The sequence below is a fragment of the Amblyraja radiata genome, chromosome 46, assembly GCF_010909765.2.
Source record: "Amblyraja radiata isolate CabotCenter1 chromosome 46, sAmbRad1.1.pri, whole genome shotgun sequence".
NCBI classification, from domain to species: Eukaryota; Metazoa; Chordata; class Chondrichthyes; order Rajiformes; family Rajidae; genus Amblyraja; species Amblyraja radiata.
The window spans coordinates 3,391,500-3,535,678 of record NC_046001.1 but is presented as its reverse complement, the minus strand read 5'-3'; the positions used below and the strand labels follow the sequence as shown (position 1 = coordinate 3,535,678).

At 45.8% G+C, this 144,179-nt stretch overlaps 5 protein-coding genes across 12 annotated transcripts in view; 1 reads left to right on the top strand and 4 right to left on the bottom strand.

Moving 5' to 3' along the window:
* Nucleotides 1-9,128, bottom strand: part of racgap1 (Rac GTPase activating protein 1) — a 90,536-nt gene extending 81,408 nt beyond the window's left edge. Inside the window, exons 1-2 of one of the 4 annotated variants that reach the window (XM_033015516.1) lie at nt 8,940-9,128; nt 4,668-5,006 (exon numbers count right to left, since the gene is read on the bottom strand). In XM_033015516.1, the coding sequence (XP_032871407.1) occupies nt 4,668-4,994 (327 nt within the window). In that variant the 5' untranslated portion in view covers nt 4,995-5,006; nt 8,940-9,128. The remainder of the gene's footprint in view (nt 1-4,667; nt 5,007-8,939) is intronic. The other 3 variants (XM_033015517.1, XM_033015518.1, XM_033015515.1) reach the window with 3 other exon arrangements.
* Nucleotides 9,129-12,734: 3,606 nt separating this feature from the next.
* On the bottom strand, nt 12,735-44,505 carry LOC116968823 (cysteine sulfinic acid decarboxylase-like). Of its 3 annotated transcripts, XM_033015738.1 has the most exons (15): nt 44,383-44,505; nt 40,305-40,462; nt 39,105-39,231; nt 36,385-36,475; nt 32,064-32,170; nt 27,890-28,005; nt 26,729-26,808; nt 23,765-23,819; nt 21,611-21,727; nt 20,186-20,250; nt 19,473-19,554; nt 17,060-17,259; nt 16,141-16,192; nt 14,567-14,656; nt 12,735-13,108 (listed from the first exon to the last, which is right to left on the bottom strand). In XM_033015738.1, the coding sequence occupies exons 1-15, from the start codon at nt 44,420-44,422 to the stop codon at nt 12,926-12,928; spliced, it is 1,563 nt and encodes a 520-aa protein (XP_032871629.1). In that variant the 5' UTR covers nt 44,423-44,505; the 3' UTR covers nt 12,735-12,925. The 3 variants fall into 3 exon arrangements, with proteins under 3 accessions (XP_032871629.1, XP_032871630.1, XP_032871631.1); XM_033015739.1 differs by lacking the exons at nt 40,305-40,462; nt 44,383-44,505 and adding an exon at nt 39,963-40,084; XM_033015740.1 differs by lacking the exon at nt 12,735-13,108 and having other exon boundaries at nt 16,116-16,192.
* Nucleotides 44,506-45,909: 1,404 nt separating this feature from the next.
* On the top strand, nt 45,910-52,730 carry LOC116968825 (HIG1 domain family member 1C-like). 2 transcript variants are annotated; one of them, XM_033015743.1, is made up of 4 exons: nt 45,910-46,170; nt 50,128-50,230; nt 51,353-51,484; nt 52,512-52,730. In XM_033015743.1, the coding sequence occupies exons 2-4, from the start codon at nt 50,134-50,136 to the stop codon at nt 52,562-52,564; spliced, it is 282 nt and encodes a 93-aa protein (XP_032871634.1). In that variant the 5' UTR covers nt 45,910-46,170; nt 50,128-50,133; the 3' UTR covers nt 52,565-52,730. The 2 variants fall into 2 exon arrangements, with proteins under 2 accessions (XP_032871634.1, XP_032871635.1); XM_033015744.1 differs by lacking the exon at nt 50,128-50,230.
* A 2,699-nt stretch (nt 52,731-55,429) lies between these two features.
* On the bottom strand, nt 55,430-95,810 carry LOC116968824 (Golgi reassembly-stacking protein 2-like). Of its 2 annotated transcripts, none has more exons than XM_033015742.1 (10): nt 95,529-95,810; nt 87,332-87,412; nt 84,476-84,679; nt 80,293-80,379; nt 75,195-75,325; nt 73,520-73,631; nt 69,159-69,279; nt 61,050-61,139; nt 59,045-59,173; nt 55,430-57,855 (listed from the first exon to the last, which is right to left on the bottom strand). In XM_033015742.1, exons 1-10 carry the CDS (start codon nt 95,589-95,591, stop codon nt 57,644-57,646), a joined length of 1,230 nt encoding a protein of 409 aa, XP_032871633.1. In that variant the 5' UTR covers nt 95,592-95,810; the 3' UTR covers nt 55,430-57,643. The 2 variants fall into 2 exon arrangements, with proteins under 2 accessions (XP_032871633.1, XP_032871632.1); XM_033015741.1 differs by having other exon boundaries at nt 80,287-80,379; nt 95,529-95,803.
* A 9,760-nt stretch (nt 95,811-105,570) lies between these two features.
* LOC116968759 (transcription factor Sp5-like) lies at nt 105,571-110,105 on the bottom strand. The gene is made up of 2 exons (XM_033015569.1): nt 110,020-110,105; nt 105,571-106,845 (listed from the first exon to the last, which is right to left on the bottom strand). Exon 2 carries the CDS (start codon nt 106,798-106,800, stop codon nt 105,871-105,873), a length of 930 nt encoding a protein of 309 aa, XP_032871460.1. The 5' UTR covers nt 106,801-106,845; nt 110,020-110,105; the 3' UTR covers nt 105,571-105,870.
* Between the last annotated feature and the right edge of the window lie 34,074 nt (nt 110,106-144,179).

Genomic DNA, 144,179 nt, shown 5'->3' with positions numbered 1-144,179 from the left:
AAACAGTCAGGTACAATTTTTTTAAATTGTAACTAATCTTTACATCTCAAAGGCTGGAATGATAAAAGCTCCAGGATTTTAACCCACTGATGAAGAATGAAAAACACATTGCACAACTGCATATTGTCTGCACACATGTTAGACACAAAATGCTGGAGTAACTCAGTGGATCAGACAGGATCTCTGGAGAAAAGGAATAGGTGACATTTCAGGTCAAGACCTTTCTTCAGAAGGTCTGAAGAAGCGTCTCAAACCAAAGTGTCAACTATTCCTTTTCTCCAGAGATGCTGGCTGTCCCGCTGAGTTACTCCAGCATTTTGTGTCTATCTTCGGTGTAAACCAGCATCTCAGTTCCTTCCTATGCATGCAAGTAATGATGTTTCCATTATGCTCGAGAGTATGACAAGTTTCAGTAGTATATGTTGTAGCTCGTACACAGTGTTGGTGGTGGAAGGAGGTAGTGGTCAAACAAGTTAAAAAACAAAACAAAATTCTAGAGGAACTCAGCAGGTCAAACAGTGTCTGTGGAAATAGAAGGATAGCCAACATTTCAGGTCAAGACCCTTCTTCGGGGACAAGGGGGTCAGTGGATAGGGATGAGTGAAACAGGGAATCGTAGAGGGAATGGTCCCTGCAGTAAGGGGAAGATGTGGGAGAATGTAAAAGGGAAGCAGAGGATTACTGAAGCCAGCTGAAACCAGCCAACTTGAGAGGCAGGACAATTTAAAGGTAACCAGTGGATTGGGTGTGTGATCAACATTGGCTAATAGAGCAGCAAATTAAAGGAAGCTAAGTGTAGTGTAGCAGCTGTATGGAAGTAAAGGGTTGTGGCTTTGCCAGGTTGGTGACTACAGAGGAGGATATGGTAGAGTCTGCTCTTGTGTGTGAGTCTTGTGGGATTTATTTCTTCTTTCCTTCAGGTAAATTGGTATAGTGCTCCTCCTGCAGGATGTGGGAAGTCAGGGAAGCTGTTGGTGGAGGAGAGAATTGTTGATGCTGGTTTAAACTGAAGACAAGACATAAAAAGCTGGAGTAACTCAGCGGGACAGGCAGCATCTCTGAAGAGAAGGAATGGGTGATGTTTCGTGTCGAGACTATTGTGTGCCCCATTACAGGAAAGATGTAGAGGCTTTGGATAGGGTGTAGAGGTTTATCAGAAAGATTAGAGTGTAATAGCTACAGGGAGTGGTTGGACAGATGGATTTTTTTTCCTCTGGAACGTCGGAGGTTGCAGAGACCTCCAGCTTTTTGTGTCTATCTTCGGTTTCAAAGGTCTTTTATTGCCACGTGTACCAATTAAGTGGTTTAAACCAGCATCTGCAGTTCCCTCTTACACTATAGAGATAAATAGTCACATACAAGCAAGAGGAAGATTGAAAGATTCAGAAGGTACACAAAAATGCTGGAGAAACTCAGCGGGTGCAGCAGCATCTATGGAGCGAAGGAAATGGGCAATGTTTCGGGCCGAAACCCTTCTTCAGACCCATTGAAAGATTCAGACCCATCTGAAGAAGGGTCATAGAAACATAGAAAATAGGTGCAAGAGTAGGCCATTCGGCCCTTCGAGCCTGCACTGCCATTCAATATGATCATGGCTAATCATCCAACTCAGTATCCTGTACCTGCTTTCTCTCCATACCCCCTGATCCCTTTAGCCACAAGGGCCACATCTAACTCCCTCTTAAATATAGCCAATGAACTGGCCTCAACTACCTTCTGTGGCAGAGAATTCCAGAGATTCACCACTCTCTGTGTGAAACATGTTTTTCTCATCTCGGTCCTAAAAGATTTCCCCCTGATCCTTAAACTGTGACCCCTTGTTTTGGACTTCCCCAACATCGGGAACAATCTTCCTGCATCTAGCCTGTCCAACCCCTTAAGAATCTTGTAAGTTTCTATAAGATCCCCCCTCAATCTTCTAAATTCTAGCGAGTACAAACCGAGTCTATCCAGTCTTTCTTCATATGAAAGTCCTGACATCCCAGGAATCAGTCTGGTGAACCTTCTCTGTACTCCCTCTATGGCAAGAATGTCTCCTCAGATTAGGAGACCAAAACTGTACGCAATACTCCAGGTGTGGTCTCACCAAGACCCTGTACAACTCCAGTAGAACCTCCCTGCTCCTATACTCAAATCCTTTTGCTATGACTGCTAACATACCATTCGCCTTCTTCACTACCTGCTGCACCTGCATGCCTACTTTTAATGACTGGTGTACCATGACACCCAGGTCTCGTTGCATCTCCCCTTTTCCTAATTGGCCACCATTCAGATAATAGTCTACTTTCCTGTTTTTGCCACCAAAGTGGATAACCTCACATTTATCCACATTATACTGCATCTGCCATGCATTTGCCCACTCACCCAGCCTATCCAAGTCACCTTGCAGCCTCCGAGCATCCTCTTCACAGCTAACACTGCCCCCCAGCTTTGTGTCATCCGCAGACTTGGAGATGTTGCATTCAATTCCCTCGTCCAAATCATTAATATATATCGTAAATAGCTGGGGTCCCAACCTGAAACGTCACCTATCCATGTTCTCCAGAGATGTTGCCCGACCTGCTGAGTTACTTCAACACTTTGTCCTTTTAAGAGAAAGACTGGCTGCATGCAATGCCATTTGATATATGTAATATTGTTGAAAAATCTTGTGTATTTTGGGTACATGTGGTAGTTATTACACTTCACCCATCATACTTTAAACAAAAACACAACTCAAAACTGAAGAGAAAATAATTTAAATGAAAAGCAGAGAAACCAATTAGAAACTGCCAGATAAGATATGACCACATTATTATAATCAGTGACCAGAATCTTCCAATAAAGGTAAGGTGACACTCGATTAATATATTTTTTAAACAAATTAACTGTTTTGCACAGCCATTCCCTGCATCTCAGCAACAAAAACATATACTATCTTTGATCGACTTTGCTGGCTTTTCTTGCACTAAACGTTATTCCTTATTCACGTATCTAAACACTGAATGACTCGAATGTAATCCTGTATTGTCTTTCAGCTGACTGGTTAGCATGCCACAAAAGCTTTTCACTGTACCTCGGTACACGTGACAATAAACTAAATGAAAACGGTCCAAGCAGTTTGAAAAAGAGAGATAAGAATTTCATGACAACTTGAATGCAGATTCACAACATCAAACAAATTTACTGCCAACTTCAACTATAAATTCTTAATCCATATCTATTACGAACCTGCCAACACAAACGGGTCAAATTGTAAGCCAATATCAAAAGATTTGCTGGGTGCTCCGGCTTCCTCCGACACTCTAAAGACGTACAGGTTTGGCTAATTGGCTTGGTAAAATTGTAAATTATCCTAGTGTGTGTAGGATAGTATTAGTGTACGGGGATCGCTGGTCAGTGCAGACCTGTTGGGCCGAAGGGCCTGTTTCCACACTGTATCTCTAAACTAAATTCAGTAAGAGTGAAGATTACAGTGAAGACCAGAAGTTAGCACCATGCGGCAGATTTAACAGACAACTTTTTATTTTGGATTGCATGCTGCAGGTTTTACAAGGAGGACTTGTGCAGGAGTAGAAAATATCAATATTGTCTCTTCATCGTCACAGTTGAGCAAAGGGATGAAGCTGTCGAAGCAAGGAACAGCAGATGCTGACTTGCCAAGGGACGATGCAATATGCCGGAGTAACCCGCTGAGTTACTCCAGCATTTTGTATCTTTCCAAAGTGATGAGGCTGATAGCTCACTGATTTGAAATCTGCCCTTCAATGGTGTTTTAAATATAAAACACCTGGACTACTTTTGTTCTGCTTGCACTGAAAGGAATAAGTACCTAAAATATTATACACCATTGAAGGATCAGACATGGCTTGTAGCATTCTCGTGGATTGCAGTACAATGCCAAGGGAGCACATGATCCTGGCCAGCATCCACAACAGAAGAGCTGGTGGCATCATCAGCGGTCCTCCATCTCGGATAGACCAGGCCACGACAACCCTCTCAAAACAAACATGTTAGCGTTATTTTACAATCAAAGCAGTTCCTCCAGTGTCCTGATAGCGACAGGTGTAGACCACTTTGCCCCTCAAGGGTCCTGCCTCAATCAACTGACGGTGGCTAATATGTCCTTAAGTTCTATGTATCCATCTTGGCTCCCTCGATCCATCTCTCGACTTACTTATCTGACAAGCTCCACTGATCTCAGTCCTGGAGTTCCTATTATCCTGGCATCTTGGGACAGTTCCAGGTTATGACTACATTTTGCTGCTTGATCTCCCTGTGTTACCTGGCGTGATCTTAGCATTACACGCGCTGTTCTTGACTTGCCCTGATCTGTACAGAAATCCTTTAACATTAGAACATTCCTCATCATTCTGTGCTCAAGGCAACAATTTAACTCGCTAAGTCCTGCTATCCTTCTTGGTGAATCTGCTCTGCACACCCTGCAAAGCCAATACATCCTTCAGGAGCTGCAGTGCCCAAGAAGTTAATGCAGTGTTCCACATGGAATGTAACTGAGGCTCTTGACAATTGAAGCATACTTCTCTTCCTTTCTGTAAATCCACCTTTCTTGGGATAAAAGCCAGCATTACATTAAAGTTTTTGAATTCACCTCTGAATACGATTTGTATACCTGGAGCTCCAAAATGTCTACGTGAAAATGTTCCTTTTTAAATCAAGTTACTTACCTGGGATGCACAAGGTAGACCCTGTGTTACTGTAACAGCAACACGATTGTCTGTTTCCTCCGCATTTCCCAAAGCGTTTTGAGTCGCTGGACTGCTGACAAGTACTGGCTGATGATTGATTGTGCTGCTCTGCAGGAGACTGTGGGAGCCCACAATCTCATGGCTGACAGAGCTGTTCGGTAAGATTCCAACTTGTCTGGTGTTGTCTTGTAACATGACATTGTCTACTAGAGCCGTCTGCTGCGGAGTTCTCCTGTACTCGAGGAGGGGCTGTTGTCCACCTGTGGGGACACTGTGATGATCTGGAATTCCATCCACACTGCTCATCTGGCTGGAATACTGTGAACAGATACAATCGTTAGACGTCACTCTGGGGGCTTCAATAAATGTCTGAGAAAAATATATTAATATGCAAAACAAGGGTCATTCTAATCTACAATAAAGCCTCGACTTTAGGAAGATCAATGTACACGAGAGCACCAAACTATGAAGTGCTTACTGTCATCTGTGACTGCTATTTTGAAGGACCCATTTAATGTTGTCCTCTCAATTTTCTCCCCGCCCAAAGTACCAATTCTTGTTGAATACTGCTCCACTTTGACAAGGTTCCTCCTGTTAGGCTGCTTGGGAGAGTTAGATCGCACGGGAGCCAGGGAAAGCTAGCCGACTGGACAGTGAAATTGGCTGAATAGAAGGAAGGAGAGGGTGATGGTGGAAGTAGGGTCTCTGAACCAAAATGTCACCCATCCCTTCTCTCCAGAGATGCTGCCTGTCCTGCTGAGTTACTCCAGCTTTTTGTGTCTATCTCCAGGTGATGGTAGAAGATTGTTTTTTTTTTCAGACTGGAGGCCTATGACTAGTGGTGTGCCTCAGGGGTCGGTGCTGAGCTTTATAGGACACTGGAAAAGGCTGTATTTGGAGTAATAGAAAAAATCAAACATTAGAGGGCATGGCTTTAAGGCGAGAGGGGCAAAGTTTAAAAGACATGTGCGGGACACATTTTTTTTACCGAGTGGTGAGTGTCTGGAACCTGTTTCCGGGGGATAGTGGCCCCCTGGATAAGATTCTTTTGTAGAGGCAGAAGGATATCCATGATTTGTGTTATATACAGGTAGATCAGAGATGGGCTTGGCACCTTGTTTCGCACACACATTGTGACCACAAAGGACCTGGATTTTCAACATGTTGAACATTTTCGTCGACCTGCAACGACCTATGACGGGTGCTGGCAGTCGCCGAAAAAGTCGCGTAAGTGGGACAGGCCCTTTACTAACCCTCTCAAGACCCTGATACCCATGTTTCCTCACAATTAAAAACAAATTGCTTGTCTTTGCTGTAACATTTTAGGTAGCCATTTCTACCTGAAACCATACTGACATTTTGACTTGGTTGTGAGCCACTCTCATGACTGCAGTTAAATTTTATATAATTGAATGGCATAATACAGGTCAATTGCCCCCAAACGGTAAACTTCCAATTTCAAATCAACAACTTGAATTCATCAGAATTTTTTAAGTCTGGTGAGAATTTCCACTGACCTTTTATGACCTTGAGGCACTATAATATAGTTTACAACCAATGAAATTATTTTGGAATATACTGCAGGAAACCCAGTAGCCAATATGATTTTAGTTTTTTTTTAGTTGAGTTTATTTATTTATTGTCACGTGTACCGAGGTACAGTGAAAAGCTTTTGTTGCGTGCTAATATAACCAGTCAGCGGAAAGGCTATACATGATCACAATCGAGTCATGCACAGTGTACAGATACAGGGAATAACGTGAATAACCTTAGTGCAAGATAAAGCTAGCCATGATCACAGAAAGCTCCCGCAAGCAACAATGTATCGGGTATTCACTGTCACCAAAGTACATTTAAAATGCAGTCACCATTGTGTAATGAAATAATGCAACAACGATACACAAGATCCCCAAATCCACCAATTTGTTTAGTTTAAAAAAACACAATTTGTGATAATGGCCAAAATATGTTTTATATTAATTACAAAATTAATATTGGCCAGGAGCTCCTCCCTGCTCGTCAACGTGATGCGATGGTCAATTCCAAACCAAAACATCCCATATTACAATGGGACGGTGGAGATAAATAATAATTTTTAAAAGAAATGCTAAATGTTACTAATCCAGGACTAATCCACGGAGAGGTCAAAAGGGTGAGCGAAATAATCCATCAACAAGATGGTCAGAGAACAAGGTTCTGCACAACCTTTTAAAGATGATGAGAGAGATTATGGAGGTGAGAATGGAGAGTTTGGTTTTGCAATGTCTATTTAGCATTTAAAAGACATTTAGACAGTTACGTGGATAGGAAAGGTTTAGAGGGATGTGGGCCAAATGCAGGCAGATGGGACAAACATAGATGGGCCAGCTTGGTCAGCAGGGCCTGTTTCACACTCTATGGCTCTATGACTCTACGACTCTAACTTAGACCCAAGAAGGAGGGACAAAAACAAAATCAGACTGCTGTGGGCAGTTGCCAAGTGGGAGAGAGAATCCGTTGCCAGGGGTGGTGAAAGCAGATAAAATGGTGGCCTTTAAGAGGATTTTAGATGGCGCACGGATATTCAGTGAATGGAGGGATGCGAATCACGTGCAGGCAGAGGAGATGAACTGGGCATTGTCTGGCATGGACATTATGGGCTGAAGGACTTGCTCCTGTGCTGTACTGTTTTATCTTCCTGCATCCAAACAGGACTGCAAGCAGAGATCAGTGGATAAGAAAGTCTTGAGTCACAGGAAAAATCAGTAGCAGAGCCCCTGAGTAATAATGAACCTAAGCGATGGAGAATCATATCCTAGGTATTACGATATTCTAATATCCCCTACAAAAATACCTGCCAGAAATTTAATTCTGAACATTTCTGGTGATCTGTTCTTGCCACAAGATCCAGTGTGGGGAGAGGCTTTCTTTGACCTGATGCTGATGCCATCTCAAATTCTGAAGACTGGGATCAGTCCCCAGGATTGTGTTTCCCCAGTATGTCTCATGATGAGTTGCACTTTGCATTCCATTGTGGGTCTGGACTATACTGAAAAGTATTTTTTTTAAAGGTGCCAGTAACACCTTGGCTGGTTTCCCCATCATTAGAGGCACCACCTATAGTTTTGGATTGTCCTATTTCATCTCAGTAACAAAATTGATGGTGTTTGTATTGGGAGTGTCATATAAATTCCAACACCCCCACCAGAATTTCAGGTAGGTAATGATCCACGGAAAAAAGTTTCTGTCCAAATTCCACTGGCATCACATAGTTTTCACACTCAAAATCAAGAGGACTTTACAGTAGGTGGAAAACCCTTAAGGTATATGAGATTGAACTATTTTTTCCACCTTCCATCAGTGAGGAATGTGGACGAGTCACTGTGGTGGATGTTTATGTTAAAATGTATTTTGTGTGTCCTGCTGCTTTTTATTTGTATGAATGACTTGGCAAATGAAATTCCTCGTATGTTGCAAAACATACTTGGCTAATAAAGTATTATTGTATTGTATAAAATGGCGAAATGAGCCATTGACCTGAAAGATTAATTATGTTCCCTTCTCCACAGATGGTGTCGAATAGTCTTTCAGGTTCCCAGCATCCACGTTATATTTTGCGGTTATAAGATTTTAAAGACGAGCGCAAGAGTCTTTAAATAAACGTCCAGGTAGATTTAACGCATGTTGAAGCAGGAACATAACGGCACAGACAGCAATAATAAGCGCAGAGCAGCCACAAACCAAGGTCCGACGCTGAGTAAATGAGGTGTATTTTGAAGCTGAATTAACCTCACGGCGAATTAGGTTTAAGCCTGTCCTCTGGGGGGTTGGTTTTGTTTTTGGATTGGGGAAAATCTGTGAGAAATGTTTACGTCGATTCCGAAAATAAAACTGGATCTTTATTGAAGATTCGTGAAAGGAACGGGAGGGAAAAGGCCCGGGCTGCAGTGAGGAGCCGCGGGAAAAAATGACTCACAGTCCGCCTTTCATCTTCTAATTCCTCTAAAATTAACGTTTATAAATCATGGTGAGAGCGGATGCGGGGTGTTTATTGTGTGTGTGAGGGATTCAATCGTCTGTTCAGTGTGGAGTGCTGAGGCGATGTGTGGAGAGCGGGACGAGGAAGCCTGTCCCGGGCCCGGCCTAGGAGCGCAGGCGAAGCCTCCGGGCCGGGCCTTCCCCCTCCCCTCCCCCCTCGCCTCCGCCCCCTCCCCCGGATCCAGGCTCCGGGCGCCCACTCCCTCGGCTCCAAGTGAGGATCGAGTGACTCACCGGGAGAGGCGCTCCTCACAGCATTCGATTAGCTCCGGCTCCGTCCCGGCGACAAAAAATTAACAACAACAACACACACACACACACAAAAAGAGACAGCGACCGCAGCGGAAAAGAACACACAAGAGCTAGCGAGCACGCCGGGAAATGCCGCGTCCATCTCACGGCGGGATCTGAAGCCCGCGCCGCCATGACACTCGCTGGCAAATGCCACCCGCCCACCCGCACTGCGCGCCGCCGCCATATTTGTTACTGGCGGGTTCCACCAGTTCGAGGAGCACATTAAGGCCACTCGGCCCATCAAGTCTACCTCACCAATCAATCATGGGGATAATGTGAATAACTTTAGTGCAAGATAAAGCTAGCCATGATCACAGAAAGATCTATCTCTCCCTCCTAACCCCATTCTCCTTATAACCCTTGACACCCGTACTAATCAAGAATCTGTTTAAGAAGGAACTGCAGATGCTGGAAAATCAAAGGTACACAAAAAAGCTGGGAAGTCTGAAGAAGGGTTTCGGCCTATTTCCTTCGCTCCATAGATGCTGCTGCACCCGCTGAGTTTCTCCAGCTTTTTTGTGTACCTAATCAAGAATCTGTCATCTTCTTCTTTCGTGTGGCGTGCACAGCCTAAAGTTGTTGGACATCTTGTTCTATTTGATCTACCGTTTGTGCACGTCGAGTTGATTGCATTAGTCGAGACAGGGCGGACTTGAAGGTTGCAATCTTCCACCCCAAGAATCAGTCCATCTCTGCCTTTAAAATACCCACTGACTTGGCCTCCACAGCCATCTGTGGCAATGAATTCCACAGATTCACCAACTTCTGACAAAAAAAAATTCCTCCTCATCTCCTTTCTAAAGGTACGTCTTTTTGTCCCAAGACGATGGCCTCTTTTACCCGACCCTCCCACTAGTGGAAACATCCTCTTTACATCCACTCTATTGAAGCCTTTCACTCTCCAGCGAGTACAGTCCCAGTGCTGTCAAACGCTCATTATAGGTTAACCCAATCATTCTCGTAAACCTCCTCTGGACCCTCTCCAACGCCAGCACCTCCTTCCTCAGATATCAGAATTGCTCGCAAAACTGCTCACAATAATCCAGATGTAGTCTAATCAGCATTACATCCCCGATTTTGTATTCCAGCCCTCTCGAAATAAGAAATTCCACAGATTCACCACCCTCTAACTAAAGAAATTCCTCCTCATCTCCTTCAAGGTGCCTCCTTATAGTGCAGGACTTAGTGACGATCCTTAAAGTATGATCATTGTTACCATGTTAAGAAATATAGCAGTGTGTTTTGTGCACATCAAGATATCACAACCATATTATTATGACCAGATGATGTTGGTTTCAGTGATGCTGATTGAGAGTTATGTGTTGGCCTGGCTACCAGGGATAAGTGCTCTGCCCTTCAAAATTGTCCCATGGCATCTTTTGTCACTCATTTAGCAGAGAGTAGATGAGGCAGAACCTATCTCAGAATTAAAGGACGTTCCTTTAGGAAGGAGATGAGGGCAAATTTCTTTAGTCAGAGGGTGGTGAATCTGTGGAATTCTTTGCCAAAGGCAGCTCTGGAGGCCAAGTCAATTGATATTTTTAAGGCAGAGAGAAAGAGATAGATTCTTGATTAGTACAGATGTCAGGGGTTATGGGGAGAAGGCAGGAGAATGGGGTTAGGAGGGAGTGCACCAAGGCAAATTCCTTGTATGTATACATACTTGGCTATTACAATTTACTCAATTCAATTAGATCAGCCATGGTTGAATGGCAGAGGTGATTTGATGGGCTAAATGGCCCAATTCTGCTCCTATGACTTATGACCTTAGGAGAGCCTTATCTGCGCAGCCAATGGCCGGCACGGCCAAGATGTGCTGCCCATTAGAGATTACCGATCTTGAGCGTTTTAAATCACATTTTGTCATTTTAAATAATAAGGCAGCTATTGATAGACGTGCAGTGACTACCTCAGGCCAATAACACCAATCTTTTATCTGATTTGAAGGTTTTAAAAAGTAAGTGCGGTGTGCGTGCGTGTATGGGTTATCTCCAGCCAACGTTCGCAAGATGGACATCAATGTTAGCGAGGATGCTTTCCTCTTGGGTTCGAGGAGGTAAGACTCCCGACTGCATTGAGAACTGCTGCGTGGTCCGTATTCCAAATTTGGATAATCCAATTCAACTGCAGAAAATGAATAATTGGAGACCAATTAAAATTGGGCCAATTTTATCGAGGATGTACATAAAAACATTGGCGAAACTATGCCTTGACCTCAGGGCCCATCCAGGACACTTGGGGAAGACGGTGGCCAGCTTTCGAGGAATGCAAATATTCACACAAGAACTTAAGGGCGAAGTGGAGAAGGGTTCGATGTGAACAGCAGTTGAATACGAGTTAGTTGAACAAACGCCATTCTGACAAGACGGGTAATGGCCTCTGTTGCCCTCAGCCAATGGAAAGGGAGTCTGGAGTGGCGGAGATGGGCGCCTGTGGCTGTCAAGTGCGGTAACGCAACCAATCCTGGAGAAGCCAGCGGGAGCCCTGGGACGAGTTTTCTTTCCTTTGTGAAGGGCAGGACAATACATGCAAGGAGGTCAGCCCTGGTCCACTCAATCGCTCTTCACTTGACACATCCACCCTTCCCTTGAACCAGTCCGGTGCACCTTTGCTGCTCTCTGTACATCCTTTGCATATTCCTGCACCTATTGTCTATTGAGCTGTTCAAAGCATGGAGTACTATTCATCTCTCTACGCTTCAAAGCAACGCCTGGCCTATTCAAGGAGCAGAGCAGCTTTATTTTCTGGTAAACGTCAGACACTGCATCTGTGCAGAGAGGGAAAGACTGAGAATTTTGGGCAGCTGAACGAAACAAGGAGTGTACAGATACATTGGGTCAGTAACCATTTGAAAGGCAGGTTCGTTGTGTGCAGAGCCTTGGTGACATGGCTGTTCCACGTGTTCTTTTAATTCTTTAACCGTCCCGATTCAGTCATGGGACCAGTCACAGAACAATACAGGACAGGAACAGTCCCTTCGGCCTGCCACCCCTATGCCGACCATGATATTGAATATAGACACAAAAAGCTGGAGTAACTCAGCAGGTCAGACAGCATCTAAGGAGAAAAGGAATAGGTGATGTTTCGGGTCACGACACTTCTTCACATCTGCTGCCCGGATAAGTTCATGTCACGGTTCAGGGCCCGAGGTTGCAGCCGTTTGACATTATTCAGTGGGGTGCTCCTGATCATCCGGCTATTCATCAGTCCCACCTCCTGCTGGTCTTTGGATACCTCCCCCCAACGCACAAGGCCCGGTACAGCACAAGAGCATGAATCTTACAATACACAGCAGCAGGCTTGAGCCCCTTCCGCTCTACAGATGTTGGACCTACATTAGTAGGAGCTACTCCAAAGACGTATAGGTCTGCAGGTTAATAATAATGGTATATGGACACACTGATCTGTTTTGTAGTCATGCCTACTATGTTCTGTTGTGCTGAAGCAAAGTAAGAATTTCATTGTCCTATCAGGGACACATGACAATAAACTCACTTGAACTTGAACTAATTGGCTTGGTATAATTGTAAATTGTCCCAAGTGTGTGTCAGGATAGCGCCAGTGTGCGGGGATCACTGGTCATCGTGGACTCGGTGGGCCGAAGGGCCAATTTCCGCGCTGTATCTCTAAACTAAACCAGATATCACATCTATGCGAGGCAAAGAGAGACAGCTCTGGTTCTGGGCTCACAATCCGCCAAAACCTTTCTAACCACATCCAGCTCTTACAACCAACCTTTAACTCATCTGGTCTTTATTCAGCAAAACAGCAACAAAAATACAATACTTTGCCAAGCAAAACCACTTAATCAAGTGGTGGAGAAAACAGAAAAAAAAGCTGACAGGTTCTTCGAGGGTTCAGGGAGCAACTAGTAGAGGGTCATCTAAACTTGGTCCCAACTCTTCAGACAACAGACAGGTCACGCATCAGTGCGGCTGGAAGTCCTTTCCAAGGTGCTCGATTTCATCCAAGATAAATTCCAGGTCATCTAGGCTGATCTGAGGGCTGATCAGGATCTGCCGGAAGAAGTTCACGTTGGTTCGTTGTTGCTGGTAACCAACCATCATGGTACCTTGCTTCACCATCCGTTCCTTGATGAATGGAGCCACCTAAAAACAAATGAGACCATTGTCAGTGAACAGAATAGATTAAATACAACCATCCTTTGTTAAATTCCCCTCTCTGCCTACAAAAGCAGGGCTCCAGCCACCTCACCTCACCACCACCACCAGGGGGCGCCGCACGATGGCAGCCTCGCCAACAGTCTGTCTGTTTTGTCTTTATTTTGTTATTTTTACAGTGTTTTAAAAGTTTGTGTTAATGTTCTCTGGTTTGTTTTATGTGGGGGTGGGGGTCGGGGGAAACTTTTTCCCCAATCTCTTACCTTGCCGTAGATGCGATTGTTTTCCGGTCGCTCTGCGGCCTAACGTCATGGGGCTGGAGGCCTTGCTTGGGAATGACTTGGACCCCCACCGCGGGGATGTGGACTTACCATCGGAGCCGATCCCTTGCCTGGGATCGTCGCTCCAACCACGGCCTGCAGATTTCAAAATCGAGGAGCTTACAGTCTCAGGTAGAGACCGATGTCGGGAGCTCCAAACGACACAGAAGGTTTCGACCAGCACCGACCCGGGGTCAGATCGCTCTGCGCGGGGGAACTGAGATTCCCCTCCCGATGTAGGAGTTTGATCGCCCCGATGCGAGGACCCAAAACGCCGCCGGCTACGGGAGCCAAGATCGCCCCATCAGCAGAAGGCTCGAGACCCCTGACCGCGGGAGAACAAAGAAGGGAAGAGATTGAACTTTTTTTTCGCCTTCCATCACAATGAGGAATGTGGAGGAGTCACTGTGGTGGATGTTTATGTTAAAATGTATTTTGTGTGTCCCGTTGCTTTTTATTGGTATGACTGTATGGCAAAGGAAATTCCCCATATGTTGCAAAACATACTTGGCTAATAAAGCATGATTATGATTATGATCAGATGAGGTTTCCTTACTGTAACCTACCACACAGGGTCAATGTTTGTATCACAGTCTGTGAAGAATTATTTCGCATTTACAGTCATAGATAGAGTAGGGCATGAAATAGGCCCTATGTGCCAAGTTGTCATGCTGACCAAGATGCCCCATCTAAGCTAGTCCCATTTACCTGCGTTTGGCCTTTCCTATCCATGAACCTGTCCAAGAGTCTTTTACAGTACCTTCCGCAACTACCTCCTCTAGCAACATGTTCCATATACCAACCACCCCAAGCGAAAAAGTTGCCACCCAGGTTTGTATTAAATCTTGCCCCTCTCACCTCCAACATATGTCCACTAGTTGTTGATTCCTCTATCCTGGGTAAAAATGTCCCCACCTTGGGTAAAGTCTTTAATGTCTTACAACACGAGTCTTGCTGCAGAAAACCTTGTGGGAGTTGTACAAGAGAGTAATCTGACAGTGAACGGAATCTCTCTGGAGATGTCCTCGTACAAAAAGCACTGAAGTCCTCATTCAACTTCCACAATGTACTTTCTTTAGGAGGGATAGATTGCTACCAGCAAAGCCAAGTCCTAGTACAGCCTTACCATTCCCAGGTTTTTCCAGAAGTCAGGACTCTCCTCTTTCCCTCGCAAGCTGGGAGGGATGTACCAGAAGCAGACATTAACACACTGAGGCTGCAAGAAAGGAGTTTTTACATGATCAAAGTTCCAGAAAAAAACCCCAAAAAAACACTTTTTAAAATAAAACCACACAAATCCAAAAAGAATGGCCCAAAGAGAAGACACACAAAAATAAGTCATGTTCATAAGTGATTGGAACAGAATGAGGCCATTCAGCCCATCAAGTCCACTCCACCATTCAATCATAGCTGATCTTTCTTTCCCTCTCAACCCCATTCTCCTGCTTTCTCCCCATAACCCCCAACACCCGTACTAACCAAGAATCTGTCAATCTCCACATTAAAAATATCCATGGACTTAGCCTCCACAGCCGTCTGTGGCAAAAAAATTCCACAGATTCACCGCCCTCCGATGAAAGAAATTCCACGTCATCTCCTTTCTAAAAGGTACATCCTTTAATGCTGAGGCTGTGGCCTCTAATCCTAGATTCTCCAACCAGTGGAAATATCCTCTCCAGGGGGTCAGGTTGGTTGGTTGGTGTGGGGGGGGATATGTACCAAGCAGATAATGGGAGACACGAGGGACAAAAAGATCAGTGAGCATGTGGTATACAAGAATTTCCCGAACAGTCTGTGACCCATAGTGTTATGTTTAAACCCCATGGCGCTGTGGCCGGTTGCGCTATATTTAGAACCCATGGCGCTGCAGCCGACAGCTCTTTGTTTAAATTCCCACGCATTAAGCCGACAGCGCTCTGATTAAACCTTTGCATGCCAAGTCTGCAGCGCTGTGTGCATTGATTTGCGCGTCAAGTCTGTAGCGCTGTGTATTGCTTTACGTGCCAGTCTGCGGCTGATAGCGCTTTGTTCCGGGGGGGGGGGGGGGGGGGGGGGGCAGTCCCCTGCCATTGGATATAGTTTGAATTTGGAAGCAGCACTATTGGCCAGGACTTACCGGCGGTTATTTCAACAGCTGATTTCTTACCTGTATAAAGGCAGGCGCCAGTAACCCAGAAGTTAGTTCATGTATGAGAGGTGCTAATTCACGATCAGCGCCGCAGACGGAGGCAGAGAGAAAGAGGGAGAGAGAAAGAAAGGAGAGGAAGAGGAAGAGAGAGACGTGCTGCTGTAAAACTGACCCCGTGCAGACCGGGACAAGTATTGTTTTTTCCTCTCTTGCCAATACAGCCGATTTGTAACTAAACAGACGAGGGAGCCTTTTTCCGTTCTACTAGTCAGATCCTTATACCCTTTCCCTTGTAACAGCATGAACCTCAGTTATTCAGAGGAAAATAGGGTAAAGTTGGGGGTCAATTAGCTTGGTATGGGTGCAGGCATTTTCCAGTCATTCCTTGAGGCTGGGGGAAAATTTCAGCGTGGACATTTCAGTGCATTATATTCCTCCACATGGAGTAAAGAGCCACTCGTTACAGTTAAAAGCAACTTCAAACAGATACACATACCCCAAATAGTCAATGCTGTTATGGCAAGAGAAATCATAAGTCATGGAATACCTGTATTAGAGTTAAGTCACATTACCTCCATCAGTAGTCGAAACCCTGCCCTCCGTTTCATCTCATTGACCAGGTACCTGAAAAATTCAAAAGCACAAGAAAGGGTCCTTGATATACAAGAGGCAGGAAGTCAGTTCTTACAGGTGAGTATAAAACGTTGCACATGCTAGTCAGAGCCATTCAGTGTGGAGACAGGCCTTGCCCCATCCACACGAGTCCCACCTGCCTGCATTTAGCCCACATCCCTCCATACCTATCCTGTACATGCACCTGTCTAAATGTTTCTTAAACATTGCAATAGTACCCGTCTCAACTACCTCCTCCAGCAACTCGTTATATACACCCACCACCCTTTGTGTGAAAAAGTTACCCCTCAGGTTCCTAGTAAATCTTTCCCCCCCCTTAAACCTTACACCTGTCCCCCGGTTCTCGATTCCCCTACTCCGGACAAGAGAATGTGCGTCCACCTGATCTATTCCTCTCATGATTTTATACACCTCTATAAGATCACCCCTCATCCTCCTGCGCTCCAAGGAAGGGAGTCCAAGCCTGCTCAACCTCTCCCTGTTGCTAGTTTGTGGGGGGTAGGCTGTGCATGAACCAGCATCTAACACATTGGACACCGTTGGACTTTGATCGGACTTTACCTTGCACTAAACGTTATTCCCTTTATCATGTATCTGTACACTGTGGACGGCTCAATTGTAATCATGTATTGTCTTTCCGCTAACTTTCGCAACAAAAGCTTTTCACTGTACCTCGGTACACGTGACAATAAACTCAACTCATAACTCAATTCCTACACAAAGAAGGGTCTCAAACTGAAATGTCACCTATTCCTTTTCTCCAGAGATGCTGCCTGACCCGCCGTGTTACTCCAGCACTCTGTGTCTATATTGGATTGGTTAAGTCTGGATGGGCATGGCCCCGACCACCACACTAACCTGGCGCAGGCAAAGGCACGGTCGACTTTTTGCTCCAGCCCTCGAGTACCAACAGCTTTCCACATCAGCCACAGCTTGAAGCAATCCACCTTCCGGCCACACTGAAGCGACTTGTCCCCAGTGTCGTAGCCGACGTCGTAGAACTTGTCCGGCTGGAAGAGGTAACCTGCGTTGGCAGAGTGACACTTCTTCATGAGGCCCTGGAGAGAGGCAAAACAAAATGGCTGAGCAAGAGTGCTACAGGTCTGATCTTTGTGTGAAAAAGTTACCCCTCAAGTGCTAGTAAATCTTTCTAGTAAATCATATAAAAAAGATTGTTAAGGGCTTGGACACGCTAGAGGCAGGAAACATGTTCCCGATGTTGGGGGAGTCCAGAACCAGGGGCCACACACACAGTTTAAGAATAAGGAGTAAGCCATTTAGAATGGAGACGAGGAAACACTTTTTCTCACAGAGAGTGGTGAGTCTGTGGAATTCTCTGCCTCAGAGGGCAGTGGAGGCCGGTTCTCTGGATGCTTTCAAGAGAGAGCTAGATAGGGCTCTTAAAGATAGTGGAGTTAGGGGATATGGGGAGAAGGCAGGAACGGGGTACTGATTGGGGATGATCAGCCATGATCACATTGAATGGCGGTGCTGGCTCAAAGGGCCAAATGGCCTACTCCTGCACCTATTGTCTATCTTGTGGAAATAGAAACTCCAGCTATTAACTAGATACAGTTGAAGGAACATGACATTGAGCCACAAGATTCCTCTGTGCTTTGTAGAAGACAAGCAGGGCGTCTGAAATGCAACAACTGCATCTCTGCAGAGTTAGCGAGCCAATTACTCCCTGATAGCCAAAGGCAAGGTCAACTTTAGCTCTGACTTAGTTTGGGAAGGTCCTCTTCACTGGCCAGCCCTACCGCGGGTCCGGCATGGACTTACCATCACCCCTGGAGGGGAGCTTCGACCGCCGGCCCTGCAGTCTACGGTGCTTCTGGCTGCGGCGGGGACTTTAAATCTTGACCGCCGGCCTGCGGCCTACAACAACTTAAAGCCGCGGTCTCCGGTGAGGAAGAGCCGATCCTGGACTGACTCTGGACTCTGTTCCTGTCCACGGGGGGGAAATGGAGGAGGACTGGCCAAATTTTGTGCCTTCCACCACAGTGATGAATGCTGTGGTGGATGTTTGTGTTACAGTTTTATTGTGGTTGTGTGTTCTTTATTATTGTACTGCTGCTGACGACCCAAATTTCCACCAGCCTGGCTGTGTGGCAATAAATTATATCTAATTATATCTAATATCTATAGTATATTGCATGGAGACCCAGGATCTTTCATTGTATTTTATGCCATTGTGGTGGTATAGAACAGTTTGTGGAACCTGTACACTGGTGCACTGGAGTAACATGGTCAAGGTGACAATATAGATGAGTTACCGGATTGTACGCAGAAGACTGCAGTGTTGAATTCACTGCAGTCTCCGATCGACATTGTGGGAATTAAAGATAGACCCAAAATACTGGAGTAACTCGGCGGGACAGGCAGCATCTCTGGAGAGAAGGAATGGGTGACGTTTCGGGTCGAGACCCTTCTTCAGACCTAATAATGGACTCACTTGGGGACAAGCATGGATGGGTCCAATCGACCCGTGTCGACAGGGCTGACTACTTTGTTTGACCACCAGAGAGGTTAATGTTCAAAATTGGGTCGGAGCTGAAGTAATAAGAGTGGTTACGCTTTTTAAAAGTTTGTTTAGTGATACAGCGTGGAAAAGGGCCCTTCAGCCCACAGAGTCCACGCCGACCAGCGATCCCCATACACCAGTTCTATCTACACACTAGGGACAATTTACAAAAGCCAATTAACTTACAAACCTGCCTGAGGTTAATTCCCGGGATGGCGGGACTGTCATACTTTGATAGAATGGAGAGACTGGGCTTGTATACTCTGGAATTTAGAAGGATGAGAGGGCATCTTATTGAAACATAAGATTAAGGGTTTGGACATGCTAGAGGCAGGAAACATGTTCCCGATGTTGGGAGAGTCCAGAACCAGGGGCCACAGTTTAAAAATAAGGGGTAAGCCATTTAGAATGGAGATAAGGAAAATATTTTTCACACGGAGGGTTGTGAATCTGTGGAATTCTCTGTCTCAGAAGGCAGTGGAGGCCAATTCTCAGGATGCTCTCAAGAGAGAGTTAGATAGAGCTCTTAAATATAGCAAAATCGGGGGATATGGGGAGAAGGCAGGAACGGGGTACTGATTGTGGATGATCAGTCATAATCACGGTGAATGGCGGTGCTGGTTCGAAGGGCTGAATGGCTGACTCCTGCATCTGTTGTCTATTGGTTAGTTTGGAGAAAACCAGAGAAAAACCGAGAGAAATTCCACGCGATCACAGGGGGAAGCGTATAAAGTCCATACAACCTACGGTGTCATCGTTGAGCAGGAAGACTGAACACTGCAGCCCCACCTGTAGCATTTTGTGTGGGTTCCAAGCAACAGAATTGGCCCTAGGAAGACAGCAATGCATCAGTGTCAACATGTCCAGCTGCTCAGCCTTCAGTTATCTCATCAAAACAGGTTATTGAACAAGACCACACATCTTCAAAGAAGAGTTTGGGGCGAGATTACATGCAGTGCTGAAAGATCACACAAAACATACGTTCACCTCAGAGGCTGAAGACCGAAGGGTCTCGACCCGAAACGTCACCTATTCCTTCTCTCCAGAGATGCCGCCTGACCTGCTGAGTTACTCCACCGTTGTGTGTCCATCCACAAACACCCTCAGCCATGCTGTGGAAAGTTTCATGAGGGAATGTTCTTCTTTGCAGATACTGGAGTGCGAGCCAACACTCAAGATGCAAATACATAGGAAGGAACTGCAGATGCTGGTTTATACCGGAGATGGACACAAAATGCTGGGGTAACTCAGCGGGACAGGCAGCATCTCTGGAGAGAAGGAATAGGTGACGTTTCGGGTCGAGACCCTTCAGAAGAAGAGACCCACTGAGTTACTCAAGATACAAAGTGGTCAGCACTTCTGAAGTAGGGAGCGCTAAGCAAAACAAAACGAACATATACCAGGACATGCTTCAGGATGAGCTCAACAGTGGACATAGCTGCCCCTGTAGCAGTTCCTACCTTTCAATCCCAGTCAGCAGGTGCCGGTGTTTCCTGGAAAATAAGACACTTCCACCCCAGGCTGCCTGTTATGGAGAGAGAGTAGAATGGGAAATTACAATGGCCGTCCAAAGCATAACTTTCAGGATAATATCCAATTCCATTCAAGTGCTGCACAGTGGTGCAACAGTAGAGTTGCCGCCTCACAGCGCCAGAGACACGGATTCGATCCCGACTATGGGTGCTGTCTGTACGGAGTTTGTACGTTCTCCCCGTGACCTGCGTGGGTTTTCTCCAGGTGCTCCAATTTCCTCCCACACTCCAAAGACGTGCAGGTTTGTAGGTTAATTGGCGTCAGTAAAAATTGTAAATTGGCCCTTGTGTGTGTAGCATAGTGCTAGTGTGCGGGGATTGCTGGTCGGGCGGACTCGGTGGGCTGAAGGGCCCGTTTCCACACTGTATCTCTAAACTAAACTCACATCCTTGAACAAAGAAGTCCACACATCTTTAACACAGCTCTTTCAAAGCAGTTTCTAATCTATGTCTGAAGTGAAGAACTATTAAAGTCGTAAAGTGTCATCCTACACAGCAGCCCTCCTTCTCCTTTTAAATACACTGTACAGATGCTCGAAATAGAGCTAACATTTCAGGTCGAAGACCTTCATCACAATCTTTTGTACTCCTGCAGAACTCGACATTTCCAGAACTTTTCGTGTAGTTTAAAGATACAGCACGGAAACAGGCCCTTCGGCCCACCGAGTCAGTGTCGACCAGCGATCCCCGCACACTAACACTATCCTACACACACTAGGGACAATTTAACCAAGCCAATTAGCCCACAAATCTGTAAGTCTTTCGAGTGTGGGAGGAAACATAGAAAATAGGTGCAGGAGTAGGCCATTCGGCCCTTCGAACCTACACCGCCATTCAACATGATCATGGCTGATCATCCAACTCAGTATCCTGTACCTGCCTTCTTTCCATACCCCCTGATCCCTTTAGCCACAAGGGCCACATCTAACTCCCTCTTAAATATAGCCAATGAACTGGCCTCAACTACCTTCTGTGGCAGAGAATTCCACAGATTCACCACTCTGTGTGAAAAATGTTTTTCTCATCTCGGTCCTAAAAGATTTCCCCCTTATCCTTAAACTGTGACCCCTTGTTCTGGACTTCCCCAACATCAGGAACAATCTTCCTGCATCTAGCCTGTCCAACCCCTTAAGAATTTTGTATGTTTCTATAAGATCCCCCCTCAATCTTCTAAATTCTAGCGAGTACAAGCCGAAAGCCGAAAGCGGAGAGAACCCACGCAGGTCATAGGGAGAACGTACAAACTCCGTACAGACAGCGCCCGTGGTCAGGATTGAACCCGGGTCCCTGGCGCTGTGAGGCAGCAACTCTACCCGCTGTGCCACCATGCCGCCCCTACCAACATCAACTCACATCAACATGAAGCCAGATTCCTTCTCTTTCACAAATATCTGCAATTTCCGGCAGAGGATCAAAGGCTCCAAAGACTGTTGTTCCAGATGTAGCATTCACCAGGAATGGAACTGTCCCCTGTAACCAGAATACAATCAACTTGAGGCAGACTGGACATCCTAACATTAGAAACTACATGCAAGTAAATGCGTTGAGCTGATGGTGCCCCCTGCTGGTGTTGTACTTGCATTGCTGGCTGGATTCGATGACACCACTAAGATATCGTACTCGCACCATCCTCAACCAGCTTTGCAAGCATCAGACTGCCAGACAACAACTCTCCCCCATCAGAAACAGCCACACACACACACACACACACACACGAGATGAGAATCATAGCAATCCCATGCAACAGAACTGCAGCACAGAACTAGGCCCTTCGGCCACAATGACCACGATGCCAAGTTAAACTACTCTCTTACTGCTTGTGCTCCATACCCCTCTACATCCACCCACCTATCCAAAAGCCTCTTAAACACCACTATCGTATCTGCCTCCACCACGACTCCTGGCAGCATGTTCCAGACACCCACCACTGCTCAAAGAAAACTTGCCCCACGCATCTCCTTTTAACTTTGCCCCTCTACAATACAATACGGGTTTATTCGTCACATTGCACATAAAGTGCAAGTGAAATGAATTTACCAGCAGCGGTACAATGAGAAAGAACACACAACACACAATAAAAATTTAACACAAACAGCATTCATCACTGTGGTGGAAGGCACAACATTTGGCCAGTCCTCCTCCATTTTCCCCCGTGGTCGGGAGTTCAACCCTCCGCAGCCGCCGCTGCGGGCATCCAGATGTTCAAACAAGGTAAGTCCTGAATCGGTGCCACCGGAGACCGCGGCTTCAGGTTGGTGTAGGCCGCAGGCCGGCTGTCGAAGATTTAAAGTCCCCGCCGCAGCCGGAAGCACCGCAGCTTGAAGCTATTGCCCTCCAATCTTTGACATATCCATCCTGGGGAAAAATGTTCTGACTGTCTACCCAGTCTATGTTTCTCTTGGTCTATATACTTCTACCAGGTCTCCCCTCAGCCTCCAGCATTCTCGAGAAACAAAACCAAGTCTGCAACCTGTCTGTGCAACACCACTTTACCTTACTGATAACTGTTAGACCGAGGTGATACCACGACTAAAAACAGTATGGAATTCCCTGGAGATGTACACCTTCCCATGGTCCCACTTGCCGCCATTTCACACTGAAAGGGCAACCCACCCCCCCCACCCCCCCCCCCTAAACCCGATTCTCCTGCCTTCTAGGTGCAGGAGTAGGCCATTCGGCCCTTCGAGCCAGCATCGCCATTCAATGTGATCATGGCTGATCATCCCCAATCAGTACCCCGTTCCTGTCTTCTCCCCATATCCCCTGACTCCGCTATTTTTAAGAGACCTATCTAGCTCTCTCTTGAAAGCATCCAGAGAACCTGCCTCCACCGCCCTCTGAGGCAGAGAATTCCACACACTCACAACTCTGTAAGAAAAAGTGTTTCCTCGTCTCCATTCTAAATGGCTTACCCCTTATTCTTAAGCTGTGGCCCCTGGTTCTGGACTCCCCCAACATCGGGAACATGTTTCCTGCCTCCAGCGTGTCCAAACCCTTAACAATCTTATGTTTCAATGAGATCTCCTCTCATCCTTCTAAACTCTAGAGTGTACAAGCCCAGCTGCTCCATTCTCTCAGCATATGACAGTCCCGCCATCCCGGGAATTAACCTTGTAAATCTACGCTGGGCTCCCTCAATAGCAAGAATGTCCTTCCTCAAATTAGGGGACCAAAACTGCACACAATACTCCAGGTGTGGTCTCACTAGGGCCCTGTACAACTGCAGAAGTGTAGTAGTCTGAAGACTGAAGGGTCTCGACCCGAAACGTCACCCATTCCTTCTCTCCAGAGATGCTGCCTGTCCCGCTGAGTTACTCCAGCACCTTGTGTCTATCTGCCATTTTATGTATGTTGCATTGATCAATGGATACAAAGTTCAAAGTTAATTAGTAAATGACAGTTAAATTACTTTCTCCGTTATGGTTATGGTTCTGGCAATACTTAACAGGCAGGAGTGGGGTGGGGTTGCATATAGACCAGCATCACTGTTTAATATGTGGAATTTACCTTGGACCTTACAATGGAAATTTGCTCTTCCAGATCTTTTGGAATCATCCTCCCTCTGTTCAACAGAAAGGAAATGTTACTTCAAGTCAGACCCAGATGGAGAAATACAATACAATACTGTTTATTGTCATTTGAACCTCAAATGAAGTTCAAACGAAATTTGGTTTCTGCAGTCATACAACAAGGAAAAAAACCCCATGACACACAATTAACACAATTTCCACAAATATCCATCACAGTGAATCTCCTCCTCGCTGTGATTGAAGGTAAAGTCATTGTCTCTCCCCAGTTTTCCATTCTTCTCCCGGTGTTAAATGCTCGAACAGACAAATAAATAGCACGTTAAAAACATGCACAGTCACAAGTCATCATCCGTTGTCATTTGTCGTCAATGGCACTTTGTCATACGTACTGAAATAGAACTGTGAAATTCTTACTTACAGCAGCACAATGGGGTTATGAACAGGACTCAATAGATTCAACAAAATTCAAAAGTTCAATAAATGAAAAACACAATATATAGTGGAGAAAAAACAAAAAAGTCTGAGGTTCGTAGTACAACCAAGGCACTTCGCAGCTTAGTTTGAAGTTTGAATTGTTCAATCGCTCTATTGTGACAAGTGATGGCTCCCACTGATTGTCGCCGGAAGCTTGCGTCCTTTTCAGGACGGGCGATGTCAACATTTGAAACACGGAAGATGGACACGAAAAGAAGAAACAGCTGGATGGTTGTTGGGAAGAAGCCGTTTCTGAACCTGGATGTTACAGTTTTCAGGCTCCTGTACCTTCTTCCCGATGGAAGGTGTGAAATGAGAACGTGGCCAGGGTGGTGTGGGTCTCTGATGATGCTGGCTGCCTTTGAGGCAGTGACTCCTGTAGATCCCTTCGATGGTGGGGAGGTCAGTACCAGTGTCCACCACATTTTCTAATCTCATTCATTCCTGGACATTTGAGTTGCCGAACCAGTCCATGATGCAACCAGTCAATATGCTCTCTACCGTACATAGAAACATAGAAATTAGGTGCAGGAGTAGGCCATTCGGCCCTTCGAGCCTGCACCGCCATTCAATATGATCATGGCTGATCATCCAACTCAGTATCCCGTACCTGCCTTCTCTCCATACCCCCTGATCCCTTTAGCCACAAGGGCCACATCTAACTCCCTCTTAAATATAGCCAATGAACTGTGGCCTCAACTACCCTCTGTGGCAGAGAGTTCCAGAGATTCACCACTCTCTGTGTGAAAAATGTTTTCCTCATCTCGGTTTTAAAGGATTTCCCCCTTATCCTTAAGCTGTGACCCCTTGTCCTGGACTTCCCCAACATCGGGAACAATCTTCCTGCATCTAGCCTGTCCAACCCCTTAAGAATTTTGTAAGTTTCTATAAGATCCCCTCTCAATCTCCTAAATTCTAGAGAGTATAAACCAAGTCTATCCAGTCTTTCTTCATAAGACAGTCCTGACATCCCAGGAATCAGTCTGGTGAACCTTCTCTGCACTCCCTCTATGTAAACCTGTAGATGTTCAAGAGAATATTCGTCAACAAACCAAAATCTTCTCAATCTTCTAAGGAAAACGTTGTGCTTTATGGCTGCATCAAAGTGCTGGGTCCAGGACAGATCTTAAGAGAGATGCACACCCAGGAACTTAGTTTCAGTTGAGTTTATTGTCACGTGTACCGAGGTACAGTTAAAAGCTTTTGTTGCGTGCTAACCAGTCAGCGGAAATACAATACGTGATTACAATCGAGCCGTTTACAGTGTACAGATACATGATAAGGGAATAACATTTAGTGCAAGGTAAAGCCAGCAAAGTCCGATCAAGGATAGTCCGAGGGTCTCCAATGAGGTAGATAGTAGTTCAGCACTGCTCTCTGGTTGTGGTAGGATGGTTCAGTTGCCTGATAACAGCTGGGAAGAAACTGCCCCCGAATCTGGAGGTGTGAGTTTTAACACTTCTGTACCTCTTGCCTGATGGGAGAGGGGGGAAGAGGGAATGACCGGGGGTGAGACTGGTCCTTGATGATGCTGCTGGCCTTGCCGAGGCATAAATGGAGTCAATGGCAGAGAGGCTGGTTTGTGTGATGGTCTGGGTTGTGGACGGCTCGATTGTAATGATGCGTTGTGTTTGTGCTGACTGGTTATCACGCAACAATAGCGTTTCACTGTACCTCAGTATAACGTGAACGGCAAGTTTGACTCTCTCCGCAAGCGACCCGCCAATTAACATAGGTTTGTGGATCTTCAGCCTCCCTCTTCTACAGTCAACAATCAGTTCCTTCGTTTTATGGATATAGAGAGCAAGATTATGGTTCTGAAGCCATTCAGACGATCGATCTCCCACCGACAATCGCACGCATCATTATCTGTCATTCACCCAACAGTGGGGAAAATGCGGCGAAGGTCTTTGTCCTGAAACATTGGTCTTCTCTCCTCATGTGCGTTTCTACTTTTATTTCCAGCATCTGCGGGTCCCTGCTGGGAGACCGCTTTTCGGGGCTTCCGCAACGGCGACTTCTCCCGCCCGAGTTGCGGGGTTGAAGATTACCTGGAGCGGGGCCTTACATCACCGCCCGGCGCGGCTTTAATGGCCGCGGGACACTTACCATCGCCCGCCGGGGGCTTTGACTCTGACATCGGGAGGAGAATGGGGAGTGCAGGGGGAGAGATAAGTCTTTGCCTTCCATCACAGCGAGGAGGAGATTCACTGTGATGGATGTTTGTGTAAATTGTGTTGTGTCTTGGTTCTTTTCCTTGTGTGTATGACTGCAGAAACCAAATATCGTTTGAACCTCAATGAGGTTCAAATGACAACAAATAATATTGTATTGTATTGTATTGTTGACATTTTGAGCCTTTGAGGAGCCAGGTCCTCTCCCTTTGAGGAGCCATATCGCTGCTCCCATTGAAGACCACGCTGTTATACCAGCCAGTAACTGCAGTGTCAACACACTCCAAACTCACCTTTCATCTGTTTTTACTACATACACACTGTCCGTACCCAGACCCTGGAAGGCAGCCCCTTTAGCGACCGAGTAGTGACTCTGGAGAGGAGAAAGAACACAGTTACTCTCTGGACTTGGTCATCATCACAGACTCCAACAGCACAAAACAGGTCCACCTTCTCGTTGCTGGCCGCCAATCCTATCTAGGCTAACTCCATTAGCCATTCCTAGCGCAGGGGTAGAGTTGCCGCATCACAGCGCCAGAGACCCGGGTTCCATCCTGACCACGGGTGCTGTCTGTACGGAGTTTGCACGTTCACCCAGTGACCTGCGTGGGTTTTCTCCGAGATCTTCGGTTTCCTCCCACACTCCAAAGACGTGCAAGTTTGTAGGTTAATTGGCTTGGTGTAAATGCAAAATTGTCCCTGGTGTGTGTGTGTTAGCGTGCGGGGATCGCTGGTGGGCGTGGACTCAGTGGGCTGTTGGGCCCCGTTTCCACGCTGTATTTCTAAACTAAACAAAACCATCAAAATACCGGTCCAATTGCCTTTTAACGATGTCAATATCAGGAAATGAATTCTACGTCGACACCAAATTTATTTTACAAATCGCAATTGGATCCATTGGGAAGTCCGAAGCACCTTGACTCCATGCAAATAGATTAAATTGTCACGAGGAGCTACATAAAAAATAATGCTGGTCCCTTGTGTGCAGGAGGACAGAACTTACATTGCAGACAGAAATCTGGGTTCATTGCTGCCAGGAGTGGTGGTCGAGGCAGATATAAAATGGCATTTAAGAGGCTTTTAGGACCGGCACATGGATATGCAGGGAATGGAGGGATATGGATCACGTGTAGGCAGAGATTAGTTTAAGGTAGACAAAAAATGCTGGAGAAACTCAGCGGGTGAGGCAGCATCTATGGAGCGAAGGAAATAGGCGACGTTTCGGGACGAAACGTCGCCTATTTCCTTCGCTCCATAGATGCTGCCTCACCCGCTGAGTTTCTCCAGCATTTTTGTCCACCTTCGATTTTCCAGCATCTGCAGTTCCATCTTAGACGTTCGTTTAACATCGTTTAAAATGAAAGGATTCTGGAGCAGAGGCCAACACTCAGGCACAGCTCAAACAGTTTTCAAACAGAAGCTACCTCTCCAATAAATGGTCCAGCCCGACTCACCTCATCAGAGGTGAAGATCGCCAGTCGCGGAACTTCCCACAAGCCTCGTTTTTTTACTTCAGGGTAAAGCTTGTACCTGGCCATGTTCATAGCATACATGTTAGCGATGGAGCCTCCTGAGTACAGACAAGTAACATAATAAAACCAGATATCTCCAGTCAGCTCCCGCTTCAATTATTTGAAAGTTACAGGTTAAGACCCTTGGTGTTATCTTAGACATTACCCCTTCTTTCTCCAGTCATATAAACACTATGTCTCCCAGATTGCCTTTTTCCATCTACGAAACATCTCCAGACTACGTGTTCAACGTAGAGTTGGAGGGCAGGGGGACCCGCTGACCCGCTGAGTTACTCCAGCACTCTGTGAAACGTCACCTATCCATGTTCTCCACAGATGCTGCCTGACCCGCTGAGTTACTCCAGCACTCTGTGAAACGTCACCTATCCATGTTCTCCACAGATGCTGCCTGACCCGCTGAGTTACTCCAGCACTCTGTGAAACGTCACCTATCCATGTTCTCCACAGATGCTGCCTGACCCGCTGAGTTACTCCAGCACTCTGTGAAACGTCACCTATCCATGTTCCCACAGATGCTGCCTGACCCGCTGAGTTACTCCAGCACTCTGTGAAACGTCACCTATCCATGTTCTCCACAGATGCTGCCTGACCCGCTGAGTTACTCCAGCACTCTGTGAAACGTCACCTATCCATGTTCTCCACAGATGCTGCCTGACCCGCTGAGTTACTCCAGCACTCTGTGAAACGTCACCTATCCATGTTCCCACAGATGCTGCCTGACCCGCTGAGTTACTCCAGCACTCTGTGAAACGTCACCTATCCATGTTCTCCACAGATGCTGCCTGACCCGCTGAGTTACTCCAGCACTCTGTGAAACGTCACCTATCCATGTTCTCCACAGATGCTGCCTGACCCGCTGAGTTACTCCAGCACTCTGTGAAACGTCACCTATCCATGTTCTCCACAGATGCTGCCTGACCCGCTGAGTTACTCCAGCACTCTGTGAAACGTCACCTATCCATGTTCTCCACAGATGCTGCCTGACCCGCTGAGTTACTCCAGCACTCTGTGAAACGTCACCTATCCATGTTCTCCACAGATGCTGCCTGACCCGCTGAGTTACTCCAGCACTCTGTGAAACGTCACCTATCCATGTTCTCCACAGATGCTGCCTGACCCGCTGAGTTACTCCAGCACTCTGTGAAACGTCACCTATCCATGTTCTCCACAGATGCTGCCTGACCCGCTGAGTTACTCCAGCACTCTGTGAAACGTCACCTATCCATGTTCTCCACAGATGCTGCCTGACCCGCTGAGTTACTCCAGCACTCTGTGAAACGTCACCTATCCATGTTCTCCACAGATGCTGCCTGACCCGCTGAGTTACTCCAGCACTCTGTGAAACGTCACCTATCCATGTTCTCCACAGATGCTGCCTGACCCGCTGAGTTACTCCAGCACTCTGTGAAACGTCACCTATCCATGTTCTCCACAGATGCTGCCTGACCCGCTGAGTTACTCCAGCACTCTGTGAAACGTCACCTATCCATGTTCTCCACAGATGCTGCCTGACCCGCTGAGTTACTCCAGCACTCTGTGAAACGTCACCTATCCATGTTCTCCACAGATGCTGCCTGACCCGCTGAGTTACTCCAGCACTCTGTGAAACGTCACCTATCCATGTTCTCCACAGATGCTGCCTGACCCGCTGAGTTACTCCAGCACTCTGTGAAACGTCACCTATCCATGTTCTCCACAGATGCTGCCTGACCCGCTGAGTTACTCCAGCACTCTGTGAAACGTCACCTATCCATGTTCTCCACAGATGCTGCCTGACCCGCTGAGTTACTCCAGCACTCTGTGAAACGTCACCTATCCATGTTCTCCACAGATGCTGCCTGACCCGCTGAGTTACTCCAGCACTCTGTGAAACGTCACCTATCCATGTTCTCCACAGATGCTGCCTGACCCGCTGAGTTACTCCAGCACTCTGTGAAACGTCACCTATCCATGTTCTCCACAGATGCTGCCTGACCCGCTGAGTTACTCCAGCACTCTGTGAAACGTCACCTATCCATGTTCTCCACAGATGCTGCCTGACCCGCTGAGTTACTACAGTACTCTGTCTCGTCTCCTTCTCAGCTCTCCCTCAGCCCGCAGGCTACTCCTCTTCCTTTTTCCTTTTTTCTCCCCACCCTACATCGGTCTGAAGAAGGGTTTCGGCCCGAAACGTTGCCCATTTCCTTTGCTCCATAGATGCTGCTGCACCCGCTGAGTTTCTCCAGCTTTTTTGTGTACCTCCAGACTACGCCCTGCTTTAGCACAACACTCCTAGAAGTTCTAGTCAATGCTATGGTCACATCATGCATTGACTACTTCAATGCGATCCTGGCAAGCATCCCCAACAAACTTATTCATCGACGTCAACTCATCCAGAACTCTGCAGCACGGATTATCACACGCTCAAAGTCCACTGATCATGTCACACCCCTGCTGATTCAATTACACTGGCTCCCTGTGCCTTTAAAATTGTATTATTAACATTTAAAGCGCTTCATAACCTTTCCCCAGTTTATTTCACAGACCTCCTTCAGACTTGCACACCCTGCCGCTCCCTGCGGCCTTCATCAGCAGGTCTACTGGCACTGCCACCCATCAACCTCAGCACAATGGGTGCCTGGGCCTTCTCCCACGCTGCACCTAAACTTTGGAATTCACTGCCCCCTCACATCCGCATACTGGACTCCATGACAGAATTCAAAACCGCTCTTAAAACCCATCTTTTTGTCCATTTATTTATTTTTATTTTTTTCTATTCCTCTCTGCTTTCTTTCATTTACTCACTCTTGGGCTACACCACTTTGGTAGTCTAGGGGTTCTATCTTTGCACGTCTCACTTTTTCTCTTTCTTGCTTTTTCTCCTTTATTTTCTTCCAACTATAGCTAAAAGTTAAAATTGAAGCTGTACAATAACTATTATTTTATATGCCGTTGGTTCTATTTTTGTACATTTGCTTCTAATAATTTTTTTTAATTAAACCATCTTTTTAAACTAGCTTACTCATTTTAACTGCAACAACTGCAGCTTATTTTATATCAATCTTAACTCGTTGTGCTATGCTTTGTTGCTTATTGTATGTTTATTACTGATATTATGCGATGCAAGGTGACCTTGAGTGTCTTGAAAGGCGCCATTAAATATAATTTACTATAATTATACATAGATTTACAGTCCAACAGACTTATCAAGAAGCTGGTCAAACTGGTTAAACAAGCTAGCTCAGTGCTGGAGGGGAGAGTAGACTCTGGGATGGATGTGCTTGAGAGGCGTATGAGGCACAAGGTGCAGGTCATCCTGAAAAACCCCGGGCATCCCCTCCATGTAATTCTGGAGAGTCAAAAGAGCACTCGGAACAACAACCGGCTCCTCTCCCTGCCCTGTAGAACGGAGCGGTTCAGGAGATCCTTCACCCCTGCAGCCATTAGATTTTATAATTCAGACCGCTAGGCTGTAGGGGGATGCATTTTGCAATTTTTAATTTTTAATTGTTAATTATTGGTCTTTTTAAGTATTTATTGCTCTCAGGTAGTGTCCACATTGTATTCTATGTATTTTCTGTCTGCGTTCGTTTTGAATCTGTGGGTTTGTTGGTTGGGGGCTTCTGGACATCTGAATTTCCCTGAGGGGATCAATAAAGTATTTATTATTATTATTATTATTATTATTATTATCTTCAGGAGATAGAGACAAAGTGCTGGAGTAACTCAGCGGGTCAGGCAGCATCTCTGGAGAAAAAGAACAGGTGACATTTCTTCAGACAGAGTCAGGGGAGAGGGAAACTATAGGTATGAAAAGGTACAAAGAATAAAAGCTATGAAAAGGACAAATCAAGGCCAGCGAGGATGATCAAGGAAAGGTGGTGCCCACAATGGTCCATTGTTGGCTGTGGAAGAGGGGTTGACGAGGGCGTATGGCCGGCGAAACTAAGCAGGACGACAGTGAAACCAACAGGACGACTAAGGTGGGGGAGGGAGTCAGGGGTTATGGGGAGAAGGCAGGGGTTGGGAGGGAGAGATAGATCAGCCATGATTGAATGGCGGAGTAGACTTGATGGGCCAAATTCTGCCGCTGGAACTGATAAACTGATGGACCAACCTGGGCAGAACAGTCCATCGAAGTGCTTCCATCCGATCATCTCACTGATTTTTCTCAACACGGTTTCCTCCATCAGCACAAAGACTGGTGCAATCTCATAGGTGTATCTGGATCATTGGGCAAGGGGGGCAAGACAAAGCGGAAAGAGTCAGTCAGCATGAAATGGGGAGGGAAGCAACGGTATGGCAGGTTGGGGGGGGGGGTGGGAGGGGGGGAAATGGTTCATGGACAAATGGACAAAGCAAGACGGGTTAAAAGGCAATGGGCAAACTGTGGGAAGGGGTTAAACGGAGGGGGAGACGACAGCTGTTTTATTGACATTTCTACCTGCGATCAAGCAAACCAAAGTATAAAGTTTCCTTTATTGTCATTCAAACTTATAGTTAAACGAAATTGCATACCTTGCAGTCATGACGGAAAATAAAATAACAGAACACACAATGAACACAGTTTAGCATCCGACCACCACAGTGAGTCTACCAGGCACCTCCTCACTGTGATGGAAAGGCAAATGTCTTGGCTGATTGGGAACGATCAGCCATGATCACATTGAATGGCGGTGCTGGCTCGAAGGGCCGAATGGCCTACTCCTGCACCTATTGTCTAAAAGTCCTAAAGTCCACACAGACCAGGGACTGGGATCAAAGCCGTGGACACGGATGAGCAGAGATCTGCTGCTCGGAGCAGAAACTCCTCAGGACAGATTTACCCCCTCAGTGTCACACACAGCCGACATAGAAATATAGACAATAGGTGCAGGAGTAGGCCATTCGGCCCTTCGAGCCTGCACCGCCATTCAATATGGCCATGGCTGATCATCCAACTACGATGACATGGAATCAATCCGATAAACAAATGGGCAGACTGGACCCCTTCGCCATCTAGTCTGATGGAGGTCAGGCGACACTTAGATCCATGAAAGTCTACTTTATTTATTAGTGATATAACGCGGAAACAGGCCCTTCGGCCCACAGAGTCCGTGCCGACTAGCAATCCCCACACACTAACACCATCCTACACACACTAGGGACAATTTACTATTTTACCGAAGCCAATTAGCCTGCAAACCTGGGTAGACAAAAATGCTGGAGAAACTCAGCGGGTGAGGCAGCATCGATGGAGCGAAGGAAATAGGCGACGTTTCGTCCCGAAACGTCGCCTATTTCCTTCGCTCCATCGATGCTGCCTCACCCGCTGAGTTTCTCCAGCATTTTTGTCTACCTTCGATTTTCCAGCATCTGCAGTTCCTTCTTTTTTTTTTTTTTTTTTAATTTTATTTATTAGAAGTAGACATATTATAAAATGTAGTTACATATTATAGTAAAAAAAAACTTTTCATATACATCAGTCATACATTATTAAAATTTTCCATTATCAATTACTTCTGCTTCTAGTATTTTTATTTTTTATAGAAAGCGAGAAAAAGAGAGGGTAGAAAGTTACAAATAAAAAAGAAAGCAAAAAAAAACAAAAAACACAACAGAAAAACAAGGGAGGTGGAATGGGTTACCTGTAATACATCAATGGAGATAGGTTCGTAGGTTATAAAGTATAGCTTTTCATCTGTTCCTGAGTTCAAGTTTCAGCTGGGTCCTCGTGCTGTGCCAATCTATCCCTTCAGATAGTTAATGAATGGAGCCCAAATTTTATGGAAAAGATCTTGTTTGTCCATTAAGACAAGTCTAATTCTTTCTAAGTATAGGGTCTCCGACATTTCCGTAATCCACATTTTAATTGTGGGGGTTGTAGGGCCTTTCCAAAATTTTAATATTAATTTTTTTCCGGTTATTATACTGTAATTGAGGAAGTTTCTTTGGTTTGTTGTGAGTGTTAAGCTTTGTTCTGATATTCCAAGTATTATTAATTTTGTGTCTGGGTCCAGTTTTGTATTAATAACTTCTGAAGTTATTTCAAAAATATCTGTCCAGAAGTGTTTAAGTTTTATACAGTTTGCAAACGTATGTGTTAAATTAGCCTCTAAATGTAGACATTTATCACAAATAGGAGAGATTTGTGGGAAGATTCTATTTAGTTTTATTTTAGAGAAGTGTAGTCTATGTAAGACCTTGAATTGTATTAAAGTGTGTCTGGCATTTAATGAACATTGATGTATTTGTTGTAAACTTTCGTCCCACATATCTTTCGTGATAGGATGACCTATTTCATTTTCCCATTTGTATCTATATGGTTCGGTCGGTGGTACCTCGTTATTTAGTAGGGTGTTATAAATATAAGCTATTAGTTTTTCAGTATTAGGATGCTTGTTCAGACATTCATCAAGAATTTCTGATTCCCTATTCCTGTAAACTTGTGTATTAGATTTAACATAATCTCTAATTTGTAGATATCTGAAGAAATTATTTGAGTGCAGTCCATAATTCTGTTGTAACTCTTGAAATGAAAGAAAAGTACCTTTCCCGTAAAGATGTCCTATATTTTTGATTCCATTATTTTTCCATTGTGTGAAACCTTTGTCCATAAAGGATGATTTGAATAAAGGATTATTTACAATGGGAAGGCAGAGTGGTATATTATTCAATTTTAAATCTTTTTTTATTTGTTTCCAAATTCGTATTCCACTATGTATTATGGGGTTTTCTTTATAGGTTTTTTTGTGCAGTTTTGTGGGGGCAAATATGATCGGTCCAATTTCAAAAGGTAGACAGTCTTCCTTTTCCATCATTAGCCAATCTGGTTGTTGATCCATCTCTTCCAGCCAAAAATTCATGTTTTTAATATGGACTGCCCAAAAATCAAATAAGAAATTTGGCAAAGCCAGACCTCCATTTATCTTTGATTTACATAAATGTTTTTTACTTATTCTATGATTCTTATAATCCCAGACAAAACTTGTAACAATGGAATCGACTTTTTTGAAAAAAGTTTTTGGGATATATATCGGAATTAATAGAAGTAGGTACAGCAGTTGCGGTAAAAAAATCATTTTTATAGCATTAATTCTCCCAAGCATTGAAATGGGGAGTGTTTTCCAGTATTGAATATGCTTATGTAGTTTATTCAGTAAGGGTGGGAAATTTAGTTTAAATAAAGAGGTATATGTCTTAGTTACATAGATTCCTAAGTATTTAAATTTATCTTTAACTATTTTAAAAGGGGATTGTTGTATTGTATGTAAATTGAATTTTGTTATTGGCATGATTTCGCTTTTATTCCAATTGATTCTATATCCCGAAAACTGACCAAATTGAGTTATTAGATTTAATAGGTTTGGAATACTAGTTTCTAATTTTGTAATATATATTAGTATATCATCTGCATATAAGGAGATTTTATTCCTTGTGTCTCTAGTATTGTATCCAAATATTCCTGGATGGTTTCTAACGCTTTCTGCTAGGGGTTCGATTGCAAGAGCAAATAATAGTGGGGATAGTGAACATCCTTGTCTACAGCCTCTAGAGAGATTAAATTTAGTTGATAACATTTTGTTTGTTAATATTCTAGCTGTTGGGTTAGAATATAACAATTTAACCCATGTACAGTACTTCTCTCCTAGTTGAAAATTTTCCATCACCGAAAATAAATATGGCCATTCTACCTGGTCAAATGCTTTTTCAGCATCTAACGAGATAATTGCTAGCTCTGCGTTAGGGATTCTATTGGAGTATATAATATTAAATAATCTTCTCAGATTAAAAAATGAATACCGTTTGGGGATAAACCCTGTTTGGTCGGGATGTATTAATTTGCTGATCACTAAGCTCAATCTATTAGATAGAATCTTAGTTAATATTTTCTGATCAGTATTTAAGAGGGCTATAGCTCTGTATGAACCTGGGTCTTCAAGATCCTTGTCCGTTTTTGGTATAAGTATGATTGTAGATTCATTTAGAGTTTCTGGGAGTTTCTGTTGAGTTTAAGCGTTTTTGTACATTGTCTGTAGGCGTGGGGAAAGCAGATCATAATTTTTTTTATAAAATTCCGAATTTAGACCATCGGTGCCTGCAGCCTTTCCGTTTTTTAAGGACTTTATTGATTCTTCAATGTCTTTTATCGTAATTTCAGCCCCTAGCAATTCTATCTCTTTCTGATCTAGACCATCTGCAGTTCCTTCTTAAACAGTCTGCAAACCTGTACGCGTTTTGGAGTGCGGGAGGAAACCCGAGCACCCGGGGAAAACCCACGCAGGTCGGGATGGAGCCCGGGTCTCTGGCACTGTGAGGCAGCAACTCTACCCGCTGAGCCACCGTGTCAGAAAGCTGTCAAGCAGTGAACATAAATAAAAGCATTGTATGCTTCCCATTTCTAACATGGCGCTATGTGTAACACTCGGTGAATTGTTTGATGAGTAAAAGCTGCTCACTGGCTGGTGTTCAGTGTCTCGGTGATATAGCAGCCAACCAACGAGTGATGGTCCAGCCCCGCAAACAGCTGGTTGTAGAATCGCGGGTGAACTGGAAGAAAAACGGTACAATTCAGCATTCAGGGGAGAGAGAGAGAGAGAGAGAGAGAGCATCTCTTGGTCAATTCAACAAACCACACATGCTTCAATGGGATTTAACTTAACCTCACTTTACAAGTTGCAAGGCAGTAACTACTCTCTGCAGTTCAGAAGGATGATGGGGTGGAGAGATCTCATTGAAACTTACCAATTAGTGAAAGGCCTGGATATAGTGGATGAGGAGAGGATGTTTCCACTAGTGGGAGAGTCTAGGACTAGAGGGCACAGCCTCAGAATTAAAGGACGTACCTTTAGAAATGAGACGAGGAGGAATTTATTTAGTCAGAGGGTGGTGAATCTGCGGAATTCATTGCCACAGACGGCAGTGGAGGCCAAGTCAATGGATATTTTTAAGGCAGAGATAGATAGATTCTTGATTAGTACGGGTGTCAGGGGTTATGGGGAGAAGGCAGGAGAATGGGGTTGAGAGGGAAAGATAGATCAGCCATGATTGAATGGCGGAGGAGACTTGATGGGCCGAATGGCCTAATTCTGCTCCTACAACTTATGAAGAGTGCAGAGTCTCGCTCTGCGACCCACCAAGTTTGCACCCCATCACCCATCCTGCATTAATCCATTTCATTCTCATCAACTCTGCCAGATTCCACCACTGTAATGCTTGGGGAGATTCACAGCAAGTGATTCCAGCATCTCAGATGTGCGGGAGGAAACCGGAGGGGAAAAGACAGTCATAGGGAGAAGGTGTACAATCCCCACAGGTTGTTGAGTGGCAGCGTTCACCTGGTAGGATGCGGGGGAATGTTAGCACCACAAATCTTAGTTTAGAGATACAGCGCGGAAACAGGCCCTTCAGCCCACCCAGTCCGCACCAACCAGTGATCACCACACACTAAAGGGCCTGTCCCACTTTCACGACCTAATTCACGACCTCTGCCGAGTTTGCCCTTGACTCGTACTCGCAGCATGGTCGTCACGAGGTCGTAGGAGGTCATAGGTAGGTCGTAGTAGGCCGTGATGCTAGTCGTAGGTACTCGTGGCATCAAGTAGGTCGGGCAATTTTTCTAGCATGATGAAAAACGTCCACAAGTAAAAAAGGTTGTGAATTAGGTCGTGAATGTGGGACAGGCCCTTAACAGTATCCTACACACATACACACACGGGATAATTTTCAATTTTACCGAAACCAATGAACTTACAAATCTGTACGTACGCCTTTGGAGTGTTGGGGGGGGGGGGGGGGTTGGGAAACCGGAGCACCCGGAGAAAACTCATGTGGTCACGGGGAGAACGTACAAACTCCGTACAGACAGCACCCGTAGTCAGGATGGAACCCGGGTCTCTGGCGCTGTGAGGCAGCAACTCTACCGTTGTGCCACCGTGACACCCACCAGGCACTGAGATGGAGAACTCCATAACGCAACTTCATGTGATTGTAATAGGGCAGGCAAAGTCCAGCCAACCCAGATTCAGATTCAGATTCAAACGTTATTGTCATTGCACAGTGTACAGTACAGAGACAATGAAATGCAGTTAGCATCCTCCCTAGAAGAGTGACATAGAATAATGAGCTATAAATAAATATATTTACGTGCATACAGTCATAGTAGTGCAATTATTTTTTTCCTGGTGGGAGGAGTGGCCTGGAGGGGGGGGTTGATTGGCAATCACCAAGGTGCAGAGTTAAGTAGTGTAACAGCCGCAGGGAAGAAGCTGTGCCTGAACCTGCTGGTCCGGCAACGGAGAGACCTGTAGCGCCTCCCTGATGGGAGGTGGGTAAACAGACTGTGGCTGGGGTGAGAGCAGTCCTTGGCGATGCTGAGCACCCTTCGCAGACATAGCTTGCTCTGGACAGACTCAATGGAAGGGAGTGAGGAACCGGTGATGCGTTGGGCAGTTTTCACCACCCTCTGCAGTGCTTTCCGGAGACAGAGCAGTTGCCGTACCATACTGTGATACAGTTGGTAAGGATGCTCTCGATGGTGCAGCGGTAGAAGTTCACCAGAATCTGAGGAGACAGATGGACCTTCTTTAGTCTCCTCAGGAAGAAGAGACGCTGGTGAGCCCTGTTATAAGGCCGGTAGCCACATCTTCAGAAAACCCCATGGGTAGGGCAGTGAATCATAACTAGCATCAGTTACCGCCCATCTATTCATCAATTTAGGGGGCAGCACATTGGCGCAGCAGTAGAGCTGCTGCCTCACAGCGCCAGAGACCCAGGTTCGATCCTGACTACGGGTGCTGTCTGTACGGAGTTTGTACATTCTCCCCGTGTGTTTTCTCTGGGTGCTGCCGTTTCCACCAACACTGAAAGATGTACGTACAGGTTTGTAGGTTAATTGGCTTTGGTTAAAAGAAAAAAGTGTACATCATCTCTAGCGTGTAGTTGATAATGTTCGGGGTGATCGCTGGTCGGCGCAGACTCGGTGGGCCGATGGGCGTGTTTCCGTGCTGTATCTAAATATGATAGCAACTATTGTAATACAGTGGGTAGAATAGCACAAACTCGAGGGGATATAGTCCATTAAATCTTTGTTTCCTCAAGTTGGAGGAAGCAAGCAAACCCGTGCCACACTACCAGACGCTGAACCATTTCGGATACAACCGAGCCGGAGGTCACCTACTTGTTTTGACGCTGTATCGGATGACATCTTGGCATCGCTCCAGCAGTTTCTCAGAGGGCTCACCAGCGTCAACCAAATCAAGGTCAAGAAGCATCCGCAGCTCATCGGGTTCCTTCCACTCACAGACCTAGAGGCAAACACAGAAACATAGACAATAGGTGCAGGAGTAGGCCATTCGGCCCTTCGAGCCTGCACCGCCATTCAATATGATCATGGCTGATCATCCAACTCAGTATCCTGTACCTGCCTTCTCTCCATACCCCCTGATCCCTTTAGCCACAAGGGCCACATCTAACTCCCTCTTAAATATAGCCAATGAACTGTGGCCTCAACTACCTTCTGTGGCAGAGAGTTCCAGAGATTCACCACTCTCTGTGTGAAAAATGTTTTCCTCATCTCGGTCCTAAAGGATTTCCCCCTTATCCTTAAACTGTGACCCCTTGTCCTGGACTTCCCCAACATCGGGAACAATCTTCCTGCATCTAGCCTGTCCAACCCCTTAAGAATTTTGTAAGTTTCTATAAGATCCCCCCTCAATCTCCTAAATTCCAGCGAGTACAAGCAGAGTCTATCCAGTCTTTCTTCATATGAAAGTCCTGACATCCCAGGAATCAGTCTGGTGAACCTTCTCTGCACTCCCTCTATGGCAAGAATGTCCTTCCTCAGATTTGGAGAGCAAAACTGTACGCAATACTCCAGGTGTGGTCTCACCAAGACCCTGTACAACTGCAGTAGAACCTCCCTGCTCCTATACTCAAATCCTTTTGCTATGAAAGTCAGACAAGAGGCAACTGCACAAGTGTTCGTCGTGCATTTTCCTTCTTCAGCCTGAAGCAGGGTCCCGACCCAAAACGTCACCTCGCCCGTTCCTTCCACAGATGCTTCCTCATCCACCAAGTTCCTTACAGCCCTTGGTTTTTTGCTCACGATTCCAGCATGTCGCGTTTGATAAGTTTCCACATGGTGAGCTGCTATGCAGCCTTAGGTCACAAGCGATACTGGGAGAGCGAACAGACTGGATAGAGAACTGGTTTTGAAAGAAGCAGTGGTGCCACACCTCAAAAAACAAATTCCTTAAATTACCTACAATATTCTGTTGGGCTGAAGCAAAAGAAAGAATTTCATTGTCCTATCTGGCTGGGACACATGAGAATAGACTCTCTTGAATCTTGAAAATAAATACTTTGGAACCACTCACACCTGCTCACTGACATCCGTCCCCTTTCTGATGGCTTCTTCCAGAATGACCTGAAATGCATCTTGTATAAACTTTTCCCCCACTTTCGGGTCATTGAGTGGTCCATCCAGCAGTACTCCATCCACAGTAACGGGGCCTTTTCTCCGCTTCCCATCGAGGTCTGAGGAAGGAACATGGCAAGGCTTAGGGGAGAAGGGAGGGTAGAAAACGGTAGATGCAAAGTGTGTGTGTGTGTGTGTGTGTGTGTGTGTGTGTGTGTGTGTGTGTGTGTGTGTGTGTGTGTGTGTGTGTGTGTGTGTGTGTGTGTGTGTGTGTGTGTGTGTGTAGACAAAAATGCTGGAGAAACTCAGCGGGTGAGGCAGCATCTATGGAGCGAAGGAAATAGGCAATGTTTCGGGATGAATCCCTTCTTCAGACTTCGAAATCCTGAAGGAAATAGGCAACGTTTCGGGACGAATCCCTTCCGGGTTTCGTCCCGAAACGTTGCCTATTTCCTTCGCTCCATAGTTTCTCCAGCATTTTTGTCTACCTTCGATTTTCCAGCATCTGCAGTTCCTTCTTAAACAGTCTGCAAACCTGAACTCCTTTGGAGTGCGGGAAGAAACCCCGAGCACCCGGGGAAACCCCACGCAGGTCGGGATGGAACCCGTGTCTCTGGCGCTGTGGGGCAGCAACTCTACCCGCTGAGCCACCGTGTCAGAAAGCGGTCAAGCAGTGAAAATAAATAAAAGCATTGTATGCTTCCCATTTCTAACATGGCGCTATGAGTAGAGCGCGACCAAACGTGGTGGCTTGAAACGTCCCGAAACGTCGCCTATTTCCTTCGCTCCATAGATGCTGCCTCACCCGCTGAGTTTCTCCAGCATTTTTGTCTACCTTGGATTTTCCAGCATCTGCAGCTCCTTCTTAAACACAAAGTGTGTGCACTTTGGCAACTAAAGTTGGCTCGGCAACTAAAGTAATTTGATGACCTCCCACAGGACCTGCTCTCGTCTGCAGTCTGAAGGGTCTCGACCCAAAACGTCACCCATCCCTTCTCTCCAGAGATGCTGCCTGTCCCGCCGAGTTACTCCAGCACTTTGTGTCTATCTTTAATTCCCACAATGGCGACCTTACCAAGGACAATTTCGAAGTTACACAAGGCAGAGGGGAGAAGGCAGGCACGGGTTATTGATTGGGGACTTCTTCTTCTTCTTGCGTATGGCGTGCACAGCCTAAAGTTGTAGCACCATGATCATATTGAATGGCGGTGCAGGCTCGAAGGGCCGAATGGCCTACTCCTGCACCTATTTTCTATGACAACTTGTTCTATTTGATCTTACTTGATTGTGCACGCCAGGTTGATTGCATTCGTCGAAACAGGGCGGACTACGTGAAGGTTGCAATCTTCCAACCCATTGATTGGGGACGATCAGCCATGATCACAATGAATGGCGGTGCTGGCTCGAAGGGCCGAATGGTCTCCTCCTGCACCTATTTTCCATGTTTCTATCTATGTTTCCAATCCAATTAACCCTACAAACTTGTGCGTCTTTGGAGTGTCGGAGGAAACCGGAGCACCCGGGGAAAACCCACGTGGTCACGGGGAGAACGTACAAACTCCGTACAGGCGGCGCCCGTAGTCAGGATCAGACTCGGGTCCCTGGCACTGCGAGGCAGCAGCTCTACCCGCTGCGCCACCGTGTCGCCCTGCGCAAATCCAATCAACACGTGTCCGTCTACTCTCCTTCCTCTTCCAGTGGTTTGGAACAGAGACACAAACGCAAACTTCAACTGTGAACCAGGACAAGAAGGCTCTGCAGAGAGTAGTGCGTTCGGCCGAACGCACTATGGGAACTTCACTCGCCCCCCTCCAGGAACTACACATCAGGAGGTGCAACCCCAGAGCAATAAGATCATGGGAGACCCCTTCCTCCCCTGCAACGGACTGTTCCAGCTGCTACGGTCAGGCAAACGCCTCCGTTGCCATGCTATGAGAACGGAGAGGTTGAGAAGGAGTTTCTTCCCAGAGGCCATTAGGACTGTAAACTCCTATCTCACCAGAGACTAACTTTACTGAACCACTCTACTGCTTTTTTTTTTTAAATTGCTGTTTTTTTCCCTTTTTCCTTCCGCCCACAATATTTAATATGAAAAATATGTGATTCTGTTCCATTCTGTTTGTAGTTTGTTTGGTTGTTTGTCTGTTTGTCTTTTTGCACAAAGTCCGCGAGCATTGCCACTTTTCATTTCACTGCACATCTCGTATGTGTATGTGACGAATAAACATGACTTGACTTGACCTACATGATAAAGCCCAACTATATTTAACCTCTTGAGAAACTGAACCGAAGCATTGTCATCATCCATCTTATGCCTTTTGGTTTCACACAACCATTTAAGCAGAATTGAAATTTTGCAATGAGTGCGTGGCAAGATTTAATCTAGCAGGATAGTGGGGAGTAGCAAATATGGTTTCTCAGCACCAGTCTCATGAACATTGAACAGTGCAGCACGGGTACAGGACCTTAACTTGCCGAACACGATGCCAAGATAAACTATTCCCGTCTGCCTGCATGTGATCCATATCCCTCCCTGTCCCTGTTCCCCTCTAAAAGCCTCTTAAACGCCCCTGTCGTATCTGCCTCCACCACCACCCCTGGCAAGATGAAGTACATGCCCCAATCAACATCAATGATGCTGAAGTGGAGATGGTCGGGACCTTCAAGCTCCTAGGTGCAAATATCACCAACAATTTTGGGCTGGCAGAGCGCTAGAGTTGCTGCCTCACAGCGCCAAGACCCGGGTTCGATCCCGACTACGGGTGCTGTCTGTACTGAGTTTGCACGTTCTCCCCGTGACCTGCATGGGTTTTCTCCGGGTGCTCCGGTTTCCTCCCACACTCCAAAGACATACGGGTTTGTAGGCCAATTGAAACCCAAGGGTTTCGGCCCGAAACGTTGCCCATTTCCTTCGCTCCATAGATGCTGCCTCACCCGCTGAGTTTCTCCAGTACTTTTGTCTACCTTCGATTTCCCAGCAACTGCAGTTCCTTCTTAAACTGAATCAAGGACCGTGTGCACCTCATCAGCCTCTCCTCAGTTAACTAGAAGATACAACAGCTTGAAAGCACACGCCACCGTATTCAGGAACAACTTATCAGACGATCAACTGGACTTGTCTGAAGAAGGGTTTCGGCCCGAAACGTTACCTATTTCCCTCGCTCCATAGATGCTGCTGCACCCGCTGAGTTTCTCCAGCTTTTTTGTGTACCTTCGATTTTCCACCATCTGCAGTTCCTTCTTGAACACAACTGGACTTGTTATCAGGCTATCCAAACAGACCAATGGTGGAGCCCCAATCTCCCACCTTGTGGCCCTTGTACTTTAGGAAAAAATCTACATCTTTGCTTGCAGCTAGAACTCTATTTCTGCATTTTGGGATTTTGTTTTCTCTCTCCTTTCTAACCCTAACCCGTTGCGTGTTTGGCTCGATTGTACTTGTGTAAGGTACAAGCTGTCTGAATCGCATGCAAAGTAAATGTTTTTGTCTGAGATATCACGGCAATAGTAAGCCAGAGAGAGTCAACAACGTTAAGCTGCTGGGCGTGTGCTTGCGTCTCTGATGAACTGTCCAAGGGCCCCAGCAACCAGCGAGGAGAGACCCGGCCGGTTCAAACCATTGGCAATACAGTCAGAGAAACGTTGCCCCGCATCAGCTGTTCACTGTAGCAGCCACACAGACTGAGCTCAGGGGGGACGAGAGAGCAAAAAGCATGAACCAGACCGCTGGAGTAACTACCTCAGCGGGTCAGGCAGTATCTGTGACGAGGTATAGGTAGATAGGCAGGGTCTGAAAACAGGCCTCGACCCAAAAGTCGCCTATTCCTTCTCTCCATAGATGCTGCCTCACCCGCTGAGTTACTCCAGCATTTTGTGTCTACATTTTAACCATCCCTTTCCATTCACTCCAACCACCTGCAAACATGCTAAGCCTTTGCAAATAACTCTGCAGTGCACCAGTATCGTTCAAAACTGGTTATTAGATTGGGATTTAAACTAGAAATGCATCTGTGGAAGGTGAGTTTAAAAAAAAAGTTACCACTGATACTTGGACTCCTTCGTTCTTGGTCGGTTGCCATCCTAAAACTTGTAGATTTATCGATAACTTTAAATCAGTTCGGCGCCTCTCGCGTCCAGCCAACGCCTCTCGCATCCGCGTATCAATTTGAGAGTCAATGCCAGCTCAGAGCGAGTACAAACCCGCCTCGTTTATTTCCCAATCAACTCCAAATCTGCAGCCGTCCCCGCCTCGTCAGCCAGCCTATTGGGTTAACCCAGCGAGAACAAATGAAGCACAAATATTGCTAACGAGACGAAAACACTGTATTTCGAAGGAGTAGACGGAGGTAGTCTATTTAGAATGACTTGCTGGCCAGAATGGGTCGGATCAGATCCGATCGATTGAAATGAATCACATTGATACAGCATGGAAACAGGCCCTTCAGCTCAACTAGCCCACAATGGCCAACATGCCCCATCTACACTAGTCCCACCTGCCTGCGTTTGGCCCATATCCCTCCAAACCTGTCCTATCCATGTACCTGTCTAAAACTGTTTATTAAACATTGCATAGTCCCAGCCTCAACTACCTCCTCCGGCAGCTCGTTCCATACACCCACCACCCTTTGCGTGAAAAAGTTCAGATTCCCATGGAATCTTTCTCCCTTCACCTTAAACCTATGTCCTCTGGTTCTCGATTTCCCCCACTCTGGGCAAGAGACTCTGTGCATCTACCCATCTATTCCTCTCATGATTTTGTATACCGCATCCTCCTGCGTTCCAGGGTATTGAGACCCAGCCTACTCAACCTCTCCCTGTAGCTCAGACCCTCTAGTCCTGGCAACATCCTCGTAAAACTTCTCTGCACCCTTCCAGCTTGAAAACATCTTTCCTATAACATGGTGCCCACAACTGAATACAATACTCTAAATGTGGCCTCACCAACGTCTTACATAACTGCAACATGACAATGATGGCCACGGTGTACTGCTCCTTGCTGTTTTGTATGTGTTTATTCGTTTGTGTCGTCTGTGAAAACCCTATTATTATTAATGTTTAGTGTTTTCTGAGTCATTCGTAATTGTCACTGTATGTCATGTTGTTACTTGTGGGCGGAGCACCAAGACAAATTCCTTGTATGTGAATACTTGGCCAATAAACTTACTTACTTACTTTAAGTCATTTGCTCCTTGTACCTTTTCATACCTCTAGTTTCCCTCTCCCCTGACTCTCAGTCTGAAGAAGGGTCTCGACCCGAAACGTCACCTGTTCCTTCTCTCCAGAGATGCTGCCTGTCCCGCTGAGTTACTCCAGCGTTTTGTGCCTGTCCTCTCTCTCGGCGCTTTGCCATCCGGAACTATTCAACTGAAAGCTGAGCATTTTTGGTGCTTTCACGACACCATTGTTATCACCCCAACGAGCAGGCTATCAGGAATGATCAATATTGACAGATGCAACCAAAGCGGAATTTGGCCTTGTACACAGAGATACCTTTTCCTGCATGAAAGGCCAATCATCACAAAGAACCTTTATCACATGTGCCTGTACTATTCAGATATACCCACTATACGTAATGAACAGAATTGTGAAATAACCTTGCACCATGGACTTCAGCTGTTACATAGGAACAGCACAGGAATAGGTCTTTCAGCCCACAATGTGGGCGGTACGGTGGCGTAGCGGTAGAGCTACTGCCTTACAGCGCCAGAGACCCATATTCGATCCTGCTACGAGTGCATGTCTGTATGGAGTATCTACGTTCTCCCCGTGACCTGCGTGGATTTTCTCCGAGATCTTCGGTTTCCTCTCACTATCCAAAGACGTACAGGTTTGGTGAAAATGTTAAAAAATTGTTTGCAGGGTAGTGTTAGTGTGCGGGGATCGCTGGTCGGTGCGGACTCGGTGGGCCGAAGGGCCTCTTTCCGTGCTGTATCCCTAAACTAAACTAAACTAAAACTAAATGTCCATGCTGAACATGATGCCAAGTTTAACTAATCTCTGCCTGTACGTGATCCGTATCCCTCCATTCCCCGCATATCCCTGTGCTTATCAAAAACCCTCTTTGACCATCGACTCCATCTACACCTCACGTTGCCTAGGCAAGGCCGGCAGCGTAATCAATGACCAGTCTCACCCCCGGCCACTCCCTCCTCTCCCCTCTCCCATCGGGCAAAAGGTACAGAAGTGTGAAAACGCACACCTCCAGATTCAGGGACAGTTTCTTCCCAGCTGTTATCAGGAACGGAATCATCCTACCACAACCAGAGAGCAGTGCTGAACTACTATCTACCTCATTGGTGACCCTCGGACTATCCTTGATTGGACTTTGCTGGCTTTACCTTGCACTAAACGTTATTCCCTTATCATGTATCTGTGCACTGTGGACGGATCGATTGTAATCATGTATTGTCTTTCTACTGACTGGTTAGCACGCAACAAAAGCTTTTCACCATACCTCGGTACACGTGACAATAAACTAAACTGAACTAAATGCTCCTGTCGTATTTGCTTACACCACCACCCTAGGCAACGCGTTTCAGGTACCCACCTTTGTTAAATACTTGCTTTGCACAATTCCTTTAAACTCTCACCTTAAAGCTATGTGCTCTAGTCTTTGACATTTCCACCTTGGGAAGAAAGTTCTGACAGTCGACCCTTGAAGGTTCATTTGACATTAGATCCCTGATGGTGCAAGCAAGAAAGAACAACTTACACCAGCCTTGCCAACAACCACACACCCACAACACAAAGGATTTTTTTGTTAGCCGATGACCTTTAAAGGCTTTTCAGGCCCTGAAGGTTTTAGCACTGAAAAGACTTCTCTGAATAGACACTGAAGAAAATAAACCGACAAAGCTTTAAACTGAATGGCAAAACAAAGTATTGCTGTGTTCAGACATAGAGTCACAGAGTATGGACACAGGCCCTATTAATGCACAGACCTTACTGACTGCGGTCAGTGGAGACTTTCAGTCATTCCCAGGTAAATCCCAGAATATAATTGCCAGCTGCCTGCTCAATTCCATCACTGGACTCCATGTGCAGTCTAACAGTGGAGACAGTATTGGTGGGATCCCCAAGCATTTATCCACCTCCCAGGCAGGTATCCCACTGCCTGAGTGCTGGAAATCGGGATGTGTAGCTTGGGACTGTGTAGAGATGGTGTCTGTGACTCTATGTATTGATTTTAAAATCCTGCTGCTCACCTATAAATCACTACATGGTTTAGGGCCAAAGTATATCACTGACATGCTTCCACTATATAAGCCTTCTGGACCGCTAAGATCTTCTGAAACCAATCTGCTAGTGATTCCCAGAGTAAATACAAAACATGGGAAAGCAGGATTTAGTTACTATGCAACAAATAGCTGGAATAAACTTCCTGAAGATTTAAGACTTGCCTCAACTTTGACCACTTTTAAAACAAGACTGAAAACTTTTATGTTTACTTTAGCTTTCAGCTAAATCTTAACTACATTGCACTTTTAACTTTTGCACTTTTTATAATGCATTTTTAAGTTTGCTTTTCTTTTCTTTTAGTTCTTCTATTTTATTTCATTTTATTATTTCATTTATTGTATGACATGTTTTTATGTGAAGCACTTTGAGTCTGCCTCGTGTATGAAATGTGCTATATAAATAAAGTTGCCTTGCCTTACACATTGGGCAGCGGTAGAGTTGCTGCCTCACAGCGCCAGAGACCAGGGTTCGATCCCGACCACAGGTACAGTCTGTACGGAGTTTCTATGTTCTCCCCGTGAGCCGCGTGGGTTTTCTCCGGGTGCTCCCGATGATGTACACAGTGTGAGGGAGGGGGTGAGTGAGGGGTGGGATGCGGGAGGGTGTGAGGGTGGGTGAGATGAGATCGATGGCCGCTGCTGATGACGCCCCCTGAATGGTATCGTAGCAACGGGGGTGAGGCGGGAGGGAGAGCTGTGATGCCGCGGCCTAGCGAAGGCCCCAAACCCCAACCCGGCTCCAGCTCCAGCCCCAGACCACGGCGGCGGCAGCGGCAGCGCATCACGGAGACCTCTCGTCAGCATCAAATGTTGGAGCGGTTTACTTACGATCCTTCATTAGTATATCAATTTATATTCTCTTAACATACAGGCTCCCTGCCGCCCCTTCATCTCCCTCCCCACCCCAGCGACATACCTGTCTGTGCCCTGAACTCCACTCTTGCTTCTTGCTCCTCCAAAATATTGCAAATGGAATTTAAACTGGAGGTGGTGAAGGGAGGGCTTAAGCCAGAAAGGGTTACATAGTTTATCCAGTTCCATTCCCTGCTCCAACAGTCTCATCGTCTTCAATACGTTTCCCTTCTATAATTTGCCTTAATAAGGTTTGGTTGCTGCGTTAAATCAAAGAAAGATGCATTTTTAATATAGAAACGTACAAAATTCTTAAGGGGTTGGACAGGCTAGATGCAGGAAGATTGTTCCCGATGTTGGGGAAGTCCAGAACAAGGGGTCACAGTTTAAGGATAAGGGGGAAGTCTTTTAGGACCGAGATGAGAAAAACATTTTTTTTCACACACACAGAGTGGTGAATCTGTGGAATTCTCTGCCACAGAAGGTAGTTGAGGCCACAGTTCATTGGCTATATTTAAGAGATAGTTAGATGTGGCCCTTGTGGCTAAAGGGATCAGGGGTTATGGAGAGAAGGCAGGTACGGGATACTGAGTTGGATGATCAGCCATGATCATATTGAATGGCGGTGCAGGCTCGAAGGGCCGAATAGCCTACTCCTGCACCTATTGTCTATGTTTCTATTAATCTTGTTTCCCCTGTATTAATGTTGTTATAGTGTCTCGGGTGTTCCCTGCCACACATCCCAAACGCCTATCTTATGGTAGCAGTTGTGTATCTAATGAGTGATGTTTAATCAAAGAAAGAGTGTGTTAACAGGAGGTGGTTTGGCATTTGTTTTTTTATGTGGGTGATCTCTGCATTGTTTCCTGTTAAAGAGTTTAGAGTTTGGGAGAGTTTTTTTCAAGCTAGATTTTGTACATCCAGTCTTGTATGATCTAGGGTTGCCTGTATTTGTTTGCAGTGACAGATGATGTCTATGTGATCGGAAGTCTGTGACTAGTGGTGTACCATTATAACGAGGGTTTACTTTATGGACTGTTCCTTTCTGGGACATGATTGTAACTGTGTGGATGGATTAATGTCAAAACCCAGCAATCTCTCTGCAACTGTTCAGATTGCATATTTTCTCTGAAGTGATTTGCTTCCTTGTCCTGGAGTTCAGTGCGTTTGACGGCACTGGGCCTGTACTCGCTGGAGTTTAGAAGAATGAGGGGGGACCTCATTGAAACTTACCGTATGATGAAAGGCTTAAATAGAGTGGATGTGGAGAGGATGTTTCCACTAGTGGGAGAGTCTAGGACCAGAGGGCACAGCCCCAGAATTAAAGGACATTCCTTTAGGAAGGAGATGAGGAGGAATTTCTTTAGTCAGAAGGTGGTGAATCTGTGGAATTCATTGCCACAGACAGCTGTTGAGGCCAAGTCAATGGATATTTTTAAGCCAGAGAGAGATAGATTCTTGATAAGTACGGGTGTCAGGGGTTATGGGGGGAAGGCAGGAGGGAGGGAGAGATAGATCAGCCATGATTGAATGGCGGAGCTGACTTGATGGGCCGAATGGCCTAATTCTGCCCCTATCACTTATGAACTTATGACCTTATAATTAGTGGATAAACCTAATGACCCTTTCTGTCCATGGCTTATGTAGACAAGTTGCTTTCTCTTTCAGCACTTTCATTGAGTTTTCTTTCTTAGGAAACAATGCCACCCTCAAATAATTCTTGGTCCTCATCTCAGGATGACAGCGAAGGTTCCAAGCTTCTGAGAAAGTCAAAAGAGTCACCGTTCATTCCAATAGGTATGAGTCTATCTAGGTTTTAACAAGAATTGTAATTCATGCAAAAACAGAAAATACTGAAATAACATGGCAGGCAGCATCTGCGAAAGGGGTAAGAGTATAACGTATCACATTAAATTGGATTTTAGTCAGCACAACCATCGTGGGCTGAAGGGCCTGTACCGATGTTGTACTGTTGTATGTACTATGTGCAATACTTGTGGGCACAGATCTGTCACTGTGCTAGGCTGTTGTGGGGATGGGTCTGTGTGTGTGTGTAACACTGGGGTACAGTACCGGTGGGGACAGGTCTGTGTGTGTGTGTGTGACACTGGGATACAGTACCGGTGAGGACAGGTCTGTCGCTGTATAACCCAGGGGTGAGGTGAGAATCCAACTGACTGGGTTGTGAGAAGCATTCTTGCTCCTGCTCACGAGCTGTTCAGCACACAACACTAGCTTCAGCTTTGTCCTCATGTTACCTGGTCCTCTGAAGGACCTGACTTACAGCCATTAGGTTGAGAGTGCAGATTTGCACATGAGCTCAGGTGTATTTTGAATTTTAATCTGTCTCCTGCCAGTTGTTGTGCTGCTATGGGAGGTCTCTCAGGATTGTAAGTTCTAGGAACAGAATTATGCCATTCGGCCCATCGTCTACTCCACCATTCATTCATGGTTGATCTATCTCTCCCTCTCAACCCCATTCTCCTGCCTTCTCCCTATAACCCGACACCCGTACTAATCAGCCATGATCATATTGAATGGCGGTGCAGGCCCGAATGGCCTACTCCTGCACCTATTTTCTATGTTTCTAAGAATCTGTCAATATCCACCTTAAAAATAGCCATTGACTTGGTTATCCACAGCCATCTGAGGCAGTGAAGTCCATAGATTCACCACCTTCTGACTAAAGAAATTCCCACTCGTTTCATTTCTCAAGGTACGACCTTTTATTCTGAGGCTGCGACCTCTGGTCCTGGACTCTCCCACTGGTGGAAACATCCTCTCCGCATCCACTCTACGTGCAGGCCTCTCACTATTCGACTGTGTGCGCGCTGTTGGGTTGGAGCGGGACGGGCATGGCATAATACTTCCTTGCATCCATCCAAGTTTTTTAATGCCCTGTGGTCTTCCTTGAGCCAGGTATCGCCGGATGTCTTGCTATTGTGGTGCTGGGTTTACAAAGACTGCGCAAAACAGACCAGAAGATGTCGGTACATCTCATCCACATGAGAGTGGCTGCTCAAGGCTTTGTGGTGGGAGCGATTACGTTGGGTAAGAGATGAGTATTCAATGATCCCATTCCTCGGGCTGCCGCAGAGTTCTCCACCAGTACTCAATGGGTAAAACACAAAGCGCTGAATAAATCAGCGGGTCGGGCAGCATATCTGGAGGATGTGGGTTGGCGATATTTCGGGTCAGAACCTTTCTTCAGACTGATTTTAGTAGGGGGAGAAAGCTGGACAAGAGAGGTGGGGTGGGAAAAAGCCTGGCAGGTGACAAGTGGAGCAAACAAAATGTGTAGAAAGATGCTGGTATATACCGAAGATAAGACACAATGTCTATGTTTTATGTCCCTCCCCGAGAATTCACACTTCACTCCTTTCCCTTTTCTGTCACCCATTTGTCTCATTTTCATCTCTACCCATCTCACCTGTATCCACCTATCACTTAGCGGTAGACACAAAGAACTGGAGTAACTCAGCAGGTCAGACATCTCTGGAGAATCTGAAGAAGGGTCCCGACCCAATAGGCCACCCATCCTTTTTCGCAAGAGATGCACGGGCAGGTGGGACTAGTGTAGGTGGGACACTATACTATTCTGGGTCTCCTCCATGTCCAGAGCGAGCAACACCGGAAATTGGAGGAGCAGCACCTCATATTCCGCTTGGGGAGTCTGCATCCTGGGGGCATGAACATTAAATTCTCCCAATGTTGTTAGTCCTTGCTGTCTCCTTCCCTTCCTCAGCCCTCCTGCTGTCTCCTCCCATCCCCCAGCCTTCAGGCTCCTCCTCCTTTTTCCATTCTTCTCCCCATCAGTCTGAAGAAGGGTTTCGACCCGAAACGTTGCCTATTTCCTTCGCTCCATAGATGCTGCTGCACCCGCTGAGTTTCTCCAGCTTTTTTGTGTACCGTAGGTGGGACATGTTGGCCAGTGTGGGTGGAAGGGTCAATTTACACACAGTGACTCCATGACTCTCTCTTGTCAGTCCTTCAGCAAGTGAGCAGAGTGGAGTTGGAAGTCAGGGCTTTTAGATACCCTGTTGTAACAGCATAGTCGTAAATGTTCTGTCTTTTCTAGGTGTCGTCTACTCCATGTACAATGATTACTTCAGGAAACCTCGACAGGGATAGCAATCCTTGGAAAAAGAGGACTTGTTTTCGAATTGGAGTCAAGCCTCGACTTGCCGTGGATTTCAGAAGCATGGCACATACCTCACGGCGAGGACTGGCGTGCACTGTGTTTCCAGCGCGTTGAAGCTTTCAGTAAAGCTTTCTTCCTCTGGTCTTCACGACCACACACAGTTATTTGAACCTTATTACCACGACCATTGAGCAGCTCGGTGCTTGGTGATTGCACTACTCAGAAGTGCTCAAACATCAGTGTGCTATCAAAGGTTTTCATAGGGGGAAAGTGCAGCTCAATATACTGCAAAATATCCTTCATCGCACTGCTTCCACCCTGTCCTGCAACTTGATTTCCCTCCTCATACAGAGCTCTTCCTGCTGATATAACTAGTTGGTCCAAGTTTTCCACTCAGCCCCTGCGGGGTTTTGTACATGACTCTAGGATGTTCCATGCACGTGGCTTCCTCTCCCTTGGTTAATGCTGTTTTGTCAGGACCCACTTCAGTGTACCCCTCTTCATTAATTTTGGCCTTACTAACTTTTATATAACTGTAGCATGACATCCCCACTTCTATGCTCAAAACCTGGGTGGCACAGCGGTAGAGTTGCTGCCTTACAGCACCGGAGATCCGGGTTCGATCCTGACTACGGGTGCTGTTTGTACGGAGTTCGTACGTTTTCCCCGTGGGTTTTCTCCAAGATCTTCCGTTTTCCCCCCACATTCCAAAGACGTGCAGGTTTGTAAGTAAATTGGCTTGGTGTATGCGTAAATTGTCCCTAGTGTGTGTAGGATGGTGTTAATGAGCAGGAATCGCTGGTCGGCGTGCCGAAGGGCCAGGTTTCCACGCTGTATCTCTAAACTAAACGTACAGAGGCCAATATACCAAAAGCTGCCTTATCTACCTGTGATGCCACTTTCAAGGAACTAAGTACCTGCACTCCCACATCCCTCCCCAGAGCCCTGCCATCCACTGTGTACTTGAGGGGCAACTTTTTCCACAGGTGGGTATATGGAACAAATGGCCAGGTGGGGTAGTTAAGACAGGTACTATAACAGCATCTAAAATACATTGGGACAGGTACGTGGATAAGAAAGGTTTAGAGGGATATGGGCGGGTGGGACTGGCTGAAGGGCCTGCATTAATCTTTGAGTTAACAAAGTTATTTGACACCGATCCAAATAAACAATTCAACAGGACATAGAACAGAGAGACTTGAAATGGTTCTCATCCATCATCATCTTTAACAATGGGTATACATGAACAAAAGGTCACCATGCATCACTCCCAGCACTATTAAAGTGAACATCATGAGTCAGCACACACGGCCAGGTGTGAAACATCATGTTTAAACGTTACATTGACCTGTTCAGACAGGACCAAGACAAACGCGTCCAATTCCGGTCACCAAAACAAAATGCCATTCTGGAGCTCACACAGAAGATGGAGTGGTGCCAACCTCGGTTTCAGAGCAAGCTAACACGGAAAATTGGGATTCTTCCCAATTGGGAATGAATTTCAGAGAAAGACTCCAGAGCAGTTGATAGAGGTGCTGCCTCACACCGCCAGACTCTGGTTCGATCCTAATCGCAGGAGCTGTCTGTGTGGAGTTTGCATGTTTTCCCTCTTGACTGTACGAGTCTTCCCCAGGTGCTTAGGTTTCCTCCCACAATGCGGGTTTGTAGGTAAATTGGCACCAAGTGTGGATGAGAAAGTGGGATCACCGAGAACTAGTGTGAATGGTGATCAATGGTCAGTGTGGACTCAGTGGGTCTGTTTCCACGCTGCACCTTTCAATCAGTCAAACACTTAATTAATCCATACCAACATGGCAGTGAGAAGTGCAAATTACAGCGGAAAGGCAAATTTGATGTCATGAAAATCTTTATCAAGTAAAACTAACACTTACAATGGGCTAGCGGAGGCCATTTAAATAATGCTGGTTGCAATTCCTTTTAACTATGGGTAGTACAGTGGCAGGATTTGCAAAGCTTGATAACCAAGAAACCCGTGCTAAACTCGTTTATTTAAACCAGGGGGAGATGTAATGGAAACTCAGCCTTTCAATGGATGGGTAAGAGTGAAGAATAGCCTTCATCCAGATCTATCTGGATAGTTAATCCTATCATTTCCTCAGAGACCTGCAAGAAGAAATGATCAGGAGAATTGAAATGCCCTTAAATTATGCTCTGCAGCACTACATGCATAAAGTCCTAGAGAGAAGCCAGCCTACTTGATTTTTTATTGACAGGAGACTTTTGAACCGAGGGAACTTGCTTAGCCGAGACCATGATTGGAGTGATACGCCTTTGCAGTGCGATCACTTCAGACTGATGCTATTTGCCAATTCAATTAGTGTGCAGTGGAGTTCTGATTGCAAGATGAGTTTAAAACGTTTGGCCAATGGCTTAGTGTCCAAGGTTCCTTTGAGCTGGGAATTACAATCCATAAGGGCGGCACAGTGGTAGAGTTGCTGCCTCACAACACCAGAGACCTGGTTCGATCCTGACTATGGGTGCTGTCTGTATGGAGTTTGTACGTTCTCCCCGTGACCTGCGTGGGTTTTCTCCAGCTTCCTCCCACACTCCAAAGATGTACAGGTTTGTAGGTTAATTGGCTTTAGTAAGTTGTAAAAAAATTGTCCCTTGTGCGTGTAGGTTAGTGTACGGGATGATCACTGGGCAGTACAGACTCGGTGGGCCCAAGAGCTCTATCACCAAAGTAAAGTCTAAACTAGCTGGATCATAATACTCATTTCAGCAAAAAGTGCATCAAGTTTAGGATGTACAGTATCCCTTTCATAATGCCCTTGGAGTTGGCGTTTAAATGTACAAAATGTAAAGTGCTTGAAGAAAACCCATGGCACAGAAAACAAGACATCAAACACCATCTTTATTGGTGCACTCAAAGCAAATGACTAAACATTTATAGCAAAGGGAAATTTCACAGTTAACAGTAAACTTTTAAAAAATAAATCATAGTAGGACATTAGTAAGATGTCTAAACGAACACCGAACTTTCAAGCCATTGAACTACAATCCAAGTGTCCCCAAATAAGTCATTTTAAACTCGGTACTGTGCTCGAGTTATTGCAACCAGTAGCTTGGAGCCAAATTGAGATGGAGTCCATAGTCAGCCAGGTTCTTGCCGTGTCAAAGTGACACATTGTTGGGTGCATAATAAAACATTTCATGATGGCCGGTAACATTAGAATCAAACCACTCACTTTATAGAAGCAATGCGATGAGTGGCTTAATACTGTTAGAGCTCAGTTTCAAATATATTGGTCCCATATCTGAATTTAAAAAAAAATTAAATGATCAAAACTTCAACTGAAGTATACTTCTGCACTCAAATGAAGGGAATCGTTGCAGTTCTACAAGATATTTGGTCACTTTTGGTACTTCTATGCAAAAAGATCTATCTAAACTAGCTTCCTTTCAGAGGGAAGATATATATAATCCACTTGCATGCAAGGTGTAGTCAAACTCGGTGAGTGATTGGGAACGAAAGGAAGCAGCTAAAAAAACATCCTCTGTGGTGTTATCACTTTACAACATGCTACAAGAAACCTTCAGTAGGCAAAGTTTTAAAATTACACGCCAAGAGGCAGTGCTGAGACAACAGAATGAATTTGTTGTACAAGTCCGGAGGACCAGTAGAAAAAAAGAGGCGGGGGGGGGGGGGGGGGAATGGTGTTTTGGATTTTTTTTTGCCAAATCTCACAAAACCAGAAGCAGTATTCATACAAACACTAGCAATGTTTTATTTCCAAATGAGAGATTAGCTCTGGATAGAGGAGTTACATTGGCTTCCCTCGTTCCCACATTTGAGCAGCCTTCTTCAATGTCAGAGTGAAGGACAGAGCAAGGAATGATGTGCAGAATCAGACCAGATCCACTGTGGATACAAGGGACCCATCTCACACAATACTGGATAGAAACGGGTGGCAGCACAGAGAAACCCCATCAACGGCCGACTTGCTTTCTTGCGATACCAACCTTCTGCTCATCTAATTTAATCAGATCATTTTATAGAAACAGAATATTAGGAGGGGGACTGAAAAATGAGTGCAAATAGAAAAAGGTGCTGAATCCCATTTGCTGACCAGTTATTTCACCCATCACTCTCCATGCATCTCAATTGTTTTTTAAAAACCATCTTCACCTCATGTTAATGCAGAGTGCAGTACTGAAATAAAATAATCACAATCATAATATGATCATACACCAACACAAGACGGGTAAACACCAAATCATAAGCTACATACAATATTTCAACAGTATCTTTTCTGGACAAACACAGTCGATTGCATTCTGCAAGACTCATTTGTGACTACTGCTGAATATTGATTAACACATATTAACCAAAAGGTCACTGTTTATGACAACAATTCAAGGCTACGTTTGGACCAGATAAAAACGGAAAACCTGCACTTCTAACCATTCAGGCTGCTACTAAATCTGTACTCGGTAGATTTAAAGAAACTATTCAACTTGACCAAAAAAAAAGTAGGCTAATTTTTTTTTTGTGAAAATTTTTCATTAACTGCTTTACCTCAAACTTTAATCAACTCTCAGCTCCAGGCTCCGGCAAAATGCCAGAGCAGTCATTAAAACGTCATACAAAATATTTTTCTTTAGAAAAATACAAGAAACCATAACATGCTAGAGGGTTGAGCTGTGCTATGGTGAAAACGTTGTGTGTGCACTAGGTCGTGGAACACAGGGACGGGAGGTGTCACATGGTGTGAAACATTTGGAGTGTTTCTGCATCGGGATCTGATGTATGGGATGCAGTGCTCAGTTTGGGATCATGGGAGCGTAACTGAAATGAAGTTCTTTAAATGATTGTCATGCTGCTAAAGTCAGACTGACAACTACATACATATTGCTAGATTGGGAAGCCTTTCTCATTTAATAAAGTAGGTTGGTTATTATTCAGTCAGAATCTGTGGCAGTGTTACTCGTGTTGGGGCAGGCTTCCCTCAGTAGATTATTAGTGCTTTCTGAACAGATTATACCCTTCTGCCAGTTTTGTTACAAGTGCGGAAGACAACTTTTCATCTCGCCTCTTTGGCAGGAGACTATTCCTGAGCTACTGCGGGCGCAGGGTCCGAGACTTTGCTCCACTGAGAATGGTACGGCACGGAGACGCTCTCGGAAGTAGTTGAAGGGATGGGGCAAAATGGTGGCACTGTAGAGAAGGCTGGAAGCATAGGGGTCATGGCATGATCGACGGGAGGGAGGTTTGATAAAGCCAGACGTGACAGTGGACTGGTAGTTGACAAGGGCGAATCTGGAACAGATTAAAAAAAAAACAACAGAATTAAAGGCCAAATCCCAGAAATGATGCATATCTAATACAAAGCCGTGGGAGATGCGGTTGACTCTACAACTTGCACATGTCCAAAAGTGTTCTGTTACTTTAGCATTTTCTCAGGTTACAGGAAGATACTGATTAGTTGGTAAAATGGGCAGAGCAATGGCAGAAGCAATGTAATCTTGATACATTTTGGTACAACTAAAATGTACGATAGTTCATTCCCACCCCCAATAGTCAGCAGGTATTGGAGGAGGAACTGTGTAGGGAGATCACAGATAGCTGCAAGAATAATGGGGCGTAATAGTGGGGGGGGGGGGGGGGGGGACTTGAGAAGTTCATTGAGGGAGGCTGTTTGCAGGTAAAGGGATATCTGGTAAGTGGGAGGTGTTTAAACACAAGATAACGAGTGTTCAGGGCCAGCATATTCCTGTTTGATTGAGGGCAAGGCTGGTAGGAGTAGGGAACGCTGGATGCTGAGAGACATTGAAACTCTGATCAAGGAACAGGAGGCATATGTCATGTGTAGGCAGCTGGGATCTGCCTTTGAGTAGAATAGGGGAGGTGGGAGTACACTCTGGAGGGAAACCAGGAGGGCATAAGGGATATGAGATAGCTTTTGCAGACAAGGTAAAGGAGGATCCAAAGAGATTCTACATACTAAGGGCAAAAGAGTAACTAAAGAGAGAATAGGAAGGTCAACAAGGTCATCTGTGTGTGTAGCCACAGGAGATGGGCAATATTGAATGAATATTTCTCGTCTGTATTTATTATGGAGAAAGACATGGGTGCTAGTGTACTTGGGGATGTTAATAGTGATATCTTGAGGGGAGTCCACATTACAGAAGAGGAATTGGCTTGGTATCAATGTAAAATTGTCCCTAGTGCATGTAGGATGGTGCTAGTGTGCGGGGATTGCTGGTCGGCGCGAACACGGTGGGCCCGTTTCCGCACTATGTCTCTAAACTAAACCCACTGAGTTCCTCCAGCACTTTGCGCGCTTTGCTTCACATTCCAGCATTTGCAGCTTCTTGTGTCTCCATTTGTCTGGTTAATTTGATTAGTTAGGGAAGGGATAAACCAAAGCAAATCCAAAATAAAAAGATTATTTTCCACAGCCCGCTCACCAGTAGAGAAACAAAATACAAATCACTCAACATTTTACCTGTGGATGTGGTCATAATATTTCCTCCTATTCCTGGTGGTACTGTCCCCATACCAAGGTTGGCAAAAGCCACGTTTAGGTTTGGAAAATTAGGTAGGTTGGTAAACATAGGAGGTGCAGTTATTAGTCCTGAGGGGGGAAAAAAACAAAAAAACAAGCTACCACAAATTGAACAGTTGGCAGAAGGATAGGTCAAAAATGTGAACTTCAACCCAACATTGTAAAATCAATACATTTGCTATCCAGTTGATCACATACTTTGGCAGAAAGGTAGCTTGTAGCGTTTTAGCAAAAGCCCCCTGAATGCATGGATCAGTTTTACCAGTAGGACGTAGGCAGTAGAAAACCATGGGTGCTGCCCAATTACAATGAAGCAGTTTGCAAACCATCTGTCTGCAGCCTAGAACCCTCCACACGCATCAACCCCAGCAGAGGGAACAATTTTTTTGATTAAAAAAAAAGTAAACCCCAAAGTATTACAAAGATATTTAAACATAGAACCGCACATGAACAGGCCCTATAGCTCACAAAGTGTGTGCCAAACGGGATGCCAAGACTGACTCTTACCTGCCTGCCATATCCCTTCATATCCATGTGCCTATCTGAAGGTCACTTAAATCCACTATCGTATCTGCCTCCACTGCCACCTCTGGCAGCGCGTTCCAGGCACCCGCTGTGTAAAAAAAGCTTGCGTCGCGCATCTCCTTTGAACTATGCCCCTTGCCTGTTAAAGCTATTCCCTCTAGTATTTATTATTTCCATCCTGGGGAAAAAGGTTCCAACAGTCTACCCTACCTACGCCTCTCATCATTTCATTTACTTCCATCAACTTCCTCACAACCTCCTAAGGTGCAGGAGAATAAAGCAGTGGATGAGAATATCTCATGTAATCAGGAAACGGGGGTCTTGTTAGATATGATGGAGGATCAAGCTGCTTTAAATTGTGAAGAGATGCAATGCACACATCCACATAGTTAGACAAAGTTAAAGTGTGGTGTTAGTCGCTATTTTCCATTTCTCAGAGTCTCAGAATTATACAGTACAGATACAGGCCATTCGGTTCCCTTGTCCTTGATGTCCCTTTAAGCTAATCCCCCTTGCCTGCGTTTGGTCCATGTCCCTCTAAGCCATTCCTGTCCCTGTCCCATGCCCATGCTATTTAAGCATTGTAATTATACCAGCCTCGACCACTTTCTCGGGCAGCTCATTCTAAACACCCGTCCCCTATCAATAACCCGTGCCTGCCTTCTCCCCATATCCCTTGATTCCACCAGCCCCTAGAGCTATATCTAACTCTCTCATAAATCCATCCAGTGACTTGGCCTCCACTGCCCTCATAAATTCACAACTCTCTGGGTGAAAACGTTTTTCTCACCTCAGTCTTAAATTACCTCCCCTTTATTCTAAGACTGTGGCCCCTGGTTCTGGACTCGCCCAACATTGGGAACATCTTTCCTGCATCTAGCTTGTCCAGTCCTTTTATAATTTTATATGTTTCTTTAAGATCCCCCCCCCTCATCCTTCTAAACTCCAGTGAATACAAGCCTAGTCTTTTCAATCTTTCCTCATATGACGGTCCCGCCATCCCAGGGATCAATCTCATGAACCTACGCTGCACTGCCTCAATCCCAAACTGCAGATGCTGGTAAAAATCGAAGGCAGACACAAAATGTTGGAGTAACTCAGCGGGTGATGCTGCCTCACCCGCTGAGTTACTCCAGCATTTTGTGTCTACCTTCTTTTCTGCAGTGACATTTTGGTGACTTACAGACTTACAGAAATGCACGTCCAATCTGGGAAGGCCAAGGGCACAAGGCAATTTGTCAAATAATCACCAGTAAAATATATAAAAGCAAGCTATTAAAAAAATAATTATCTGAATGGATAAAGAATATACTGTGGAATGAATGAGCACACAAAGGTTTTATTCAAACAGGGCAAGTGGTTCCACGACTAAGTCTATTCAGATCACACACACAAACATACACAAATGTCATGGGCATACCTGGCGCTGTATTGTTGATGGCTGCATTAGCTAATGACACAGTGAAAGGTTCATTCAATGGTGAAGGAAATAATGGAACTCCGACAGAACCTGAAAGCAAAAGAGTCCGAATATAAATATCTCAGGAGGAAACATTATAGCACATTTGATTCATACATAACTCACAATTTCAAGGTTTAATTCCACCCCATGTGATTTGACACTGATGCTTCTTGAGACAACTTCCCACCTGCAGTCAATATTAGAAACATAGAAAATAGGTGCAGGAGTAGGCCATTCGGCCCTTCGAGGCTGCACCGCCATTCAATATGATAATGGCTGATCATCCAACTCAGTATCCTGTACCTGCCTTCTCTCCATACCCCCTGATCCCTTTAGCCACAAGGGCCACATCTAACTCCCTCTTAAATATAGCCAATGAACTGGCCTATATTAGTGTCCAGCACAGACAGGGAGAAGGCAAACTGCTCTCTTCCAGTTATCACTAGGCTCTGCTTTGAATAATAAGCAAGATAACAGGAGCAGGCTGGAAATACAATTAAGCAAAACACGACATCAGTCAATACAGTTCTTTCCATCAGCCAATTCCTTCTCTCCAGATGTGCTGCCTGTCCCGCTGAGTTACTCCAGCATTATGTGTCCATCGTCGGTGTAAACCAGCATCTGCAGTTCCTTCCTACACACTTTCAACCAGCATACGGGCACAGGCAGAGGGCATTCAGCCCATGAAGACTAGTCTTTTGCAAAGCAATCGAGTCAATCCTATCCCCCAGCCTTTTCCCTGTATTTGTTCATGTTCTCTCCTTTAGGTATGTAAACAATTCTCTTTTGAAAGGTTCCATTATATTTGCATCCACCACCCTTGGGCACTATATTTAACTTCTCAACAAACCATGTACAAACAAAATTCTCCCTCACGTCTTCTGCCAATGACTTAAATTTGTCTTTCACCCATAGTGAAGAGTTTCTAATTAGTCTGTATAATCCTTCCTAAATTTAAACCTCTGTGATGTACAGCATCATAGTGGAAGAAATAGCAAGAGTGGCCCATTTGACCCTTCTAAGTTGCTCCATTATTCAAGGCCATGGTCAATCTTCTACTGCAATGTCATTTTGCTGCACTATCCCCATATCCTTTCAGATTGTAACCCTTGCACTGGATTTCTCAGCCAGAGGAGACATCCTCCCTGCATCATGCCCGAGGAACTCTTATATTATTTTGTATGATTCAAATTAGTTACATATAACACGGAAACAGGCCCTTCAGTCCAACTCGTCCGTGCAAACCAAGATGCCCCATCTAAGCTTGTCCCACCTGCCTGTGTTTGGCCCATATCCCTCTAAATCTTTCCTTTCCATGTACCTGTTCAAGTGCACTTTAAAAAAATTTTTTAGTGTAGTTTGGAGATACAGTAGATACAGATACATTTGGAAACAGGCCCTTTGGCCCACCGAGTCCAAACAACTAAAGCAATTCGATTCAGTTTCTCGACATGTGTGCACAGGACAGATTCAGAAATGTTGAAGTATTCTCACCTTCATAAGTAGGGGAATCAAGAAGAAAAGGAAGTAATGAGCCATGTTTAACCTCAATAAAACACAAATTTGGTTGCATCCAGAGTACGATCTTCACCTCTTTCCTTAAGTGCAGCTTCAGAGCGGGACGTTCAAACAAAAGATGGTGGGTGTATGGAACGAGCTGCCAGGGGAGGTAGTTGAGGCAGGTACAATAACAACATTTAAAAGAGACTTATAGACAGGTATATGGATAGGAAAGGTTTCGAGGGAGATGGCCAAATGGGATTAGCTTAGATCTTGGTCTGCATGGATAGGTTGGGCCGATGTTTCCGTGCTGTGTGACCCCACGACTCTAAAAGATGAACTGCTGTTCAACTTCCTCATCTCCAAAACCACACACATTGAGATGCAGTGGTTCCTCTCCTTAGTACAGTGAAGGTTAAAGGAATTAATAGATGTGCTCAAAACCACAAAGGGTCCCTTGTTCCCTTCAGCAGATGGCTCGAGAACCAAAGCGTGAGAACCGTAGCATGAGAGAAAAAAAGAAGCATAGCTGTGATCTGGAATGGATATTTGAGATGGTGGAAACAGATTCAAATGTGGTGTTCAAATGAAGACACAAATTGCTAGAGAAACTCAGGAGGCCAGGCAGCATCACTGGAGAACATGGGCAGGTAATGTTTCAAGTCGGGTCCCTTCTTGGTCAAGCACTTGAAAAAATATATATTAGTGTTCCAGAGTAGAACAAGCTCAGGCTCAATTACCCAAATAGCCTCCTGTGTACAAATCTGTAACTTAATCGCACATGCAAACTCTGTGTCCTTGGTTACACCCATATAATACTGAGCCAGTTCTGTGTGCTGGAAGGAATGTGCCAAGCAACAGTACAAGAATTAGAATAAAAGGGTGGGAGGCAGGTAACAAGGTTTAAAAAAAAAAAAAATGAGAGAGCAAGGGAAAAAAGTTTGGAGAGTGAACCTCTCGCAGGAGGTTGCTCAAAGCTATGTTGCCTAGTGGAGGGTTAAGGGCCTGTCCCACTTGGCCGTCATTTGCGCGTAATTTACGCTACATCATTTACGCGTCGTGACACGCAAGTGATGCGCGCATGGTGCGTGATGACATAGGCAGTGACGCGCGGCTGCGGGCGGCGTCGCAGGATTTTGTGATGTACAAAATCTTCGCTCGCCATCTGCGTGACGCGCAAATGACAGCCAAGTAGGACAGGCCCCTTAGCCAAGAAGCAAGAGTAAGGGGAATATAAAGCACAGATTAGGAGAGAGCACTGCAAAATGCTAGAGGTTGGGCTAGTCCAAGGTCAGTGAGGAATATGTAAATAGGCATAAAGGATTTTGCATTCAATACACTACAAAGTCAATGGTGCTTACAAAGAGCAGAGAGAAGCAAGATTTATTGAGAGACAGATCGTGTTGGATGAGATGGGGTTTATGTGCTTCTCTCTTAAGTTTGGAGGCAAAGAAAAAGACAGATGTATTTCACTAGAGATAATGGAAGAGATAAATGGTAAAAGGTGGTGGCTTGCAATCATTGTCTTGGAAATAGAATTGGAGGTCATTGTTGAAATGCCTAATGAAGACCATCTTGGGGGATGGAATTAGGAGGCAGATGGAAGACAAGAAGATTGGCTTTTGTTAATAGTTAGACTTACTGTCAGATAAGCACAAGAAAGGCAATTGTAATTTCGAGTAGCAGCAAAAAAAGATGTTGGACATTTAACATAAAACATACAAAATGGCGATTGCAATTCTTTGAAATTATTTTTAGAAGCATGTATCCTTATGTATACATTTATACCCAGATTAACCAACAAACAGCACCCGTAATTGTGATGTCAAGAGGAAAACTGCACTGAGCAACGTTTACGAGGCCTTTAGAGAGGCTGGGGATGGAGGGATATAGATGGGATTCGTTTTTTTTTAAAAGACACAAAGCTCTGGAGTACGTCAGCGGGTCAGGTAGCATCTCTGGGGAACACGGATAGGTGACGTTTCGGGTTGGGACCCATCTTCAGGTCTCAACCCGAAATGTCACCTATCCATGTTCTCGAGAGATGCTACCTGACCCACTGAGTTACTCCAGCACTCTGTGCCTTTTTGTTTTGTAAACTAGCATCAGCAGGTCTTTGTTTCTCCTCACTGGGTTTAAAATGGCATTATGATCGCCACAGACATCGCAGGCTGAAAGGCCTGTTGCTGTGCCGTTATATTCCTTTTTCTATGATAGTCTGACATTAAAAGTTTGCAAACTCTCCTTTCCAAAAGCAGCAATACCGAATGAACTACTGATGGCAGACAGCCTTGACCCTTATTTTTCAGTCATAGGAATGCCCCAAGATGTTTATTTTAGATACAACACCAAATCAAACGAGGATCAGACTTCAATTTGCCAAAAGTGAAATGCATTTCAAGTCCAGTTGGCCTGTGTGTTAATTATTTTTGAAAATCACAAATGATCTTACCCAACAAATACCCTAAAGTGGGCATAGGAGCAAAGAAGAAAAATGTAATAATATAATCAGAGTTTAGAAAGCGGGAAAATTCAGAAAACACTGAAAAGGACAAATTGGTCCGGATAGAGCAAACATATATTTTTTAATGTACACAAAAAAGCTGGAGAAACTCAGCGGGTGCAGCAGCATCTATGGAGCTAAGGAAATAGGCAACGTTTCGGGCCGAAACTCTTCTTCAGACTTTTTTTTCTTTTTTTTTAAATTTCAAATATTTTATATTTTATATGTTTTAATCTTGTCTAAATGTGTGGCTTGCACCAATTACTGATCAATTTGCAGGGGTGCTGATCTTCCTGATGCCACACTGAATGTGGAAATATGTGGAGTAAGGTTAGATAGGCAAAGGACAACTATAACAAATAGCAGGGATTTAATCTAATTGCCATTTTGAAGTTATACATTGTGCCATAATGTAAATGGATAGCAAACTGCTGTCCATATTTATAATGGAGACTGGTCACGTAGCTAAACTCCTGTCGGTTTCATTACTGCAGTTACTTACCTGCAGCAGGACAATAGAATTACAGCCCAAAGGTTAATGTAGGCAGTCTCAATTATAAATTATTTGAAATAAAGTGTCATCTGAAGAATTAATAGAGAGAGTACGCAATTGTGAGATTTATAGTCCAAAACTCGGGTCTGTTGAAGTTGGGGAGAAAAGCGAGCAGTGGGATAGAAAAACAAAAGCCACTGTGGCTGTTGAAGAGATACGTGCCATGCATTTGCAAATCTGATCCGAGTCAAAGAACAAATTCATGTAGGACTCGAAGTCGAAAGGTGGTAGTGAGTGCTGATGACAAGTTTACGGACAAGAAACTAATTGTTGAATTAAAATAAATCTAAAATGATGTCGCTCTCACAGGCGATACATTCAACAACAATCAAAAGAAAATCAGCTTTATGCATTGCAAAATGATTGAAGATTTCGAGCAGTGCTGATAACCTGGAGGAAGTTGATTAATGCAGTAACAAATCAGAAGGAAGATAGTACTGTACAACATGTACAAAATTACTCACCTGAATGCAAGTGATCATTTTAACTCACAAAAATGCTACCTTTTCCAGAGATACATTTATGGATGTTGACAAGGCCCGTATTTAAGCCTATCCCCAATTGCCCAAGAAAGTGATGGTAATCCACTTTCTTGAAACAATGCAGTCAGCGTGGTGAAGGAACTCCCAAATACTGTTAGGATTCAGACCATGCAACGCTTTAGAAAACTATTCTCAACCAAGGTGGGGGGGGAACAACTTGATCAGGTGAAGCATTAAACGAGGTCATGTATGATAATTTAAAAAAAAGTCCAAGTGTTTTACTTCACCTGAAAATCTTAGGCTGTGCTTTATGAATACAATATTTAACTGCAAGACTGCAAAGATGAATACAGGGCAAACATGCACTGAATGGTTAAGAAACCAGAGATTTTCCATTAGGAGTGCAATATTACCCGAAGCTTTATCAATACCTTCTGCTGGAAGGCTGCAATGACTGCCTAATGCCCCTGTCCCACTTAGGAAACCTGAACGGAAACCTCTGGAGACTTTGCGCCCCACCCAAGGTTTCCGTGCAGTTCCCGGAGGTTGCAGGTAGGGAGACTGACAAAAACCTCCGGGACCTCGGAGAACCGCATGGAAACCTTGAGTGGGGCGCAAAGTCTCCAGAGGTTTCTGTTCAGGTTTCCTAAGTGGGACAGGTGCATTACTCTATAGGAATGGCAACCAGAACAGAAAGAGGTTTAAACATAAATGCCTGTGTGGGAGTACATACCCAAGTCTGCTGAAGAGGAGATAGTCGAAACCTTCAAGTTCCTAGGTGCAACTATCACCAATTTGTTCGGGTCCAACCACATTGGTGCTATGGCTAAGATAGCACACCAATGCCCAATGGCTCTACTTCCTTAGAAGGCTTAGGAAGTCTGGCACGTCCCCACCAACCCTCACCAACGTCTATAGACGTGCCCTAGAAAGTATTTTATCAGGATGCATCACAGCATGGATTGGAAGCAGCTCCGTCCAAGATCGCAAGAAATTACAGAGAGCTGTGGACGTAGCCCAGACCATCTCGCAAATCAACTTCCCTTCCATTAACTTCATCTACACTTCATGCTGACTCGGCAAGGCCACAAGCATAATCAAGGACTACCTTTGTCTCTCCCTCTTCTGCCCTCTCCCATCAGGGAGGATGTACACGAGTTTGAAGACACGTATCTCCAGATTCGGGGACAGTTTCTCCTCAGGTGTTATCAGGCAAATGAACCATCCTATCACCAGCTAGAGTGCAGTTCTGACCTGCCGTCTACCTCATTGAAAGCCTTTGAACCATCTTTAATCGGACTTTATCACGCACTAAATGTTATACCCTTTATTCTGTATCAGTACACTATGGGCAGCTTGTTTGTAATCATGCATAATCTTTCTGCTAACTGGGAGGCACGCAACAAAAGCTTTTCACTGTACCTCGATACACAATAAACTAAAACTAGTCGTCCTTTCCACTCCCAGGTTTTGAACTCATTCTCCTCCCGCCCATCCCAGTTCTAAGGTAGGCACAATTCCATCGTAATGAGGCACAAATTCTCCCCTCCCCCATTACAAGTGTCGCAAGTGTTTTGCTGGACCAGACCGATTGTGATCTGATGACTGCTGCTTGCGACTGGGAACCGACGCTTAGCTGGCTGCTGGCTTGCGATTCTGCCAACTGTTCTGCCACTGAAGGTGCTTGATCCAGCTATTGGAAGCAACAATTGGACGATACCACTGATCCTTCCAGCTTTCCCAAGCCAACACTGGTCAATTGCTGCCTTGGGAGTTTGCAATTAATTAGCCGATTTAGCAGAACTGCTGCAATTGCAATGGACGGCAGAAGCGGTTGCATTCAGAGCTTATAATAAAAACTGCACAAGCTGCAAAGGAGTGAGTGCCCGAATGCAATCTGCTGCAAGAGAGGTTTTAGCCACGAAGAGGAAAGATTGGGAAAACAACTCAGGAAAGATATAATGGATTAGAAGTTGCACAGAGCAGGTGCACCAGAATATTAGAGTTAAAGGGTTAAATTAGATTATGCCTGTATTCTCTTGAATAGAGAAAATGAAGGGGTATTCTGCCCAGGGTGTTTTAAGATGGCTTGGAAGTAACCTTAAATTTTAAACAAAACACAAAGTGCTGGAGGAACTCAGCAGGTCAGGCAGCATCTGTGGAGGGAATGGACAGGCAACGTTTTAGGACAGGAGAAGTGTCCCGATCGAAAACGTCGTCTGTCCATTCCCTCCACAGATGCTGCCTGATCCGCTGAGGTCCAGCAAGTTTTCAGCATCTTGAGCCTCCGCCTTCAAGTTAAAGCGGTGCAGATGAAGGGTGAAGCACCTCTCCACACAATAGAAGACATCTTGGAACTTAGAAATCTTAGAAGGCTGCCATGGCCAGGGATCAATTCAAAGCTTCAAATGGAAACTGATGGATTATCATTAGGCTACAAGGTTTACAGAACCAAAGAAGGTTAATGGAGCGAATACAGAATCAGAATCAAACGCCACAACAGGCTTAAAAATCTGAATAACCTACTCAGTTCCAGTAGTCATCCTTAAATGTCCTCCATCTTCTTGGACCATTATTATTGTGTTGTGAAGAATGTGCCATGTGCTCTCAAGTTAGGTCTAGAACTCGGTCTAATTGGGATGAATGAACAGCAATGCACTGCCAAATCAGGATAGCACAAGGCTCGGAGGTTGTGTTTCATGCACCTGCTACACATGCTTTTGGTTGGCGGATGTTCAGTGTTTGAGAGCAGATTTTGAAGATGCCTTGGCATGTTGCTTCAGTGCTAGAACTGCAACCAAAATGCACTGATGGAGGAAGCGAGATGATTATAGGTATCTAATATAGGTATACATCAGTGTAGTCCATCTCCCCACATTTTCAGCAGCACTTGCACCCATGATAGAGCACTGTAGAAATCTCCCTGTTATTGAAAACGGGGATGGTTTCGGCAGCACGGAGGAACTGGAGACATCATGTCCTGAAGGACTTGCAATGTAATTGCACCATTAAAGTAATTCTACCAGTACCTGGTGTGAATGGGCCTGTGACTGAAGTAGTTGTTGTTCTCAGCCCGAGATCACCCAGCTCCTTTGGCAGACCTGAGGGCATGTTACTCATGGCAGGAGCACTTGGAGCTGAAAGAGGAACCTACAAAGAAACGAAGCTTTAGAACGTAACCCTGCATATGTCATCCCCGACATGGCACTGTAAGAGGAAGAATAAGTGCGCATATATATATGGCCCCAGGCAGAATGGCTTCCAAAGCTCACTTGTACGCCCTTGAGTTTCTTTGTCTCTAAAACAATAATCAATTAATACTCGACCACTACGCTCAATACATCGAACAGAAGCAACTATGAAAATCATTAGTGCCATGTTTTAGATAGCATAGATCATGGAAGAATCTGCTATTTGATCCATGCCTCCATAATCCACTGCAAAATCGTTACTTGCCTGCTGCGCAGAGTGCTGCATTTTGCGCCTTGGCACCAATTTGAGCGCAGAAGGTTATTCAATGAGATGTGTAATCATACATAGCACAGTACGTTATAAGTAGTGTTCACTTGGCCCACTGAGTCAGTACCAGCTCTTTTAGAGAGCAATCCAGTTGGTTCCATGCCTCTCCCCATATTGCAGCAGTTCTTCCCATCCTTGTGCGCAAAGTATTGATCCAATTCTCCTCAAGCCCACCTCTTGATCAGACAGTCCATTTCAATTCCTAAACAACCATTGCATAAAAGAGATTCACCTCATGCCAGGAAGTCTTGACGCAGCTCTATAGGACTTTTTGGTTAGGCCGCAATTTGGATTACATAGAAACATAGAAAACAGGTGCAGGAGGAGGCCATTCGGCCCTTCGAGCCAGCACCGCCATTCATTGTGATCATGGCTGATCGTCCCCTATCAATAACCCGTGCCTGCCTTCTCCCCATATCCCTTGATTCCACTAGCCCCTAGAGCTCTATCTAACTCTCTCTTAAATCCATCCAGTGACTTGGCCTCCACTGCCCTCTGTGGCAGGGAATTCCATAAATTCACCACTCTCTGGGTGAAAAAGTTTTCTCTCACCTCAATCTTAAATGACCTCCCCTTTATTCTAAGACTGTGGCCCCTGGTTCTGGACTCGCCCAACATTGGGAACATTTTTCCTGCATCTAGCTTGTCCAGTCCTTTTATAATTTTATATGTTTCTATAAGAACCCCCCACTCATCCTTCTAAACTCCAGTGAATACAAGCCTAGTCTTTTCAATCTTTCCTCATATGACAGTCCCGCCATCCCAGGGATCAATCTCGTTTACTGCGTGCAGTTCTGGTCATCCCACAACAAGAAAGAATCGGGGGCTTTGGAGAGGGTGCAGAGGAGATTTACCAGAATGGTGCCTGAACTAAAGGGTTTCAGCTACAGGGTTGGATGGACTTGGATTGTTTTCTCTGGAACGTCAAAGATTGTAGGAAGACGTATATACAATTATGAGAGGCATAGTTAACATAGACAGTGAGAACCTTTTCCTCTCAAGGTTGAAGTGTCCAACACTAGAGGGCATAGCTATAAGGTGAGAGGGGGAGGGGGGGAGTTTAATGGAGATGACAGTACAGGGCAAGTTTTCTTTATTTATTATTATTTCTTTTCCTGGATCGCCTCTACACCTTTTAGCGCCCAGCCCAATTCTTTTTTAATTTATTAACGTTTATGACAGTACACAAGGACCAGGAAGTTCTTCCTGTACTATCACAGAAAAAGGCAGTAAATAAACAGGAGCCTCGTGAACTGCAAGCCACAGGATGGCACTGTGGTACAGCTGATAGACCTGCTGCCTCACAGCGCCAGACACCCGGGTTCAGCCCTGACCTCGGGAGCTATTTGTGGAGTTTGCACTTTCTCTCTGTGACTGCACAGGTTTCCCCAAAATGTTCCAGTTTCCTCCCACATCGCAAACATGTGCAGGTTGATGGGTTCATTGGTTTGCGAGTGGTAGAGTTGATAAACATGTGGAAAGAATTTTAAATAAGGGATCGACATTGGACAAGTGGAAATGGGCGATTGATGCTCGACACTGACTCAACAGAAGGCCCAGTTTCAATGCTGTATCTCTCCCTATTCCTTTTCTCCAGAGATGCTGCCTGACCCGCTGAGTTACTCCAGCATTTTGTGTCTATTTCCCAAGTGCCAAGCAGGCAGGAGCCACAGAGTTACTCAAATTGGAACCAAGTCTCCATGATCTAAATAGAACAGCCTTTAAGGGGTTGGACAGGCTAGATGCAGGAAGATTGTTCCCGATGTTGGGGAAGTCCAGGACAAGGGGTCACAGCTTAAGGATAAGGGGGAAATCCTTCAGGACCGAAATGAGAAATACATTTTTCACACAGAGAGTGGTGAATCTCTGGAACTCTCTGCCACAGAAGGTAGTTGAGGCCACAGTTCATTGGCTATATTTAAGAGGGAGTTAGATGTGGCCCTTGTGGCTAAATGGATCAGGAGGTATGGAGAGAAGGCAGATACAGGATACTGAGTTGGATAATCAGCCATGATCATATTGAATGGCCTACTCCTGCACCTATTTTCTATGATTCTATGTTTAAGAGTCTTCAGGATGGATCAACACAGTGCAAGACAGGACAATGCTTTTTCTTTTACCCCTCCATATTGATCAGCTAATATTGGTCAGTACTGCAACCCATTCTCACCATGCAGTGATCATTAATGAGGAATGGAATGCGCAAACGCAAACCACCTTTGCATGCGTTGGCAAAAACAGCAATCATATTCGACCAACACTGCGTCAGCATTAATAACAATTTCACCTCCATGCTGTTATTAAAAGTTGCATGCAAAGCTTTCTAGCAGCAAAAAAAGGGACAAAATGTTTCTCAGTCTCAGATCGGTCAGCTAGTCCCAGCACTTTGGCTATAGTCGGTCTCAGCACCCTGAAGTGGGGGCACGGAAAATGCTGGGGTGAAAGGAAGGAGGCTGCAGAATGAAGTCTTGCTTTTTGATAACTATCCAGTGATGCTTACTGTGCTGGTGAGCTTCAGACAAGGACAAAGTCAAATTGAGTTGGGCTCTTTCCTTAATTAAATAGCATGGCAACACTCAACGGTCTAGGAGCGAAGAATGGCAAAAGCTTTTCACTGTACCTCAGTGGTACACATGACAATAAACTAAACTGATGGCGAGTCAGGCCAGGATTTACAGTACTAGCTGTGCACATGGAGGGACGAACATAAGCACCTGCAATTTCCGGACAAACTATCTCTCAATTCTACAAAACTAATCAAGCACACACTACAAAACTAGCCTGAGCATTCCTAAACCCATCTATATCACACTAATTACTCACGGGACCAAATTTCACGACATGTTCCATAACTATTCAGGAGAGGGAAAAAAAAAGCATGTGGAAGGTTTATCCTGTGCCTTTCATGCAATCTTGAAATGGACTCAAAAGTCACAATAGCCACATAGCACTTTTAATGTGTGGTTGCCATCAGGCCAAATGCACACAAGCACCAGGCCAATATTGAGCAGGTTGCATAATGATAAAAAAGAAAATGAGTCGGCATATGCTCATTGAATGTTCCCTTCCACAGTGGTCTATCCATTCCCTCCATAGTTGTTGCCTGACCAGCTGAATTATTCCGGTACTTTGTGTTTGCTTGAGATTCCAGCATCTGCAGTCCCTTGTATCCGCATTACTTTGCATTTGCTAAATTCAGCAACACCTCCCCGCTGCTGAATACAATCTACTCACTGCCTACCACATCGTGCCTCTCCCAAAGAGAAGGCTTCACGAAGAATGAATTGCAGTAATGTGCACTGTTGATCACGTCAGTGAATGCAGCAGCTCTTTGCGTACAGCCAAATCCCACAAACTGCAGCAGCACAGATGACTAATGCGGCCATTTAGGTAGAAGCGGTTGACGTTCGTAAGGTCACAAGTCATGGGAGCAGAATTAGGCCATCTGGCCCATCGAGTCTACTATGTGATTCAATCACGGCTGATCTATCTTTCCCTCTCAACCCCATTCTCCTGCCTTTTCCCCCATGACCTCGTCATGAAGGAAGAATATTGAACGCAGTCAGAATTCCATGCTTTTCTTCGAACGATATGCATTTTAAATATCCACCCGAATCAACAGAGCAAGCAAAAAAAAAAACACAGGCAGCCTTGGTTTAAATCTCCTATCAAATCTAAATGCGATTAAGAACACATTGCTAGATTAGAGTAAAACCAAATGAAGACTGAAATGTACTGAAATGCCAAATTGCAAAATTATCATACAAACGGTAACAATTATGTTATCACCAGGTATCTGCTTGCTCATAGTGGAAGAGATTAAACATCCAATTAACACATACGTTCTGTTACTAAGCTTTGTAGTGCTTACCATAGGACCCGAAGGCAGGTTAGCTCGGAGAACTGGAGTTACCTTCCTCTCCATTAGCTGCTTGTGGATTGGTATCCGGTGCAGGTACCCATAGCCAATTCCACAGCCCAGGCTGGGAAAAAAGGTACAAGCAATTTAAACCATGCGTATTAAGCTTTCACAACCTCAATATCAATTACATGTGGTGAAGCTGTCCCAACTAAAAGGTACAGGCAGTCTCCGGGTTACAGAAGGGGAACTGTCTGTAAACCGATTGCAATGAATAATTCCAATAAGGGTTGATAAATATGAATCTAGAATTTATTGTCTTCCCCTGTGTAGTTACAATGGAATGGATGCAACAGCCCCACATCCAATGGCTAGTTTCAATGGCCTTAAAGGTGTCGCACTGAGAGCATTGTAGTGAATGATCTCAGAATCACAGAAGGTCCTATTTATGATGCAGATGCAAGGACATGCAGATGCTGCTTTACAGAAAAAGACACAAAGTGTCCCGGTGACCTGTCTCATTAAATGAGACAGCCACTCTGGAGAACATGGATAGGTGACGTTTCAGGTTGGGACCCTTCTTCAGACATTGGGCGTGGGGGGGGGAAGAAAGCTGAGGAGAGGAGGGGCAGGTAAAAACCAAGAAGGTAATAGGTTGATGTGTAGGAAGGAACTGCAGATGCTGGTTTAAACCAAAGATACACACAAAATGCTGGAGTAACTCAGCGGGACCGGCAGCATCTCTGGAGAGAAGGAATGAGTGATGTTTTGGGTCAAGACCCTTCTTCAGGTAATAGGTCGATACAGGTGAGGGAGGTTTTTGATAGACAGATGAAAAGAGATGATGTCCTTTTGTCTCATTTCATGTCATATCCTTTCTGTCATTTCATCTCTGGCCTTTGTCCACCAGCTGCCTATCAAAACCCCCCTTCACCTGTATCTGCCCATGACCGACCAGGCTTAGTCCTGCCCTCCTCTCTCCCACCCTACATTCACTCCAAAGAAGGGTCTCAACCTGAAACATCACCCATCTGTTCTCCAGAGATGCTGCCTGATCCACTGAGTTACTCCAGCATTTTGTGTCCTATTTACAATGAATTGTGGTCAACGTCCAAGCTCATTTAATGAGACATGTCACCGGGCCAGTATATTTCATGGCTATTCCCCTTTTCCATCCATTCTGACACTTGTCCCACATCTACCACAACATCCAGATTGGACAAAGGAGGCTTTTTTCTTGTCTCCCAAAAGAAATTGCAATGCTTAAATCGTGCCAGATTTAATTGACCTGCAATATTTACTTATTATACATTCCCAGCATTTGATTTATTGTCTGTTATTCTAACAGTCAAAAGCGCACGGTAACTAATTATGGCTGCACAGCGGCACTCTCTGCTCACACTGGCTCCATGCCATTGAAAATAAGAGCACGAAACATGTTTCATCATATAGCTTGGGTTCAGAGCATGTTCAGAAGTTGGCACTTTGAGCGTTTAAGAAAATAAAGAAATAGGCAAAGACAAAAGTAAAGGAAGTGGCTCTGTGAGGGAAGCTTTGAACAAGAATCATCATGCTGTTGAACATTATACACACACATTCACATCGCCTGTTTGGCAACGCCAATAAATTAATACTGCATACCCTACTTAATGTTTAAACCGACCTCTAGAATGTAACAATGCCGTACCTGCCCTCTCCACCCCATGCACTGTTCGGTGTGATAATCACCTCCCTACAATTATCTGTGTCAGTGTTGTACACATAGATCTTTAGTGGTTTTCCATTGTGGGACTCAATCAAAGAGAACAAGTCTTCAGACTGGAATAGAACAAAGAAAAATAGCATTAGTCCTTCCTCTGGCTCCTCCTCCCCGATTTATACACCAACAGATAAATCACACAAAAAGATGTTGTTTCCTTTCGCCTATACCCCACCCTGTCCACACTTTTTTGCAAGAAAAACAAAAGTAACTTACTATAAGTAGCACAATACTTTAAAAAAAAAATTAAAAAACTTCAGCCATCAGTAATAGTGCGAGTACTTAGGGGACTGGCTGCAAGGCCACAAATGGGCCCCGACCTCGGGTGTTTCACAGAGGAAGAGGACTTAACTTTCTGGTGCCTTTCCCCACAGTGGAAATGTTTGATTCTGCTGTGGGGGGACGTTTGTGTTGAACTCTATAATGTGTTGTGTCCATTTTCTTTATTTTTTTTACCCTTTTCTATGGTTTGTATGGAAACTTATTATTTAATTTATGTAAAGCACTTTGGTGTCAATGCGAGTTGACTTAAAACGTGCTATATAAATAAAACTTACTTACTTACTACTTTGTGTCACATCAGCTTGAACAAACAAATTACAGCTTCCCCAAGTCAGAACTGATGGCCATTTTCCCACTTAATCTTGAAAAATAAATACAATTGTGGTAAAGAAAGGAGAATGAAAGAAATAAGGTGAAGCACAGTACCACACCGATCACCTCCAGTTTGTGTCTCCCCTTCCCACCGGGAGGCTGTATTACATGTGGGGAAAAAAGCTACACGTAACACACAGTTGCACGGATGTACATTTAAACGTCAGTCATTGAAGCAGCGGATCAGCGTGCAGATCTCATCAAATTAACTTTTTCATTCTCTTCTTTAATAACTGCCATATCAGTCAGCATATATATCCACAGAAACATCCAGGAGAATTGGTTAACTCTCGCGGCACGCTGGCGCAGCGGGTAGATTTGCTGCCTCACAGCGCCAGAGACCCGGGTTCAATCCTGACTGCGGGTGCCGTCTGCACGAAGTTTGTACGTTCTCCCCGTGACCTGCGTGGGTTTTCTCCGGGTGCCCCGGTTTCCTCCCACACTCCAAAGATGTGCACAGGTTTGTAGATTACTTGGCTTCGATAAAATTGTCCCGTGTGTTTGTGCGTACGTGCGTGCATGTACGATAGTGTTAGTGGGCAGGGATCGCTGGTCGGTGCGGACTCGGTGGGCCGAAGGGCCTGTTTCCGCGCTGTATCTCTAAACTCAACTAAACTACAGTAGCTTCATTTACTTAATAATTAATGAGGATAAATATTTCATGACTCAGACAGAGAGACGCCAATAAGATGTACTGGGCCACTACATTGCACATCATGGATTAAATGCTTTTTTCTGTTGAACTTAGCCAAAAGGGCACTGTTATATTTCAGTATTTGAAATGCATCAAAAACCTTTGGGATTCAACAGACACTGCATCCACAGTATGTGTCTACGGCTTAGACCGACAAGCTTGCCTGAGATTTCACACCAAAAAAACACACAATAGAACATTTCACTGGGCATTTTGTCCAAGACGAGTCGTGCTTACATTAAACACTGTAGAACTGGTCAATCACACCATGCTGACTATGAATGAGGCAGGTATAGGGATCCATAATGTCATGAGACAGGAGCCTTAACCTGTGAATTTGTCCAATAGGTTTGAGGTTCTTGTAGTCTGTGTGAATGAAAACAGTGACTGCTGGGTGAATGAGCAAATGGATCACAGCATTGTGATAAAGGGAGCTCTCCCCTGCCCCACCTATCTCCCCCCCCCCCCCCCCCCCCCCCCCCCGACCCTACCGACATTCCTTCCTCTAGCTTCACAATTCACAATCCTTTTGTCTCACACCTTCTGTCCTTTCATCTCTGGCGTTTTCCTAACCATCTGCCTATCAAAACACCACCCCTCAACTTGGATCAACTCATTACCTGCCAGGCTTGTCCTGCCCCTCCCGTCTTTCAGTTTTCTTTTCTCTCCCCCCCCCCCCCCTCCCCACCCCCACAATCAGTCTGAAGGGACCCGACACAAAAGTCACCTATCCATGTTCTCCAGAGATGCTGCCTGACCCGCTGAGTTACTCCAGCGCTTTATGTCTCTTTCTGTGGTAAACTGAGCCTTTCAAGTTAGGAGAGTGAAAGGAATCGCAGTGGTAATAAGGAACAGGCGGAGAACCAGCAACATACAGGACAAAGGAGATGGTTCTATTGAAGGAATGAGCACATTTTCATTTTTTTTTTTAAAAGGAGGACCGCAAAGATAATAAATCACTAGATTATTATATAAAATGCAACGTGGCACAGGGTAAATAAAGTAAGAAAGTTGAATAAGTGGCTCAAAGTTTGTATGAGAGAAAGGAATTTCAATTCATGGGGCACAGGCAACAGCATTGGGGAAAGAGAGAACCGTTCTATCCGATCAGGTTTCTCTTGAATCAAGCTGGGACCTGTTCAAGTTCAAGTGTTCAAGTGAGTTTATTGTCATGTGTCCCTGTATAGGACAATGAAATTCTTGCTTTGCTTAAGCACACAGAAAATAGTAGGCATTTACTACAAAACAGATAAATGTGTCCATATACCATGATATAAATATATACACACATGAATAAATAAACTGGTAGTGCAAATAACAGAAAGTTGCACTAACGAACAAAATAACTAGGCCTGCAGATGAGGCATTATTAAATCATGGATAAAAGAGGAGATGGTGAGGAGGGTTCTGGTGAACCTGGTGAAAAAGTGAAAGACAAAGTCAAAAAAAATAATTGGAATGCAGACATCGTAAATAGGTTGACACAAAAAGCTGGAGTAACTCAGCGGGTCAGACAGCATCTCTGGAGAGAAGGAATGGGTGACATTTTGGATCTGAAGAAGGGTCTCCACCCGAAACGTGTCAAATAGAGACCCTTCTTGAGACTGAGTGTCAGGGGAAAGGGAAACGAGAGATATAGACGATGATATAGAGAGATATAGAACAAATGAATAAAAGATATGCAAAAAAGTAACGATGATAAGGGAAACAGGCTATTGGTAGCTGTGGGCTGGGTGAAAACAAGTTACAAACAATGAGACTCAACAAGGCAACTTTGAAACCAGCACAATGACTTGGGTGGGGAAGGGGCAGAGAGAGAGAGAGAATGCTAGTTTACTTGAAGTTAGAGAAATCAATGTTCATACCACTGGGGTGTAAGCTCCCCAAGCGAAATACGAGGTGCTGTTCCTCCAATTTGCATTTGGCCTCACTCTGACCATGGAGGAGGCCCAGGACAGAACGGTCAGTATGGGAATGGGAATTTCAGTGTTTGGCAACCAGGAGGTGAATTAATGCCACAAATAAAAATAAATGGGTCCATGCTAGATGTGGCTGCAAAGTGACTTGGATTAAGAATTACATTCACCAAGATGCTCCACACAGGGGCGACAGGAAAAATGGAGGAGGAAGCATTGTAGCCTTGATACTAAAGTGATAAAGGCAGGGGAACAGAAGGATCCTAATTCAGAAAATCAAGTGGTAGAAGAAGTTTAGGTAGAGCTAAGAAAGAACAAGGAGCAGAGAACACTGGTGGGAGAACACAGGACCCTCAACCACAGTGGGACGGTAGGGTTGTGTATAAATCAGGAAGTTAAATACAAAGCAAGGTGGCAATGTGGGCTGTGACGAGGGTTGCTTTAGGGTGATACAGGCAACTAAATGAACAAGAATATAGAGAGGGTGCTTACAACGTTATGTGGCGACTATTTGCATACCTTGGCTAACAAAGCAAAGAATTTCAGTGACTTCTCACTTGACAATAAAGTATTCATTCATCACACAAGGACATGGCAGTTGGAATATAATGTTCAAAAGAGTAAGGTCAGTTTTTTGTAAAGAGAAAATAGAAAGGCGAGAGATCACATGGCACTGATGCTCAGAGGAAGCTGAGGGTCCTTGAACACAAATTACTAAACGTTAATGTGCTGGTCTCAAGCAATTAGGAGGACAAATAGTATGTTGGGCTCAATTGTAAAAGGATCTCCGTGCAAGAATGGAGAAGTCTTACTCAAACTATGCAGGGCTGTTGCAAGACTGCATCTGGAACATCGTGGATGAGTCTGATTTTCCGACCAATAGTTGTGTTAAAGTCCAAGAGGGATGTGAAGGTTAAACTACTGAGAATATTCAAGAACAATGAATAGATCTTTAGACATTAAGGAAATTGAGAGTTTATGGGATTAGTACAGGAAAGGAGCACCAAGGTAAAAGATTAGCCATGATTTTGTTGAACAGGGGAGCAGATGCGAGGGGCTGAATGGCCTACTTTAGCTTAGTTTGGAGATACAGTGCGGAAACAGGCCCTTCACCCCACCGAGTCCATGCCGACCAGCCATCCTCGCATATTAAGGATAAGGGGGAAGTCTTTTAGGACTGAGATGAGAGAAACATTTTTCACACACAGAGTGGTGAATCTGTGGAATTCTCTGCCACAGAAAGTAGTTGAGGCCAGTTCATTGGCTATATTTAAGATGGAGTTAGATGTGGCCCTTGTGGCTAAAGGGATCAGGGGGTATGGAGCGAAGGCAGGTACAGGATACTGAGTTGGATGATGAGCCATGATCATATTGAATGGCGGTGCAGGCTCAAAGGGCCGAATGGCCTACTCCTGCACCTATTTTCTATGTTTCTATTAACACTATCCTACACACACTAGGGACAATTTTACATTTTTACAAAGCCAATGAGCCTACAAACCTGTACGTCTTTGGAGCGTGGGAGGAAACCGGCGCACCCGGAGAAAACCCACGCAGGTCACATGGAGAACGTACAAACTCAATACAACCGTAGTCAGGATTGAACCCGGGTCTCTGGCGCTATAAGGCAGCAACTCTACCGCTGCGCCACCGTGCTGAATGGCCTACTTTTGCTTTCATTTCTTACATTCACGTACAAATTCAATTACTCCCCCCCCCCACCCCACCCCCCAAGAAGGAAAAGGAATCAACTTGCCGTTACCTCGCGGAGGATGGCTTCAGCTCCAATAATGTAATCTGTGTATGGCCTCAGACCAGCTAGTGCAGCAGGGGAATTGGGCTCCACTTCCTGCAAGGTTTAAACAATAGATGTGCACACACACACACACACACACACACAAAATGAGCAACCGTTACAAACCCCACCCAAATAATGAAAATATTATCGGAAAATTCATGACCATTTTTTTTTTTTTTAAAAGAAAGTGCCAATTGTCCCTACTCAGTCCCTCACTCTCATATTTGTTTCCACATGCATGAAAGTGGCCAGCGAGCCTCTACACTTGCAAACCTCACAACCTCCTGGCCAATATATTTCCCTCACCATAACATTTCCCTTCCCTTCCCTAGTTGCATAACCTTGTTTCCGCAGAGACTGAGGATCACAGTTGGGATGCTCCATTTCTATATTATTTTAAAGGGTTCCTTTACCCAATTTCAATGATAAAAGCTATAGCTACAAAATAAAATGTTTTTGGCTTGAAGCCTCCTTAGGCAATCCGTTGGGTTTGAGGACAGCCTGCTTCTTCTCCGGGTTCTGTGGGTTCTGAAGTGACTGATGGTAACCGCAGACTCTTCCACAGATGGGGCAGGAGGTGCTTGAGGTGATGGACATTCCTTCCGCTATATATTTTGGGAGCTTCGTTGCACCCCCAGTGCCTTGAATCAAAGCTCTCAACACATTTGAGCAATCACGAGTCAGTGATTCCCAAGGGCTTTTTTGGCTCCCACAAGGACATCCTTGAATTAAAAACAAAATAATACACTAGGAACTGCAGATGCTGGCTTAAAATAAAACACAAAGTGCTGGAGTAACTCAGCGGGTCAGGCAGCGTCTCTGGAGACAACAGGTAGGCGACGTTTTTGGGTCGGGACACAATAAGAATCCCCACCCGAAACATCGCCTATCCAAGTTCTCCAAAGTTGCTGTCTGACCCACTGAGTTATTCCAACATGTTATGTATCCATTTCCCCCCCCCCCTCCATTCACCCCGTAGCCCCTTTCTGTGACAGCATCCATTTCAGTAGTCTGGTGTCAGGTACAAAAACAATGTAGACTGCCCCACAGAGGCAAGCAAGTATAATTATCCTTCGGTGCTGGGGACTTTGCGTTGGCCAGAGGGAGGGAGTGGACTGAGGCTCACTTATCTTTCCAGTGATTGGCAAGGTTCTGCAGAGATACTGTAAGTGTTGGTGCTACATCTGGGAGACTACCGCAAGGCACAAAGTGGCACTACCCAGTCATAATACCCACACAACTCGACCAGCCATGGTCAGTGGACAAATAAATATCAACACCAAAAGTGGTACAGAAAATTGAATACGAATATACTTTACAAAAGTTACTTAAACACTTTTACTCCAAAATAAGATTACCCAAAATTACAGCAAAGCCAAATGTATTCGTTTTTCCACCTGTCCAACTGGGCAAGCGCAGCTGTGTTTAAGCCCAAAGTATCCAAGGTTTGCTGCGAAGTTGAATTGGTCGACTTTTAGCTTCACAAGAAGCCCAGTTTGTAGTCTGCCTTATCAGTGACAGCCACCGAATGGCAGAAGATTGAGACATTTGCACAGCAAATATGAATTAGAGCCACTTAAGTTTCCGTGTAGGAAGGAACTGAAGATGCTGGTTTAAACGGAAGATCAACACAAAAAAGTGGAGTAGCTCAGCGGGACAGGCAGCATCTCTTCAGAAGGGTCTCTAGCCGAAACGTCACCCATTCCTTCTCTCCAGAGATGCTGACTGTCCCGCTGACTCACGTCGCAGCGGCCTCTGCAGTCCGTCTGTCTTTTTGTCATTTTTTATCCCGGTTTAATGTAGTCTTTATTTTTATTTATTTTTTCGTGTGCGTGTGCGTGTGCGTGTGTGCGTGTAACGGAGAACCCGACCTTTTCCCTGTCGGGTCTCCGTTGTCATTGGGGCTGCAACGTGGAGCGGCCTCCAACCGGAACGACCTGGGGCTCCAGTCGCAGAGCTGCGGACCTACTCACCATCGTGGAGCTGGCCGGCTTCGGAGGCGGTGGAGCTGTGGTGGCGCGCTGCTGCGACCCGACCCCGGGGATTCAGAGGCTTACCGCAGGTCCGGTGGACAGTGACACCGGGAGCCCGCGGATCCCTGCTGGGAGACCTCTTCTCGGGGCTTCCGCAACGGCGACTTCACCCGCCCGAGTCGCGGGGTCGAGGAGTGCCTGGAGCGGGGCCTTACACGCCCGGCGTGGCTTCAACGGCTGCGTGACTCTGCTAGCGCCCGCCGGGGGCTCCAACAACAATACCCGGAGCGCGGCCTTGCATCGCCCGGCGCGGCGTTAATGGCCGCGGGACAATTGCCATCGCCCGCCGGGGGCTTTGACTCTGACATCGGGAGGGGAATGGGGAGTGCAGGGGAGAGATAAGTTTTTTTGCCTTCCATCACAGCGAGGAGGAGATGCGCTGTGATGGATGTCTGTGTAAATTGTGTTGTGTCTTGGGTCTTTTTTTCTTGTGTGTATGACTGCAGAAACAACATTTCATTTGAGCTTCTATGAGGTTCAAGTGACAAATAAATTGTATTGTGTATTGTGTGCGAGTTACTCCAGCGTTTTGTGTCTATCGTCCACTTAAGTTTTTGCCTATACCAGTAATGTGCTAGTCATTACCAAATCAACTTCTCTGTCATTGAAAATGAATCCAATGCACAATGCGGGCATCTTATCCCTTCAGGATTGAACTGTTGCCAATTATAAAAATGTAGATTTCTGTTAAAATAGAACCTTTCTTCTGCTTTCCACCCTCTAACCCCAACCCTCTTTGCTGATCTTGATGTGCCACTGAATTTACCCTTTAAATTACACTTCCTCCCCATTCTTTACAATGCCAATTTCACAATCCCAGTCAGATAACAAAACTGCAGAATTGTTTTTCACATTCACACAGGTCCCAAATGTCTCGTTTCCCCTCACTATGTCATCATCAGCCCACACTTCCAGTAATGGGCTTCACAAAAACTAAACGTAAATATTGAACAGCCGAGGTTTGTTGCCCTGCCACAACAAGTTATAGTCCAACATATAAAAGCAGCATAGACACAAAAAGCTGGAGTAACTCAGCGGGACAGGCAGCATCTCTGGAGAGAAGGAATGGGTGACGTTTCGGGTCGAGACCCTTCTTCAGACTAGTTAGGGAAAAGGGGAACGAGAAATATAGACGGTGATGTGGACAGATAAAGAACAATGAATGAAAGATATGCAAAAAAAGTAACGATGATGAAGGAAACAGGCCATTGTTAGCTGTTTGTTGGGTGAGAACGAGAAGCTGGTGCGACTTGGGTGGGGGAGGGATAGGGTGAGAGGGAATGCTGGGGCTACTTGAAGTGAGAGAAATCAATATTCATACCACTGGGGTGTAAGCTGCCCAAGCGAAATATGAGATGCTGTTCCTCCAATTTGCGTTTAGCCTCACTCTGACAATGGAGGAGACCGAGGACAGAAAGGTCTGTGTAAGAATGGGAAGGAGAATTAAAGTGTCCGGCAACCGGGAGATCAGGTTGGTTTAGGCGAGCTGAGCGAAGGTGTTCCGCGATCGCCCAGTCTGCGTTTGGTCTCGCCGATGTATAAGAGTCCACATTTTGAACAACGGATACAGTAGATGAGGTTGGAGGAAGTGCAAGTGAACCTCTGCCTAACCTTAAAGGACTGTCGGGTCTCTGGAAAGAGTCGAGGGAGTGTTGCATCTCCTGCGGTTGCAGGGGAAGGAAGGTACCTGGGGAGGGGGTGGTTTCGGTGGGAAGGGATGAGTTAACCAGGGAGTTGCGGAGGGAACTGTGGAAGGGGTGGAGATGGGAAAATCTCCCTGGTTAACACATCCCTTCCCACCGAAACCAGTCCAAATGTTTCTTAAACGTTGCGAACTCTATGAAACCCTACAAACCTTGCGTAAACTACCTCCTCTGGCAGCTCGTTCCATACAGCCACCAACAAGGAAAGCTTTTGTTGTGTGTTAATCAGTCAGCAAAAAGACAATACATGATTACAATCGATCTATTTGCAGTGTATAGATACATAAGGGAATTACGTTTAGTGCAAGGTAAAGTCCAATCAAGCATAATCTGAGGGTCATCAAAGAGGTAGATAGTAGTTCAGCACTGCTCTCACACACACACACACACACAGAGATAAATTGTACATACCAAGATATGCCAAACATTTTCATTTGCTCCTTCAAAGCTGCAGAACCGAATGCTGACTCCAAGCAGCCCCTGTCCTCCCCAGAGGTTACTGGGTGTTGCACTGATTTCACGAACAGCCTGAGTTTTAGTGTTGTAAATAGCCATTTTGAGTGACTTCTCCACATTGCCTAGTAACAGCTCCCGTAGTGCATTGTCATCTTTGTCCTAAAAGTAGCAAGGAATAGAAAAGGATTAGAAAAATAGTGCACTCATTTAGAACTTGGAAGGCTCCAAACTTGGTCCCAGTCTGTCTAACATTAGCCCACCTCAGCAAAGATGGCAGTCGAGAACCTCAGTAACAGAGCACTTCCCTCTGGAAGGCGACTCCGGACTGTCAAAGCCGCCACAGCCAGACATAAAAAGTTTTTTCCCCCACAAGCAGTAGCTCTTCTCAACAGCCAAAAGTCTGTAGCCTCCTTTTGCTCTGGTATTTAATTTCATTCTTCACATGTATAAATTATGTTTTATTTTTAATTGTCCACTGTATATCGTGTTGTTACCTGTGAGTTTGGTCTCGCCGATGTATAGGAGTCCACATTTTGAACAACGGATACAGTAGATGAGGTTGGAGGAAGTGCAAGTGAACTTCCTACTGGGTGCTTCCAACTGCCTACTATTTTCTGTGTGCTTAAGCAAAGCAAGAATTTCATTGTCCTATACAGGGACACATGACAATAAACTCACTTGACACTTGGCTTGACTTGAGCAAAGCACCAAGGCAAATTCCTCGTATGTATACATACTTGGCTCATAAAATGTATTCAATTCAATTCATTTCCCAATAAGAAATGAAGCACATCACAGTCGGCAGTGACACTCCTGATATTACTAGACAACAAGGGAAATATTCATAAAGCAATTGCTTCATTTCATATCAAAAAGATAGATGATGAAGGGCCTGTTTCCATGCTGTACAGCTCTATAATTCTATGAAACCCCACAGACTCACAGCACAAGTTGAGGGACTAACACAGCTGGGACTTTATCCTAGCATTCATACGAAAAAATGGGAGCGTGAAAACTAAAACTAAAGTGCTTGCACTACCAAGTGGAGGTAAAGTGCGGAGATGAGAAAGATATGGTTGCAGTAGTGCTGCAACCTATTTTTACAACTCCACCCTACAACAAGAGAGAGAGATAGGACCTAATCCCTGGGAAACATATATCCACCACACCAACGGAATGAGCATAGCTGTAAAGCTGCGGAATGCCTCTGTGAGCCAAGCTCAACACTTCATTGTTGCGTCAGGAACCGTTAATTAATATTAAGTGTGCTTTTCTGCAGCGATGAAACCATGCATGCCAAACAGGACAGTAAGAATACCAACGATTCTTTGCTGCCTCACCCTGGTGCAGCATTGTGAAGCAAATTCCCAGAGTGAATACGCCGTGGGAAATTAGGACCCATAAAGCCAGATTTTGCATCAGATGCCTCACAAATTAGGTGGTGAGATTTTGACAGGCAAGATATGCAAAACTGCACTGAAGCATTTTGATTATTTTATGGCCCTGGCCAATTGAAATGGAAAATCAACAAGAATGAAAATTTGTCGGAAGGAACTGCAGATGCTGGTTTAAACTGAAGATAGACACAAAACGCTGGAGATACAGGCAGCATCTCTGGATGATGATTCGGGTTTGGGTCTGAAGAAAGGTCTCGACTCAAAACGTCATCCATTCCTTCTATCCCGGAGTTACTCCAACATTTCGTGTCTATCTTAAGAATGAATACTTCCTTTGTTTGCAAGTGAAGTGCTGATGGTGTTGCTAGCATTCAGCAGTACCACTTAAGTATCATTCATCCCTCATCCAAACACACTGGAAACATTGAGGCAACTACTCATTTTTTGTCAACTACAAGCCAGCTAAACACTCAGCCTGCTTCATCTGCCCTCTGTTGCACCGCCACACAACAGGTAGAGTACTCTGGCCTTCTGTTATAATAATAAAAGCAATGTTCAGGGGGAAATCATAAATAAATCCTCTCTTCTAAATCGGCTCGGAGAATCACTTCACCGGTAACAACGCACAAGAACTAAATACAGTACCACTGCATGGCTGAATCAAATAACCCTCTCTGGTTTATTTCCATCCAAGAGTACAGCTTTTAGTATTTATCTGTGATACAAAGGAAGAAACCATAAGCTTTCAGGTTGGATTAAGGTGTTACAGCGAGCAGTGATCAAATATAGAGGCATTAGTCACAAGAGGAACAGAGTCAAGGTTTAAGTCAAGAACCAGAGGACATATGAATAAGGTGAATGGGGAATGATTTTGATAGGAACCAGAGGGGTAACTTTTTCACACAGAGGGTGGTGGGTCTAAGGAACGAGCTGCCAGAGGTAGTATTTGAAGCAGGGACTATCACGACATTCAAGAAACATTTAGACAGATACATGGATAGGAGGGATATGGGCCAAACGCAGGCAGGTGGGACTAGTGTAGATGGGACATGTTGGGCGGTACAGACGTTGGGCGGAAGGGCCTTTTTCCACGCTGTATAACACTGACTCTAAGATGGTAACAAGGATCAGGGTTGCAGTTGAGTCAAGTAATATCAGAGGTGCTTGGTGGGGTGAAGAACGTTTGGCTGGCGCATCAGGAAGGTTGGAATAATCAATATATGACAGTGGTACCTAGCTTGAAGAATTAAGATCAACTAAGTAAATGGATAAAGTAAATTACAAAAGATATTGCACAGAAGCAAAAATCTGCAGCAGAAAGCAAGGGTTACATGACAGGAAGAGTACACAAAGCATTGAATATAGATTTTCACACCTTCTAAAATGGACACACAAACATTGAGAACAAACTCACCAGCCTCCTGTCACCTGCTGAAATAATAAAATCAAAGAATGGTTCCAGCCCAGCCCAGTATCCTGGAGAGTTTTCCTGCACCTGTTCAAAATAAAAATACAATTTTAGAACTGATCAGTCTTTAAACATGGAGATATAAGAGACTGCAGATGCTGGAATCTTAAGCTAAAACAAAACACTGGAGGAACTCAGCAGCATTTGTGGAGGATGTGGACAGACAATGTTTCAGGTCGAGTTCCTCCAGCACATTGTTTTTTGTTCAGTCGTGAAACATTTCAGATTCAGTAGCAGTATATTTGAAGCACATATCCTTTTAATACTGAAGTAACCCTGCCTTCAGGAATAGTTCAGGTCAGCTACTACAAGCCTATCCAAAACCTAGAAGATATTGCATCCGATGTTCCAGCTTCTCTTGGGTTTAGAGAATGCAAGGAAAACTACCCAAGTCATCTGCCCACAATTAGAGACATGCATACAGGGTGTAACTGCAGATGCTGTTTTAATCCGTAGACATAAAAAGCTGGAGTAACTCAGCAGGACAGGCAGCATCTCTGGAGAGAAGGAATGGCTGATGTTTCGGTTCGAGACCCTTCTTCAGACCGGTCTTCTTCACCCATTCCTTCTATCCAGAGATGCTGCCTGTCCTGCTGAGTTACTCCAGCATTTTGTGTCTAATACAGCAAGAGTCCCATGTCTCCAATACAACATGGCATAACTTTGGCCATGACAATTCCTATTGACAATATTCTGGAAGAGAGCTCTTAAACACTAAACTGTTCATGAATTTAAATGGTTCTGCAGTCCCGGGTCACCGGTGCTGTAAGGCAGCAACACTACCGCCGTGCCTCAATTTTGGAAACAGGCGCAATAGCTTAAAATCCTTGATGGCGAGGCCAAGCCCAAGCTCTATTATGATTGATGTAGGCAGTTTTAATTATGACTGTGAAATTTAATTTTCAACTGACAAATGTTGGTGGCCAAATAACAGCATTGTGGTAAGAGATCATAAAACAAAGAGTAACAGATTAGCACAATGTGAAGGTGCTGAAGGCACCCGGGTCCTACTGCAACTCGATCAAAAAGGTTCAGTGAGTGCAGATGGAAGGTTCCCTCTCTGTTTTCCCAACCCCACAGTGTAAACTATACTCCAGATTATATTAATCCACTTCATTTGCAGTTGATAAAAAACATTTAATTGTATGCTACCATTGATAGTCTGTCCCCATACTCCGAATTAGACAATAGACAATAGGTGCAGGAGTAGGCCATTCGGCCCTTCGAGCCAGCACTGCCATTCAATGTGATCATGGCTGATAGTGCGATCAAAAGTTAGAAAAAAAAATCTTCCACGTCAAACCGCAGCACAAATATACAGGTTTGACCCCCCCCCCCCACTCCCACCCACCCCAGTTTCAAGCCCTACTGAGTTGCTCTAACAATTTGTGTCTTCTTTTGTAAACCAGAACCTGCAGTTCCCGGTTTCCCCATATTAACCTTTCTGTCCTGAGCCTCCTCCATTGCCTGAGTGAGGCCACTCAAACTGGAGAAACAGCACCTCATATTCCACTTGGGTAGCTCACAGCCCAATGGTACGAACATTAAATTCTCCTATTTCAGGTACCCCTTCCTCTCAAACCTGTAATTAGTTAATTTCCCCTCCTCCATCTGCTCACCTCCTAACCCTCTCTACTCCGTCTCCTATTTACCTTTTCTCCCCTCTTCCACCCCTCCCCCACCATTCTCTCCCATCCATTTCCCCACTCTCCAGCTTTTAATTGAGGTCTTGGGAAGCACAAGATGAAAATGTGGGCCTGCAAGATAGCCATTGAGACAAGTGATGTGACTTAAATTATGTAAATGTATTGAGCCCATCCCACGCCTTTACTCTTTCAAAGTGCGTTCTAAAAGGAGTGCCCAGCATGCCTACTGGTTCTCTAATCCAAATGTAAAAACAGCCCAGCGGATGCAAAATGCTCCCAACCCAAAACTGGACGCAGTATGAACACAAATTAAAAAAGCACCATTACATATCACAATTACTCTCTTCACGGCTGAAAAGCCCTCATTTCTCCCCTCAGTCCTTGAGCATGGCTGGCTGCAACAAAATGTCTCCTATGTTCTCCGAGTGGGAGGAACAGCCTACTCTCAAGACAGGGACAAGGTTAAAAAGCTAGAAAGCAAGCCAGACTTGCATTTGTATAGCACCTTTGGGGAGCACTTTACAAGCAATGAAGGTCTTTTTTGAAATGTCGTCATTGTTGCAATGCAGGAAAAATTAGTCGAAAGAGCAACAAGATAATGACTGGGTGTCTTTTATGTGATAATCATTGTGGGTCTTGTCCACTTGAGAGTATTTCATGAGGTAATATTTCCCCCACATTACTCGAAGACAAGGAATTGAACGCGAGTAAAGTGTAGATGGTGGAAATCTGAAATAAAATGTTGTAAACACGTGGCAAGTCAGGCAGCGGAGAAATATTTCAGGTCAAAAAGCCTTCATCAGAGTGCTCATTCTGTTTCTCTTTCCTAAATGCTGCCTGATCTACTTAGCATTTCCAGCATTTTCTGATTAACCTCCAAATCCCAGCCTGCATGATTCATCTGAAAAATAGCCACTCAATGGGTACAAATGCATCTCAGCGTTCAACTCAGTGGAAAGTATGAATCCGTCATATTTCCTATTTATTCACGACCTCACAAACCCAACATTTCAGGGCTCAATAGAACAAAGAACAGTACAGTAGGAAAGAACTGCAGATGCTGGTTTAAACTGAAGGTTTTTAATGGCCTAATGGATATACAGGGAATGGAACGATATGTATCACGTGCAAGCAGATGAGAATAGTTTAACTTGGCATCATGTTCAGCACAGGTATTCTGGGCCGAAGGGCCTGTTCCTGTGCTGTACTGTTCTTTGGTAAACACAAAATACTGGAGTAGCTGAGCGGGACTGGCAGGGTCTCGACCCGAAAAGTCGCCCATTCCTTCTCTCCAGAGATGCTATGCCGCCTGTCCCGGGAGAAGAGACATGGGAGAAAGCTCTGGATTAAAAGGCACTTTCTTTTCTCACCCAATCCTCCAGTAAGAGGAAATCAAATCCACACCGGAATATTCCACTTGGCCTTAAGCCAGGGGTGTGTTGCTTCCCATCTCAGGACAACTGGGAAACAAAGAAACTTCCCAGCTTTGATGAATTTAACCCTCCACCTCTAGTCTGTTGTCAAGCCAAACTCATACCGCTCCAAATTTAGCCTCCAGCCACACTGGAGCATATGCGATTCCACTGGCAGCTGCAGTTTTTATCCTATTAATTTTGTGATTCAATTCTTGAACATTACAACAAAAAGGTTACGCGTCCTCTTGAACAACTATACAGTTTCTAAACCAATTTGACAATTCACATGATAACACTGCTCCAGAACATTCTGCACAATGATTTCATTGTGCTTCAGCAGGTTACAATAATCCAACAGGAAACCTTCACCACAGTACCACAATTAATGCATTTCAATGCATTTTAATAACACAGCACTCTATGATGTAATTAAAACATTTCAAGAGTACTTTTGAAGTGCAATATTCACACAAGCAAATCTATTGGTAATTCAGCACCATTAATGCTTGGAAGCAATGAGATCGACAACCGGCTTCCATTTTGTTTGGATGGTGTTTGTGGAAAGAAGATTGCCAGCCAAGCAAGACCAATACACTTACTGATCCTCAGTGAAAACCACCAGGAAACCAGTCCTCAATATCCACTTGATCCACCAGGTGAATTCTCTATTTAACATGAAGGACAGCGACAAAACAATAACATTCCCTTGCAATAACCTATGCATCTCAGGGGGTTCCAAAGACATCACACAAGAGAAGTTTGGGAAGAGGCAAGACAGCACGGTGGCGCAGCGGTACAGTTGCTGCCTTACAGCGCCAGAGACTCGGGCTCGATCCTGATTATGGTGCTGTCTGTACGGAGTTTGTACGTTCGCCTGGTGAGCTCCGGCTTCCTCCCACATTCCAAAGACATACAGGTTTGCTAATTGGCTTGGTAAAATTGTAAATTGTCCCTAGAATAGCATTTGTGTACAGGGATCCCTGGTCGGCACGGACTCGGTGGGTCAAAGGGCCCGTTTCTGCGCTGTATCTCTAAACTAAACTGAAAGCATGACCAAATAAGGACTAACCACCAGACTACCACAGAATCATACACCTAACAAATCAATGATTATTGAAGACTGATTTAGTAATCTCTTCAGACGAAGAGTTACTCCAGCAACAGCACAAACATGTATCAGAGCACTACATGAGCAATGATACGTAGAACAAAAGGCACTGATTATTACAATGCTTTGGTGCATTTTGCTGAGAAAATAAACCTAAAATACTGAACAAAACAATTGATAAATTGAAGTCTCAGTTTATATGCTATTAATATCATTTGTAATCTTTTATTACCTGTCATTCATTTTTAGTGCATTTTTAACACAAGGACAAAGGCTCCACAACTGATCCCGTCTAGTCGTAATGTGGTCCTGCTGTTCTTTGGTGTCTTTGTAAAAGGCCACAGTTTGCACACCATGCAAATACAGGGCAAATTGCATCCTGCATGTTTCTCCCATCACCAACACCCACCCTCTAGCCTCAAAGTGACAGAAGGCAGTGCCGTTCAACAGGAATTACGAACCTGCTCACCAACAGTCCTGTCAAAATCCCAAATGACCCTTAGCTCCAGACCTCCCTGGCCCATGCCCGTTTCAAACATGGGCTAGGAGAGTCAAATGTGACTACCTCTGACATTAAGGCAGTATTTGACATCAGACAAAGTAAGTTGGTTGTGATGGTTTAAAGTCAATCAGCCCAGCCCCAGGACATTGATGCAAGAGTGCCTCAGGGCAGTGTCAATACCAATTATCTTCAGCTTCTTCATCAATAATCTTCCGTCCATCATAAATGGCATATGCAATTCTACTCAGAACTCCTCAGCAAATAAAGCAGCCCATGCTTGCATTCAGCAAGATGTCTTTAGTTTAGATATACAGCGTGGAAACAGGCACTTCGGCCCACCGAGTTCACACCGACCATCAATCACCCATTCACACGATGTTATCCCACTTTCTCATCTACTCCATACACACTAGGAGTGGGTATAGCAATATACAGAGCCAAATTAAACTACAAACCCGCACGTCTTTGGGATGTGGGAGGAAACCGGAGCAACTGGAGGAAACCCACGTGGTCACAGGGGAACATGCAAACTTCACACAGACAGAAACAGAGGTTAGGATCAAACCTGGGTCTCTGACATTGTGAGGCAGCAGCTCCAGCAGCTACGCCACTGTGTTGCACATACATTCAGGTATGGGCCAGTAAGTGGTAAGCAACATTGTCTGGCACCTTTGTGGCAACGCTGGCCATCTACAATAAGAGAAAGTTCATCCCCTTATCCTTAACATTCAATAGCATTATCATTGCCAAGTTCCCACCATCAAAATCTCAAGGGTCACCATTGACCAGAGACAAATGCAAGTGGTTCGAGGCTAGACATCCAAAAGCAAATTGCCAATCTTCTGAAACCCAAGCCTTTGCACCATCTACAAGGCACAAATCAGGATGCGACAAAATACTGTACCTACCAATTACCGAGGTGAATGCAATTAAACGACATTCAACTCATCTCCACAGGATAAAGCAGCCACTTGACGAGCACTGCATCCACCATCTGAGGCATTCATTCTCTCCACCAAGAGAGTGTGTACTATCTACAAAATGTACTAATGGGGCACTCATCTAAACAACTGCAACATCTCCAAAATCCACAAACTCTGCCAAGGACAACAGGGCAGCAGGTGTATGGGATCACCACCACATACAGATATCCTTCCGACACCACTTAGAAATACATTGCTGTTCCTTCATCATCATCATGAAACGCCCTCCTCAACAGCACAATGGGAGCACCTTCGCCAAAAGAACTGCAGCAGTTAAAGAAACTGGCTCACCATTACCAAGGGCAATTAGGGATGGGCTTTGCCAGCAAGACTCTCATCTTGAAAAACTACAGAAAGGTGTGTAGGAAAGAACTGTAGGTGCTGGTTTACACCGGAGATAGACACAAAATGTTGGAGTAACTCAGCAGGACAGAGGTATAGGTATAGGAATGGGTGACGTTTCGGGTCGAGACCCTTCTTTGGTGGTTGAAGTCGATTCAATTGCAATTTTCAAAGGGAAGCTGGGTATATATACTCCAGAGATATCAATGTTTTGGTGAGATGGCCGGACAAATGGCAGATGGAGTTTAATCCAGACAAAAGTAAGGTGATATATCGTGGGAGCATTAATGAGGCTAATACGTACACTGTGAATGGACCTTGGAGTTCAAGTCCACCAGAACCTTGAAGATAGCAACACAGATAGGTTAAGAAGATATATGGAACAATGGCATTAATTGGTTTGGGAATAGAGGTCAGAATTAGGGAGGTTATGCCCAAACTTCTTAAAACCTTGGTCAGAATTCATTTGGTGTACTGCAAGCAGTTCTGGACACCAAGGTATAGGAAGGATGTGATAGTGCTGGAGAGAATGCACAAGGGATTCACCAGGTCGTTGCTTTGGATGGGGCAATTCATTCATGAGGAGCGACTGGAAAAGCTGGGTCTATTCATCCTCGAGTAGAGGAGATCAAAAGGGGATACGATGGACTCATAAAATTAGGAGGGGTACAGACAGGATAGACTGCAGGAAACTTGTCCCTATATCAGAGATAGACAACTAAAGGACACAGGTTATAAGATAAGGGGAAGAAACATACATGGCATCCAAAGAGTATCTTTCTCACCCAGAGAGTGGTGAATTCTTGCAATTCACTGCCCGAGAGATTGGCTGAGGCTGGGTCGCTGACAGCATTTAAGTAATGTTCAGATGAGCACTTGAATTGCTTGGGCAGAGAAGGCAATAGACAAAGTACTGGATGATAGAGTTAGTACAGAAGCTAGAACTGGTCAGGTGGAATGGACTGCTTCCATGCTGTATTATTCTATAATATATTTGAAAAGAAAAATTCTGCAGTACTACAGGGTTAAAGCCAGAGGAATTACACTAATTGAATAAATCTTTCAAATAGCTGGCATGGGCCAGAGGACCTCCCACAGTTCTGCTGGATGATGATTATTTAAATAATTACAGTTTTGTAGCTCCAATGCACTTTGGATGAAAAGGGAGGGGAAAAGAAAAGCTTCTTTCATTTCATCTTCCTTTTAGATTTACACTTGGAACTGGGACAACATTAATAGATCAACACTTGCCACATCGATACATTTCCATCTTTATTTGGCCAAAGACGAAAGGCACTTTAAAACAAGCTATTCCGCAGCTGTGAGGTCAGGAAGAAAGTTAACCTGCTAACTTTACCATTACTTATTACACAAAGGGATAATATTAGCTTGGAATGTGCAATCATCAGCTGCGTCTGGACTCTTCTAAACTATTGCCAGTAAAACATAGTCAAAGTCATCCAAGGAACTTCACTGCGTACACATTGGGAAGTCATTTGCAACCTGGTAGCAGCACCAAGCAGAGGAGATGCATACCATCTTCAATTAACTCAAAAAACGAAAGGCAAAAGGCAAGACCATCGCTTGAAATAGTTAATAAAAATAAAAGATGAACATCACAGGACAACTGACAGGAATCGGACATTTTAACACTGCATTTATGGAGAAGAGCTATGAAGTAAATGAGATGATTTGTTTTTACATCATAGTCACCCCGATTGTTTACAACATGGAAATTTCCAGAACCCGGGATGAAAATCAGGACAAGTGGAAACTCTTGCTTAATGGAGAGTTGAAGGAACCAATTATTTGATGTGGAATTTACATCAAAGCATTTCAGCTCCCAACCACTCCCCTCTCGCCAAACAGGACTTCGGTCTCCGGTCAGAATTATTCTTCCTGCAAAGAGGAGACCTCATTAAATAAAAAAAACAGGTTTAAGCCCCAATTTGAAGCGAATGGAAGGGAGGGACTGAGAGGTCCCGTGTGCAGCCACGCTGTCCAAGCAACGATTCATGAATGCTCAGTCCACATCCACCCGGTGGTAGATGGCGGTAAAGACGCTGGACATTTTGAGCCGGGGCTCGATGGCTCTCCGGCCGGAGCTCCCGCCTCCCCCCCAAAGCCCGTGGAGCAGCTGTACGTACCCGGAGGACATGGAATCCCTCTGTCCTGCCACCGGGGAACGCCGCGCTCTGCGAGCCTCCCATCGGCGCCTCTCTCCGATCGGGCCGAAGCTTGAAGAAAGCAGCCCGCCGGGGCTCCGCTCCTGTCCTGTCCTGTCCGCGCGTATCCGGGGGAAAGGGGAGACGGGGAGGGGGGGGGATGGGGGCGGGTGAGGAGAGCGTCCAGTCCGACCGGGGGGGAACTCGACGACCGAGCGACTCCAGCTGCCAGCCAGCCCGCCCACCCCCTCCCCCAGTCACACCCGGCGTCCAAATAACGCCTGCTTCCATTGGCCAAGCCCCGGGAAGGCGGGATCTCCTGGTATCTTAGCAACGTGGCAGATGAAAACCAAAGATGCTGGAGAACACTCAGCAGGTCAGGCAGCCTCTGTGGAGGGAGTGGCAGAGTTCAATGCCCCTGTCCCACTTAGGAAACCTGAACGGAAACCTCTGGAGACCTTGCGCCCCACCCAAGGTTTCCGTGCGGTTCCCGGAGGTTTTTGTCAGTCTCCCTACCTGCTTCCATTATCTGCAACCTCCTGCAACCTCCAGGAACCGCACGGAAACCTTGGGTGGGGCGCAAGGTCTCCAGAGGTTTCTATTCAGGTTTCCTAAGTGGGACAGGGGCATTAATGTTTCAGGTCTGAGACTCTTCCTCAGAGCTGCCTCACAGCACCAGAGACCCGGGTTCGATCCAGACCACGGGTGCTGCCTGCACGGAGTTTGCACGTTTTCCCTGTGACTGAGTGGGTTTTCTCCGGGTGCTCTGGTTTCCTCCCACACTCCAAAGACGTGCAGGTTTGCAGGTTAATTTGTGGCGCCTTCACGCCCACGTTGGATTTGCATACTGTCTGTTACCGCTGGTGACTCGCTAGCAGCCTCACGAGAAGGTCCAGCCACAAGAGCTAAATAACAACTCCAAAGCCTTATCTGCACAGGGGTTATGATTAGTGAGAATGAAGGTAAAAGAGGCTCCCGGAATAAATGAGCTAAGTGTCGTTTGTTCTTTACTTTCTCTCGTGGGATTTAGTAGATTCTACAAATTAACTTTGGTAAAAATTGTAAATTATCCCAAGTGTGCGGGGATCACTGGTCGGCGCGGACTCAGTGTCTGTTTCCACGCTGTATCTCTAAAACTAAAACACTAAAGCTGGGTAGAAGCGAGAATACGTTAGTTTTCAGTGGGAGAGAGGGTGGAGGAGGGATGGGTCGAACAAAGGGAATATCTCTGGCAGGGTGAGGTCTCTCAGGGTGAGATTGGGGTTAAGAGGTAAAGAGGAGAGAGAGGGGATCTTATAGAAACTTACAAAATTCTTAAGGGGTTGGACAGGCTAGATGCAGGAAGATTGCTCCCGATGTTGAGGAAGTCCAGGACAAGGGGTCACAGCTCAAGGATAAGGGGGAAATCCTTTAAAACCGAGATGAGAAGAAATTTTTTCACACAGAGAGTGGTGAATCTCTGGAACTCTCTGCCACAGAGGGTAGTCGAGGCCAGTTCATTGGCTATATTTAAGAGGGAGTTAGATGTGGCCCTTGTGGCTAAGGGGATCAGAGGGTATGGAGAGAAGGCAGGTACGGGATACTGAGTTGGATGATCAGCCATGATCATATTGAATGGTGGTGCAGGCTCGAAGAGCCGAATGGCCTACTCCTGCACCTAATTTCTATGTTTCTATGTTTCTAAAGATAGATCAGCCATGATTGAATGGCAGAGTAGACTTGATGGACCGACTGGCCTAATTCTACTCCAATCACTTATGAAATAGGTTAATGGGGTAGTTAGAGTCAGATTACTTTGTATTTACCACAGTGGCACCTCAGTGATCCTTTGTGGCACCTCAGTGATCCTGATCATTGATCATTGGAGGATGAGATGTCCGAGAACCCTCAAAGCTCCTGAAAGTGTGTCAGCCAGACCTATGAAGGCACTGTTTAAGAAGGAACTGCAGATGCTGGAAAATCAAAGGTAGACAAAAATGCTGGAGAAACTCAGCGGGTGAGGCAGCATCTATGGAGCGAAGGAAATAGGCAACGTTTCGTCCTGAAACGTTGCCTATTTCCTTCGCTCCATAGATGCTGCCTCACCCGCTGAGTTTCTCCAGCACTTTTGTCTACCTATGAAGGCACTGGATTGGTGGTGTCTGCGTGTCCTGCATTGGGAACTGAGCATTTGCCATAAGATTCTGCATGGTGAAATGGGGTAGAAACAGACCCGACCACTACTCTGAGGGATTCGCCGACTCTGCATCCTCCCAACTTTATAGCGTCAAGCAAATGTGGATAAAATGCACATGGCCTCTTCGTCTAAGTCATTAGTCGAAGGGGGGAGGCTGGTCTGTGTGATGGACTGGGCTACATTCACAACTCTCCTCAACTTCCTGCAGTCTTGTGCAGAGTCTTGTGCAGCGCTGCATACCTGATCCACGACCCATTCACCTGCAACCCATTCCCTTGCTAACCCGGCTGGTGCCTTGCAATGGACAGGGAAAAATGTTCGCATGAGGTACGCACGTTTGCAGCGACATCTACTATCTAACTCTTTGGTGACCCTCGGACTATCCTTGATCGGTCTTTGCTGGCTTTACCTTGCACTAAACGTTATTCCCTTATCATGTACCTATACACTGTAAATGGCTGGATTGTAATCATGTATTGTCTTTCTGCTGACTGGTTAGCACGCAGCAAAAGATTTTCTCTGTACCTCGGTACATGTGACAGTAAACTAAACTGTAACTGTAAACTACCAGCTCTGCCTTTGGAAGGTGAATCAACGTTGGCAGCAGCGGCAATTGTCCACGGGCAATTTACAAGCACAAACACAAGCACAAACCTGGATACCCGATCCTTATACAAATAACATCCTTTATGCTGCCGTATCCAGCTCACACCTCTATGAATGGCAGAGGACTTAAAGCACCAAAGAGAAAAAGCTGGTTCCAAACTTCACAAATCCTCTGACAGCTTTGACCCATCTGTCCCTGTTTGTGGTACTTTGTTCCAGTTAACACTAACATTACTATTCCATTTGGTAGCTGTTAAGCAGCTCTGTCAGTTTTGCAGAATCCAACTACTGACACAAGCTTAACCCCGAGTCGCCTGGCTTTGTTCCTCCATGCAGAAGCACTTCCTGAGGTTAATGGGTTAGAAAATCAAGGAAATAAAACCTTTTAAAAGTCATCTGTTTCTTCTCAGTCAGACAACGACATTAACCTTTCCTCTTAATCCGTCTCAGATGAAGGCCTTTCAAGTAAAGCAGAGATCTTAAGGGCAGCATGGTGAACCTAGGCCTTGACCTTTGAAGGTAGGAACATCATTACCATTCAAGCAGTTACAGGGTCTATTAGTTCTAATAGTTTTAACTTGGTAATAAAAGTAATAACTTGCCTCTGATCAATCAACAAATTGTGAATCAGGCAATCATGAGTTGGGTTGTTTGGAACATAAAGTGCTGGAATAACTAAGCAGGTCCGGCGACATCTCAGGAGAATATGGTTAGGTGCGTTTTGGACTGGAACCCTTCTTCAGAGTGATTGTGGTGGTGGTGGGGGGGGGGGGGGGGGGGGGAAGCTGGAAAATAGGTGGGAGCAAAGAATATGGAGAACAGTTCACTGATGGAGAACCATTGCGAGAAGCGGTGGATGGAGTGAAGGCACCTTGAACCATGGCTGGGTCCGAGCTGGGAGGCCTGCAAATAGAGCTGGAAGCCATGTGGCACAAGATGGCAGCACAAGCAAGTACTGAGGAAGCACATGTGACTGTGCTAGTGAGTCTGGGTCGCAACATGGTCAAAGAGCATGTAGCAGGAATCACAGAGAGGGAGCAATGAGAGAAGGTCCCAAGTTGCTGTCTTGTTTCAAAGCTTGAATACAAGGGAATAAATAATCTCCTCTGAGGCTATACCAGTGTTCTGGTATAAATTGTGTGGGGACCAGCCCTGTTGGACCCCTTGACACATACTCATCTTCTGGTGTTATTATGATCGAAATATGCCTGTCCAAATGTCCAAACTGGGCATAAACAGTTTTTTTTATTATTCACTACTACTATTTATTTCCCATCTCTAACTGTCCCGATGAAGGTGGGGGCGAGCCGCGTTGTTGGACTGCTGCCGTCCTTCTGGTGAAAGTGCTCCCACAGTGCAGTTCCAGGGTTCAGACCCAGTGTGGGTGCAACTTGCCTGCACACCAGGGGTAGCTTCGAGTTGGACAATTGACAATGATACCTCATCGAACCTGCATGTCTTTGGGACATGGGAGGCAGACAGAAAATGCTGGAGAAACTCAGCGGGTGAGGCAGCATCTATGGAGAGAAGAAATAGGCGACGTTTCGGGTCGAGACCCTTCTTCAGACTGATGTCGGGGGTGGGAAAAAGAAAGGAAGAGGTGGAGACAGTAGGCTTTGTGGGAGAGCTGGGAAGGGGGAGGGGAAGGAGGGAGAAAGCAAGGGCTATGTGAAATTAGAGAAGTCAATGTTCATACCGCTGGCGTGTAACATGGGATGTAACTGGAAGCACCCAGAGAAACTCATGCAGTCACAAAGAGAATGTGCAAACACCACACAGACAGCAATGGAGCTCAGGTCAGCATCACATTCAGAGTTATGAGGCAACATGGACCCTTGTGGAAAACCACTATCTACATTCTTTCACAGTGAAAATTAACCCTTTACTCCCACACTCTTGAAGGCAGCTTGTAATCCATCCTTCTATGTTGCTTGCCACCACATTCTTTGGAGGCTACTGTATCTTGTCAAAGGCTTTTTGAAAATCCAAATTATCTGTGACAACTGGATGGAAGGAACTTATGTAGACATGGGTAGACAGGATGTTGAAGAAGTCATGGGGTACGCTTGCCTTCATCAGTCAGAGCACCGAGTACAGGAGTTGGGATGTTGTGTTACAACAGTATAAGTTGCTGAGGACCACACAGCTTGGTGACAGGGCGGTTACGGTGGCACAGCAGTAGAGTTGCAGCCTTACAGCGAATGCAGCGCCCATAGACCCGGGTTCGATCCCGACTACGGGTGCTGTCTGTACGGAGTTTGTACATTCTCCCCATGACCTGCGTGGGTTTTCTCCGAGATCTTCGGTTTCCTCCCACACTTCAAAGACGTATAGGTTTGTTGGTTAATTGGCTTGGTAAATGTAAAAATTGTCCCTAGTGGGTGTAGGACAGTGTTAATGTGCGGGGATCGCTGGTCGGCGCGGACCCGGTGGACCGAAGGGCCTGTTTCCGCGCTGTATCTCTAAACTAAACACAGAGTTTTGTGTGCAGTTCTGGTCGCCACACAATAGGAAGGATGCCATTAAGCTGGAAAAGGTGCAGAAAAGATTCACAAAATATTGCTCGGACTAGATGGCTTTAGTTATAAAAAGAGACTGGATAGGCTGGGACTTCTTCCCTTGGAGTGTAGGAGGTTGAGGGGAGACCTTACAGTACATAAAATCATAAGGAATATAGTTAAGGTGAATGCTCACAGTAGTTTTCCTAGTGAAAGATTTAAAAGGAACCAGAGGGGCAGGTTTTTCACACAAGGGTATATGGAATGAGCTGCCAGAGGAAGTGGCAGAGATGGGTACAATCAAAGATCCTATAGCGGAGCAAGATAGACCACTCCTTCTAAATGCAATGGGCTGACGTGTAGTACACAACGGAGTGGAACGTGGGCCTTTTTATCATCCATTTCAGTAACCCGACCCGACTCGCAGTGTAATCAACGTTGCGGGGGAACAGTTTGTGTTAATAAATTATAATTCTGAAAATGAGGAGAAGATTTTTACCAAATAACTTTTATTTTTACGAGGATGTTTCCGTAACCGGCTTCCGTCCCCGCGCTAGTATCTTTGCTCCGCTACGGGATCTTTGGTGCGGAGACGGAAGCCGGTTACGGAAATGGGGCCGAAAATTCCCCATGAATCTGCCCATGACCGTACTACGTCTTTTTCGTCGAGTGGGCTATCTTGCTTGCTATAGGATCTTTGGGTACAATTACAATGTTTAAATGGCATGTGAGCAGGGAAGAGGGATGTGGACCAAACATGGGACTAGCTTAGATGAGGCATCTTGGTTGGAGCGGACAGTTGGGTCAAATGGCCTGTCTCTCTGCTGTACGACTCCATAACTTGGTGGACTGAATGGCCTCTTTATCTGCTGCTCTGTTCTAGGATTCCTTAGGGCAGCACCTCTCACAATTAATAATAATAATAATGGATGGGATTTATATAGCGCCTTTCTAATACTCAAGGCGCTTTACATCGCATTATTCATTCACTCCTCAGTCACACTCGGTGGTGGTAAGCTACTTCTGTAGCCACAGCTGCCCTGGGGCAGACTGACGGAAGCGTGGCTGCCAATCTGCGCCTACGGCCCCTCCGACCACCACCAATCACTCACACACATTTACACACATTCACACACAGGCAAAGGTGGGTGAAGGGTCTTGCCCAAGGACACAACGACAGTATGCACTCCAAGCGGGATTCGAACCGGCTACCTTCCGGTTGCCAGCCGAACACTTAGCCCATTGTGCCATCTGTCGTCCCTATTAGCACTTTACTCAGCGCTACATTGAAGTCTCAATGTTTACGGTCTGCAGTGAGCCTTGAACTCGTGACCTTCTCACACAGAAGGAAATGTGGTTCCAGCCCAGGGAATCAGATCTCCTGCCGCGACTGTGGATCTGCAGTCTTGCCTGCAAATGCACGTCACAGGTTCGAGATTCCCGACTGATGTTTCCAGTGCAGTACTGAGGGAATGCTGCACCTGGAGGCATCCTTCTTCACAGGAGGGACACGTCACAGAAAGCAAACTGGAAGAGGATAAGAGTGAGAACACAATAAAAGAGCTGGCGTTTCAAAGATTTTTGTAAAAATTGGAGAACAGGGACTTATACACGTTGTAACCAGAAACTCTCCTTGCTGCATGAACAGTTGAACTTAAAGCATTTTTGCTGGCTTACTTTGTTGGACGTTTCATGATTACAAAGGCACTCTTTGTAATAATACGCAGTAAAAGTGTGCCTTTGTAAGCAAGCTGAAGATTATATGTACACATTAGTTTGATCCTTAGTAAAAGCATGCTTGTGTTTAATTATAGAGCATCTGACACCTGTCAGAAAGACATTGTTCTACATCTTTATTGGCACAGGATGCTTTGTGTTACTTCTTGAAACACAGTCCTCAGCAGGCATGCTCTAATGGGAGGTAACAATTGCAAGCATTTCTCAAGAGTGAAGCAGAGAGAGAACTAATTTGCCACTTCTAAGCAGTGTTGCCACAATTTTCACACTGACATTTACATAAATGTCAATTGAAAGCAAGGAATTAGCATTGGGCAGTTAGTCAATTGATTTTCAAAGTTTCATTTAGAGATACAGCGTGGAAACAGCCCCGTCCCCCACTGAGTCCACACCGACCAGCGATCCCTGCACTTTAACACTGTCCCACACATAGTAGGGACAGTGTACTTTTGTGCCAAGCCAATTTAACTACAAACCTGTACGTGTTGAGTGTGAGAGGAATCTCGGAGAGAACCCATGTGGTTACGGGGAGAACGTACAAACTCCGTACAGACAGCACCCGTAGTAGGGATCGAACCCGGTTCTCTGGCGCTGTAGCACTGCAAGGCGGTATCTCTACCGCTGCACTACCGTGTAGAAACAAAGAACTGCAGATGCATAATATACAAAAGTGCTGGTGTAACGCAGCAGGTCGGGCAGCATTCCTTGAGAACATGGGTAGGTGATGTTTCAGATCAAGACCTTTGCTTTCCAGCTAATACTTCCATTCATTTTAGATATAGTATGGAACGTGGATAAATTACTTCGATTATTCAGCCTCACATTCTCCGGATGTTTCAGTTTAGATATACAGCATGGAAACAGGCCATTTGGCCCACCGAATCCATGCCAGCCATCGATCACCCGTTCACACTAGTTCCATGTTATCCCACTTACCCAATACACACAAGGGGCAATATTTCTTTATAGAGGCCAATTAATCCATAAACGCAAGTGTCTTTGCGACATGGAAGGAAACCGGAGCACCCGGAGGGATCTCAAGCGGGAGAACGTGCAGACTCCACACACAGATAGCACCGCTCCGAGCTCAGGATGGAGCCCGGGTCTCTAGAGCTGTGAGATGGCAGCTCCACCAGCTGCACCACTGCGGTGCCAGTTTGATCACCTTCAACTCTTTTGGTGGGTTTGGTTTTGCATACGCCCTTGTTCTTCATCCAACAGAGTCATCAGTTGCCTCCTGGGTGCAGTGTTTCCTATGATTTATTCTCAATGCTTGTCTGATTGTCAGCTTCAGGTCTGTGGCCATTGCAGCTTCAGAATTGGGAGATCAAAGCGATTTGGGGCTTGGGTCAGGACAGACCTGTGGGAATTAGAGCTTCATTTTGAGGAGACCTTCAGACATCAGGAATTTCTATCTGGGAGTAGGTTGTGGGCAGCATCTCTAGAGAACTTCAATATGTGATGTTTCCCTCCATTGATGAACTGTACACTGCAAGGGCCAGGAAGCGAGCGGGCAAGATCATCTCTGATCCCTCTCACCCTGGCCACAAACTCTTTGAATCACTTCCCTCTGGAAGGCGACTCCGGATTGTCAAAGCTGCCACAGCCAGACATAAAAACAATTTTTATCCACGAGTAGTTGCTCTACTCAACAGCCAAAAATCTGTAGTCTCCATTTGATCTGGTATTTTGTTGGTTCACATGCTTGATCAATGATGTCAACAATGATCATTAATGTCTTATTATTATTAATGTTTAGTGTTTTCTGAGTCATTCGTAACTGTCACTGTATGTCATGTTGTTACTTGTGGGCGGAGCACCAAGGCAAATTCCTTGTATGTGAATACTTGGCCAATAAACTTACTTACTTCAGGTTGGGACCCTTCTTCAGACAGAGTCTGAAATCAGAAATGTCACCTATCCATATTCTCCAGAGATGCTGCCTGGCCCACTGAGTTACTCCAGCATTTTGTGCCTTTAAAAAAAATATAAACAGCATCTACAGTTCCTCATTTCTATGTAGATTAATTAAAGCAGTTTTGTGAAGGGAATGTAACTGGGGACAAAAAAAAATACAAAATTTGCTTACTCAGTAATGACAGGATGAGGTTTTAGTCCTCTCCTTTGAGCCCACTTGTGCTAAAGCGAATATTTCTACTAATGCGTCATGCAAGATCAGGCAATTCAACATATAGCAGGGGTCTAAACTCCACCCAATGCAATGGATCCACCCATTATATTGTGCAGCATGGGTTCAAGAATCTAAATCGTTTCCCCAATAATGGACCATCAATACAAATCTTAAAATATAGGCAAGTTTCAAAAGTAATTTGCTCCTTTTATTGATATACCTTACGCAGCACGCATTTGTCAATTAAAATAATGTTAGATCGGTTGTCAAAAGAGGAATAAAGTCAATCATAAATTTCTTAAAATAAAGTGTACAATCAAATACAACACACGAGATCTCAGCCAAATTGGTTCTTTTGGAAAAATTGGCTCAACTTCCAGGAACATTGTCTCAGGATGCAGCGCACATCATGTACTGAGGCCAAAAATCATTTCGTCTTTAAAGAAGATTTCACACAGTCGCATGCAGGATAGATGTTGCACCCGTATCGGGTTGTTCATAAATTAACATTTAATTGGATGCAACCTTCAAAATGTCTTTTGCTAAAATTTAGTCGCGACTTTTCCCTTCAAGTGTTGTTTATTTGAAGGTGCCGATCAGTTAGTAACTTCTTCCAAACCACTTTAGAGAATCTTCTTCCAAACTCCAGGTATGAAGTTTCCATTGAGTCTTGCCTCCTTCAGCCCAAAGTATTTTTATTTCCTGTTTCATCATCTTTTTTTAAATTATTTGCACTGCCCAAAGTTTAATTCTTCTGTCTGATTCTGATCCTTCATTCTTTTTGCTCCAGCTTTCATCTTCACCGCCCTCCCCCCCCCTCCCTCACTGAAGTGGTTACTAATGCAAGTATCCAGAACATCCAGAACTTCACCTAGTTAAGTTGAAAGAATAGTTAACCGCTGGTGCAGGGCCGAGATATGGGAAGGTATCAGAGGCTCGATCCAACCTAGCCCCACTCAAATGCACAAAGGCCCAGTTCCCAGGATCCCGAATTGATTTTTCACTTCCCAAGCCCAAGGACAGATTCAGTATTCCTTATTGCTACCCTTGGCCAAGATCACTCAACTTAACACAGACCAGGCAGTTAAGCTAGGACTTTGCCGATAGCACGTCTCGATCCCAACTCCATCTCATGCGCTGATTCACGAGGCCATCAGCAAAGCTCAGCTTTCTCCCTCACTCCATTTTGATGTTTGCCAGACTCACTCCATGGTGTTTCATCCGTTTATTCTGATGGGTTTTGGTGTGCTTGGAGAGGTGGTCACTCCTCATGAACCGCTTGCCACATTCCTGACAGCAGAAGCGTTTCTCCCCAGTGTGAGTTCTCAGGTGTCTCTGCAACTCGTCAGACCTGGTGAAGCTCTTCCCGCAAAACAGCCAGTTGCAAACAAAGGGGCGTTCTCCAGCGTGCCACCTCAGGTGGGCTTTCAGGTGGGAGGTCTTTCCATAGACTTTGCCACAGCCAGGAACGTGGCAGACGTGCTGCTTCTTCTTACCCTGGTCTTTACTACTGCCTGGAGACTGACAGTTGGGGCACCTGCATCTCCGACAGCGCCTGGCACAGTTCAGAAGACCTTTGGAAGAGCTCTGAAGGAAAGTAGATGGCAATTGGCTTTGATGGCCCAAAACCACAGCTCTTCCAAACGGGAGATGGTGAGGATTGACAGGACTGGGCTCTTGCATGCTCCACCATGGAATTTCGTCAGGATGACCGGGCGATACATGTCTATTTGGCAACGCTGAAGAACTGGGAATAAGGTTGGGGAAGCTCGGAGCAATTCCGTTAGCTTCGGGGTAAGGATAGGCCGAACTTTCCAAAACTGAAGTAGTCAGGATCTTCAGAGAAGACAACTCATAAGTGTAGACCGATTCTGTTGGAGGGGTCAGGGAAAGCTCCTGTGATCCCAAAGCTGATGGCGCTGTCCCAAGAGCATACTGAGCCTTTGGAGGACTGAAGGACATCGTGTGAGAGCTTCCAAAGGCATCATTGCTCCAAAACTGAAACATTCCAGACTTGGACCCCATCGGCGAGTCATATTGGAACTGGGGAATGGCTGCAGAGGTTGGTCCAACTTGCCCTACTCTTCCACAGGTGGCATTCAACATGGACGAACCCCTTACAGATTCTGGAGGATAATTTAGTCTTTGGTCCTATAAAATAAAAAATAAAAAATCAACTTTGGAACTCAGCAAAAAAGATAGTTAAAAAGGAAAGTGAATTGAATTTGTAGGAATGAAACGCAGATGCTGGTTTAAACCAAAGATAGACACAAAAATGTGGAGTAACTCAGTACTTTCCTCAGCTATCTCCTCCAGTAACTTGATCCATACACCCACCACCCTTTGTGTAAAAAAAAGTTACCCTTCATGTTCCTCTTAAAGGGCCTGTCCCACTTTCACAACCTCTGCCGAGTTTGCCCTTGACTCATACTCGCAGCATGGTCGTAAAGAGGTCGTAGGTAGGAGGTCATGATGCTAGTCTTAGGTACTCGTGGCATCAAGTAGGTCGGGGCGTTTTTTCTAGCACGATGAAAAATGTGCACGAGTAAAAAAGGTTGTGAATTAGGTTGTGAAAGTGGGACAGGCCATTAAATCTTTCCCCCCAACCCATAAACCTATGATGTGATTAGTGATATCCCTGCAAAAATATAAGCGGCGCGACACTGGCCCGACACCTCATCCCTCACTCCATCCAGGGAAGTAAACAGCCCTTCCAAGCGAGACAAAGATTCATCAGCACCTTCTCAAATGCGTTTCCTACTCTACATCGCAGAGATCGAACACAGACTAGGCGACTGGTTTGCCGATTCCCTACCCCTTGTTTACTGTGGCCATCTGGATATCCTGGTTGCCAGTCATTTTAATCCCTCTTCCCATTCCCACAACGACCAGTTCTCGGCCTCCTCCACTGCCAGGGGGTGGCCAAATGCAAACGAGAGGAACAGCACCTCATATTGTATAGATTGGTTTGAAGAAGGGTCCCAACCCAAAACATCACCTAGCCATGTTCTCCACAGATGCTGCCTGACCCACTGAGTTACTCCAGCACTCTGTGAAATGTCACCTATCCATGTTCTCCACAGATGCTGCCTGACCCACTGAGTTACTCCAGCACTCTGTGAAATGTCACCTATCCATGTTCTCCACAGATGCTGCCTGACCCGCTGAGTTACTCCAGCACTCTGTGAAACGTCACCTATCCATGTTTTCCACAGATGCTGCCTGACCCGCTGAGTTACTCCAGCACTCTGTGAAACGTCACCTATCCATGTTCTCCACAGATGCTGCCTGACCCGCTGAGTTACTCCAGCACTCTGTGAAACGTCACCTATCCATGTTTTCCACAGATGCTGCCTGACCCGCTGAGTTACTCCAGCACTCTGTGAAACGTCACCTATCCATGTTCTCCACAGATGCTGCCTGACCCGCTGAGTTACTCCAGCACTCTGTGAAACGTCACCTATCCATGTTCTCCACAGATGCTGCTTGACCCGCTGAGTTACTCCAGCACTCTGTGAAACGTTTCGGGTCGAGAGAAAATAATCCAATATCTATTCTCATGACAGGACACTAAGGAAAGGCGTTCTCGATGTAACGAGCCAATGTTTCTCCAGATTCCGCGTCGCTTGCCGCCACCTTCTGTCTCCCTCTCTCTGAATCCCAGAGCCCATTTGTTTAACTGAAATAGCCCTCAGGAGTGCCAGTTCCAGTAGCCATAACTCACAGATGCAATTCACAAACAGCAAAGGGATGTTTTTGTTAAGGAAGCTTAATTGTTAGTCGTTATGGTTTGGAGTGTTCCGCCAGATGCTGCAAATTCAACAGCAAGTACAAAATAACAGATCAATACTTAAAGGGGAAAACATTGCAGTTTGGACAGCGGGAAAGATTTTTTGAAGGAAAAAAACAGTAGCATAGGGTTGGGCCAAATGGCCTCATCTGGCGCTGCGAGTATCATGCATGTGCACAAAAACGAAGAAACTTGGTGCAATTTAGAAACAAGAAAAATGCAAATGTTGGTTTACAAACGATGATACAAAGTGCAGGAGTAACTCAGCGGGTCAGGCAGCATCGCTGGAGAGAAGGAATGGGTGACGTTTCGGGTCGAACCCCTTCTTCAGACTGGTTTGGAGAACATGGATAGGAGACGTTTCGGGTCGGGACCCTTATTCAGACTCTACACCCATTCCTCAAGCACGCAAATTTAATTTCCCCTCTAATGTGGGACAGTTAGTTTATTTCTCTCTCGGTGCATAGAGGATGCCGAGTGTTACCTTCACTGTGAATTGGTAGCCAATTCACTAACTTCCTCTCATCCCTGCCATTATGTTAAGATGGCAAGGGCATAGTGATTTCCCCTCTTGTCCCCTCACAAGCAAAGATCCTATAGCGGAGCTCGCTATAGGATCTTTGCTCACAAGCTGGTCAACTATTCTTCAACTGGGACAAGCAAAATCTTTCCTGCGTATAAATTCATTTAGTTACAGCCACACACACCTGGCTGCCGATTTTAATAACACACCGCCAAAAGAATACGAGAAACCGCTGACTTTAGTTTAAGGAGAAAAAGACTAATTCCAACGTTACCAATACATCCGCATTCCGTTTAAAAATGTTACATCGAGAAAGCCTTTCCTTAGTTTCCTGTCACGAGAATAGATATGGATTATTTACTCTCGACCCATTCCTTCTCTCCAGAGATGCTGCCTGTCTCGCTGAGTTACTCCAACTTTTTGTGTCTATCTATCTTCGGGATAAAAAGTTAAAATGTAACATTTATTTAACCCGAGTATCTCAAAGTTTACAAATAACACGCAAACGCAAGTTCAATCGGTTAATTGAAAAGGGAAACAATTTAAATGTTTAAAAAAATCCAACAACAACAACAAACAAACAAAAAAAATCCCGTGCCCCAAGAACAAATGAAGTTGGGGTGATTGTCAGAATGACCAATGTTAATTCACTAATTCACTTCGGTCTGAAGAAGGGTTTCGGCCCGAAACGTTGCCCATTTCCTTCGCTCCATAGATGCTGCTGCACCCGCTCAGTTTCTCCAGCACTTTTGTCTTACCTTTACTTCACTAATAAACCGGCTGTTAATAACGTCTCGTTATAAACCGCTGGCAACGTGCTTGGTAAACATTGTAAACAAGATGCATTTTTACAGAAAAGAGGGGAACTCAGCCTACAGTTAGCATACATGCTGCAGCAGGAAGAAAATACTTTTGATTAAAAAAAAGCTAAAAATGAATGGATTTTAAACGACATGACCTGCAGAAACGCTTGTGGATAATAATCTTGATCGGACCGGCAGCGACCACTCACCAGTCAATCTTGTCTGCACCTCACCGCGGTGTTTTTTCCAGGTAAAACTGACTACAGAAAGGGGAAAAAACTTTGCTTCTGATCACACTCTGTTCATTTGAATATAATCTGGGGTTTTTTGGGGGCCAATAAAAGTCAAGGCGTTTGAAGTTAACCGCCTTGCAGTGATTTGAATGGCTTGGGCACGTTTCAATCAAGCGTCAGATCCTTAAAATGAATGGACTTCGAAAGGAGGAGGTGTCTGGCTCACTGTCCGCCAGCATTGATAGACCTCTGTGATAGGAAGTCAGGGCTACACAACCTCTTAGATTGATTGACACTGACTGACGAAGCCATTGCCATCTGGGAGATCTCTGCAGACGAAGATAATTGGATTGACTTGATCAAAGAGCTAAATCATCCCGCAGGAAATCATTCCCATTCAGTGTTTGCAATGAAAACGCTTGCAATTGAAAGCAATACGATGGGTGTCTATAAAATCCAAATGTGGGGTTAAAAGTAACAAACGTAACCTTTTTTAAATAAATTTTCCCATTCAACATTTGCAGTGAAAACTTTTGCAATTGAAGGCATTTCAATGGCTATCTATAAAAACTATAATGTTTAAGAAAGATGCTGGAAATATTTAGCTACCTCCTCTCTTTCCAGCATCTATAAAACCTAAATGCATTAAAAGTAACAAATCTAACTTTTTTTTCAAATTTCCCTTTGTAACCATACATTAACCTCAAAAAATAATATCAAACCTCAAATCTTTTGTTGGGTAGAAGATTAGCTGTATATTTACAGCATTCTTATGGTTTTGAAGTTGCTGCCATTTAGCAAGATGTTTTTAACTCCCACTTAAATATAGCCAATGAACTGGCCTCAACTACCCTCTGTGGCAGAGAATTCCACAGATTCACAACTCTCTGTGTGTGAAGAAAAATGTTTTTCTCATCTCGGTCCTAAAAGACTTCCCCCTTATCCTTAAACGGTGACCCCTTGTTCTGGACTTTCCCAACATCGGGAACAATCTTCCTGCATCTAGCCTGTCCAACCCCTTAAGAATTTTGTAAGTTTCTATAAGATCCCCCCTCAATCTTCTAAATTCTAGCGAGTACAAGCCGAGTCTATCCAGTCTTTCTTCATATGAAAGTCCTGACATACCAGGAATCAGTCTACAGGATTAGTTTTTTTTAAGAGAATTAATATGAATTAATATGAATTTAAGAGAATTAAGAGAATTAATATGCTTTTTCTTTCACCTATGGAGTCATTTATTGTAAGTTGGTGTATTTAGTTGGATAATACTTTGGTTTTGGGCTTGGTTTTCTTATTTGAACGCTTATCCTGGAGTTATAGCACAAGTACTTTGTGTTTTAATTGTAATTTACCAACATAAATTTAATTCAGAAAAACAATATACAAAACGAAACAACGGAGCAAAGCTTTTAATGCATTCTTAGCATCGGTCTATACATTCAGTGTAAAGACCAACTGATTTTATCCAGAAGATAGACACAAAAAGCTGGAGTAACTCAGCGTGACAGGCAGCATCACTGGAGAGAAGGAATGGGTCGAGACCGGGTCGAGACCGGCAGTGTTAACACTGAGATGATTTACGAGGATGTTGCCACAACTCGAGGGCCCGAGCTATAGGGAGAGGTCGAGCAGGCTGGGACTCTCTTCCTTGGAGCGCAGGAGGATGAGGGGTGATCTTATAGAGGAGTACAAAAACATATAAGGAATAGATCGGATCGCCGCACAGTCTCTTGTCCAGAGTAGGGGACTTGGGTACATGTGACAAAAAAGTATCATTGAATGTAGAATCATTGAACTCTCTTGTTGGAGACGGTCATTGATTTTTGTAAGAGAAAGAATTTCATTATGTGTTAGTACTCTACAAGGGCCAGGAAGCGAGCGGGCAAGATCATCTCTGACCCCTCGCACCCTGGCCACAAACCCTTTGAATCACTTCCCTCTGAAAGGCGACTCCGGACTGTCAAAGCTGCCACAGCCAGACATAAAAACAGTTTTTATCCACGAGTAGTTAGAAAGATAGAAACATAGAAAAATAGGTGCAGGAGTAGGCCATTCGGCCCTTCGAGCCTGCACCGCCATTCAATATGATCATGGCTGATCATCCAACTCAGTATCCTGTACCTGCCTTCTCTCCATACCCCCTGATCCCTTTAGCCACATGGGCCACATCTAACTCCCTCTTAAATATAGCCAATGAACTGGCCTCAACTACCTTCTGTGGCAGAGAGTTACTCTACTCAACAGCCAAAAATCTGTAGCCACTCTTTGATCTGGTATTTTGTTGGTTCACATGCTTGATCAATGGTGTTTTATCTTTAATGTTTTATTATTATTAATGTTTAATGTTTTCTGAGTCATTCGTAACTATCACTGTATGTCATGTTGTTACTTGTGGGCGGAGCACCAAGGCAAATTCCTTGTATGTGAATACTTGGCCAAGAAACTTACTTACTTAGTACTTGGCACATGTTACAATAAAAACATCATTGACCATTGGAGCAGCTGAAGATGGTTGGTTCCAGGACACTACCCTGAGGAACTCCTGCAGTGAGGTCCTGGGGCTGGGATGACTGACCTCCATCCACCACCATCATGGCAATGACTTGATGGACTGTTTCATATTATATACAGGGAGGGCACAGGATGGATAGAAGCAGCCATTTTCAGTTTGAATAGACCAGGCACACGTTGGACGCTAGATTTAAACGTAAGAGATGTTAGACAGAGTGCAGGAGTTCACAACCACAGATGTGAGGTGTGGTCGCACTGCTAGAGTCAGCGAATAGAATAAAGGCCACATCAACATTGAAGCTCAAGTTAAGTCAAGCCAAGACGAGCTTATTGTCATATGAACAAGTACGGTGAGATGCAGGTACAATGAAAATCTTGCTTGTAGCAGCGTTACAGAATTCATGCTGCGTACAAAATGGCAGATGCATTTGGCTTCTTTTTCAAGTACACTAGGGGCAATTTACAATTTTACGGAAGTCAATTAAGCTACAAACCTGTACGTCGAGACCCAAAACGTCACCTATTCCTTTTCTCCAAAGATGCTGTCCGAACCGCTGAGTTACTCCAGCTTTTTTTATCTATCTTCGGTTTAAACAAGCGTCTGCAGTTCCTTCCTACACAGTTTAAATTTGACATCAAGTTCAGCACCGGTTTCGTGGGCTGAAGGGCCAGTGCTGTACTGTCCTATGTTGTCAGATGGAAGGTGTCCTTTGTGAATTTTCCCGGTTTCCTTTAATCTGCTCAGCAACAAGCTTCCAATAAACATTACCCAGAATCCTCAAAGACTTTGAAGGTGAACAATGGCCACCATTGTTCCTTCCGTTTGGAGCTTGTGAATGGCACTGATCTTGACCCTCGCGGGTCACACAATGCCACCTGATGGGTTTTCCCACAACATGGTGATCGGAGATCCCCAGTTAACACCACTCCAGGCATCTGTTTGAAGTAAATATTTTACAAGGCCAGATCATCTTTAAATGGGGTCACTGTGCCCTTCCAAGTAGCCTGTAACACGAGCATGTTGTTTAGAATACAAGGCAATAAAATCATTCCTGAAGACTCGCTCTCGGAAGTTTAGTTTACAGACCTTGAGTAAAGAGTGGGAAGCATTTATAGGCTCGTAGAGTTGTACAGCACAGAAACAGGCCCTCAGGCCCGCTCCTACCATACTGACTTTTTTACCCATCTGCAATAATCCCATTTGCCTGCATTAGACAATAGACAATAGACAATAGGCGCAGGAGTAGGCCATTCGGCCCTTCGAGTCAGCACCGCCATTCAATGTGATCGTGGCTGATCATCCCCAATCAGTAGCCCGTTCCTGCCTTCTCCCCATATCCCCTGACTCCGCTATATTTAAGAGCTCTCTCTTGAAAGCATCCAGAGAACCTGCTTCCACCGCCCTCTGAGGCAGAGAATTCCACAGACTCACCACTCTCTGTGAGTAAAAGTGTTTCCTCGTCTCCGTTCTAAATGGCTTACTCCTTATTCTTAAACTGTTGCCCCTGGTTCTGGACTCCCCCAACATCGGGAACATAAGACTGTATCCTTCTATGCCTTGGACAGACACAAAAACCTGGATTGACTCAGCGGGTCAGGCGGCATCTCCTACAAACGTACATGATTCTACCAGGTTAGATGTGGAGAGGATGTTTCCTCTGGCTGAGTCGTCTGGAACCAGAGTAAGGGGTTGACCGTTGAGGAGTGGTTCAAAGACTATAAAAAGACATTTGGACAGGTTCACAGATTGGACAGCCTTAGAGAAGTATGGGCCAAATGCAGGCAAATGAGACTAGTGTAGATGGGGCATCTTGACCGGCATGGAGGAGTTGGGCCAAAGGGGCCTGTTTCCATGCTGTGTGACTCTATGAATCTATGACTGGGATGAAGAAACATTTCTGCAGTCAGAGAGCGGTAGAATTCTGCCCCCCCCCCCCCCCCCCCGCCCCTCCCCCACCTTGGGTTTATTCAGAGAGAGATCAATAAATATGGAGGCAGTGCAGGAACGTCGAGCTGAGGCAGAAGTTCAGCCACACAGCTCCAGCAACCCAGACAACCCTCTAGCGCTGTCTGTTTGGAGTTTGCACGAGACCAGGTAGGTATCCCCCGGGTGCTCCAGTTTCCTCTCACATCTTAAAGGTAGGTTAAGTGACCGCTGCAGATTAACCCCCCTAAGTGTGTGAGTGAGGGGTAGAATCGTGGGGAGTTGATGAGAATTTAGAGAGAGTTGATTACAGGGAAGTGAATTGCTTTGTAAGCCAGCATTGACTGGATGGGCTGAAACGGCCTCCTATATCATGAGGACATATCGACTAGCATGAAGGGTGGAGCAGGTCAGAGAGTTTACTTCAGTTCAGCGATACAGCGTGGAAACAGGCCCCTCGGTCTACCGGGTCCAAACTGACCAGCGATCACCCATGCACGTTCGATCCTACTTACTAGGGACAATTTTCAGAAGCCTACAAACCTGCACATCTTTGGAATGCAGGAGGAAACCGGAGCACCCGGAGAAAACCCGCGCAGTCACGGGGAGAACGTGCAAACTCCGCACAGACAGCACCCGTAGTCAGGATCGAACCCGGGTCTCTGGAGCTGGAAGGTAAAACTCTACCACTGCGCTACAGTGCCTTTAGATAGCCTACTATTTGTCTGATCCCTTATTTTCTCATGTTTAAGGGGGGAAATTCTGTAGTACACACGTGGCCACTAGTGGTGGGGTGACTAACTCTGGAGTTGAGCAGGTTGCCTGTATGAAGGAGGGCTGCAATCTGGAACGGTGGCTGGGAATGAGGAAGCGGGCAGAAGTTAATGTGTAGGAAGGAACTGCAGATGCTGGTTTAAACCGAAGATAGACACAAAAAGTTGGAGTAACTCAGCGGGTCAGGCAGCATCTCTGGAGAGCAGGAATGGGTGATGTTTCGGGTCGAGACTTCAGACTAGTTAGGACAGCATTCGTTGTTCTTTATCCCGATTGCTCCCGATGTTGGGGAAGTCCAGGACAAGGGGTCACAGCTTAAGGATAAGGGGGAAATCCTTTAAAACCGAGATGAGAAGAACTTTTTTCACACTGAGAGTGGTGAATCTCTGGAATTCTCTGCCACAGAGGGTAGTCGAGGCCAGTTCATTGGCTATATTTAAGAGGGAGTTAGATGTGGCCCTTATGGCTAAGGGGATCAGAGGGTATGGAGAGAAGGCAGGTACGGGATACTGAGTTGGATGATCAGCCATGATCATATTGAATGGCGGTGCAGGCTCGAAGGGCCGAATGGCCTACTCCTGCACCTAATTTCTATGTTTCTATGTTTCTATCTCTCCATGTCATCGTCTATATCTCTCGTTTCCCTTTTCCCTAACTAGTCCAAAGACGGGTCTCGACCCGAAACGTCACCCGTTCCTTCTCTCCAGAGATGCTGCCTGTCCCGCTGAGTTACTCCAGCTTTTTGTGTCCATCTTGGGCAGGAGTTACTGGGGGCTGGAGGGACAAAAGGAGAGAAGTTGAAAGAGCATAGTGGGTGCAATAAATTGCAGGGAAAGTAAATAACGAAACAAAGACTGGTGGAGCCCAGGGGGAGAGGTGTCAGATCCGGTCTCAAACTGCTGAGCAAACAAGGAGAGAACAAGCCTTAAAGAATTAAAAGCTTTAATGCACCTGATCTGAACATCTTGCTAATGATCTTGTCGATTATTTCCTGTTTCCCTCCGAGCTGAATCCCCAGCAGGGCTCTTTGAAGTGCGGAAAAAAAACAACAGCCCCACTTTGATGTAAACAAAAGCTGGTTGAGTACAGTGCAGCTTCTGCCTGTCATTAGAATATCAGCATCACACTAAGGGCCAGGCTAGGCCTGGGCCCTTGTCACAAGAGAACAGGTGCAGCCCGCAGTTAACAATCTGCAATCCAGCTCCAATTTATTCTGGGTCACAGTCGTGGAGTTGCTCACGTGATGCCTCCAAAATTAGAGCATGTCAGAAAATTGCATTAACACAGAGAGCTTTAGCATCTCTACTCAAAGCCCCCATGTTACATCTTCAAGCCTGGAAGCCTGCAAATGTATCTCAGCCTGAATGCATAATGCAAGCATTGAATGACACATAGGCACAACATGCGCTGTAAGTGGTGCGAGCCACACTGTTGCACCATTGAACTGAAATGAGCTTTGTCAAAGGATTTGAACAGCACAAGCTTGGATTCCACGTACTATAACTTCCGCAAATGTTATGGACAAAGGTACCATGCACACACATGCTTGTTCTCCCTCTCTCACGGAATTTATTCCATGCCGACATTTTTTTTTACTCGTGGACATTTTTTACCAGGCCGGAAAAAACGCCGCGTCCTACTTGAGGCCACGGGTACGCGAAGACCACTCACGAGCATGAGGAAGAGTTACGAAGACCTCCTACGACCTCGTGGTGACCATGCTGCGAGTGTGAGTCAAGGGCAAACTCGGCAGAGGTCGCCAATTAGATTGTGAAAGTGGGACAGGGGCTTAAGGAGATATTAGAATGAGTCTGAAGAAGCATCCCAAAACGTGGTCAGTCCATTTTCCTCCACAGAAGGTTCCGATTAAATCTTTCCTCCCTCACCTTAAACCTACCTCCTCTGGTTCTCGATTCCCCTGCTCTGGGCAAGGGACTCTGTGCGTCTACCTGAAGATCCAGGTTCAGGAACAGATTCTTCCCCACAGCCATCAGGTTATTAAACACAACAACAAATAAGCTCTGAGCTCTGAACTGCAAACAACTATTATTATTGCACTATATTTGTTATTTATTGATCTTTTTTTCTCTTCCCCCGATATGTACTGTGTTTCCATGTTCACATATTCTGTTGTGCTGCAGTAAAGTAAGAATTTCATTGTCTATTGTCATCCGGGTCATATGACAATAAAACATTTTTTTTTTTTTTTTTTTAATTAAAAAAAAAAAATTGTTTATTTTATTAGAAGTTAATACAATACAAAACAATACAGTGGCACCTAATTTTAGGTGCCAACTATGTCATACCATAATCCATTCTATGTACAACCTCTAGTTTTATGTTATAGAAACATAGAAACATAGAAATTAGGTGCAGGAGTAGGCCATTCGAGCCTGCACCGCCATTCAATATGATCATGGCTGATCATCCAACTCAGTATCCCGTACCTGCCTTCTCTCCATACCCTCTGATCCCCTTAGCCACAAGGGCCACATCTAACTCCCTTATGAGAAGGAAGTAAGCAAGACAAGAAAAAGAAAACAATAGAAAGGGGAAAGAGTGGAAAAATAGATGGTAGAGAGTAGACAAATGTGAAGTGTGGATATAAAAAATAAAAATAAAAAAAGAAAAGAAAAAAGAAAAGGTGGAAAGTAGAAATAGAAGAGAAGGCCCCTTAAAAGAGAATTTTTCAAATCTATATTCGGAGATGTAGATCTATCCACGTCATGAACTGAAATCAGCAATCCTTATGGTACCGCTGCATCACATGATTCGACAATAAAACACTCTTGACTCTATTCATCCCGTGTCTGAATATGCCTGTCCTTGTTGGCGAGGTCTAAAGACATTCATTATTCTGTTGTCAGCACATATGACAATTAAACACTCTGGACACTTTATGGTAGTTTAGTTTAATTTAATGATTCAGCGCGGAAACAAGGCCATTCGGCCCACCGAGTCCGCACCGACCAGTGACTCCCCACACGCTAACACTACCCTACACACACTAGGGACAATTTTACGTTAATACCAAGACAATTAACCTACATGGTACACAAAAATGCTGGGGATACTCAGCGGGTGCAGCAGCATCTATGGAGCGAAGGAAATAGGCAACGTTTTGGGCCGAAACCCTTGGGTTTCGGCCCGAAACGTTGCCTATTTCCTTCGCCTGGGTTTCGGCCCGAAACGTTGCCTATTTCCTTCGCTCCATAGATGCTGCTGCACCCGCTGAGTTTCTCCAGCATTTTTGTCCACCTTCGATTTTCCAGCATCTGCAGTTCCTTCTTAAACCCTTAATAATCTTATATGTTTCAATAAGATCCCCTCTCGTCCTTCTAAATTCCAGAGTATACAAGCCCAGCCGCTCCACTCTCTCAGCATATGACAGTCCCGCCATCCCGGGAATTAACTTGGTGAACCTACGCTGCACTCCCTCAATACTCGCTAGAATTTAGAAGATTGTACTCGCTAGAATTTAGAAGATTGAGGGGGGATCTTATAGAAACTTACAAAATTCTTAAGGGGTTGGACAGGCTAGATGCAGGAAGATTGTTCCCGATGTTGGGAAGTCCAGGACAAGGGGCCACAATTTAAGGATAAGGGGGAAATCTTTTAGGACCGAGATGAGGAAAAAAAAATTCACACAGAGAGTGGTGAATCTGTGGAATTCTCTCCCGCAGAAGGTAGTTGAGGCCAGTTCATTGGCTATATTTAAGAGGGAGTTAGATGTGGCCCTTGTGGCTAAAGGGATCAGGGGGCATGGAGGGAAGGCAGGTACAGGATACTGAGTTGGATGATCAGCCATGATCATATTGAATGGCGGTGCAGGCTCGAAGGGCCGAATGGCCTACTCCTGCACCTATTTTCTATGTTTCTATGTTTCTTTCATTTTATTTATTTATTAGAAGTAGACATATTATAAAATGTAGTTACGTATTATAGTAAAAAAAATTTTCATATACATCAGTCATACATTATTAAAATTTTCCATTATCAATTACTTCTGCTTCTAGTGTTTTTATTTTTTATAGAAAGAGGGAAAAAGAGAGGGTAGAAAGTTACAAATAAAAAAGAAAGCAAAAAAAAACACAACAGAAAAACAAGGGAGGTGGAATGGGTTACCTGTAATACATCAATGGAGATAGGTTCGTAGGTTATAAAGTATAGCTTTTCATCTATTCCTGAGTTCAAGTTTCAGCTGGGTCCTCGTGCTGTGCCAATCTATCCCTTCAGATAGTTAATGAATGGAGCCCAAATTTTATGGAAAAGATCTTGTTTGTCCATTAAGACAAGTCTAATTCTTTCTAAGTATAGGGTCTCCGACATTTCCGTAATCCACATTTTAATTGTGGGGGTTGTAGGGCCTTTCCAAAATTTTAATATTAATTTTTTTCCGGTTATTATACTGTAATTGAGGAAATTTCTTTGGTTTGTTGTGAGTGTTAAGCTTTGTTCTGATATTCCAAGTATTATTAATTTTGTGTCTGGGTCCAGTTTTGTATGAATAACTTCTGAAGTTATTTCAAAAATATCAGTCCAGAAATGTTTAAGTTTTATACAGTTTGCAAACGTATGTGTTAAATTAGCCTCTAAATGTAGACATTTATCACAAATAGGAGAGATTTGTGGGAAGATTCTATTTAGTTTTATTTTAGAGAAGTGTAGTCTATGTAAGACCTTGAATTGTATTAAAGTATGTCTGGCATTTAATGAACATTGATGTATTTGTTGTAAACTTTCGTCCCACATATCTTTCGTGATAGGATGACCTATTTCATTTCCCCATTTTCTATGTTTCTAATAGCAAGAATGTCCTTCCTCAAATTAGGGGATAATTCTTAAACAATTAACCTACAAACCTGCACGTCTTTGGAGCGGAGATCTCGGCGAATATCCACGCAGGTCACGGGGTGATCGCACAAACTCCGTACAGACAGCACCCCATAGTCAAGATCGAACCCGGGTCTCTGGCGCTGTGAGGCAGCAACTCTACCGCTGCCCAATTCTCTTAAATCAGCAACTCCTGACTGCACCTTAACAGCTTCTGAACTCGGTTTATGAATCTTTTATTGTGTCAAAGGATTTTCATGTAAGCAAGCTTAGAAAAGAATCATTGTCATTGTTGTCATCTTTGATTGTTTCCATCAATAATTCGCTTCAACTGCCCCATGACATATGGACTAAATTAGAAGATTGAGGGGGGATCTTATAGAAACGTACAAAATTCTTAAGGGGTTGGACAGGCTAGATGCAGGAAGATTATTCCCGATGTTGGGGAAGTCCACAACAAGGGTTCACACAGTTTAAGGATAAAGGGGAAATATTTTAGGACTGAGATGAGAAATACATTTTTTATACAGAGAGTGGTGAATCTCTGGAATTCTCTGCCACAGAAGGTAGTTGAGGCCACAGTTCATTGGCTATATTTAAGAGGAAGTTAGATGTGGCCCTTGTGGCTAAAGGGAAATTGTGAGCATCAGTGATAGGATGAGAATTTTTATACTGACGAATTGTAATGTTTATGTTCGCCTAAAATAGGACACCTTGATAGTGTCCTCTGTGATGTTCAAAGGAAAGACTCTGAATTCTTGAAGTTTTAGAGGTATAGAGAGAAGGCAGGTACAGGATACTGAGTTGGATGATCAGCCATGATCATATTGAATGGCGGTGCAGGCTCGAAGGGCCGAATGGCCTACTCCTGCACCTATTTTCTATGTTTCTATGTAAATAGCAGATCGTGAGAGAAGGTCCCTCTGAAATACAAGAAGGGTCAGGAAGGATATATATTTTAAATCTATAATCTTCTGTTTGTACTCTGTCGCCTGGAGGCACTCCAAGAGCTTTGAAATCAAGTGCACACCAGCGATGTCTCCAGTAACCTCTTCCCTTGATGAAGCTTGCAGGCAATGCAAACTTTGTTCTGGGATACAAGGCGGCTACAAAACAGTCAATTGAGATCAATTCTGTTTCACGGTAAACCCCTGATGGCATGAATCTAAAGGGATTGCTTTCCCTTGTTCGTGCCATGTGTCAGTCAACATTCAATGGCCCATTAGCCAGTCCTGTCAGGAACACAAACATCCTTGAGAGGGTGTTGAATAGTCTTGCCACTTGCTGGCAACCAACCTTGCACTATGTGTGGGAAGGAACTGCAGATGCTGGTTTAAACCGAAGATAGACACAAAAAAGCTGGAGTAACTCAGCAGGACGGGCAGCGTCTCTGGAGAGAAGGGATAGGTGACTCGGCGGGCTGAAGTCATGAATACCTAAGGGAATGGGTGCTAACAGAATGGGTGCTGACTAGTCTGTGGAAGTCTCTGCCTCAGAGGGCGGTGGAGGCGGGTTCTCTGGATGCTTTCAAGAGAGAGCTAGATAGGGCTCTTAAAGATAGCGGAGTCAGGGGGACAGACAAAAGTGCTGGAGAAACTCAGCGGGTGCGGCAGCATCTATGGAGCGAAGGAAATAGCCAACGTTTCGGGCCGAAACCCTTCTTCAGACTGATGTAGGATGGGGGAGGGGGTGGGGGGTGGGAAGAAGAAAGGAAGAGGAGGAGCCAGAGGGCTGAGGGAGAGCTGAGAAGGGGAGGAGACAGCAAGGGCTATTAGAATTCAATGTTTATGCCGCTAGGGTGCAGACTGCCCAAGCGGATTATGAGGTGCTGTTCCTCCAATTTCCGCTGTTGCTCACTCTGGTCATGGAGGAGACCCAGGACAGAGAGGTCGAATTTGGAATAGGAGGGGGAGTTGAAGTGCTGAGCCACCGGGAGATCAGGTTGGTTAATGCGGTGGTGTTCGGTGAAACGATCACCAAGCCTACGCTTGGTCTCCCCGATGTAGATCAGCTGACATCTAGAGCAGCGGATGCTATAGATGAGGTTGGAGGAGGTGCAGGTGAACCTCTGTCGCACCTGGAACGACTGCTTGGGTCCTTGAATGGAGAGAGTCAGGGGGATATGGGGAGAAGGCAGGAACGGGGTACTGATTGGGGATGATCAGCCATGATCACATTGAATGGCGGTGCTGGCTCGAAGGGCCGAATGGCCTACTCCTGCACCTATTGTCTATTGTCTATTGTCTATTGATGTCATCTCTGTTTCCATGCTGTATCTCTGAAATAAACAAAACTAAACTTTCCCGCGCATATAACCAACTGTCTGTAATGCCCCTGTCCCACTTAGGAAACCTGAATGGAAACATCTGGAGACGTTGTGCCCCACCCAAGGTTTCCGTGCGGTTCCCGTAGGTTTTTGTCAGTCTCCCTACCTGCTTCCACTACCTGCAACCTCCGGCAACCACCTGCAACCTCCGGGGTTTCCGTTCAGGTTTCCTAAGTGGGACAGGGGCATAATGAGCCTATTATCAAATACTATCTCACATATCGGGGATAACTTGGCTATTAAAGGTAAAAGAGTTCCATCTCTCGGAGATCAGTTGGCGAGTGAGATATCAAGCAGCAAGTATTTTGCCCCGTGGCAGTCAGTGAGATGGAACTGCTCTGATCTCCACTTCAAGGTGTACAGTTGCATTTAATCCCTCAGATATTATTGTCAACAGAACCCATCCTATTGACATCTATTCATCTCAAAGCTTTTGATTTTTAATGGTGCGGAGTTTCAGGACACAGACATTTCCAGGAGTGTGCTGAGTGTGGGTGAGCCAGAGATTTAACACGGTTCCTGTTCCCCGGAATGGTTCAGTGAGACGTGGGTCTGAGTCATGGTTTCTTCAACCTGTGCCAAGTTAGTTAAGGGCCTGTCCCACTGTACGAGGTAATTCAAGAGCTCTCCCGAGTTTTAAAAAAAATCAAACTCGTGGTAAGCACGTAGAATGTACGTAGCGGGTACGTCGGAGCTCGGGGACGTCTCTTAGCGGCTCGTAACGCTAACGGCAGGTACTCGGGAAACGCGTTAAGCTCGTGAAGACTCGTGAAGATTTTTCAACATGTCCACGAGAGCCCCGAGTACCTACGAGCGGCCATTACCGTAATTCTCCGAGTTCGAATCAGGGGAAACTCGGGAGAACTCTTGAATTAGCTCGTACAGTGGAACAGGCCTTTTAGCCCAGGTCAGGGAAAGAGTGAGAGAGTTGCAGGAGGGCGTGGGGTAGTGGGGAATGAAGGACAGTTGGGCTTCCCTTTCAGCTCTTATCCACACTAGTTAAAGGGCCTGTCCCACTTTCACAACCTAATTCACGACCTTTTTCACTCGTGGACATTTTTCATCCTGCTAGAAAAAACGCCCCGACCTACTTGATGCCACGAGTACCTACGACTAGCATCACGGCCCGCTACGACCTACCTACGACCTCGTGACGACCATGCTGCGAGTGTGAGTCAAGGGCAAACTCGGCAGAGGTCGTGCGTTAGGTCATGAAAGTGGAACAGCCCCTTTATCATGCCACCATAATGAGTTCAGAGGGGAGGTTAGCTATAGGTCAAACAGGTGAATGAAATGAGCTCAGACAAAATAAGAAGGGTCTCGACCCAAAACGTCACCCATTCCTTCTCTTCAGAGATGCTGCCTGTCCCGCTGAGTTACTCAAGCACTTTGTGTCCATCTTCGGTTTAAACCAGCATCTGCAGTTCCTTCCTACACATTTTGTCTGCTCCACTGCGAGATCTCCTCAAGGTTTGTCTACTTTGAAGAAGTTCTCCTCCTCTCCCCGACGAGGGTTCTGCAACACCCTCTCTCGCTGCATCCCCCTCTGAGAAGGGTCTTGACCCGAAACGTCACCCATTCCTTCTCTCCAGAGATGCTGCCTGTCCCACTGGGTTACTCCAGCATGTTGTGTCTACCTTCGATTTAAACCAGCATTTGCAGTTCCTTCCTACACACTTCTTCAGAGGGACCTGCTGTGTGTCAGGGGAGGCAGGCAGGCTGACAAGGCCCTCTCTCGACAGGCCTGTGGTGCGGGTTGGGGTGGGGACATGGGAGCTATTGGCTACGGATCAGTGCCAGAAGAAATGTCGGTGACATAACCAGATATGTTATGCTCAGACTACTCTGCTCTTGATAAAATGGTTTTTAATTACTAGATTCAGCCTCTACAGGCACGAAGGCGATGTTTTTTGCACTATGTGAATACTAATGGCTACACAAAACTCCATGCATTCATCTAACGCGACATCTTAATAGATCTGTAAACACTCAATGGTGCTGCCTAATGGCTCCAGTTTCCCAGGCTCAATCCCGACCACCGGTGCTGTCACTGTGGAGTTTGCATGTTCTCCCTGTGGACCTCGAGGACTTTATTCCTGTAGCCCAGGAGGCTGAGGTGTGATCGTATAGGGGTGTATAAAATCACGAGGGGAATAAGGTGAATGCACAAAGTCTTTTTCCTAGAGGAGGGGAATCAAGAATTAGAGGGGATAGGTTTAAGGTGAGAGGGGAAAAATGTAATAGTAATCTAGGGGGCAACTTTTTCACTCGGAGTGTGGTGGGTGTATGGAACGAGCTGCCAGAGGAGGTAGTTGAAGCAGGTACTATAACAACATTTTAAATACACTTGGACAGGTACATGGATAGGAAATGCCCAGAGGGATATGGGCCAAACATGGGCAAATGGGCCTAGCTGAGATGGCTCATCTTGGTTGGCATGGATACGTTAGGCCAAAGAGCCTGTTTCCATGCTCTGGTCTGGTCTGGTACTTTATTGAAATTCATTTTTGTATCCAGATCAGCACTAGTATCACTACACATAAGCCCTTACGAATCTTTGAATCACTTCCCTCTGGAAGGCAACTGTCAAAGCTGCCACAGCCAGACAAAAAAACAGATCTTTTTCCACGAGTAGTAGCTCTACTCAATAACCAAAAATCTGTAGCCTCCTTTTGCCCTGGTATTTTATTTAATTCAAATGTTTAATCGGCAATGTTTTATTATTAATGTTTTATGTGTCATTCCTAACTGTCACTGTATGTCATGTTGTCATTTGCGGGCGGAGCACCAAGGCAAATTCCTTGTATGTGAATACTTGGCCAATATTCATTCATTCATTCATTAGATGTGCCAGGACAGCAGCTGGAAGACAAACTATGAGCCCATAGAGGTTGGGCTGTAGAGGCTTTGCAGGGTGCTGACTCTGCCTCAACCATTACGGGGCTGGCAAAGAAGAGGGCCATTCAATCCGCAAGCCAAGCCGCGGAGAAAGCCACCTAGTGGCTTTGGATTAAGAGGGCTGATCCGTGGACGGTCGCTGCCGGGACACAAGTCGGGGCCTGATCAACCCCGGCTGGGTCGCCTGGGCGAGGGTGTCTGATGTTGTGAGACCCCAGGTCACATAATAATAATAATATTGGATGGGATTTATATAGCGCCTTTCTAATACTCAAGGCGCTTTACATCGCATTATTCATTCACTCCTCAGTCACACTCGGTGGTGGTAAGCTACTTCTGTAGCCACAGCTGCCCTGGGGCAGACTGACGGAAGCGTGGCTGCCAATCTGCGCCTACGGCCCCTCCGACCACCACCAATCACTCACACACATTCACACACATTCACACACAGGCAAAGGTGGGTGAAGTGTCTTGCCCAAGGACACAACGACAGTAGGCACTCCAAGCGGGATTCGAACCGGCTACCTTCCGAACACTTAGCCCATTGTGCCATCTGTCGTCCCAATCACCGAGGATGTGTCTCAGCACATCTAGAAGATGTATCTTTCACCCAGAGAAGCATCTCAGATACAGTGCAAGTGTACAGCCGTAGCTTCTTCCCTCCCTGCGGCTGTTACATTACTCAACACTGTACCTTGGCGATTTCCAATCACACCCCCCCCCCTCCGGACACTCCTTCCACCAGAAAACAAAAATTGCACTACTATGACTGTATGCACGTAAATATATTTATTTATTGCTCATATTCTATGTCGCTCTTCTGGGTGAGATGCTAACTGCGTTTCATTGTCTCTGTACTGTACACTGCACAATGATAATAAAGTTTGAATCTGAATCTGAATCTGAATCTGAATCTGAATCTGAATCTGAATCTGAAACTGAATCTGAAACTGAATCTGAAACTGAGTACACTAAGAAAGGATACAGTGGTGACTGTTTAAGAAGTAACTGCAGATGCTGGAAAATCGAAGGTACACAAACAAGCTGGAGAAACTCAGCGGGTGCAGCAGCATCTATGGAGCGAAGGAAATAGGCAACGTTTCGGGCCGAAACCCTTCTTCAGCCTGATGGGGCGTGGGGGGGGCGGGGAGAAGAAAGGAAAAAGGAGGAGGAGCCCGAGGGCTGAGGAAGGGGAGGAGACAGAAAGGGCTAACAAAATTGGGAGAATTCAATGTTCATGCCCCCAGGAAGCAGACTCCCCATGCGGAATATGAGGTGCTGTTCCTCCAATTTCCGCTGTTGCTCGCTCTGGCCATGGAGGGGACCCAGGACAGAGAGGTCGGATACGGAGTGGGAGGGGGAGTTGAAGTGCTGAGTCACCGGGAGGTCAGGTTGGTTATTGCGGACCGAGCGGAGGTATTTGGCGAAACGTATTGCGGACCGAGCGGAGACTGCTTGGTTTTCCCCCGGATGTTCCGGCTTCCTCCCACATCCCAAAGATGCGTGCGGGTTTCTCCCCAGTGTGTCTGGCGGGAATTGACGCGAATGTGGGGAGAATGCCTCATTGAACCCACTTCTATTACACCCAGCTATTTCTGCACATCCCCCACTATCCTGTGTGGAGTAAACAGTCAGGTGCATAACATTTATTTATATATATATATATATATATTTTTTTGCAAGTCTTCTTTCTTTCAAATTTTTGCAATGTAAATAAATTTCCTACAAAAAATTGCCTCCCTCAGCAATTTTCCATGTGGACAATTGGACAAGAACAATTTGTGATCATCTTAAATAGACACAAAACGCTGGAGTAACTCAGCGGGACAGGCAGCATCTCTGGAGAGAAGGAATGGGTGACGTTTCGGGTCGAGACCCTTATTCAGTCTGAGAGTCAGGGAGGGATGGGGTGGGGGGGGGGGGGGGGAACTGCCTAGGGAGGGAGCATATCTTTAATTGTCTCGATCCGAAACATGGCCCATTCCTTCTCTCCAGAGATGCTGCCTGTCCCGCTGAGTTACCCCAGCATTTTGTGTCTATCTTCGGTTTAAACCAGCGTCTGCAGTTCCTTCCTACACATGTGATCATCTTAATGCAGGCATGGATTGGAGCTCAGAGAGGAAATAGTGCATGCTTGTAGATATTCAGTCACCCGAGTGGAATCTTAAACCATTGAGTACATTATGCAAGAGGCTTCAAAGAAATTACATGTTCACCACAGTGGCCACGAACACACACACTGACATTTTACATTAGACCATTGAAGGGAGCCATCAGATCCTGTCAGATCTCCTAGCTCTTGCCCAATGCTCTCGAAACCTTTGAGCAAGCCACAGAAGCACCTAAAGGGCCTGTCCCACGAGCATGCGACTCCATTCGGCAAGCGCGACCTAAAGGGCCGGTCCCACCAGCATGCGGCTCCATGCGGCAAGCGCGACCTAACGTGGTCGCATGAGCCGTGCAGCCTCGCGGGGCCGGTCCTACTTCGATCGCCGGAGCCGTATGGAGTTGTGCGGAGCTGGTCCCGACATCGCACGGGGCTCCGAAAAACTGACCGTGTTCAAAAATTCCGCGTGGCCCGCAGTCGCCTTGACGCCGTACGTCACGCGCGAACCTCCCGCGGACTTCGCTCGAACTTCATGTCACTCACTCGACCTCCGCGCGGCCCCCGCTTCTGGTTAGGTCGTGCTCGCCGCATGCAGGCGCATGCTGGTGGGACCGGCCCTTTAGGTCGCGCTTGCCGCATGCAGTCGCATGCTCGTGGGACCGGCCCTTTAGGTCGCGCTTGCCGCATGCAGTCGCATGCTCGTGGGACAGGCCCTTTATAGCCCATTTTATAGTTTTAGTTTCGTTTAGTTTAGAAATAGCTGGGTGGCAGTGGGACTTGTGAGGAGGATGCTATGAGGATGCAGGGTGACTTGGACAGGTTGTGTGGGTGGGCAGATGCGTGGCAGATGCAGTTTAATGTGGATAAATGTGCGGTTATCCATTTAGGCGGCAAAAACAGGAAGGCAGATTATTATCTAAATGGCGTCAATTTGGGAAAAGGGGAAGTACAACAGGATCTGGGGGGTCCTTGGTCATCAGTCACTGAAAGTGTGCATACAGGTACAGCAGGCAGTGAAGAAAGCTAATGGTATGTTGGCCTTCATAACAAGAGGAGTTAAGTACAGGAGCAAAGAGGTCCTTCTGCAGTTGTACAGGGCCCTAGTGAGACCACACCTGGAGTATTGTGTGCAGTTTTGGTCTCCAAATTTGAGGAAAGACATTCTTGCTATTGAGGGAGTGCAGCGAAGGTTTACAAGGTTAATTCCCGGGATGGCGGGACTGTCATATGCTGAGAGAATGGAGCGGCTGGGCTTGTACACTCTGGAGTTGAGAAGGATGAGAGGATATCTCATTGAAACATATAAGATTGTTAAGGGTTTTGCCAGCGAACAAGTTTTGCCAGGAATTGCCAAGTTCAATGAACAATTAAAGAAGATAAAGGAATGTTGGGCTGGAATGAAGAGTGAGCTTGAGTTACATAAACCCTTGATTCGACTTCTGTCAGGATTTACCACATTCACTTCTGGGCATTCTGCTCTGTCTGAAGTGATTGCTGGATGTCCTGATTGATCTTCTTATAGATCTTCATTGGCAGTGATCCAATGCAAACTGTCCCAAGCTTGTGGAACATGCTTAAGAAATGCAAGTTTTTTTTTCCAAAAGTGAAAAAAGATATAATTGAAATGGGCTGGAAAGTACAGAGTGTGCTTTCCATTGTTTGGGGAAAAAATCTCCACGAATGAACGAGGGAACACATTTTTAACCATGGAGATCTGGCAAATTATCCGCCCTTGTGGGCGATCACGGTGGCGCAGCGGGTAGAGTTGCTGCCTAACAGCGCCGATGACCCGGGTTCGATCCCGACTACGGGTGCTGTCTGTACGGAGTTTGTACGTTCTCCCCGTGACCTGCGTGGGTTTTCTCCGAGATCTTCCGAATCCTCCCACACTCCAAAGACGTGCAGGTTTGTAGGTTAATTGGCTTGGTGTAAAATGTAAAATTGTCCCTAGTGTGTGTAGGATAGTGTTAATCGCTGGTCGGTTTGGACTCGGTGGGCCGAAGGGCCTGTTCCCACGCTGTATCTCTCTAAACTAAACTAAACTAAACTAAACACAAAATGTTTTTAAATCTCTGTCTTCGAATCGGCTATTTCTGCTTTTCAACCATCTTTTAGTTTAGTTTAGAGATACAGCACGGAAACAGGCCCTTCGGCCCACCGAGTCCACGCCGACCAGCGATCAACCATACACTAATACTATCCTACACACGGGGGGACAATTTACAATCTTTACCGAAGCCAATTAACTGAACCTACAAACCTGTACGTCTTTGGAGTGTGGGAGGAAACCGGAGCACCCGGAGAAAACCCACGCAGGTCACGGGGAGAAGGTACAAACTCCGTACAGACAGCGCCCGTGGTCAGAATGGAACCCGGGTCTCTGGCGCAGTGAGGCAGCAGCTCCACCCGCTGCGCCACCGTGACGCCCTCTTCTGTTATTTCACTTGACTTTTCTCTCTCTGTGGTACAGTCTGACCTGTTGTTCTGAAGAAGGGTCTCGACCTGAAACGTCACCCATACCTTCTCTCCAGAGATGCTGCCTGTCCTGCTGAGTTACTCCAGCTTTTTGTGTCTATCTGCTGGTCAAACTATTGGCAACACACAACACAGGCAAAGAAGGGTATTGTGCTTTGATCTGCTCCCATGAACTCATTTGGTCTTACCCCATCAGAGATATTCCCTTTGTCCTATGCGTCCCTGACCCACCTCCTCCGCTACTGAAAACTAACGTATTCTCTCCTGCGTCGGAAGGAACTGCAGATATTGGTTTAAACCGAAGATATAGGCACAAAATACTGGAGTAACTCAGCGGGACAGGCGGCATCTCTAGAGAAGGAATGGCTGACGCAGACTGGGCGATCGTTTCGTGGAACACCTTCGCTCAGCCCACCTGAACCAACCTGATCTCCCGGTTGCCAAACACTTTAATTCTCCTTCCCATTCCCACACAGACCTTTCTGTCCTCGGTCTCCTCCATTGTCAGAGTGAGGCTAAACGCAAATTGGAGGAACAGCATCTCATATTTCGCTCGGGCAGCTTACACCCCAGTGGTATGAATATTGATTTCTCTCACTTCAAGTAGCCCCGGCATTCCCTCTCTCTCTCCCTATCCCTCCCCCACCCAAGTGGCACCAGCTTCTTGTTCTCACCCAACAAACAGCTAACAATGGCCTGTTTCCTTCATCATCGGGTTTTTTTGCATATCCTTCATTCGTTGTTCTTTATCTCGCTACATCACCGTCTATATCTCTCGTTTCCCTTATCCCTAACTAGCCTGAAGAACGGTCTTGACACGAAACATCACCTGGAGTATTGTGTGCAGGTTTGGTCCCCTAATTTGAGGAAGGACATTCTTGCTATTGAGGGAGCCCAGCGTAGGTTTACAAGGTTAATTCCCGGGATGGCGGGACTGTCATATGCTGAGAGAATGGAGCGGCTGGGCTTGTACACTCTGGAGTTTGGAAGGATGAGAGGTTATCTCATTGAAACAAATAAGATTGTTAAGGGTTTGGACACGCTAGAGGCAGGAAACATGTTCCCGATGTTGGGGGAGTCCAGAGTCAGGGGCCACACACAGTTTAAGAATAAGGAGTAAGCCATTTAGAACGGAGACGAGGAAACACTTTTTCTCACAGAGAGTTGTGAGTCTGTGGAATTCTCTGCCTCAGAGGGTGGTGGAGGCCGGTTCTCTGGATGCTTTCAAGAGAGAGCTAGATAGGGCTCTTAAAGATAGTGGAGTCAGGGGATATGGGGAGAAGGCAGGAACGGGGTACTGATTGGGGATGATCAGCCATGATCACAATGAATGGCGGTGCTGGCTCGAAGGGCCGAATGGCCTACTACTGCACCTATTGTCTATTGTCTATTGTCACCCATTCCTTCTCTCCAGATATGCTGCCTGTCCCGCTGAGTTACTCCAGCTTTTTGAGTCGATCTTCGGTTTAAACCAGCATCTGCAGTTCCTTCCTACACAGATAGGTGATGGTCGTGGCATCATGTTCGGCACAGACATTGTGGGCCGAAGGGCCTGTTCTATGTTGATCATTCAACCCCAGCGTGGCTGCAGTCAGCACAGGAGGTCCATTGCATAAAGGTAGGCTGAAAGGGAAGGCGGCAGGTGTTAGGAGCCTTTGATCTTTCCACCATGCACCTTTTATGCCAAAGCTTTGATAAATAAAAGGAGAATATTACATGCCGTTTGCTTTCCAATCCTGTTGTGACCCATCCTGCACAGAATGGCAAAGAGACCCTCTTCAAAGTATGAATGGGTTTCGAGTTTAAACAAGGCATCGGATCAAGCGATCAAATAGATTTGATTTTGTTTTTTAAGTCATTCTGTTTCCTTTCAAGTGAAAATAAAGCAAGATGAGTCACGTCAGGGCCACGGGTGCATGGCTGTTGACCAATCCTTCACAAAGGGAGAACAGTGCTTTGAAACTTGAAACCATTTAAAGGAACACCACTGGTATCCTTTATTGCCAGAGTGAGCAACAGCGGAAATTGGAGGAACAGCACCTCATATTCCGCCTGGGGACCTTGCATCCTTATGGCATTAACATTGAATTCTCCCAATTTGGCTAGCCCTTGCTGTCTCCTCCCCTTCCTTAACCATCTAGCTGTCTTCTCCCACCCTCCCATCCGCCCGCCCTCGGGCTCCTCCTCCTCCTCCCCTTTTCCTTCTTTCTTTCCCACCCCCCATCAGTCTGAAGAAGGGTTTCGGCCCGAAACGTTGCCTATTTCCTTCGCTCCATAGATGCTGCTGCACCCGCTGAGTTTCCCCAGCAATTTTGTGTACCACTGGTATCCTCCTCGCTCTGACCAAGACCAGCTTCCCAGCTGACTAAGGGTGGGGCGGGGAGAGTGGCGACGGGATCGTTGACTCATCAGGAATTCTTTCTCCCTCCGCGGATGCTGCTCGACACACCGAGTTCCTCCAGCAGATTGTCCCCTGCTCCAGACACCAGCATCCGCAGTCTCGCAAAGTCTACAGATGCCAAAGTCTTTCCCCCAACTTGCCAAGGCGGGTAGCTCTGCCGCATCAAAGGGTCACCTTAGCAAATGAGTTATTCTGCCTGGGTACACACAAAAATGCTGGAGAAACTCAGCGGGTGCAGCAGCATCCATGGAGCGAAGGAAATACGCAACGTTTCGGGCCGAAACGCTGATGGGGGGGTCGGGGGTGGCGGGGAGAAGAAAGGAAAAAGGAGGAGGAGGAGCCCGCGGACTGAGGGGGAGGTAGGAAGGGGAGGAGACAGCAAGGGCTAACAGAATTGGGAGAATTCAATGTTCATGCCACTAGGGTGCAGACTCCCCAAGCGGAATATGAGGGGCTGTTCTTCCAATTTCCGGTGGTGCTCGCTCTGTCCGTGGAGGAGGCCCAGGACAGAGAGGTCGGATACGGAGTGGGAGGGGGAGTTGAGGTGCTGTGCCACCGGGAGGTCAGGTTGGTTAAAGCGGACCGAGCGGATGTTATTCTGCCTGCGTTGGCATAAACACGGGCAGTGCCACCTTAGTGAGTAAGGGTTTGCTGTGCCCTCCCATCCTGTCCCATCCCGCCCCGTCAAATCCTGCCCCATCCCATCTCCTCCCGTCCAGTCCTATCCTTTTGTTCCTATCCAGCAGTGGGGCGCAGCGCTGGGGTGCAGTAGTTGACCTAGTGTTGCCTACCTCATATCACGTGTAACCCTAGTGCCAACAGCGCTTGGTCTGCTTATAGCCCAGCGGTATGAATATTGATTTCTCTAATTTCAAGTAACCCCTGCATTCCCTCTCTCTCTCCGTCCCTCCGCCACCCCAGTCGTCCTGCCAGTTATCACCTCTACCCCAGCCAACAATGGACCATTGTGGGCTCCACCATCGGTGATCATGATTTGTTCTGCACCACTTCATACCTCCAGTCTCCCCCTCCCCTGACTCTGAGTCTGAAGGGGTCACACAGTTTAAGAATAAGAGGGAAGTCTTTTAGGACCGAGATGAGAAAAACATTTTTCACACAGAGAGTGGTGAATCTGTGGAATTCTCTGCCACAGAAGGCAGTTGAGGCCAGTTAATTGGCTATATTTAAGAGGGAGTTAGATGTGGCCCTTGTGGCTAAAGGGATCAGGGGGTATGGAGAGAAGGCAGGTACAGGATACTGAGTTGGATGATCAGCCATGATCATATTGAATGGCGGTGCAGACTCGAAGGGCCGAATGGCCTACTCCTGCACCTATTTTCTATGTTTCTATGCTTCTATGTTTCGACTCGAAACGTCACGGGTTATTGATTTGGGACGCAATGAATGGCGGTGCTGGCTCGAAGGGCCGAATGGCCTCCTCCTGCACCTATTTTCTATGTTTCTATGTTTCTATGTCACCCATTGCTTTTCTTCAGGGATGCTGCCTGACCCGCTGTGCTATTCCAGCGTTTTGTTCTATCTTTGAGAAAGACCCCCTTCTGGCCTGGCGCGGGTTTGGCTCTGGAAAGGTCTCCCTCGAATACATGTGAGTCGGTGAGAAGGACTGAGTTGGGAAGAAGGGGAGCAGAGTGGCGGCTGAGTTCAACCCGCAGTGCAGAGTCTGCCCACAAGATGGCAGGCATGACTCTGCAGTGACTTTGAAATCTCTTTCGTTTCACATGTCTCAATCTCATCACAGGCATTTCAATTTATAACCTGCTGCCACCTTTCATGAGACTTTAACCATCTTGTTTCAGAATTCATGTACGTGAGGAATCATGAGGAGGGAGTGACTGGGGTCCTGGGGTGGAGAAAGTTTAGTTTTGTGAATCAGCACAGAAACAGGCCCTTCGACCCACCGAGCCCACGCTGACCATCGATCACCCGTTCACACACTAGTTCTATGTTATCCCACAGTGCCAGAGACCCTTCAGCCCACCGAGCCCGTGCCGACCAGCGATTCCCGCACACTGTCCTACGCACACTAGGGGGCAATTTACAGAGGGCCAATTATCCAACAAACCCGCACGTCTTTGGGATGTGGAAGAAAACCAGAGCACCCGGAGAAAACCCACGCGGTCACAGGGAGAACCTGCAAACTCCGTATACACAGCACCTGTGCTCGGGATTGAACCCGGGTCTCTGGCGCTGTGATTCACACCCATATTCCACCCAAACACATCCTCACACGCCCGTGGGCATGTGAACACGCTTACTCTCACATGCAATCCTCACTGCTGCCACACGCTAAGGTTCACACACGCACACACACATCCGTACTGATTCTCCTATTCACACTCCCACTCTCTCTCTCACACCCACAACCTCATCCACACTTGCATGGACATTCACGCTCGCACTCACTCACACTTACAAATTCACTTTCACCTACATGTTCACTCTTATACTCACACTTGCACAAACCATTGCGCACACACACAGATGTGCACATTCCATCACACATATTCACTCATATTTAGTCACCGAACACTTCCACTTCACACACATTCACGCAAATACACACTCACACTTACTCACATATATACATACTCTGTGTCATGGCCTCACACTATCTCACACCTATACTCACACTCTTTTGCACACACGGGCATTTACTTATACTTCCACATACATATAGAACCAATACTCTCACACAACCATTCACACACTCACATTCCCTTAAGAAGCACACACACATACATACACACACACACACACACACACGCACACGCACACGCACACGCACACGCACACGCACACGCACACGCACACGCACACGCACACGCACACGCACACGCACACGCACAACACACACACACACACACACACACACACACACACACACACACACACACACACACACACACACACACACACACACACACACACACACACACACACACACAAGGGTTGATTGTGTGTAGAAAGGAACTGCAGATACTCGTATATACCAAAGATAGGCACAAAATGCTGGAGTAACTCAGCGGGTCAGGCAGCATCTGTGGAGAACATGGATAGGTGACGTTTCACAGAGTGCTGGAGTAACTCAGGGTCAGGCAGCATCTGTGGAGAACATGGATAGGTGACGTTTCACAGAGTGCTGGAGTAACTCAGCGGGTCAGGCAGCATCTGTGGAGAACATGGATAGGTGACGTTTCACAGAGTGCTGGAGTAACTCAGCGGGTCAGGCAGCATCTGTGGAGAACATGGATAGGTGACGTTTCACTGAGTGCTGGAGTAACTCAGCGGGTCAGGCAGCATCTGTGGAGAACATGGATAGGTGACGTTTCACAGAGTGCTGGAGTAACTCAGGGTCAGGCAGCATCTGTGGAGAACATGGATAGGTGACGTTTCACAGAGTGCTGGAGTAACTCAGCGGGTCAGGCGCATCTGTGGAGAACATGGATAGGTGACGTTTCACAGAGTGCTGGAGTAACTCAGCGGGTCAGGCAGCATCTGTGGAGAACATGGATAGGTGACGTTTCACTGAGTGCTGGAGTAACTCAGCGGGTCAGGCAGCATCTGTGGAGAACATGGATAGGTGACGTTTCACAGAGTGCTGGAGTAACTCAGCGGGTCAGGCAGCATCTGTGGAGAACATGGATAGGTGATGTTTCACAGAGTGCTGGAGTAACTCAGCGGGTCAGGCAGCATCTGTGGAGAACATGGATAGGTGACGTTTCACAGAGTGCTGGAGTAACTCAGCGGGTCAGGCAGCATCTGTGGAGAACATGGATAGGTGATGTTTCGGGTCTGGACCCTTCTTCAGATTCAAACTTTCAATCTGAAGAGTCCTATCAGCCTGAAGTGACCTGAAATGTCACCCATCCTTTTTCTCCTGAGATGCTGCCTGACCTGCTGAGTCACTCGAGGGTTGGTCCAGTTACACACAGTAGCACAGTTGTGCTGACTTACAGCACCAGAGACCCTTCGGCCCACCGGGTCCGTGCCGACCAGCGATCCCCGCACACTGTCCTACACACACCAGGGACAATTTGCAATTTTTTACCAAAGCCAATTAACATACAAGCCTGTTTAAGAAGGAACTGCAGATCCTGGAAAATCAAAGGTAGACAAAAATGCTGGAGAAACTCAGCAGGTGAGGCAGCATCTGGGTTTCTCCAGCATTTTTGTCTACCTAAAAAGCCCTGTCCCACTGTACGAGTTCATTCCAAGAGCTCTCCCCGAGTTTGCCCTGATTCGAACTCGGAGATTTACGGTAATGGCCGCTCGTCGGTACTCGGGGCTCTCGTGGACATTTTTTATCATGTTGAAAAATCTTCAGGAGTCTTCCCGTGCTTACCTGCCGTTAGCGAGTCTTCCCGAGTACCTGCCGTTAGCGCTAAGAGACGTCCCCGAGCTCCGACGTACCCGCTACGTTCATTCTCCGTGCTTACCACGAGTTTGTTTTTTTTAAAACTCGGGAGAGCTCTTGGAATGAACTCGTACCGTGGGACAGGGCTATTACATACAAGCCTGCACGTCTTTGGAGTGTGGAAGGAAACCGGAGCTCCCGGAGAAAACTCACGCGGGTCACGGGGAGAACGTGCAAACTCCGTACAGACAGCACCCGTGGTCAGGATGGAACCCGTGGTCTCTGGCGCTGTGAGGCAGCAACTCTACCGCTGCGCCGAAGGGCCTTTTTCCCATGCTGTATAACTAAACTAAGGTAAACCATGGAATATCTGACTGCTTCGGATTCCTATCAGCTGATGAATCCACATCAGCACCTGGGCTTTCGTACGGAGAAAAACAAGCTTTGATTCAGCGCAGGCAGAGAGGGGAGCAAAAACAGTGGAGATTTGTTCTCAACAATAGAACAATTCAAAGGCAGAAACAAAGCCATTTTTGTATCTGTGAATTGCAGAATATCCGCTGATTTCAGCTCCCTTGCTGTTTGAGTGGGGTCACAGTCCCGAAGCGCGGGGGGGGGGGGAGAGAGGTTGCCGCTCACAGACAAAAACAACATCCTGCTGGAAGCTCACTTATCGCCACCTCCCTGCCGCCGGCCACGGTGGCTTCACTCGGGGAGTGGGTTCACCAGAGGGTCAGCCCCCCCCCCCCCTCCCCCCCCCCCCCCTTTCCTCCCACATCCCACAAAGACGTGCGGGTTTGTAGGTTGAATCGGCCCCTCTGTAAATTGCCCCCCTAGTGTGTGGGGAGTGGATGAGAAAGTGGGATAACATGGAACTAGTGTGAACGGGTGATCGATGGTCAGCACAGACTCGGTGGGCCGAAGGGCCTGTTTCTCTGCTGTATCAGACTTCCACCATTTCCAGATTTTTAGGCGGTAATCAATTGGCCTTAGTTTGTAGCATGGGCAGTATATTTCGCTTGGGCAGCTTAAACCCCAGCGGTATGAACATTGATTTATGTCATTTCAAATAACCGTTGCATTCCCTCTCTCTCTGTCCCTCCCCCACCCTAGTCGCCTGCTTTCACTGTTCGTATCCCATCGTTATTATCTCCTCCAGAGCCAACAATGGACCATTGTGAGCTCCTTGGCCATCGGTGTCTTCTCTGCTTTATTCTGTACCTTTTCATACCTCTAGTTTCCCTCTCCCCTGAATCTCAGCCTGAAGAAGGGTCTCGACCCCAAACGGCACCTATTCCCTCCAGAGATTCCCTCTCCAGAGATGCTGCCCGACCCGTGGAGTTACTCCAGCTTTTTGTGTCTATCTTCGGTGGATTCGTTTAGTTTGGTTTTAGTTTAGAGATACAGCGCGGAAACAGGCCCTTCGGCCCACAGAGACCATGCCGGCCAGCGATCCCTCCACACTAAAGGGCTTGTCCCACTTGGTGTTTTTTTTTCGGCGACACTTGAAAAAACACCGCGCGTGAAAACGTTGTCACGCAGCGTCACGCAGCGTCACGCAGCGCCACCACCGCATCACGCCGCATCACGCCCGCGAATCTTTCAGTGACCTGATTCGCCAGTCAATTATGCCGGCAGTTGCCGAAAAAATCGCCAAGTGGGAAAGGCCCTTAACACTATCCCACACACACTGGGGACAATTTTACATTTCCACCAAACCATCTAACCTACAAACCTGTACGTCTTTGGATTGTTGGACTTTAGCTCAGAGCGCTGGAGAACAAAGTGGAGGAGGTTATACTTAAGGCACTGTCCCACGATGCGAGTTTACCCAAGAGCTCTCCCCGAGTTAAAAAAAAAATCAAACTGGTGGCAAGAACGTAGAATGTACGTCGCGGGTACGTCGGTGCTCGGGGACGTCTCGTAGCGGCTCGTAACGCTAACGGCAGGTACTCGGGAAACGCGTTCAGCTCGTGAAGTTTTTTCGACAGTGTGAAAAGTTTCCAAGAGTAAAAAAATACTCCTGCCGAACCTTGGCGAAACTACGCCTTAGATTCTTGCGCTCGGTTGACATCTGCAAGGCTTGGAGGCGGCACTGTGTAAATTCACCAGAATGAGTTCAGTTGTGTGCGCGGCTGGATAAACTTGGCTTGCATCTCCCTCGCGTTGAGAAGGTCGGGAGGTGATCAGGTTTAAATGATGTACGTATTCTCGCAGGGAGAAACAATGTCCCTAGCCGTGGGGGCAGTCCGGATCAATGGTCCGTAATATTAAATCAAGGTGGCAAATCTACCTGGGATGACGTCAGGAAGTAATTAGTCCATTTGGAACATTTCCACCTGATGTCTGTTGTTGTTGTGGTGGGATAAATGGACAAGATCAAAGGGCTTTTCTGGTCTAAGCATATCGAGAGATGATCAAAGGGATAAGGACCCGAAACTTTGATCACCCCTAGCTGGCCAGTCACACCATGTGATGTAATGCAGTTTCTAAAAGTGCCCTACACGCATCGGTATATATCCATTGTTTCTCTTCAAAAAGAAAATGAACTCATCGAGACTGTCTATTTATACATTGTAAATGACACAATGAGTTAACTATTCACATTATCGTACATTTGGAAATTTGAACCTGTCCTGACTTTGTTCAATCTCTTGGTCTCTGTCAAAGCTGCCACAGCCAGACATAAAAACAGATTTTTTTTCCCCCACGAGTTGTAGCTCTACTCAATAACCAAAAATCTGTAGCCTCCTTTTATTTTATTTAATTTGCATGTTTAATGAGAATGTTTTATTATTAATGTTTTATGTGTCACTGTGTGTCATGTCACATGCGGGCACTTGTTTGGGGTCGAGACCCGAAACGTTGCCTATTTCCTTCGCTCCATAGATGCTGCCTCACCCGCTGAGTTTCTCCAGCATTTTTGTCTACACACACACACACACACACACACACACACACACACACACACACACACACACACACACACACACACACAACACACCACACACCACACACCACACACCACACACCACACACCACACACCACACACCACACACCACACACCACACACCACACACCACACACCACACACACACACACCACACACACACACACACACACACACACACACACACACACACACACACACACCCACACACCACACACCACACACCACACACCACACACCACACACCACACACCACACACCACACACCACACACCACACACCACACACCACACACCACACACACACACACACACACACCACACACACACACACACACACACACACACACACACACACACACACACACACACACACACACACACACACACACACACACACACACACACACACACACACACACACACACACCACACCACACCACACCACACACACACACACCACACACCACACACCACACACCACACACCACACACCACACACACACACACACACACACCACACACCACACACACACACACACACACCACACACCACACACCACACACCACACACACACACACACACACACACACACACACACACACACACACACACACACACACACACACACACACACACACACACACACACACTTTGCATCTACTGTTTTCTACCCTCCCTTCTCCCCTAAGCCTTAATAATAATAATAATGGATGGGATTTATATAGCGCCTTTCTAATACTCAAGGCGCTTTACATCGCATTATTCATTCACTCCTCAGTCACACTCGGTGGTGGTAAGCTACTTCTGTAGCCACAGCTGCCCTGGGGCAGAGTGACGGAAGCGTGGCTGCCATTCTGCGCCTACGGCCCCTCCGACCACCACCAATCACTCACACACATTCACACACATTCACACACAGGCAAAGGTGGGTGAAGTGTCTTGCCCAAGGACACAACGACAGTGTGCACTCCAAGCGGGATTCGAACCGGCCACCTTCAGGTTGGCAGCCGAACACTTAGCCCATTGTGCCATCTGTCGTCCCAAGCCTTGCCATGTTCCTTCCTCAGACCTCGATGGGAAGCGGAGAAAAGGCCCCGTTACTGTGGATGGAGTACTGCTGGATGGACCACTCAATCACCCGAAAGCGGGGGAAAAGTTTGTACAAGATGCATTTCAGGTCATTCTGGAAGAAGCCATCAGAAAGGGGACGGATGTCAGTGAGCAGGTGTGAGTGGTTCCAAAGTATTTATTTCCTAGATTCAAGATTCAAGAGTGTTTATTCTCATGTGTCCCAGATAGGACAATGAAATTCTTTCTTTTGCTTCTTGTATTTCCTTCGCTCCATAGATGCTGCCGCACCCGCTGAGTTTCTCCAGCATTTTTGTCTGTCCGCCTGGCTCTGCTATCTTTAAGAGCTCTATCCAGCTCTCTCTTGAAAGCATCCAGAGAACCGGCCTCCACCGCCCTCTGAGGCAGAGACTTCCACAGACTAGTCAGAGGTGGATGGGGTGAGAGGTGGCACTTTGTACCGTTACCTCCGACGGAGGGGGAGGGAATGCTCCCTTGGAAACAGAACACACAGAAACCCGGTTAATAATGCCCCTGTCCCACTTAGGAAACCTGAACGGAAACCTCTGGAGACTTTGCGCCCCACCCAAGGTTTCCGTGAGGTTCCCGGAGGTTGCAGGTGGTTGCCGGAGGTTGCAGGTAGTGGAAGCAGGTAGGGAGACTGACAAAAACCTCCGGGAACCTCCGGGAACCGCACGGAAACCTTGGGTGGGGCGCAAAGTCTCCAGAGGTTTCCGTTCAGGTTTCCTAAGTGGGACAGGGGCATTATTCACATTGCAGCACTCTGTTGGAGCGTGTTCTTTGTGACCCAGAGGTTCACCTGCACCTCCTCCAACCTCATCTATTGCATCCGCCGTTCTAGGTGTCAGCTGCTCTACATCGGTGAGACCAAGCGTAGGCTTGGCGATCGCTTCGCCCAACACCTCCGCTCGGTTCACACTAACCTTTTTTTTAAAAAAAATCTATTTCAAAATTGACGTTATTCAGGTAATAAATATATACAATACGTGAATCGTGCAAAACATTCATCCGACATTTTCGGAGGCGATACAAATTGTTCAATACAGTGTTTATACATTTCTCAGATTTCACAAATCTGTCCCTCACCCGTGCCACTCATAACCAACCTGATCTCCCGGTGGCTCAGCACTTCAACTCCCCCCTCCCATTCCCAATCCGACCTTTCTGTCCTGGGCCTCCTCCATGGCCAGAGTGAGGACCACCGGAAATTGGAGGAGCAGCACCTCATATTCCGCTTGGGCAGTCTGCACCCCAGCGGCATGAACATTGACTTCTCTAATTTCAGGTAGTCCTTACTGTCTCCTCCCCTTCCCAGCTCCCCCTCAGCCCACTGGATCCACCTCTTCCTTTCTTCTTCCCCCCACCCTCACATCAGTCTGAAGAAGGGTTTCAACCCGAAACGTTGCCTATTCCTTCGCTCCATAGATGAGTTTCTCCAGCATTTTTGTCTACCTTCTTTGTCATCAACCGTGCTACCTCCAAACAGCAGGGAATGTCCGAAGTAAAAAGACGTTACAATTTCAATATTGAAAGTGTCCACCTTATTTCAGTTTGAGATTTCAGTGTACACGAGTGGGTAAGCATCAACAGAGACCCAAGGCATTTTATACATTTGTTGAAAACAAGATGGTGGCTTGGGAAAGGGTCGGTCCGCTCAAGGACAAAGGAGGGGATCTATGTCTGGAGCCAGAGGAAGTGGCCATGGTTTTAAGTGAGTACTTCACCTGGGCAAGTCACCGAGGAGAAGGTCAGGGATGATGGTGAGATCAGGGAGGGGTAGGCCCTCCCCAAACCCTTGCTGAGAATATCCCAAGCCCTCCCACTGGCAGGACTGGCCCTCAGCTCAGTTGAAGAAGGGTCTTGGCCCGAAACGTTGCCTATTTCCTTCGCTCCATAGATGCTGCCGCACCCGCTGAGTTTCTCCAGCACTTTTGTCCACCTTCAGTTCAGTTTATTGTCACGTGTACCGAGGTACAGTGGGAAGCTGAACCTCACCTATTCCTTTGCTCCAGGGATGCTGCCTGACCCGCTGAGTCACTCCACTCTACAGGGCAGAAACAGGCCCTTCGGCCCACCGAGTCCGCGCCGACCAGCGATCACCCGCACACTTAACATACACACGCCGGGGATAATTTACATTTAGACCAAGCCAATTAACCCACAAGCCTGCACGTCTTTGGAGTGTGGGAGGAAACCGGATTTCTCGGAGAAAACCCACGCTGGTCATGGGGAAAACGTGCAAACTCCGTACAGGCAGCACCCGTAGTCGGGATCAAACCCGGGTCTCTGGCGCTGCAAGGCAGCAGCTCTACAACTGCACCACCTTGACACTTAACTTTGACCCCAGTGTTAGTGTACGGGCTGATCACTGTTTAAAGTCTAAACTAGATCTAACATTCCTATAGACCCTTTCAGGTTCTAGTTGAAGGGAAAAAGATTTAATAGGAATCTGAGGGGTAACTTTTTCACACGGAGGGAGGTGGGTGTCTGGAACGGGCTGCCAGAGGAGGTAGTTGAGGCTGGGACTATCCCAACGTTTACGAAACAAGTGGACAGGTTTGGAGGGATATGGGCCAAGTGCAGGCAGGTGGGACTAGTGTAGCTGGGACATTGTTGGCCGGTGTTGGCAAGTTGGGCCGAAGGGCCTGTTTCCACGCTGTATCACTCCATGACTATGATTCTATCTCTACTTCAGCACCACGGATACAGACTGGGGTGTTTACTCCACTGGGCCTCCTCAAGTTGGTGACCAGTTCCTCCATTTTGCTGTGATGATGCCAGTTTCCATCGGTTACACTGAAGTCATAAATAAGGTCATAAATGATAGGGGTAGGAACATAGAAACATAGACAATAGGTGCAGGAGTAGGCCATTCGGCCCTTCGAGCCTGCACCGCCATTCAATATGATCATGGCTGATCATCCAACTCAGTATCCTGTACCTGCCTTCTCTCCATACCCCCTGATCCCTTTAGCCACAAGGGCCACATCTAACTCCCTCTTAAATATAGCCAATGAACTGTGGCCTCAACTACCTTCTGTGGCAGAGAATTCCACAGATTCACCACTCTCTGTGTGAAATTTTTTTTTCTCATCTCATAGAAACATAGAAAATAGGTGCAGGAGTAGGCCATTCGGCCCTTCGAGCCTGCACCGCCATTCAATATGATCATGGCTGATCATCCAACTCAGTATCCTGTACCTGCCTTCTCTCCATACCCCCTGATCCCTTTAGCCACAAGGGCCACATCTAACTCCCTCTTAAATATAGCCAATGAACTGTGGCCTCAACTACTTTCTGTGGCAGAGAATTCCAGAGATAGGTAAAAGTAGGCCATTCGGCCCATCAAGTCTATTCTGCCGTTCAATCATGGCTGATCTATCTTTCCATCCAAACCCCATTCTCCTGCCCTCTCCCCGTAACCGCTGACGCCCGTACTAATCAAGAACTTACCCCAAAGCGCCTGCTC

Coding starts and splice junctions, on each gene's coding strand:
- LOC116968759 (XM_033015569.1), bottom strand. CDS start 106,800: ATGTTGAATGCCACCTGTGGAAGAGTAGGGCAAGTTGGACCAACCTCT.
- LOC116968824 (XM_033015741.1), bottom strand. CDS start 95,591: ATGGGAGGCTCGCAGAGCGCGGCGTTCCCCGGTGGCAGGACAGAGGGA. Junction 80,380..84,475: donor AAAATGTTTGGCATATCTTG/GTATGTACAATT, acceptor TAAACCTTGCAG/GAAGTGGAGCCCAATTCCCC. Junction 75,326..80,286: donor CCATCCTCCGCGAGGTAACG/GCAAGTTGATTC, acceptor GTTCTATTCCAG/TCTGAAGACTTGTTCTCTTT.
- LOC116968825 (XM_033015743.1), top strand. CDS start 50,134: ATGCCACCCTCAAATAATTCTTGGTCCTCATCTCAGGATGACAGCGAA. Junction 50,231..51,352: donor GTCACCGTTCATTCCAATAG/GTATGAGTCTAT, acceptor TCCTTGAGCCAG/GTATCGCCGGATGTCTTGCT. Junction 51,485..52,511: donor GGTGGGAGCGATTACGTTGG/GTAAGAGATGAG, acceptor TGTCTTTTCTAG/GTGTCGTCTACTCCATGTAC.
- LOC116968823 (XM_033015738.1), bottom strand. CDS start 44,422: ATGGCAACCGACCAAGAACGAAGGAGTCCAAGTATCAGTG. Junction 21,728..23,764: donor TTTCCATTGTAAGGTCCAAG/GTAAATTCCACA, acceptor TTCTGGTTACAG/GGGACAGTTCCATTCCTGGT. Junction 16,193..17,059: donor CGTGCCTTTGCCTGCGCCAG/GTTAGTGTGGTG, acceptor TGAATTTTTCAG/GTACCTGGTCAATGAGATGA.